This window comes from Buteo buteo, chromosome 4 (assembly GCF_964188355.1).
Source record: "Buteo buteo chromosome 4, bButBut1.hap1.1, whole genome shotgun sequence".
Taxonomy (NCBI): Eukaryota; Metazoa; Chordata; class Aves; order Accipitriformes; family Accipitridae; genus Buteo; species Buteo buteo.
The window spans coordinates 66,391,736-66,513,631 of record NC_134174.1 but is presented as its reverse complement, the minus strand read 5'-3'; the positions used below and the strand labels follow the sequence as shown (position 1 = coordinate 66,513,631).

The 121,896-nt window shown below is 38.1% G+C and overlaps 5 protein-coding genes across 10 annotated transcripts; 3 read left to right on the top strand and 2 right to left on the bottom strand.

The window, feature by feature from the left end:
- The first annotated feature begins 6,170 nt into the window (after positions 1–6,170).
- On the top strand, positions 6,171–32,433 carry DHX32 (DEAH-box helicase 32 (putative)). The gene is made up of 11 exons (XM_075026600.1): positions 6,171–6,440; positions 9,244–9,437; positions 10,895–11,267; positions 13,979–14,224; positions 16,483–16,582; positions 16,700–16,858; positions 26,577–26,768; positions 28,460–28,609; positions 29,707–29,897; positions 30,767–30,948; positions 32,241–32,433. Exons 1-11 carry the CDS (start codon positions 6,171–6,173, stop codon positions 32,431–32,433), a joined length of 2,250 nt encoding a protein of 749 aa, XP_074882701.1.
- A 221-nt stretch (positions 32,434–32,654) lies between these two features.
- On the bottom strand, positions 32,655–44,494 carry BCCIP (BRCA2 and CDKN1A interacting protein). Of its 2 annotated transcripts, XM_075026601.1 has the most exons (7): positions 44,214–44,494; positions 40,878–40,952; positions 40,111–40,191; positions 38,889–38,981; positions 38,161–38,348; positions 36,632–36,809; positions 32,655–33,074 (listed from the first exon to the last, which is right to left on the bottom strand). In XM_075026601.1, exons 1-7 carry the CDS (start codon positions 44,355–44,357, stop codon positions 32,904–32,906), a joined length of 930 nt encoding a protein of 309 aa, XP_074882702.1. In that variant the 5' UTR covers positions 44,358–44,494; the 3' UTR covers positions 32,655–32,903. The 2 variants fall into 2 exon arrangements, with proteins under 2 accessions (XP_074882702.1, XP_074882703.1); XM_075026602.1 differs by lacking the exon at positions 40,878–40,952.
- A 236-nt stretch (positions 44,495–44,730) lies between these two features.
- UROS (uroporphyrinogen III synthase) lies at positions 44,731–64,526 on the top strand. 3 transcript variants are annotated; one of them, XR_012650190.1, is made up of 10 exons: positions 44,731–44,905; positions 50,146–50,235; positions 50,956–51,039; positions 52,047–52,143; positions 53,891–53,965; positions 55,215–55,289; positions 59,533–59,600; positions 60,096–60,181; positions 62,152–62,250; positions 62,879–62,974. XR_012650190.1 is itself a non-coding variant. In XM_075026603.1 (10 exons), the coding sequence occupies exons 2-10, from the start codon at positions 50,173–50,175 to the stop codon at positions 63,023–63,025; spliced, it is 810 nt and encodes a 269-aa protein (XP_074882704.1). In that variant the 5' UTR covers positions 44,739–44,905; positions 50,146–50,172; the 3' UTR covers positions 63,026–64,524. The 3 variants fall into 3 exon arrangements, 2 of the variants coding, with proteins under 2 accessions (XP_074882705.1, XP_074882704.1); XM_075026603.1 differs by having other exon boundaries at positions 44,739–44,905; positions 59,533–59,616; positions 62,879–64,524; XM_075026604.1 differs by lacking the exon at positions 50,956–51,039 and having other exon boundaries at positions 44,738–44,905; positions 59,533–59,616; positions 62,879–64,526.
- A 3,584-nt stretch (positions 64,527–68,110) lies between these two features.
- On the bottom strand, positions 68,111–94,870 carry EDRF1 (erythroid differentiation regulatory factor 1). 3 transcript variants are annotated; one of them, XM_075026595.1, is made up of 25 exons: positions 94,659–94,870; positions 93,599–93,807; positions 91,436–91,502; positions 90,387–90,512; positions 89,736–89,860; positions 89,104–89,263; positions 87,731–87,832; positions 87,318–87,439; positions 86,231–86,342; positions 85,343–85,490; positions 85,160–85,268; positions 84,709–84,820; positions 83,337–83,597; positions 81,772–81,843; positions 81,509–81,659; positions 79,066–79,254; positions 77,805–78,005; positions 77,193–77,415; positions 75,107–75,326; positions 74,545–74,703; positions 74,121–74,270; positions 73,287–73,440; positions 72,897–73,012; positions 71,958–72,121; positions 68,111–68,956 (listed from the first exon to the last, which is right to left on the bottom strand). In XM_075026595.1, the coding sequence occupies exons 1-25, from the start codon at positions 94,722–94,724 to the stop codon at positions 68,785–68,787; spliced, it is 3,690 nt and encodes a 1,229-aa protein (XP_074882696.1). In that variant the 5' UTR covers positions 94,725–94,870; the 3' UTR covers positions 68,111–68,784. The 3 variants fall into 3 exon arrangements, with proteins under 3 accessions (XP_074882696.1, XP_074882697.1, XP_074882698.1); XM_075026596.1 differs by lacking the exon at positions 87,731–87,832; XM_075026597.1 differs by lacking the exon at positions 94,659–94,870 and having other exon boundaries at positions 93,645–93,808.
- Positions 94,266–103,883, top strand: TEX36 (testis expressed 36). The gene is made up of 4 exons (XM_075026599.1): positions 94,266–94,448; positions 99,500–99,631; positions 102,231–102,311; positions 103,635–103,883. The coding sequence occupies exons 1-4, from the start codon at positions 94,434–94,436 to the stop codon at positions 103,881–103,883; spliced, it is 477 nt and encodes a 158-aa protein (XP_074882700.1). The 5' UTR covers positions 94,266–94,433.
- Positions 103,884–121,896: the final 18,013 nt, after the last annotated feature.

Here is a 121,896-nt window from a genome sequence, read left to right as displayed (position 1 = left end):
TGCCCCATCAGACATTTTGGCCCCTACCCAAACTTCTTGTCTGTAGTTCCCGTCATCTGGAACAAACTGTACTAATACTGTCTAGCTGACTCTTCATCTCATTTCAAATCCGAGTTCAAAATATCCTTTATTCTCTTCCCGATTAATTATCTCTATTTCTTCCTCCTCCTCCTGCTGTTCCAGCTCTGGAAAGCGTTAAGTCTACAGTATGTGTGAATGTTATTCTAATGAATTGAAAAGAGAATGCTGGTCTTGCTTTTTCTAAACAACATAAAGAGAATAGAAAACAGATGAAGACATCCCATTACATTAAAAAACCACTAATAAATTAGAATAAAATTCCATTTAGGCCTCCTATCATCTGTCTTCTTAAGATGTCTTGGTGTTTAAATAACACTTAAAGCCATTCTCTAAAACAGCTCAGGAAAAAAAGTACTTGCAAAAGATACATATAGCTACTAGTTTGCTTTTCATATCATCATTCAAATGAAGAGTAAACAAACAGATCTGATGCCTGGCTGACAGTTTTGTGGATAATGTCCTAATGCAGCTATACTACAGATGATGAGATAGCCAATGGTTTTATTAAGGAAATGGTGGTGATAAATACGGTAATATACAAGAAAAATTTGGTTTAAGCTGTCTTTTTTTTTTTCTTTTCTAATTATGAACATTAAGGGCATTCAGCCTGTGCCTCATACCAAGCCGGTCCATCCTGCAGTCCTTTCCTGGAGATGATTTGGGGACAGAGGGTTCTGGCAGTAACCTCCCCCAGCCTCCTTCCTCACCACCATCTCCTCTTCCCAGTTCCCATCACCAAAATGAACGTGCTTATCAGACTCAGCAAAATCCCAGCAGTTCTAGGTTTGCTCGGCACGTGTGATAATTGCAGTACTAGTCGGAACTTAACGCCTGTTACTCTACATGGATGAAATGTCCGGTCTTTCCAGAGGTACTGTTTTGGTTTAAATGGTACATAAATTAATCTTATGTATCCTTATCTACAAAAGGATACCAGATCTCACTAGTGAAAATCATTAAAATTACTCATGCTACTGAGTTGGGATGGGCAGGATACCAAACAATTAATAAAATACTGAATTCTATATATAATTTACTTTTTCTCCTTTTAAAAATAAAATTTACTTAAACTTCAGTTTATGACAAACTATATTAAGTCTTGAACTCACTGTAACCCACTGGTAGAAATAATACTCAAGCAGTTTACATTTATTTCCAGTACTGAACTGAGCAAAGTCACTGCATTGTGCCCAGAGCCTGCTGGAATGATAAAACAGCTTCTGACCATTAAAGACTCCACATGAAAAGAGAATATTTTCTTGATTTGAATCTTGTAGGATTATACTAATCTCAAACCATCCTCTCAAGTCACTAGCTATTAGGCCACACTTCCTTTTCTTAATAAATCTGATAGGAAATTTAAAATATTATATTTTTGTTATTATTTTCAATATTATTGAATATGTAAAAAAATTACATTGTGATTTTAAGTGAATTCCAATTTCAATCCACAATTAGAAAAACACAAAAAAACCCAAGAAGTGTCTTACATACTTTTACTTCACTTTCACATAAACGTGAAAATGAAGAATCTCAACAGCAAGCAAGTATATTGCTTACACATGCACAATTTCAGCTCAAAACCCATACCATTCTCATTCAATACTGGGCAACCAGAGAGTTAAAACTAGATATTATTTTTTTTTATTTGCTGACTTGAAACACTTTGTTCTAAACCAATCTATCACTGGCTGACAGTACTTTTAAGAGCAGTAATGCAAAACTAATAATATTTTCCCGGCCAACAAAAACTTAAGTGGAAATTAAAACACTATAGAAGTGTGACTCATCTGTGCTGCTACAGTCTCTTTCATATGATGGAAATTTTCTATTTTAGTTTTACAGTTTGCTCAATAAACAGTAATATAGTTACAGTATAACCAAGGTTAAATGTTGCTATCAGTAGGCCAACAGAGAAGCTAACAGAGTCTTCAAATCAGAGGGGTTTTTTTCCACATTTGTTTGCTGTCAACAGACAGCAGGCACCAAGATTTCATATTCATAGCAGTATAAAAAGCAACCAGAAAAGAAAAAAAATCATGCAGAGACTATTAAAGTGTCATTTTTAGTAATAGGACTCCATAAATCATGGTGATGTTCTCACCTCCAGGTTCTACTCGTGCTTGGCACTGCCTCCCCCTGCCATCAGCTCCAGCGGGTTTATGCACACAGGTTACTGGTTCAGCTTTTATTATACACAAGACGACCCCCGTCCCCATCCCCTGTCCTACTTTTATCTTGGAAAAGCTCTTCAACGAGGATTTAACATGGGCCAACACCTAGCTATCGCCCAGCCCTCCTACTTGCAACACCTGCCTGGGTTGCAGGGGAATGCCGGCACCGCGGTATTGTGGATGGTGAGCGCAGGTCCAGGGGACAGCCTGGGCTTCTCCTTCTCCTCGACACCTTCGCGGCCCTGGAGTCCGACAACTGAGGACACCCAGGGAATAAAGTTAAGCTATCTGGGTAGGTGAAACAGAAAGATGTCTACTTTTGGAGGCCATCGGTCTTCTGCACCGCATTGGCTCTGCATAACCCTCGCTTGGTCTCGTTAGGAAAAATAATGAGTTCAAACAGATGACAGCTCCTGGTGTAAAGTGCAGGGGAGCAATCGGGAGTTGTACCAGGCACACAAATACAAATATGTTACTAGCATACATCTTTTTTTATGTTAAAAGGGAAGATTAGCAAAGCCTTCAGGACAAATATAATTCAAGGTTAAGAACAGCCCCTCCACTTTCAGCTGCAAAGATGCAGTTCCATGTCCTGGTGGACATACGCAAATGCTGGAGGGATTTGGCATCAAAAGATTGTGCGCTGGAAAACAGGATGGACAGAAGAACTGTTCTTGACAGCATCTGCTGGTTCTCATCTAACAAGAACAAACTATAATTTTGCTTTTCAAAATGTGATATATTTCACATTCATATTTCATATGCTTCATTTACTTCATTCTAAAGTAAATTTAATCTGAAACCCTCTATTTAAACAACATTCTTGGGGAAAAAAGAAGTGACACCCTTAAATTCCCATTGCTTTTGCAAACTATCACTGCCAAAATGGGGGAAGAAAAATGGAACAGAGAAGAAAGAATTTTGTAATGCCATTGATACTACAAATCCAAATTCTGTATAAATTACACACAGAAAATCCTCCTCCTCTGGAGGATTTAATAGCAAAGCTGCAAAGAGTACCTATATATTAACAAGGCTTTATTAAAGATACAGAATATGTTATGTGGTATTTACTGCTTTCCTACAGCACGTTACCATAAGCGCTTGCACAACAACGTACAATTTAAATTAATAGCAAAGTTCTCATTGATATCTTTGAAAGCAGCTTATACCCTAATTTACTAAAAGCACTCATCTGCAGCTAGTGTTTCTGTTATTTATTAGAATTACTTAAATCCTTCTGTATTATGTTAAAAGATGTATCTTGTAAATCCTTAAGGGCCTAGCTATAATCATGGCAATCAGAAGAGATGATCAAGAAGCCTTATCAGAAAAGGGTGCGACACTCCAGAGGGAAGAAGAGATCTCGCTAAATAGCAAAGCCAAGAACAACTGCAGCAGCACTACAGGAGACAGAATGGTCAGAAGCCAGTGGAGTGACACGGACCAGGACAGAACAGACAGACATCATGAGGTCAAAATCAAGGACTATAGGAGGCAAGACCAGAAACCAGTACTCTGGAAGAAAATGGCAGAACTCTAGCAAGGAGGCATATTGAGTAGCAAATTGTTATGGCTTGGATGTCTTAATTTGCAAAGGCAATGCTCAATCACGCTCCTAACCCAGTGTTTGGCTTTGTTCATTAGACTCCTCGACTGCCAGAGAAGCTGGCTGCGGAGAGCTGTTGGGCTGGTGCTCCAGAAAGAGGCTCAAAGTACTCAATCAGATACCTGGCTGAAGATCAGGGTAAAGCTTTTACATGGCCCATTTTAGCAAAGATAAATAATGTAAACCTGTTAACAACCTGTTCTGTTAAAACATTCATTATCACAAAAGGAGTATTAGTTTCATAATATTTGGTTTTCAAACAGTAAACATTCTTCTTGATTTGGTAACATTTAAACTTGCGCTCTTCCATTACAGGTACCAAAAAGGAAAAAACAAAAAAATTGCTGTGGTATGACCATTCAAATTTGTTCAATGAACCAGAAAATACTGCTTTCCAATCCTTAATGTTTTGAAGACAAGCCTATACTGGAATTGAGGAAAGCAGAGAGCACATACTGCTGCTGCAGCTAAGCATGTGAAAAACAAGTAAAATGCAGGGTAATAGCAATTCACTGTTTGCTTCATGTCATTTTAAGCTGAATTTCACAAAAAAACAATCCCTCTGTAGGATTGTAGTTTCAGTCCTCTCATGACATTTATGCATTATTGAGTGATTTCAACCACATTTGAGAGAGGCAGAGATCTCAATGGTTGTGAGTTTGTAACCATAAATAGGGAAGGATGTAACACAAAATCAGATAAACCATTAGGTACCAAGCAATCCACCAAGGTCACAGGAGAAGTGGTTTCCAAGTTCACCTGAACATGAGCGTGAAAACTGGTCTCCTGTCATCTTCCCAGATATCATGGTATGTCATCCTGTCATCTTCACAGGTATCAGGTACATCCTCACTGGTGGTTAGTCCAAAACATGTTTTGCAGTACTGCAATGCCAGAGCGGGGGCAGATAAGTTACCTGGTCCTTTTGCCTTTCAGAGATGCTCCTCCAGAAGATCACGTTGGGTTTTGGCCCTGAAACTGGGCAGTCTGTCAGCCTTTGCTGCCAGCCACTCTAAGCGCCAATAATCAGCCTGTTTTGTGAGCAGCATATAATTGGCCTTATCTCATTTGGATTGAGATATTCAGACTGCTGAACAAAAGATTTTTCCCCTACTTCTCTTTGTTGGTTTTCTATGCTGCTGTCCTCAGAAAATGCATTAACAGTATTGTAGCCAATATGGTCCAAAGCTATGAAACAAGAAAAATTTGTAAGAAGAGGCAATAACTTTTATTATATTACTTAGTGCAGAAAAAGCTTGATATAGAAAAAGCACACAAGCGTTCTGCTCAGTCTGTTCAGGACATTATCAGTATCATTGTTCAACAGGACACTTGCCTCTGGAACTAAAATAAAAAATGTTATTTAATATTTTTGTTACAGTACAGATCAGTCAAGATTAGGAGACTCTATTTTGTTACTTTTGAGGCCTAAGAGTTGGAGTTAGTTTACGTCAGTAATTTGTTCTTCCCCCATCTTTCAAGGCCACTGCTGGTGCCCTTGAAGGATTAGAATTGGCATCTCTCTGCTTTTTATAATGTATTAAGTACATCTTAGCTTTTTAATTGTGGCAAAAAGCTGTTAAAGCCTCGCAAGATTTCCAAGTTAATACACAAAGTACACAAAAAGACTCTTTGCTAGTCCGACTTTCTAAACCACTACAAATAACGTAAAATAAAAACGCTGCCTGTTCCTGACAGACGCTTTCACGCAGCAGTTACCTCCCGTTAACAGCACACTCGCAGCCCCTGCGCTGTTTTTGCTGCACCCATTTTTGGTGAACCCCATTGTGCCGGGATTAGCCAGCCACATGACAATCTCTGCAATCACAATAATCGCCCTGTAGCCTCCTATTCACAGCAGCCGGGGCACAGGCGAGAGCGATAAAGGTCAGGCTCAGCGTGCTTTTTCCCAATTATTCTCCAGCCCGGCCAAGCAGTAGCAGACAAGAGCAAACACACTGGCTGGTACTCATGGTCCGGCTTTAACATGCTACTAAAGGGCAAAAGCTACTCGGCTTCTGTTTAACGTCTTTTGGTTTAATCACTGCTATTTTGAAGAGTTTAGAGGATTTTTTAAACTTTTTTTGTCAAGGTTGTTGAACCACTTGAAGTGTGACAAACAGACCACAAAGGCAGCAGCTGGACCCCAAGACTGAACTTTTAAACTGAAGAGCTGGGAAATACTAATCCTGAAGCAAGCAGAAATGGATTTCCTCAGGTTTAGGGGGCCTGAATGATCAATCAGTACACAAAGGACCCCTTCCACTAATAATGTTTTTTTGCTGGGAATAATATATGTAAGAAAAATGGAGTTTTTAACCATTTCTCCAGAGATCCACTGCTTTTCAGAATTACTTGACTGCAGCGATGGTGATGAAGAGGAAATACTAGTATGCGGAGAAGATTTAGAGCTTAATCCTTTTGATGGTTTGCCTTACTCTTCCCGTTATTATAAACTTATGAAAGAAAGAGAAGAACTTCCAGTATGGAAAGAGAAATATACTTTTATGGAAAGTTTGCTCCATAATCAAATTGTGATTGTGTCAGGAGAGGCTAAGACTGGCAAGAGCTCCCAGGTCAGTACAACATACCTGGTTGGGGTTTTTTTATTATTTTTAGAACATTTAATGTTGTACACTTTTCAGAGTTACTATTTTACTAATAATACATATTTTTAAAACAGAAAAATCTTTTGCAATTTACTATTTTTACTATTATTTAATATTTATTATATTTACTATTTACTATATATTTTTATATTTACTATTTACTATATATTTACTATTTACTATTTTTTTTACTGTTCACTGCTGTTTCCCTTTACTTATGTTAGGCACATCAATATCGAGATTTATATTATACTAGTATCCGGTTTCTGTCAGTAGTGTGCTATTGCTATGCCGAGTACTGTATGGTATTGCAATACAATAACATCCAGTTCTGAAGAGTTCAGCTGCAGTGTACACACACATAATTCTACTGAGTTTAGCAGTTCTCAGTGTAGAAACAGATGTGCAAGCATCTATTTTAATTTGAGGTGTTAAGGCCAGAGAGGGAAAGCGAAATACAGAAGGTGGCAGAAGACTCATGCACTCAAATATAGATTTAAAATACGTGTATATAAGCATACATTTAAATAACTTCTTCAAATACTCACAAACAAGTGGCACTTACTTTACATTTGTCCATTACAAGATGTTTTTACTTGGTTAATGATGTCTTTTGGACTTCCGGGTAAATTGAGCACTGAACAGCAACACTTCTCAGACTGTGATTGTCTGACACAGCTTCATAAACAACTGAAAAATCACAAACTACAACTTTTTGTGTACTAAATACTAAATTTAAAAATATCAAGCCCTTCCTGAACACTGAAGACCACGTGCATTAACTACTACAGTTTAAAATTCAGAACCAAATATACACATAACCTTGGAAAAATTCTGTATAAAAATTTCTTGTATCTATCAGTATGTGCACTGTAAATTATTGTTTTGTTTGTACAGCTAAACACCACATCTCAACTTGTAAACCTATCAACTATATACTTTAATATGTATTACAGAATGTATCAGCTAAAATCCTTCCCTACTAAAATTACAGGTGTATTTCTACTGTCTTCAGAGAGGCCATGGCTAAATGTAAAATACTTTAGGATTTATTTCAGATTGCGTTAGTATTTTATCAATAAATCATCCCTTCTACATCTGGCTGGCCACTATTTTGTACATTTGGAGAATTTTATTGCCTCCTCCTTAATAATGACTAAAGTTGTCATTTTATTCTTTTTTTGCCCATCATCACATTGAACGCCCAGTGGAAACGGTAAACTCTGCAATGCCTGCATTGGATTCAATGCATATTCTTACTTCGAAAGTGTGTTTTGGTTCTGATTAGTGCTATAACAGGAAAAAAATACAGTGGATTTGCAGGCAGGTCATAAGAGAAGGTGAAAAAAGTTCTGAGGGAATGAAGGATTGTAAGGCTGTTTCTCAGGGAGCAGTAACGGTCTTTCCCTCACGTCAGCCAAGAGCAAATGCTTTTTCCAAGAATACGCAATTACTTTACAGAACTCATATTAAAAGGCATCACTGAAGCCAAGATGTCAGTTGACTCTAAACACACAAATATCCCCTAGGACTATCAAATTCTTTTGTAATAATATATAACAACCGAAGTCTGTTACCGCAGCAAGCAGAGAAGAATTTTCAAGCAAGTGTTATAAGCCAAAAACATTATTGTTTATGATTGGGATCAGGCAAAAACTTTCCTGCAGGTAAAGCTGTAGGATAATTACTGTTGCAGGGCATCTCATATCTGCCAGAGACTTTCATGCTGGACACTGCTAGAGATCACATATGGAAGTAGAGACATCATACTTCTCATTGAAAATTCCTATGCTCCTATAAAAAGGATACACACCTACCTGGTGCCTGGAATATTTTTTGGAGTGCAAAGTCTTTAGCCCTTGTCATTGACTTTAATTTATACAAAATGAACTTTGCATAATAATAAACTACATGCTAAGATACATTAGCTTTTTCAATTGCCCTTAAACAAATTTAATAAGATGTAACACATTGCTGGCTGTTTTTTAAACATTTTTAGAAACATAAATAATTATACAGGAATAAATTATATGTGGCTGATGCACCTGGTTTATATATGTTGATTAAGTAAAGGATTTGAAACCTAATACATCCACTAAAATAATATTTATAATGTAATTTTACTTTCTCATGACAATAACACATTAGTATTTTCTAATGTTGATTTTTCTACCGTAAATATATAAATTAGAGAGCTACTGCATAAGTTTCTGGAGCAGCTCAGTTTCATTTTTATTTGTTTATGGAGTAATCAATCTGAAATTACATATATTTACTATGGCATCTGTCAGTTTGAAATCCTCTTTTTCCTGGGACATGTTTCTCATGTCAAGCACCTGAATATGATATAACATGGGCAGTTTTACTACTGAGCCAGCTGAGAAGCCCCTGACAACAACTGCACTAACATTGTTGGATCAATCAGGAGATGCTTAAGAATGATACTGCCAGTGTTACCTGCTCCCCAGAGGCCAATTCTGCCGCTTCTGCAATATATTCAAACTAATCTAAGTCCAGTTGAGAAATTCCCAGGTAAACCTTCTGGCCCATGTCACTCCAACTCTTGACTATTTAAGAGATTCTGGGTCTGGACATTTATCAAGGCAGATAATTTCTGTGTTAGGTGCAGCTCACCCATCAGTAGTCAGGCAGACGATAAGAGACGGGTGCTCAGGTTGATTTAGTTCTTCCACACTGTCTACTTCTTTTGCATTACAGTCTCTGCTAAGTGTGTTAAATACCAAATATGTCTGTTTTCTTATTTACTTAGATTCCTCAGTGGTGTGCTGAGTATTGCCTTTCTGTCCGCTATCAACATGGCGTAGTCGTATGCACCCAGGTCCACAAGCAGACAGCAGTGTGGCTGGCACTGCGTGTAGCTGATGAAATGGATGTCAACATTGGCCATGAAGTGGGCTATTTTGTCCCATTTGAAAGCTGCTGTACAACAGACACTATCCTCAGGTTTGTGTGTTTGGTTTTCAATGCCTTCAAACTAATATGTAGCCTATAGTTCTTTGCAAGTGCAAAAGTTTGCAGCTGACAGCACTCCAGTCCCTAGCTCTTCATTGCACCACTCCACTAATGTGGTCAGGACAGATAACCTAACAACCAGGGGGAAACATTGCTATAGTTGCAAAAGATTTTTGCATACAGTATGAAAACAAAAAAGCCCAAATCTGCTTTATGAATTTGTGTATAATATTTTAAAAGGCAGATACTGGAGATTTTGTGATTGATCAATAAACTGTAAAAGGCTTGAAGGAGGTATTCTGTGCTAAATTGTAGTAGAGATTTAAGTGGGCAAGGTTACCGTCTGTGCAAAACTTCATTAAGCGCCTCAGTAACCTCCATATCATTCCACTTTTTCTTTCTCTGTTTTCCAGTACAGGAGTGTTCATTACCATAAGAGAACATGGGATAATCCATCACAAAGTAAAGCTGGAATTTAAAAGCAATCAAAAATCACGGCTAGAAAACAGTATATTCAGTAACAAGAGAAAAAAGCGTTTAGGAGGATTTTTAAGAGATAAGAAATGCACTTAAAGTATTAAATATAGGCAGGTGACAGCAGCAACACAGGGATTCAGATTTTGAGCCTCTCTGAAAGTTGGAAGAGTTATTTTCTCTGGTTCCTTAATATGGCAGGCACAAACTATAACATCTAGATCATAAGCCTTTTTCCCAGTCACTGATTTCCAGTGGAGAAGAGGATACTCTACTCACCACTTCTGAAAATCAAGTTCAACCACTCTTCCTTTTGTGTGTCCTTTCTCTTTCACGGAGAACTCTGTAAGCTTCATCCTGCAGCACATCTTCCTGCAGCTGCTCGTGATGTGAAAGGGAGATGAATCCTACCCTCTCCCACATCGAAACTTGGTTCAAGAATTCAAGTCCTGCTGAGCAACACAGCAAAAAAATATCATTTAAAAAAACTTTCAGTAGCAGGAATAATAGGGATAAAAGTGAGGACGACTTTACGGTATGAATTAATCTCTCACCTTGGTTTTGGCACTGCCTCAAGTGCTCATGTACACCTTCTTTTCCTCATCTAAAAGTATTAGTTCCTAGCTTGAGAATTGGTTATGGCATGCAATATGCTTGGGTAGTTTGGAAGATGAAAGGCCATATAAGTTATGATTTTAGGGCAGATGTATTTCTTCTTTTGCCTAGAGCATCCTTTCAACCATAGTGCCACTTAGTGTCATTGAATTACATTGAGTTTCTAGCTACTTAAAGAAGGATTTAAACACATAGTTGAGACTGTGATACTGGCTACAAAATAGACCCTCTGTTCTTATCAAATCTTTCTTGTTAGAACAGAAAGAACCAAGCTGCCCCCAAGACCCTGAATTAATTTCTTACAATCAAATCTGAATATTTCAAGAAACTTTGTAGAGTTTTCTGTTTGTATGTTGCAGATACTGTACAGATGATATGCTACAAAGGGAAATGATGTCTACACCTCTTCTGAACTATTATGGCGTTATCATCTTGGATGATGTGCATGAAAGAACTGTTGCAACAGATGCATTAATTGGCCTTCTTAAAGATGTCTTGATATCAAGACCAGAACTGAGGCTGGTAATACTCACTGCGCCTCATATGTCCAGCAAACTGCAGAATTATTATGGCAGCATCCCCTTCATAAGAGTGGAAAACAAACACCACGCAGAGGTTGTATACTCTTGCAGCATTCAGAAAGACCACTTTCTGTCTGCACTAAGACTGCTCTTTGAGATACACCATGCAAAAGAGAAGGGTGACATTGTGATCTTTCTGGCATGTGAACAAGTAAGTTATTAACTGATTCCAATATTTCTGATTTTAATCAAGAAACAATTTACATCTGTGTTTTTATATGACTTATAAATATCTTGTTGCCAGTATCTAAGACACCAGACACTGCCAACAGTTTTTATCATTTCAGGTTTTTTTCTACAAAGAAGTTATGGTATACATAACACTATATTAAATATATATACAGCATAAACCAATACAAGGAACTATCAGATCGTCTGTAGGCTTAAAGAAAGGCCATCATCCTTCTGTGTGATGCAAAAAGTAGCAAAGGCGGCACATGGGGACAAGGGCCATAGATGTAGGGAGATAATACATCACAACCTATTCTGGCATTGGGCACACCACACTTTGTGTTATCCCTGTTTTGCAAGAACGGACAGATGTCCAGTTTGCATAAATGTCCTACTTCACATGAATGTTTTTGCCTTAAACCTGCCTAAAAGGTTCTTCCATTTGCATTCTCCTTTATGGCTGCAAACTTCCTAACCATTTGTATACACAACAGCAGGAGGCACATGTCAATCCGGAGGTGCTACAGATAATGCAGGAATTTGCATGGGCTTGGCTATTTTAAATAGTGGCATCTCTGAATCCCTGAAGACAGCAGTGATGCCCTAAATCCACTGCTGCCAGGATTGCACGATCAGGTCCTACTCCAAAAAATTTCACAGTACTTTATAACTGTCAAAGCAATCTGCCCATCAAATAAACATTCCAAGACTTGAAATTCTTATAAATTATTATTATTTATTTCCTGATAGTGATCTTCAACCTTCCACTTTGTATCATTAAATCTGCTTTAGTGCAACAAGTTCACGTTAGTAGCTTCAGGAGATAATGACTTTTCACAAGCAAAGATAAATTGCCATAAACTACCCATGTAGAATTGCTTTTCACTGTAAAAAGGGATGGTCATGTAACACTTTCACTAATGCTAATTATCAGTTGTAAACTTTAGAGACACATGCTTTACGAATGATGAATTAATGAATTCTCTGTATCATTTCCCATATTTACAATAAGTAATGAAAAGAGACAAAACACATAGTCTTTCCATTTCGAAGGACTGGGAATAAAGTCTTATTTCTGCTAAAAAATATTTGATGGGCAAATCTCACACAATACTAAAATAATAATTTCTTTCTTGCCAAGAAGAGATTACTTAGTTGTCCCTCTCATGATGAACAAAACACTCACTATGAACTGTTACCACACAGTTCACATCCCGTGCATTCTTGCTTAACTGTGATTTAAAGTTTCATATTGCTAATGGCTCACTGTTCCCTAGCACTCAACTGTCTTTTAGGCTGAACAAAAATATGAATAAACTAAGAACATTAAGGTTTATGAGTTGTCTTGGTGCCGGCCTTGCTATTAGATGCCACTGTCGTATCTTCATAAGAGTTTTTATAGAATACTTTCAACCTATAACTACTATGAATGTAGTGACATTCTCAAATAGAAACTCAATCTGGTTTCTCAATTTTGAAAAGTGTTTGCTAATAAAAATGCTTTTGAAAAAAAAATCCCTTTCAAACTGAACAAGTCTATGAATGATTTTTGTATGCCTTTAAAAAAAAATCGTTGACAACACAAATGATTTTATATTTTAAAAAAAGACTAAAACAACAACAACAACAAAACCTTTTACGATTTATATTCGACCCCTGAATTTGTGGACTGTTTTAAAGGTGATGTTCCATTAACACAGCTTAGGGACATTTTACTGACTTTATTAAGCCTTCATAGAGTTTATTAATCATTAGGAGAGACACCCTCCCCCCCCAAACAAAAAATCTTCACAATACTTATATGTTCTTAAATACAACAATTAAGGTAAAGTAGGGAGGTTTCTGCATACTTTTATCTTTTTATGTATTGTAGTTGGACTAAGAACATAATGGTAGTTTCCAAAGTGCCCCAAAGAGGGGCTCTGCCATTTTAGCCCTTCCAGTGATGGGGACAGTAGGGATTGGAGAAGGTTGGAGCAGTGATTTGCTGTGATCTGTTCTGACTCCAGGAGCATCCGTGCACGTGGCACCTTGGCCAGCAGTGCAGGTCACCCCGTTGCCAGCCCCGGGGTGCGCCGTGCACATATAGTGCGCTATCTCCCAGAGGACACTGCCACTCAGGGCACCCCACATGCATAACTTTGGTTCCAGCAAAAGAGAAAACATTCTGGGCGCAGCAGTGGGGTACCTGAGTACCTGCTACAGCATTACCAGCCCTACACACACGACAAATTTGCACCAAACTCTCTGGCACTAAATCACTGATGTGGATGCATCTTACATGTCCTATATACATAAAATTTAGTGACCTTTTTGTAATTTCTCAGCCTTGCTATTCCTACACTATATTTTTGGACAACTGTCTTCCCCTGGAGGTTGGTTTGGATATGATTAAAGCCAGAAAAGACTATTTTGAAAATTGCAGAAGAGAAGAAGACATTTCAAAAAACAGCCCAGCTTTTCCCTGGTCTATAGTTAGCGGATACAGTCAGTAAATTCTCATACATAGTTCTGTTCCCTTTTGTTTGCCTTTAATTATTAATCATGTAAGATTTAAATGTTGTTATACTTTGATACATAGTTAAAATTCATTTTAAAGTAAAAAAGTTGCTTTAAAATTAAATATTGATATTTGTTTTACATATTTGAGAGGGAGGGGAAAAAAAATATATATCTTTCTCCTGATTACAGGAAATTGAAAAAGCTTACCAAATGATCAGACAGGAACAGTCTAATTTAAATCCTGACCTTGGAGAACTCATCCCAGTTCCTTTATACCCCACAAGACAAGACCTAATTCCCAAACCAAATCAAGACAAACAGAAATGCTGCAAAAAATACAGAAGAAAAGTGCTACTCACCACAAGCTTTGGAGAATCTTTGATTTGGATTAAAAAAGTAACCTTTGTCATTGATGTTGGTGTTGAAAGAAGAAAGGTTAGTAAAGTTAACCAGAATCAGTATGCCAAAAAATGAACTATGCATAAGATTTTTTTCAGGGTGGGGTAAAGGGAAATGTGCAGCTAATAGATTGATGCAAATGGTTTCTAAAGGATCAAGTATTTTTATATTCTTTCATAAGTCAGATTCTATAATATTTTTAACATTCAAATTAACAAAATTTAAATACCTTTCATGGACATCTGATGTGAAAACCAAGCAAGAAAACACAATTACTTCCTAAATTCAGTCAGAAAAGAAGTCTTCAAGTTTCTAAAGCCAGATTAACACTCCCAGCTGAAACTGCCATTCATTTGGGCACGAAACAATTGACATTTCACTTGCAAACTATATCTCACTTTAGTTTGGGCCTATCAGTCATAATTATCTCTTCAGTATCTTATAGATAAAGCAAAATACAATCAGTTCTTGGCTACCTATTGGCAGATTACCTGGTTTAGTAGATTAACCTCATCCCTTGTTTAACAACTTTGTAATCAGTGTAGTGCCACAGATCATATAACGCCACAGGATGCTCACACAGGGAACCACTCCTTTTTAAAGCTGCTTGTGCTCCTTCCGGATACATGCTTCCATCTAAGTACCTCAAAATGCTGCGATTTATCAAATTAATCTTGACCTTTTACATTTCATTCTATGTATGTCCTCAGTTCTTGTTTTCCACCCTATCCTGGGAAGGACTAGTGCAGCTGCAAACACGTATCTTTTGTTTTTTTCATTTATACAAATCTGATGTCCTAAAGAATGAATGACTATGTAGGAACAAGTCATTACATGAATTGGAAAGCTGCACTACTACAGGCTTTGTAATGGTCCTACGTGTTTTGCTAGTCAAAATAAATATTGCAGGAATAGGCAAAAGAAACAATATAATACAGTTTCTTTATACAATCCAGAATGGAATCACCAAAATCAAAGTTAAGTGTTCCTGAAATTTTGGACCAGGGATCATTAACCCTGATTAGCCTTGAAAGTAGTTCAGGCAAAAGCTTGGGAACTGCCACTACCTTTCATTTGCAAAAAACTATGTCTAACACTATCATTTTTAAAAGGTTCTCATATGGGAGTTTTAAACTAACTCATCCTCAAGTCAAGGAAAAAAAATAAAATTGTTATACTTTTGTGTGAAACTAACAAAAGCCTAAAAGCAGTTTTCAATTAGGCCATGCATAACAACTTATTTCTGGAACTACAGTTGTCTTGGATGACGGAAATTAATCTCAATTCCACAGTAATCTGAAGCCCAAAGTAAAATTCAGTGCTTCCAGACTTCTGTGAAGCAGAAATATGAAGCAATGGGAACAAATCAGTTTCAACACAGTCCTGATGGCCATCAAATCACCTCTATTGGTTATGCAATTTTTACCCTTTAATTCAACTATTTTGTTCTAACAGCTAAAGTTTAGTCCTCTAATATTGATGCCTCAGCAATTCAAATTCACATTCAGTCCACACGGCTAAAAGTCAATAGAACATAGAGGGAACAGGCAAAATTTTGTGCAGAAAAAAATCCTGCATAAGTCTTGCAGTTGGGATATATAATAAATTTACCCAGAGGAAAAGAAATTTGTCCTCTGCACTGAAGCTCATTTTATCTTTTTTATTAAAGCCCTTCTTAAAGTAGACAAAGTTGATTCAGATAACATGATTAGAAAGTTGCCTTATCCAGATGTTTTATGTCTTGCCATATACTACAGAAGCTTAGGGACATCATCTGGTGGTCAGAATAGTGAGTGAATTGGCTCCTCAGTTTAATCAAAATAAAGTACAATTAAGAAAAAAATAAAATAGGGCATTGTACACCTTTGTTACAGTCCTTGTCTCCTGTACTGAAGTGACAGATTTCAATATTAAGACAACAATCTGGAGTTATGGAATAAAATGCTATCAGACAATGTTGGGATTCTGTCATTGGAAGAAATAAATAATCTTTTTTGATGCTTTTCTCGATTATACCATAGGTATACATTTTGTGCTTTAGTAAGGTACATTTCTTCAGAAAAAAGACATTTATCTTAGAGTATACTTACAGAGTTATTGCAAAACTTAAGTGTCTGTCAATTTATCAAAGTGCTGACTGCTCTCATTTCCAAGCTGGTGAAATATGTAGTATAAAAAGAAATGAAAATGTTACTACACTTTCTGTAAAATGACCTAGACAAAAATTCAATACAGACCATTAATATTTTTGTAGTCTTCACTTATCTGATGCTTAATATCTCTTTCATTTAAAGGTGTACAATCCTAGAATCAGAGCAGACTCTGTTATAACGCAGCCTATCAGCAAAAGTCAAGCAGAGATGCATAAACAAATTCTGGGCATGTCTTCATCAGGTAGAATTATTAGCTCAAAATTTAAATCCATTAGCTCAAAGTATTAATAGAATCAATGTGGCAATGCAAAAAAAAAAAAAAAAAAAAAAAAAGTAATTTTCCTGAAATCTCTTCCAGGAAAACTCTTCTGCTTGTATCCTGAAGAATTTACATACAAAGAAATGAAATCACATCTACCAGCTAAAATACAGGAATCTAACCTAACTAGCATGGTTCTCTTTCTGAAGAGGATGGATATAGCAGGGTTCAGACACTGTGACTTCATAAGCAGGCCAGGTAATGATGATGCACCAATTTTCCATATTTTTATTATTATTTTTGCAGTTATTTAAAGATTAATTTTGTCCTGTTATTCACAGTACTGTTTTTTATTGAAGTACTTGTAACAATATTGCTACTGCTTTTACCACTTATCTGCTAGAACCATGCACAATGCAATAGTTGCACTTAGAAAAATGGTAACGTGTATGAACTGTTTGCTCTGAAAAAGGCCATAAAGTATCTGAATGGAATTGGAATGAAAAAATCAATATTCCAAATATCTTCTTATCTAGGTTTCATATTATTTTCCTGGAACCCACAAAGAAAATCTGTCCCCCATCGTACAAGGCATTGTACACATATCTAATAAAACATATTCCTTTAATCAAAAGTTTACAACCCAAATAAACTACTGTTGTTACCTAGGAGATATATTTGGAGGAAATCAGCTTTCTTCTTATCCTCCAGCATCTCCCACCTCAAATTTACAATAAGCCGTTACTTAAGGACAATATTATTTATAAAATAAAGCCAAATAAACTTTCAATACTAGACAGGGAATACTCTGAATTTTGAAGTAAAAGTGTGAAGAAAGGGGTTGCTTTTTTTTTTATTTTTCTGACTTCATAGTTTAGGGCTTTTTCTATAGAATTATATTCTCCTTTGTTCTGACCTACCACAAAACCCAAGTACCACTGCAAATTCTGCTATTGATTTGAAGCCAATTAAACTGAGGGAAATAGTACTGATTTCACTGGTTTGGGGATCATGTGACCTACTGCTAGCTTCATTTATTATAATTTTCCAGTGCAAATAGGAAGAATTCCTATATTATCCTCCCTTTCCTCATGCACATACACAAAATTAGAACAATCACTTGTCTTCTACCTGTTGTGCACTGTAATTAATCAGTAATAAAGAGTTTAACTTCCACTGTTGCATGTTGTGATAGATTGTAAGTGGAATTTTTAAGTAGAATTTATTCTACTTTTCCCTTGACTGCCTGTTTAGCAGAAACATGCGTAAAAGAAATGTGAAAAAAGCATTGCCAATCTGAGCGGTAATTCATTCAAGACTGATGAGAATTAGAGTATTTTGGCCCTATGAGTGTCACCTCTTGTGTCGAATCTAGGAAACCTTAATGGAAGATGGTTATGGAATACAGTTGGCTTCCACTCAAATTTAGGCAGTATTTTACCAAAAGAAAAAAAATAAAATTCTAAAATGTATTGTTGCTTTTACTGGAGAGAGGTTGTGGCTGTCCCATCCCTGGCAGTGTTCAAGGCCAGGCTGGATGGGGCTTTGAGCAACCTGGTCTAGTGGAAGGTGTCCCTGCCCACGGCAGGGGGGCTGGAACTAGGTGATCTTTAAGGCCCCTTCCTACCCAAACCATTCTGTGATTCTATGATTTAAAGGCACAATGGAGACAGTTGGTATTCAGAGAGAACGAAACGCTAGAGGCATTTAAGGAATTCACAGATGTAGGAATTCTAAGTTTTGTCTGTATTTTTGAGATAATGCAGCTGAAGAAAGCATCTTGCTGATGTGTACAAAATTGTAAAGGCATTTGATGAATGCATCAGCTTTACTTGGATTGGCATCAAATATGAAAAAGTTTTTGCTAACTAGATCAAAAGCGCAAGGTCAAGGTATTGAAAAGTTTGAGGAATTACTGAAACAGCGTGAGGAATGTTAGACAAACTCTTTGAACAAAGAAAAAATCCCACAAACACTGTAGGGGGTCCACTGAAAGGAGATGAGAAAGTCTGCACAATTTCCTCGTCTCCTTCCTGTCTTAAGGCCCCACACAATTAAACATTTGAAACATTGCTTTAATTGTCTAGTACAACGCTTCCTTTATCCTAGGATAGATCACACATTGGCTTTTTTTGCCTTGGAGCTTTCTTTTTCCAACTTCTGACTGGGCAACAAACCTCTTCCCTACTAATACTTAAGTTATATCCCTACCACAATTCTCCAGAGATGACTATAAAGCTCACAGTATCGGAATACAGACAGTTTGAAGTATCTGGTTGGTCTGAAAGAAACAGAAATACTGAAGGAAGCAAATTTGTAAGGGGAGTTAGTTATTGTATTAGACCAACTTACAGAACTCAAAATATGTCAAGCTTTCAAGCACATAAAACCTTCTTTTGGGCCCTCCCAAGAGCTTTGGGTCAATGATCTTAGCCTGTGAAAGCCCAAGTTTTCTCATTCTGTGCTGAGATAGCCCCAACCTGCCGTACACACTCAATGCCACACAGGTCTCCAGTGGCTAAAGAAGCACGACCTTCTCCAGCAGAAGTAGAGACCGAATGTAAAGTCACACCATGGAGTCCTTGCTGCCCAGTTCCAAATACCTTTGGTATCCAGTTAAAGGGTAGCCCTGAAGCTTTTTCATTGCTATTCACTAAGGTCAAATAGATGTTACACCCTTCTGGATTATGTACTGCAGGAGAGTGTTGCAGAGTAGGCAAAGAGAAGAGCTATCAGAGATGTAAAGCATCCTTTCTTGAGCAAGAGATTTTAGCTTCCCAAGAAGGTTTCATTATCTTTGCTGCAGTTGGTTTAGTTGCATAAGCCTTCTGTAACCTGAAGTGATAAAAAAGGCTGAGGAGGAGGAGGAGGACTCTCCAAGACAGTATACAGACCTAAGTGAAAAAGATGAGCAACAAAGCTCACAAAACAAGCAGTGTGGCTTTTCTGACCCTAAGAAAACTCCTGGGCATATCAGTTCTTATTCACATCTACTGCCAATGCATACAAAGTCAATTTGCCCACCCTCGACCAAACATGCCACAAGATCAACTGGACCAAAAAAACCTCCCACAAACAAGCAAACAAACAGACATGGCAGTATTTCTATATGCTCTCATTTGACCTGGCCAAATCATACAGATGCTAAAAACACAAACAGCCTTTCTATTTCTGCCCAGCACAGTTTGTCCTGGGCTTGGCTATTCCGTGTCTCTTCACCTCCTTGGACATGATTTCCCTTTGAGTAAAGCAAGTAAACACATTGCAGCATCGCCCATGTGCCACACATGCCACAGGCTTTCCTATCCACCATTTCTGTTCAGCTAACATTCTCAAGTTTTCTTTGCAATTGAAACAGATGGAGCCTTTGGGTTCTTTTAACCCAAGGTGAATTTTTCCTAAACAAAATAATGTTTTCACTGAGATGACAGAGTAACGTATGGACATGAACTACTGAACAAACAAATCAAAAGTACACCAAAATTCATAGCAAGAATTCAAAGAGAAGTACTTCACAGTCCATTCCCTGTACATGAAGTAGAGAACATATAACAGATAAGTAAAGAAACAAAAATTACATCAGTAAAACATTTTATTTCTGCTCAACAACAATGTGCATAAGGTTTTTTTCTGCTGCTCTTTGAGGAAAAATAAAAGCCTGGATTAACTCTGACTCATTACTGCATTGTGAAAGCAACAAACATGTCAGGCTTACAGCTGCTGCATTTAATTCACACTATAATCGAGATGAGCAAATGCAGTGGACTTGTTACCCTTTTTAGAATTCATGAGCCATATGAAAATGTATTTGGCACTGCAGCTCTGAAGTGCATTATTTGAATTCCTGTGCCACTATCATAGGGATGTGTTTACATTTTTATCAGTTAATCAGCTAGATCTTTACTGTGTTATATAATGGGACAAAAGAACTCCTTTCCCATAGATTGCAGCAGCATTATGTATTTTTGTAAATCACGGGAAAATCCTTATTTAAAGTATGCAAATCAGTATAAAGATGAAGCCATGTAAAATTTCCATAAGAAATCAAGGTGAAAGCAGTTTGCATATGCTGCATTCATGCAGAATTACCATGAACAATTTTCAGATTAAAATATTTGTTGATGGTCATGGATACCATGACTTTTGAGTGCTATGCTATTATTATAACCCCACTGAGAATATATTTCTAGAATATCCACAACAACAAGAGTTGTATAAATGCATATAATTTCAAATTGTTTCAGAAACAAAATTTGTGTATCTTTTCATTAGAAACAGACTGTTAAAGACAGAAACTCAATGCACCATGTAAAGTCTGCTCAACAGAGGTCACTTCATGGCAGATTCCTTATCTTAAGTTCACTTGTTGATTCTTTGATGTCTTAATTTCTGCATTTCATCAACTAAATAGTATTATATATCTCTTAATGAAAAGCTTTCTGATAGCATAGACATGGCCACATACCTCAGTCTTCACTGCACAAATCAGTGGAAAAGCATAAAAGGAATTGGAGGAGGTAAGGACCAGACAGCAAACACACACTGGAATCAAAGTATGGACTGGACAACCTGATGCTTAGCAGCAGTCCCCTATCTATGGGATAAGAGGCATCAGGAATGACAGTCACTGCAGTATGTATAGCCCAATAACTGAGCACATACCACACAATGTAGACAATTGTTTAGAATAGGGAGCTGGTATCACAAAGGGCATCCCAAAAATGAGAAGGGGTAGCCCTCATTAGTAGGTTAAAGCCGGACTACTCTCATGCCACTTACCAGAGAGTAACAAAAGAAACCAAAGTGATTCAAAATATTTTTTATGACATTATAGAATATTCTTTAAATTATACTCTTTGTGGATATACATGTTGCACAGTCACGTACATGCTTTGAGGATGACACAAAGCAGATAGAAAACCAACTTCACTAAACAGTCAGTGCTATCCCTGGTGTGTGGATATTACTCAGTATATTTGTGTTAAGAAAATGCAGGTCAGCCTCTGTTCTGGCTGTCCCTGCTAGCAGAAAAGCACAGTAGGGACCATTACCAGCCAGCTTGGAGGAGTGAAGACACAACATAAGGGGGAATGGAAAGATCGTAAGGTATGAGTTTGGAAAAGTAATTTTTAATCATCAACTATAACTCTAATTTCAAAATAATAGTTACGGAATTGGTGACTTCAGAGCATGACAGACTCAAAAAATCCTACCTCAGAAGCTACAGGGGGGAAAAAAGAGAATCAAGATGAAACCTGCACACAGAAGCTTGTCCTTGCAGAAGAAAAATTTTTGCATAATTTGAAGAAAACTTGGCACTAGATTTCTCCATATCTTCAGTTTGCTATCCAAGGAGCAATGTTAAAAAACAGTAACAGAAAACGCCATTCCCCAGAACTGTTCTCCCTGCAGTAATTACTTTGGCAGTTCTTCATGCCGTTAAGCCTAACAGAAGCTGGAAAAACTTGTGGTTTGCCAGGCAGTGAATCAGCTCCTTAAAGACAACATCCCTTCACCTGAAATTCATGTCAGCTCTAACTTTATAACAGTTATTTCCGTGGAAAGAAAAGATCTGTCAAGGAAAAAGTATTTTACATACTCAACATTTTCACAGAGTAGGAAACCAGAACACAGGACCTGTAGATCCTCTAGATAAGCATGATACAGCAGTTAAATGGATATTAAAAATCATGAAATTTACGTTTCATTCCTATCTCTATCATTCACTTCTTACAGAACCTTGGGCAAATCACTAAATCACTTGCTTCCTTACACAACAAGAATAATACTTTTGTATTTATTTTATCACACCTTAAGCACTTCAATTTCATCCATGTCAGATGTGATACTGAAAAGAATAAAGGTGCAGCTACCTTTAGAAACATAACTTACTCTGTTCATGTCAAAGTGACAAAAAAACTCTGAAACAACGAATATCACTTTAAGTTAGCCTGAAACTCTCAGAGAAACGATTTCAGTGCTAACAATAACATTTAGTTAAGTATTTGCTTTACTAAGCCTAAGTATGATCAAGAGTAGGATCTGTATTTATAGAAAAATGGCCAGATTTCCTGAAACAAGTCCAGAGCAACCCAGTCTTATGTAGCCAAAGAACACAGGCACAGGAAAGAAAATATCAGATAAAGAAATACCTTTTAAAATTCCAGGGATGTGACAGTTTCTTGCTGAAAATACAGGACACATCTTGAGAGCTTCTTTTTAACTTTGCTCCTGTGAAAGCAGCAGTCAAGTCACAAAGCCTTGTGGTTTGCCTCGATGGCAGCAGTGGTTGGCGTTGGCAAGCAGCCCTAAAAATAATGACTCTTGCTAGAAATCATTGTAAGACAATGCAGATTTCTGTTCCTTAAAAAGAGCTTTCCATATCTAAACGCTTACACTACTTTTGTTTTATCATAGTTTTTATTTAAAAAGGAACCATACCATAAAGAACTCTCAAATGAGAGTTTGCTCTTCTTACAATGGCTTTTTATTGAGTTTGTGCCTCAAAATGCAGACCCATACCTGAAAGCCCTATTCTGTTTTTCTTTTTTTTTTTTAATTGTTCCTTCACCTGCTGTAATCTACCTTTACTATCTTGTCTTTTCTAGCACAATAAAACTCCAGGAGTCTTCATTTTCTTTTTTTTTTTCTTTTTGTAACACTCATAGCAAAATAGGGAAGTAATTTGTGCTTATAAATCTCAAGGCAACTAACTCTAGGGCATAAAAATGCAAATTACTGATGCTACCAGGGAATTGAAAATGGCTGCCATATAACCATATATTTTGTAGGTTCTAGCACAAACTACTTTGTTGATTTCTGGAAATTAGCTTTCCATGATTTCCTAGTAATTACTATATGTCTGAATGACCATTTTACTCTCCCTGTATTTTCAGTCACCGATAACCTATTTACTGCCACTGACGCTTATTCTTCATCAGCTGTTACTTTTCATTTCTTTAAACTTCCTAAGTATTTTCTTCTCAGATGCTTTAGCTATTGCAAGGGCTCATCTTTTATCCCATTAAACCTCATATGTCTGATAAGAAATGTTCTCTCTAGACAGAAACCCCTCATGTTGTACAGGCAGAGATACGAACTCTAATACTGAAATGAAACAGGTCCACAGTTTAAACAGGAATTTACAGACTCATGAGAGAATTTCTCTAAAAACTAATAGTAAGTGTTTTAAAATTAAGTGAAGTCACAACACTAACAGATTCACAGGCTGGAAAAGTTCTGTAAAAGCTCACATAAGGGGAATTAATAAACTATTTTTTCCCTTCAAACATTAGTAAAAGAAAAGTTTTAAAACAAAAGGTGCTTGCTTGCTTCCCATTTTACCTTTTTCTTTACCTTATTATAACTAGTTAATTACAGTGATGGCAATAAACTAGCAGTTCACTGCTAATGAAGTAAAAACCCAAACTCAAGATTTTCCTGCAGGAAGGCAAGGCACCTGAAGTGCAGCGTTATGGCTAAACATGATGTACCAGCTCCTTACAGGCTTGCTTTTTCTTTTAATCTTCATGATGAAGAAGTAGCCTGCCAAAACAGGTTCCCGTTCATACTGAATTCAAGCAAGAAACTATTTCTAGGCATCTACTAATGGAGATAAAAGAACAAATACACAACCTGCCTGTGTGGGTAGCTGCGGTTGTATTTTGGTTTTTTTATTTAGAGATTTTTTTGACATTAATATGCAATGTGACAGCAGCCCACAGAAGCCTGAAAAATTGCTGGTGCAGTCATTAATTTCCCAGTGCTGGGTATGCTCGGCTGGGGACAAGGCCAAGTCCTGCTGTAGTGGAATTTTTGCCACCAACTTCAATGGGACTAGAATTTAACTTGTTATCCATAAAACAGAGAGAAAATATCAAACAGTCCCTTAAACTGGAATAAGGAGAAAGTTGCTGCAGTGATAGGAGAGCAGTTATGAATTTAAATGAACTGGCACTCATAAAAGATATTCACCATTACAATAAGACCTCAAATAGAAAACTACCTTTGAAAAGGGCTGGGACGAAATAGCCTTCACACTTCAAGAGTTCCCAAATTTCCACCAATGTCCTTCATGCTGTAGCAACTACTTTTTGGAGAATGTAGGCTTGACAACTTCCACTCAGCTTTCAGGTTCACTCTCTCTAGCCGCAGGACTGTAGCCACCGTGGTTGCACATAAAGCTCTTCTATGCTTGTTTTGCCAAAGGGACCTACTTGCATCAACAGCAGATTTCCTATAGACCTGCTCGAGTTCTCATTTTAGGTACCGATTTGCTTAATCCTGTCCTTTCAGACATGTTTTCTTATCACTGCAACTGTGAGGGTCTGAATTCCTTACACCATTCATTCATCAGAACAAAATGTCACTGAGAAAACACTTAGACTAACTTTTTCAAAATCTGAAAAAAAGTTAGAATAACGCTTCAGATTCTTCTGGCACCATCTATCAAAAGAAAAAAAACAGTCAATAATAGTAAAAGGGTTAGGGTATACACAAGCTGATTCTGTCTTCCATTGCCTCAGATGCAGAAAAGCAAGAGAAAAATAGTGGAAACAAAAAAAGGTAAAGGAGAAATGCAGCATGATACTTAATGAGAAAGGAGAGTCTTTGTCAAACTCCTTTGTTATTTACTCCCACCCAGCTGAGAGCTTCAGAAGAGCTACTACAAATGCCATCTTTTGGTGTATCAAGAAATAACTGATAAGATGTAATGATAACTGATGAAAGGTGTGTTTGTGTCCATGGGGATAAGCCACTTCTCCTGTATCTTCAAATCTTGTGGGTTGTTGATTTCATTCACCCTCATTCATGAAAGAGGAAGACAGACCTATGACTTGTGCAGGTACTCCTCATAGAATAAGCTTAATATGCCATTGATCAAAACTGAATTAATTGAACAATTAACTGAATTAATTGTTGATACTCTAGCAGTCTTCAGAAAAAGCGCATGGACCACTTTAGCCTGAAAGCTTGGTGTTCAACATATGCAAAGCAAACCTTCCTACCAAACACTCCTGGCAGGCCTCCACTTGCATTTACCTAACTTCTAAGATACAAACTCCATCACTTCAGTCTTTGTTCTCCTCTGCTTTCACTGTTCAGACGCCCATCTTAAATGCTAAACCCTAACTCGTTATATCCTTCATGTTTGCCTCTCTTCAGTCCATCTCGTATTCATGCTCCCTACTCTCTGTGTGGTCCAAATTCACTTATTTCCTACTTTTTTCCCAAATCAGTTTCTCAGCCTACCTGATTATTTTCCTATATTCACTCATCATTTTTTCTGCCTCACTGTTCGCACTTCTAACTATGGAGGTTGTAAGGAAGTTATAACCTACAATAAGGGAAAATTGAACATTTAATTTTGGGCAGTGAGAAAGTACAGCCAACTGCTAGGGAGACATTTTCTTTTACTATGTTCCCATTTTTCTTCTGACATCATGAGAAACTGTGTAAAAAAATAATAATAGCTTTAAAAAAAAAAAAAAAAAAAAGGCAACCAAGAGAACTCCAAATACCTGCAAGAATGGTAAAACATCTACAACTTCTGTAGATGTTTGTGTATCTCTCAGCACCCCTCAAATGTGACCACCCCTCTCTAAAATGAACGTACACAAAAAAAAATACCTGAAGACTACCAATAGTGGAAGGAGTTTTTTACATAGGCTGGGTGCAATACACTATTCAGCACTGTGTCTGGACTTTTGACAAAAACTGTTCTGACACAAAAAAAATCAACAAAGTTATTTGCAGCCCTATAATTGTTAGCCCTTATTTTCTTCCTCTAGAACGTTCTCAGCCTTCCGTTCGTCTCATTTATTACTTTTTCTTCTTACTCATTGTGAAATAATAGAAGCTGACTTCCATTATTTTCATACAGGAAATATACAACTGAAATACTATAATGAGAATTCAGACATTCATTTATATGTAGCCATTCTCAAGAATTTGAATTATCTTTCCTTTTTATTAGCTCCCGAAAGCCTGATGCAGGCTTTGGAAGATCTCGATTATCTAGCAGCCCTGGATAATGATGGAAACCTTTCTGAATTTGGAATTATTATGTCAGAATTTCCCCTGGATCCACAACTATCAAAGTCAATCCTGGCTTCGTGTGAATTTGAGTGTGTTGATGAAATGCTAACCATCGCGGCCATGGTAACAGGTACTTGTAAATAATGTCTTACTGCATGGCTTGTGCCACCTGCCAAATCCACATAGACTCTTTCAAAGTCCTATTCACAAGGGCAACCCAAAGGCAAACTTTTGTTATTCACATCCTGCTTATTTCAAGTAAATTAATAACTTTGGCTGTTTAAGTCTTGACTTCAAGCATGCAATGAAACACAAGTAATGAATCCATAAGTAGCGCTCCATTTCCATGCTTCAGCTGCCCCATTAGCTTCCAACCTTTTGTCAGAAAGCATACACAGGACATCCCTTCAAAATGAACATTCTTATCTCACACTCATGTACATTTGTTACAGACTGGAGCAGCAAATTAGGAGAAACTCTAATTATAAACAATATTGAACTGTTGACCTACAAAGAATTACTTTGTGATCTTGTTTCTCCACTTCAAATATTTTATAAAACTAATATAACCTTAAGTATCCATACCATTCTGTCCTGATGGATCGCTTTGCTCCTACATGGCACTGTGAGACAAACCAGCTGGCCCCAAAGACTGGACACATGAAGTCTGGACTGGAACATTTATATTAGAAGGTTGTTAACTATAGAACTGCTTTCATATGATGCGATAGAACTTTCAAACCAACGCATAAACCCCAGAGATTTAAAACTTTTTCATTCTGTGAAAGCTGCTATTGAAATCTTAATACATCAAAGATGTACAAAATCAAAGATTTTAGGATAATTGAGAGGAGGGTGACTCCAGAAGTTCAAACAGCAAATAATGATGATGACTTCTCAGGATCCTACCAGACAGTGCAGGACAGGGCTAGACTTACATCCCTTCGGGTCTCAGTGTTACAGTGATGGTGGCTCCAGCAATATTTAGCTCTCTTGCTTCTCTCCACAGCAGCCTCCTAACCATATAGCACTATGCTACTGATTTTACTGCATAACTCTAGTACAGAACCAATGCTTGAGAGCTATCTACTGCTCAACAGCCACAGCTTAACCTTGCCTATAGAGAATGTTTTAGCATGGCATTATTGTTCCCTCTGGGCAGAGCACATCTTAGGCCCAGAAATTGGTGAGGAGTCTTAGACAGCAAGGACATGAACACACAGGATACCATGCTGAATTAGTTGTTTTCCTTATAGAACAACTTGGTTTTATGCCTAAACTGGCTTGATTTTTAATAGTGGGCCTAAAATTGTGATAAAATTTTTAAGTACATACAATAAATGTAAACGATTGAGCATAGGCACACTTTAGTTTTTGAAAAGCTCAACCATCTCAAAAGACACAATTATGTAGCACAGTACCACAACAGAAGTAAAAAGCACTGGAAGGCACAAATTTCAACATACAGGAGCAAGTAAAGGCATTACATCCATAGATTTAGTTTCTTTCAATATTAAAGAAACCATATGCTTGGATTCTGGATAAACTGGAACATGCCATTATGAAGCATTTTTGGCACCAGTCTAGGAGAAAGCTGCTCACCTTCTTTTGTGTTTGCAGCACAAATTAACTAAACAAGATTGAAAGAACATCCACATAAAAAAAACCTTAGTGAATGCAATAGATTCAGTTCTTCAGCAGCAATCCAACACTGAAGATTAAAGGGAACCGAGAAAGGAAAAAAACAAAAATACCAGTGGAGTTACTATCTGTGCACGCACCTGCGTATCTTAATAACCACTGGCTTGATTTTTTTCTAAGCTCCGAATTGCTTCTTACACGCACCTCCTGGAACAGAAGAGATTGCTCTTACTTGCTGGCGAAAATTCTCACACCCTGCAGGAGATCACTTCACCCTTATCAATGTCTTCAACGCCTTCAAGGAAGCCAGCGCAAACTCTGCAAGCCAATGTAAGTGTACCCATACCAGAAAAAATGAAGCACACTGTAACCAATTTTGAAAACACAAAACAAAAATCTGAATGGTCATTGTTAGCATTAATTAATAAACCCTTTTTGAGTGATTCCTTCTAGAATTACTAATTTGCAGGGAGAAACCCAAAATAGTAGACATTGCAAATGAGTATTAGTTTTAGTTTACTAACTAATTGGAAATGACCTAGGGCAGCATACCTCATCCAACAAGGATACGTAAGCACTATTACAATTGTCATTTTAAGTGATACTGTACAAAAACAGAATGATGGTTCCTCCTGTAAGAGCACATAATCAATGTTTAAGATGTGAAGTGACAAAGTTGAGGAGGGACTTGATTCCCCCAGCAGCCTAACAATTCTGGTGTTTTTTCTGACAGCTGTCAACTAAAAGGAAAGTTTAAGGGAAAAAATTGAAAGTAGTGAAGTGCACATTTACAGGAAAGCAAATAAAAGCCAGGGGGACTGCACAGCAGACAGCAGCTCTTCACAGCATTTTCCTGTGCTCAAACATCTTGCTCAGGTTCATTTAGCCTGAGTCCAGTACTTGGAGTGCTAAATTTGCATATACTAACTAAAAACTTAGGACAGAACAGTAGGATTATTTCATGTTCAGTCATGCTGAATGCTGAAGAGAAGTCCAAGAGAAGCTGTCCTTCACCGGCATGCAGGATCATCACCAGCATTACAGATGTGATTTCAGTTCCATATCCTGGCCTGAATCCAGAAAGCCTGAAAATAGAGTTTCTACTCATTCCATTTGAATCTATTACTTTTTACAGACCAAATAAGGGATTTTGAATATTTTTATGCAGAAAGATATAGCTAAAATTCTATAAAACCAAGTAAGGATATCAAGTATTGCCCACTTACTTTACGAGCAATATCAATGAGCCTAAGCTGCCCACATGGCTCTTGTTATCAGAATTTTGGACAGCTCTGACATAGCTAGTCGCTTCAAAATGTTTTTAATCTATTGCGCCAGTCAAAGAGCATTTTATAGTGCAGTATTTCTGTGGATAGTACCTATCAGTAAGACTGCTTTAAGCCAAAATACTGTTTTTTCCTCCACAGACTACAGTAATGAGAAATGGTGTCGCGATTATTTTCTAAGCTGTTCCGCACTGAGGATGGCAGAAATTATCAGAGCCGAACTAGTAGAGATTATGAAGCGTATTGAACTTCCCATTTCAGAACCGGACTTTGGATCAAAAGAAAATATACTAAGCATTAAGAAATCTCTCTTATCTGGTTACTTTATGCACGTAAGGAAAAATACTGTGGTTTCATCTTACTGCATTGTTAAGTTATATAGAATGTTTTCAGAGAACTTAAGTTAGGTAGTGAAATCTCTCGATCATCAGAAAGGATAAAAGCCATTTTTCCCAAGTGTAACAAACACTTTTGCCGATGCCAATCTTCTGTCTGGGGTTTAGCTATCACAGCATGAAGTCCACACACTTCCCTGCAAGAGGAAAACTGTCAATATGCCTTTCACTCACAAAACTCTTTTACCTCAAAAAATTCTTTAACTTGTAATATTCTCTCAGACGTTATTGCCTTTTTGAAGATGTTTTTGCGAAAATACCCTGGAAACAGAGAATCGACTTGTTGAGTATGTTTAGATATACATAATATACAGTTTTCTTCATCTCAACCAAATGAGGTACTCTAACTGTAGTTGTAAACATGAACAAGAAAGATTTAATATATTCCCACTCAAAAACATGCTTTCCTTCACATCACTATGCTCCGCCTAAATACAAGAACGACTCCTCCAAACTACACTACTTCAAGTAGTATTTTAAAGTCTTACAATTCTTTAATACGTCTGTTTTCACACAGACCCTTCAAAGCCAAGTTCAGATACTTATTGTGTAAGTGTGCCCTCATTTGTTGCAGACAGTTCCCTTTCAAATATACTGATCAACATTTTCTTTAACCCTAAGCCTCATTTCATAGTATCCAGTCCCTAGCTTTCCCACAGAAATTTGGGAAGAGGTTTAGGCTCTCCAGTTGAAAGTATCTGAATACAAGTTTAATTCCTGGGTTTAATATAATAGGCAAACACTGATCTATGCATCTCATACATTCAATTAAGTAATGGATAACTCCTTGCATTTTTTTTTATTAGATTGCTCGTGATGTAGATGGCTCAGGTAACTACTTAATGTTAACACACAGACAAGTGGCCCAGCTTCATCCTTTCTCATCTTATTATAACACCAGAAGGATTCCTGAGTGGGTTTTATTCCACGAGTTTAGTATATCAGAAGACAATTCCATCAGAGTCGTCTCCGAGATATCACCCGATCTGTAAGTTAACAATGATGAAACTGTTTCTTCACTCATACCTCTATCACAAAAGCAAGTTAACTTAAGTCACAAACAGGATAAGGATGTGTGTGTATATTGAGAGCAATGCTTGGAGAAGTCAACGCCAGTCATCTCCTTTTCCTTCATCTCTGCCATAAAAATAGCTATCGTCTGGTTCTGTTGAGAAAACATTCCGAGCATAACTGATTCACTCTAGGTACGGATGTGGGTTAAAAAAAAAAAAAAAAAAAAAAAAAAAAAATCAGTAAAATAGGCATAAGAGAAGAGGACAATTTTCATACCTAGTCAAGCAACAAGAGGAGTTGGCATCACTGGAAAGGTGAAGAAATTGTTGCTTTTCATACTTTTTATATTCACTAGTGAGTATATATGGGATAAATTTTATTTCTTTGTTGCCAGTATTGTTCTGTCACTGTGTGTAGCTTTGCTTGATGTCTTCATTTTCGTTCAAAACACTCACTGCATTAGAGCTCAGAACTATTAAAAAAGGGAAGAACTGTGATCTCCCACCCTTACTATTCTTTTCATGCAAACGAAAACACCATTTAAGTCAGCCTTTTTTATTTCCTTATGCGTGCTGATCTGTTCAGGTAATGAAGTAAGTCTCAATGTCTGCTGCTGCAACTGTAATCAATTCTTCCATTGAAAAAACACCTTACAAGTTGCAAAAGTTTCTTACAAAGTACAATATAAATGAAAAAAAATCAAGGAAGAGTTAACACAGCAATGTACTCATAGATTAATCTAGCTGGAAATTTCTTTGTTCCCTGAAAAGCTATTTTCCAGCAAATCTTTTTCTCGACATGTTTTATGTACCCAGCCAGCTAAATCATCCCATATCAACTGTTTATGGATTCAAGAAAAGACTACAGTCTTCCTTCTGCAAAAATCTCTTTACAACGAGAATATACATTTCACTGTCCTATCTTTTCTATTTCCAATGTTTATAAGAAAGGCTTTTTCATAATTTTATTGAACCCAAAATAAGTTCAAATCCAGAAAAATTACTATTTCATGTGATCTGCAGCATTGAGAACTGAACGACAATCACCTGAAGTGTAGACTGAGTACATTAAGTGCAAGTCTACTGAAAGCACAAACTACTACTACATCTTGCAGAGTTTTGGTTTTGAGTTGAAATACCAACTTTGTAGCTTTATGCATCAGCATGTTGCTGATGTCTGTTGTACAAGCCTGGAAATAGCTACTCAAACATTTCAAAATTCAATTAAAAAGAATAATAATAATGTTTTGTCTTCTTTCCTCACCAGATTCGTGGAGCTGGTACCTCAGTATTATTTTAGCAATCTCCCTCCTAGTGAAAGTAAGGATATTCTGCAGGAAGTGATCAATCACCTGTCACCTGTTTCAACCATGAAGGAGGAACAGAAAACTAACAATGACAACAAAGAAAATGAAAAATTTCCCCAAAGTCCCACTGAACAAAGATGTATTATTCAGTGATTTTAGACTGAACTATCATATATTGGACAAATACAAATAAAAGCAGTATATGCAATATACATCCCCATCTTAACCCATGTAATTATTTCAAACTTTTGACATAAACATATTTAACAGAAGAAACATAGAAAAAGCACTTTTCTCAACAAAAGGAATTGCATGCATTATTTAGTAACAAAAATATATGATTTAGATTTGTTTAAAAACATATTGAGCAGATCTTCAAGTTTTCTTGTAACATTGGGGTTTTATTGACCGCTTAATGATGATACCAAAGCACAGTAAGATAAAATATTTAAAAATATTAATCTGATGGATATTTTTAATTGTACCACCTACTTGTCTTCTGAGTGTACAGAGGACGCATTTGAGCAGTACAAAACCATTAACTCAATAGCAGTCTTCTGAAAACATTGTGAAATCAGAGTTCTGCATGGCTGCTTTATAAAAAATGGTGTTTATAGGAAAGTTCAGAGTGAGAGATAGTCTTTGAGTTTATCCATAATTACATTAATTCCATCAGCTGGAACTATCATAACAGTCCGCAAAGGTTTCATTGGTACATCATCAAAGGACCATTTGCCGCCCAAACAGGTGTCACTTTCCTCTTGCACAGAGTAGCTGAACTTCAGAAGGGCTTTCTAAACAACAGAAATAAATGCATTAGGACAAAAATTTTTAATTAGCATGAAAATGACATCATCTAAACAAAGTAAAAACGACTCTATTATGCACATGCTTATGAAGAAGTTATTTTCTTCCCTCTCAAAAGGTCCACGAAAAAAAACCTAGAAGAGAATCCACTATTAAGTGTTTCAAACTATTTGCTTTTCACAGAATTTATATCATTCATATTGAAATTCTAAAATGATTGCTATCTTTATAGTTTGGTATCAGAAAAAAGACCTAAGAGGGGAAAAAAAAAAAAAAAAAAAAAAAAATCAATGCCCCCTTTATATGCTTAGTGTGCCTCATTTTAGATGGTTTTAAGACAGCATTTCATTCCATGTTATCACATTAAGAAATGCCAACCCTCAGAAGCTATTGTGCCAACTAGCACGGATCATTGACCAGTAACAGGAATATCAGGTTCTTAACAGACTTTCAACCCTGGAACAAGAGCAAACCATTAGCTGTGTAATTTTGAGAATTAGCAGATCAGCCAAAACCCAGGTAAAAGGAACAGCGAGAAGAGTGCACGAAGAAGAGAGCCTGCATTAAAGATGATAGCTTGGTGTAGGCAACATGTGGCAGGCCTGTAGCAATGAATAGGCTCTGCTCTTCTCATGGCCAACTCTAAAACTGCTCAGAGTCCCCAAAATTAATGTATCTGTAAGAATATGCCATACAGTAATCCCCTCTTTGCCAGTAGAAATTAAATATTAAGGGGATGGGCACTAATACGAATTCTGAGCAGAATTTCAAAAAGCTCTTGGAAAGTCTCTAGATGGCTGGAGCCACTGAAAGACACATTGATAAAGGATGCTTCTTCAAATAGGTAGGTATCCATAACGTGTATTATTTCTTTTCAGTGATATATAAGGCATACAGATAGAATAGTCCCTATTTGTTAGCTTTCCTAGACAAAATGCCTGATGGATAAGAAAAACTTAGACCTAACAAATGTTCCTAGTTCCCACACAAGTCAGATTAAAAAGTATCAACTCAACTCCTAAGCAGAAAAACTCATCTAACCTCTTCCCTTTGCAAGGAAAGTTAAGATCCAGCCTCCTTTTAGGCTTGCTATTTACTAACAGTATCTCAAGGTTGTAAATTTAATTTTGGAAGAACCACCACATAATTTGGGTGGCTTTGTGCAAGAACAAACAATTTGAGCAATGGAGGCCCTAAACCTTTAATCAATTCCAAGTCAGGTTATAATAGAGCTTTTCTTCTACTCCCTCAATAACATTTTAAGGAACAGAATAAAGCACAGGGAACTGACAACTGCAAAAAGGCTTCTCTCTGTTTTATAGGGCTCTAAGTGTCCGCCTCACTGCATTTAATACTATTTTATGGCAATCTAATTAATGTTATATGTAATCAGGGAGGATATACACTCCAACACTAATTTAACGCATATACATTATTAAGTACAGAGACCCACTTAATCTAATATCCTCCATAATGTTTAAAATGAATGTTAAAAATACTAGGAAGACTGTTGAAAAGAAAAGCATGTTCAGTTTGAATCTATTCACTTGAGTTGAAAATTATTGCAATTTAGATAAAAGCACACAATTAGTCTTTAAAATGCCACTCAAAATAACAAAACCAAGATAAATACAAAATAGGCCTTCTAGAACATAACACCCATGGACACATGGGCATCACAGGCTTCTCCCCTTCAGTTTTTCAGTAACATGTTTATATAGAGTTCAAGTTCAGTTGGTAAAGCTGCTGTGGCAGGAACACAAAAAGAAAATCCCAAACTGTTACTGCATAGAGGCTACAACAGTATTCCCTATAGCCAACAATGAATTCACCCACTTATATTTTTCTTCTTCCCAAGAAATAAAGTTCCAGCCATATCATAGCCTCTAACAGACAATGTCATGAATGATTACATACAGGAACCTTTGCCATTAACCATATGATGCATGTGCAAGTACTTTATCCTGTAGGCACTGCCAGAAATGAAAAATAATAGTCTCCTGACAAAGCAATAATATTGTAGAATAATATTTTTAAAGCTTTGAAAAAAAATAAAGAACAATGAAAACTTCTTTGCATTTCAAAGTACATTTTAAATTTAATTTCCTGCATCTTCCCCTTGCCTGATCTGGCTTGGGACCAGCAGAATTGTGTAGACAGGTTGCCTTAGGAAATAGGAAATAATATTTTCATCTTAGTGTTTTAGCACTTTTTATTAATACACCTGTCCTGAGTAGAATAGAGACAGAAAAGCAAAGTGATAGCTAGTTGTTTGGATCTTCAAAAGTTTTTTTATTCTGAGCATTTTTTGAAAGTAACAGGTATCCGAAACAAAACAGATAAATCAGCTTTCCACATATAACCAACAATGACACAAATGCAGAGCTTTGCATCTGTTAAGTTTCTTGGGAAGAGATCTCAAGACAAATGCATTTAACTGCATCACCAAATCCAAATAAAGCCTCAACAGCTGTTTTTTTCTGACACAGGACTAACTATGTAGAGGGAAGGAAAAGAGATCTGTGTATTTAAGCATTAACATGCATTGCAGATGCTGATCAAGACTGTAACGAGAGAGATTCCTCTGCATTTTTTTAATCTTATTCTTCCAAGTGCTTAAAGATGTGACACATGATTAAGTTAGAGCACCCTTGCAAGTTACTACCTGTAGTTTGAGCTGCCACTCTTAAATGTTTGCAATGTAAATCACGTCAGCTTGAATCTTACTGACAGATATTCAAGCTAACCTGCACTTCCTGCAATTCACACACCCACAGTCTTCCCTGTTCAGCTGAGACAGCAATTTAACAAGTCTGTCACATTTCTTATTATTCAGATTAAAGAAGACAACTGCACTGTTCCCCAAACAAAAGGAATTTCAAACTTTCGTAAACTCAGAAGTCCTGGGACATGCTGCTAAATTCAACATCCAGATTTATTACCACTTGTTCATCCTAAAAATGTGGACATTCCATTCACAGTATTTCAACAAGTCTGACAATTATTACATTCAATTCAATCTCTTCAGCATTGCTATATGAGTAAAGAGATGAAGTTTGTTAATTCTTTGAGGCCAAGACACTGGCCTCAAGACAAAGTAACACCTGACCTTTCCCCTAAAGTCTCTGCTTATTTCAGGTATTCTTTGAATTTTTCCATTATTCTCATAGCACTGGAGGCCCTATCACGTAGTAACGCTGCCACAGGTGGTCTATGCCATACCATCTTATAGTCAGATTAATTGTGACCTGATACAAATAACATATTAGTAAATTCATGCCGATACAGAGGATTAATTTAATAATTTGGACTTAGGGATGGCACACCTCTCCACGGTTCTCTAAATACAAAAGGTGTTGTGTTCAATACATAAAAATAGGTTGCTTGCTCAACTCTCAACACTACTCTAAAAAAAGCTGGATTTAATTTAAAAGATATGTGACCATATCTTATTAAAAGACCCCCTTGAATTTAAGGTGAAACACCTTTTTTGCTGATATGCAAAGAAAAATAAACATTTTAAATTAAAAGAATCACGTGTTACCTCATAAAAGAATTCTTCCTCTGCATTTGCAAACATTAATTCCTCCTTCTGCTGATTTCTCCCTTCCCTCCTCTTAGAATTGCTCTTTGTAGCTTCTGTAAAGGTCTTGCTGATAAGAAGATAGTAGTGGCACTTTCCACAAGGTTTGTTTGTTCTCTGTGCCTCAGTCAACTCTTTCCTAAAGATAAATAAACGTGTACAGATACAATTTAAAACTACGTTTACATACACAATTTAAACCCTCAACAAGTGTGTAAGTAAACCTTATAATGTGTTAGTATTGAAAGGATATTCATATTGCAGCCTATTCTGAGTGTCTCAGAAAATAAAATTTTGCATATGCATTCCTAGTACTTAAAAATACTATTTGCACTTTAAAACAATAAAAATATGGATGTCTTTCCACATCTCACAATATAACCCTTTTTTCCCAGAATCTTGTTTATGGTAGAGAGTCTGTGAAATGATTCTAAGTGCAACTCTCCTGAAAATGCATCACACTACCACTTCCATGAGGAACTATAATTAAGAGCCAGAAAATACTCTTGCCCACCCTTGTGTTAAACATGTTGTCACTGCAACTCTCCAAACCCTTTAAGACAAAGAGGCTGAGATCTCAATTTCAGTTGTGACAAGTGCTGTACTAGCGGTAAACCTCAAAGCTAAGCCATCAAGCACCTTATTTCTTTCTCTAAAAACTTTACTGACCAACCCTATCTACATGTTTTCTTTCATATCAAGGTAGTAATTCCTTAATGGTCTATTTTATTGTTTAAATGAGCTATGATAGCAGTTAACTTAACCTGACTTCTACTCTCACCTCGCATGAAAGAAAAGAAGAAAAAAAAAAATAAAAAAAAAATCTTCATTTGATTACTGGAGTTCCTTAACCAATATAATTTCCTGGTTTTCAACACAGCACTAAAACAGTGTAACGCTGTATCTCAGTGGATTTATTTACTTACTGTCACCCAGCCTATGATATAAATCCATGCACTGGTAGAGATCAACCAGCACCTAACCTGCTTTACTCATTTACTTGAAACTAATCAAAACACTGCATATGGTTTTCATGGGCCAGAACTCATCCACCTTGTAAGCCTGTCCCTCAATCCAAATCTTCCATTCCAGAGCCAGGCATTAACATAAGAGCAGAAACATCCAAGTTGCTCATTATCAGCATGCTACAAAAAGTTCTCACTTTTAAATTTTCATAGATCAAGATGAAAATAATCTGCAATACAAAGATAAACTACAATATACGTGCAGCTATTTCTGCAATAGAACAGCACATATTCTTAAATTATTTCCTGTATCTTAAAGTATAGAGTTTGAAAAGCCTAAAGGTATTTAAATATTAAAAAATCAACTAAAGATCTTACACGAGATTAAAATAATTTTTTCTGTTCATGTCTCGCACCTATAGTATCACCTGTCTTAACATAGTTCTATATACATAAGATTTAAAAAAAAATATGAAGAAAAAGTACTATTCAACATCCTGTCAAAAAAAAACCAAACAAACTTACTGAAGCTGCTGGTGCATCGGCAGAGCAATCTGCGGTGGTACGTTAATGAATCTTTCACTGAGCAGAAGACCCACAGGCTTAGTACTGTCATTTAGGAGTTTATTCAGTTGTTCAACTACATGCTGTTCGCAGCTCTTCTCACACCGACTTAGAATCAGCTCTTTGATTTGTTCAGCACACTGTGTACCCTAGAATCAAAAAGTATATTTTCTCCATATTATAGAACAATTATTTACACAAGAAAACCGTGAATGTGGACTTCAGGGGAATATTCTACAGACCTATTGGCAATTTCCTTAAGCAGTCCCTAAAGCACTGTACAATTTCTCTGAGATTATTTACCAACCCTGAAGCTGAGGGCAAACAAAGGCTCTTAACCGATAGGAATGCAGCTAGGAGCTGCAACACCAGTACACTCAACAGCAACCTCAAAAGCTGCAAAAGGTGAAAGTGAAGAAATACAAGAGGCTGACAGCTCAGTTACCCTGGAACTACTTCTTAGACCTAGTTTTAACACTCTCTTCCACTCTTTGCTTTATGTTTCACCTTCAGCAAATTACACAGGACTAGATCCAAAAGAAAGCTAAGTGATGTGCAACTTTTAAGACCATAGTCCTCCATGGTGGAATTTAAAATCCTGATGCGGTTGTCTAGGCTTGTTATACAAGGCAGAAAGGCAGGACGCAGTCTCACTTATTACTGTCTAGATGTTAATGAGGAATACCAACCTTCCTTTCCGTTAAGTTTAAGCAGCTTATAAAACCAAAGACTTCATCATCATCTTCATCATCGTCACTACTGTCTTCCTGGACTTCTGCTTGCTATTTAATGAAAGAAAAAGCAACAACTCATATTGACATTCTATTTCGACTCTCTGCAGCAAGAAATGTTTTTCTTTCCAGAAGATGCTCAGCAGATGACAACCACCTAGGTAATCTGTACAAACACACAACCTACAAATTCTGGTTACGGTTATGAAAGTGCTGCATCATTGAATGTCTCTGTGTACTTAGAGTCAGCTATATAGAGCACCAGGTCATGTATCTTCTACAGCAGGATCTTTTGAAAGGCACTAAAATTTGATAGCTCACATATAATAAGCAGCATCTCGGTACAAGGGGTGGCAATATCTTAAGCAAAACCAATTTTCTTCAGTTTCTAACGTAGGGAAATAAACCTGCAAAGTCTTTAAAACCACAGAGCAATAGAGCTTTGATAGAGAGTGAAACAAAAAGCTCAACAAAACTCTGCAATGAAAAACTTAGGGAAAGAACTGGGAGTCATGCAGTTGTAATATAAGGATTGTATTAAACTTGGGCAGGAAAACTGTTGGCGCAGGACAAAAAGGGAAAGTATAGCAATGATACCATGCAACACAGTACAACAGCACAACTGTGCCATGGGGGCAGCTTGTTTGGGTTTGAAAGCAACGAGGCCATGACATCTTGAGCTCTATACAGTACTGAACAGCCAGCAGTAACTCAGGAGCCTCTGCAGAGTGCTCCACTGCCATAGCAGAACTTGTTCAGGACTCGTTTCGGGATCCTTTCCTAGGCCCAAAGAACTCTGCACAAAAGGAAACCGCATACAGGATATTTTTGGACTATCATCCCTGTACATCCTGAGAATGTATGGAAATCACAAGGTCCTATTTCTTATGGTGATAGTAACAAACTTCTCCATAGCATTTTCAGCATTATTACTCTACCACACCAAAATTCAGAGCAAAATCCAGCTTTCCATATGTAAAAAGAAATCAACCAAAAAAATAAATCAAATTCCTTGTTTGACTGAAAGCAGGCATGGAAAATTCCAGCTCCCATAGAAGAATTATTGTCAAAGCAAGAAAGCATACAAATTACAAAGACAGGATCCCCTTCTGAAAGTCTGTGATGTCATTTCAGCATAAAAAGTGTTGTACTTCATTTACAAATGTAAATTCTGTCTTACCTTGATAATACTTCCAATATGATTCTGCTGTATTAATATATCAGTTAATTCAGCAGTGTTAACAGGAGCTTTTAGAAACAACTGGAAAATAAGAAACAAGTATTAAGAAGTTTTAGGCCTGATGATATATCATGGGCAACTTAGTAGAAAATAAAGTCAGTAATTTCTCTAAGTTGTTATACAATACTCTGTTCCATTTTTAATTTCCATTTAGTGAGTTTGTTTATTTAACTTCCTTCAATACAATACTGTAAAGACTAAAAATCAGCTTCTTGAAGCACTTGCTCCTTGACCTTCCACGAGCTGGCATTTTGCATACCTGGTATCCTTTTGAGTTTGGTATGATCTGAATGCTTGCTGACCATAGGTTTACAACAGAAACATCCAAAAGAAGACTGGAAGCTGCCACGTTGAACAGACAGATTACTTGTTTGTCTGTTTTCTAAGGGCTGTAATTTTAAAAAAAAGACCGCTCCAGGAAGTTGATTAACATTGAATGAGGTTTTCTGGGCAGCAACTAACACAATGAAAATAGAAAGATTATACACACTGTGGAAGAACAGCCCTACCGTTCATTGGGTAAAGTTCTTAAAACCATGGTTTAGAAGACATATGTTCTTTGTGGCTGTAATTGTCTAATCATCTTGAGCTGAAGAACAGTAAAACTATGAATCAATACAGATCATGTGAACTGATGACTCTGTGTAACTCTTTAGATACTATTTATCAATGAACATATCAACCAAGCTAACAAGAAGTCAAAGTACCTGTTGTAGTAATTTCTTTATCCCATTAAAGTCATTGTCTGATATGGAATGTGCTTCAAATTCAATATTGACTTCCTATGAAGAAGTAAAATAGAGAATATCAAACATACCTGGCAAGAAGCTATATCAAAACAAAGCTAAACTATAAGAAACTTGAAGACAAGTAATGGTCAACATCAGAAATGGAACTTATTTCCATCTTTCAGTAATCTCAGCAATTGTTACAGTTATCATTTCTTCTGTAATCTTTAGAGAGCACCTATGAAAGTAACTTTTTAAAACTGTGTTGTGAACAAACTTTTAATGCTTTGTTCCTGCAATCTGGTTCACACAATTATGTTTACCATAGCCACATAGACTCTTACTGCAGAGAGGCTTGATCCAGGCAGTTAAACTCTTAAAACTGCAGGATTGGAGTGTAACACCTTGGCTAAAGATGAAGATTACTGCAGACATTTAAATAATTACACCCCAAACCATACTTCTGCTAACTCCTCAAATCCTAATGGTATCATTAACCCCACTCTGGAAATCTGCTCAGTAGGCAAAGGATGAGACCTCATCACAGCAAAACAGATTGTGAACTTCTGCTTCTCCTTCCAGAACAAATGCTGTGCACCTACCAAACATTTCTGCTGGTATTCTATATTAATAGTACTGCCTGCCAAGGCTGCTTTGCCTACCTATTCTTCTGTGAACCACCGTTTGAGATCATCCACATTTACTTTGCCTTGCAACTGCTGGTTTGGATTCTACTTTCTGAACAATCTAAGCCACTGAGCCTTACTTTTGTCACCAATGAAGACTCAGAACTCTCTCCAGTCCCATACTGAGGTCATGGTCTTTATTGTCCACTGGGAGAAGGGCCTTACAGGCCAATTTACAATGTAGAAAGCAGGTATACAACCAATTTTGAGGGGAAAAAAAAAATACAGATTGGGTGACACACTCAGATATTCTTTTACGGGCTAGTAAAGCAAGGATGCTCTATAGAAGTAATACGTAAGTGACTTTCTCAAGGAGGGCACATGATTTACTTGAGAAGCTACTTATATAAGAAAACAGATTGTATCTTTGGTGTATACAGCATTCACTCCTGGCATCCAGGAACTTTTTGACTGCTTTGAAATTCAAGGATCTCACTGAATGATTAAGCCAGTAAATTCTGAACAAAACACAGTTTACAGTGGTTCTGAACACTGTGCAAATCATAGCCATAAAATTGATATAAACCATGGGAGCACTAGATGTTCTAACACTGGTCTTGCTTCATGGCTTTTCCACTACCCAAATTAACAGCCTGGTATGAGAGTTTACAAACCCTCCATCTTTCATCTGTTAAAAAAAAAAAAAGGCAAATAAAGACTCATCATATATTTTGGTGTGTCCTGTCTTGCTACTGTGTACTTTATTCTTGTCCCCCGCCTTGCGCCCAAAGCAAAGCAAGAGCCTGCAAAGCAAGCTGTTACATGCAACAACACTCTGCTATGTACAACAATACAGTAGTATGCAAAGCTCCTTCTTAACAACCAAGCCCTACTTGGCAATCATATTATTGTTCTCAGATTGACAGAATTACACATGCTTCTTTCTACGAAGAACACATCTACATGAAAGAAGATATTTTCCTTTTTCCACGTGAAGTGGTAAAAGGTGAAGGGAAAGGCTAATATGGCAAAAACAAAAATGCTGAGAATTACAGGGAAACAAATGCCCTTCAAGTATATGACTTTACAAATTTCTAAGTTTGTACAGTTATAAGCGTTCAGTACATTTCTTTAATATTAGCAATGCACACCTTGATGTCTTGTACAAGAATTGAGGGAAAGTCAACACATCTTTATATCAACACTTCCAAACTGAAATAGATGTAATAATGATATATCATCCTCAAAATCTGGGCTACTAACTTAAAACAAGTGTTATACTGCAAATTTTAGCCAGTGCACAAACAATTGCAAATAAAACACATTAGTGCACACCAGTGCAGGACATAGAGCAACCATCCTCAAAACCCCTGTCACTGAAGACTCAAGAAACTTCATCCACAAACACCACAATAAAAAACACTGTCCTACCTACATTATGCAGGAATGCTGAGCACAAAAAAAAAAAAAAAAAAAGGAAAAAAAAAAGGATTACTGCCATTAACTTTAATTTCATAGTGTTTAGACACTAGTGCAACATCTTGTATCAGTTTACAAACACCAAACAGTACAAAAACTACTGGCAGCGCTAGTCAAGAACTTCACAAACATATGTCAGCTCAAACTAAGTCAGTACCCATTTAACATGGCACACATTTCTAGCACATGGTAAATGCGCTTTTCCATCATGTTAGTATGACTGATAACACAATGAAATTTACATTTTTTATCATGACATAGTTTTTAAAAAAGGTAGGGTTTATTTTTTTTTATTTGCTAACATAAGGTAACTAAGGCTTCATCTAAGAAAAAGGAAGATAATTAACTCAAAGTGAAATCCTAGTGAAGACAATCAAGTTAGCAAAGTATTTAATTTGAAATGTAAGTTAAAACCCACAGATACTTTTGTTCTTCTGCCCTTTTAAGCCCTGTGAAAATGACAGATTGCCTTATCACCCAAGGATTTTAAAAAGAGTGCAAAGCCAGCGCATATCTCTTCCTTTCCTAGAAAGGGGGACTCCTCCCTCAGTGTTGTGTTTCACAATTAAATAATGCATTTTCACATATGTCCAGGTGCAGATAGAGAGCGAGCGAGCAAGCTCAGAAAAGAAATTAATGTTTGATTTCCGTGAGGTCTGGTGTTTTTTCTTCTCCCTCCTCCCCCCCGCCCCAGCCCCTTACACAAAAAGCAAATTAGAGCAAATCTTTTGTGTTGAAAGCATTATTTTCAAGCGGCTGCCTGCAGTCCCACACAAGAACGACGCAGACAAGCTACACGCAAAGGCCAAGTCTGTACAACTGACTGCGGCCTCGGGGATTTCAACATTTAAAAAAAAGAAGAAAGCAATAAAAAAAATTAAGACCCTCCACAACTTTTAACGCAGCAACGGAACCCACGGCCACACGCTGGGCCCCCCCCCGACCCACGGGTGACTCGCAAGGGGCTTTAGGGGGACACCCCCCCGCGCCTTCCCAACAGCTTCCAGTCACGGCTTCGTGAGCCCGGCTGCTTGTTTCTATCGTTTTAAAACTTATATTAGCGGCGGTGGATCAAAAGAGGAGGGGAAGGCTCCGGAGGAGGGCAGGGGATGGCCGGGGGGGGGGCACGGAGGGACTCTGAGGGGAGGAATGGCGGGCGCGGGCACCGAGGGAGCCTGAGGGGAGAGAAGGCGGGCGCAGGACCCCTCACCTCATCGATCCTCTCCTCCTCCTCCTCTTCTTCTTCTTCCTCCTCCTCCTCAGAGTCCGACTCGCCCGACCCCGAGCCGCGCTCCTCCTCGCCGGCGGCGGGTTGGGGCTGAGGCCGAGCCCTCCGCTTCGCCGGCGTCGCCATGCTGCCTTGGCGCGCAGGCGCTCCCCACAGCCGGAATAGGCCGCGGGCGGAGAGAGCGACCGCGGGCAGGCGCGGTGCCCGCTCCGGGTGGGCCGGCTGCCGGCACTGCCCTTTAGGTGAGCGCCGGGTCGGACAGCCTCAGCAGGGCCCGGCGGGAGGGCTGTGGTCCTCGGCTAGGGCCGGAGCAGCGGCGGGTGCGGGCCTCCGGCTGTGTGGTGACCGCAGCGCGGTAAACCTCCTCAGGGCGGGAGTTGGGGTTACGTCCTGCCTGCCCGCTGTGAATCTCAGGGAAAAGCTGTGTTAAACGGCGAAGGGACGGGGGTTGAGGGTCCCGGGGCCGGGTCTGCCCTCACAGGGGCGGCTGGGGAGCTGGGGGGGGGGGAAACACGTCCCGATCTGCCCCTCTCCTCGCTCCTAAAAAAACCCCAAAAACCCCCAAAACTTGGGATTCTCTCTTCGTGCTGCTGTTGTCACCTGCTTTAAAAGAAATAGAGTATTCTGGGAAGGTCACCCGGACTCTGCTGTGACTCCAGACACACCTGGAAACGGTACGTGGAAGCGTGGGTGCGTATGAATCGTTGTCGCTGCCTGCCCTGTTTAAAGGCAAGCAAAATAAATGACCCCTGTGACAAATGTCTTCAGGTTTCTTCCACCCTCACCACCTCTGTTCTTGGCCTGTTTCTGTTGAACCTGTCCTCTACACCGTTGTGGCGAAAAGAAAGCCAGACGGAGGCTGAACTACGGTACAGGGGCCTAAATATCTGTCCTGAGCATCTATGACATTAGTCAAACTGCCGAAAGCCAAATTAAAAAAAGGAATCAAGTGCTTACTTAAAAAAATAATTCCCAGACTTGTTACATGTAATTCCAGGCAAACAAACAGAAAAGGCAGTGAGGTGGAATACAGTGAAGACAATGTAAATGTGGCTTTCATAAAAATACTCATCAGGAAAGTGTGTTGAAAAGTGCTAAGCACTAAAAGCATAGATGTGGCCATTAATGTTTGAGCTCATTCATGCAGACCGTGTTCCATTTAAGTCTTCATGTCTAGTTAAGAAAGGTAGGTGTTAATGAGGTCATTTGAGGAAGAGGAGTGGGCATTTGCTACTGCCAGCCAGAAGAAATGCAAGGCATTGGGATGTAGGGCCTGGGATGTAATTTTGGCTTTATAAATATAATCCAAATAGAATTTACGTGTCTCTTTAAAGTAGAAAACATGTGTGTGTTTATTTTTTTTAATTATTTTTTGAGAGCTCTGTGTGCTCTGGGAGCACTTAGGTCATTGCCAAAATACAAATACTGATACACAGGGAAAGAATTAAGTGTGGAGAAAGATATATTGGCAAAGCCCTTTACTGCTGCAGTAAAACTGCCTCTGTGGGGATGCAATCGGTATCTATATACAGTTTTCCATTTTATTTTTGAAACTATATCAGTCAAGAATGACACTAATGACTAACACTACTTTTGGTAAAAGTCCATGGTGTAGTAGAAGGATCTGAGTCCTTTGCTGCTCCTCTGGATTGCCACGTTAAAGAACCAGTTTTGTTATTGAGTTTTGCGACATAGACACCCAAACAGTAGGAATTGTTGTGAAATCTTTTGGTGGTTGTTGTTGTTACTTGATGATACAGGTGTTACATTATCTGTGAATTTGGTAGGTTTCTGAACCATACTTCATGGCAGCCTTACAGGTAGGCTTTTTTTCTTCTGTGGTTATTAAACCCATCAAATCAAAGAATATTGGTAAGAAATGCATAGCATCAAAAATCCTAGCCCAGGGATTTTTAGAGGTTTTTAAAAATCTTATCTCAGTAGTTTCTCCTAATTCATTTCTGTTTATGTTTATGATGAAACAGACAATTCCCTTTGCACTTGACAATCAAACCTTATTGTGTGACCCATACAGTTGCTTATAATCAGAATAGTGTTAGAAAAGTTTAATATATTTTGCAGCTCTTGGTGTCACGTAGCAGCAAGAAACAAAAGGACCCATTTATTTCTTTTTACAAGCTGTCCTCTGTTAGAGATAGTTGGCAATTAGTTTGGGGACAGCTTTTGAAATCAAAGTTGAGTGACCCACAGACATGTTCTTTCTGTACAATGTTGTATATAAAAAAATCTGCAAAGGTTTTTTTTTAATATGAAAGAGTATTGCTCATTTTTACTGCAGTAATATCAGGGGGACACATTGTAGTTAGCTTTATGTTTTAATTGAAGGCACAGGGATGTTGAATTTTACTGTGTGATGCTGTGTATGGGAAACATTTCAATTATGTCTGTAAGCAGAATGTTCTGAATATGCAACATGACCTAAAATTACCCTTCCTCTAAATTAAGTAAGGTGGACTTAAGTAATGTGAATGCAGAGAAATAGCACCAAACTGGTTTTAGCCTTCAGTCATGATGTAACGCCTCAGACACTCCAGTCACTCTTGTAGTTTGTTATCGGAGCTAACTGGATGCTTCCCAAACCTCAGATTGACTAATACAAGTTTTTCTTCATCTTTGTGTCTGTGTGCTCAAGACAAAAAATCTTTTATCTCTTATTAGCTGTTTTCAAGCCTAATAGGTTTTAAATGGTATTTTTTTAACATTTGAAGAACAGTCTTTGCAGGGTTGTTATTGGTGCTCAGGCAAACAAAGTGCTTGTTTAGTGAGCCAAAAGTGGGCAGTCAGCATCATCCAATAAAAAAAAAGACTTGGCAGTGTAAAACTTATTAAGGTTATTCGTACACGTTCTCTTTTCCAGATACAGATTGAGCACTGCTGGACTCTGCTAAGTCCATTCATTGTTCTAAATAGAAACTTTTAATGGTTGTTCAGAAGTTTGTGCATACCTCTCATTAAATATATATAGTATATAAGATATAATTTATAAGCAAAATATATAAGATACCTAAAGTATATCTTTGTATTGTAAGTATTTCCCTCAGAATACATCAAAAATTACCAACGATGCTGCACATCTTTTTTATGTGCTTTCTCTTAATGCTCTTTTATTCAAGAGGAATGTTTGTCAGGGTTCTTGACTCTAAGTGTATTCAGCAGAAAGCTAGCTGTTTGGAAAATTGTATTTCACTCATTTGTAGGGCACTCCTTGGTAACATCTCAAGGACACAAGTAAACCAATAAATATACTGTGTTTCTCTTACCATTCCCAGTGCAGTGGGACCCCCGCATCATTGCAGCAAGTCACAAAAACTTCTCTGTACATTTTTTTCCCCCCAGAAAAGAATCCATCATGAAGTTTTAACTTGTTCACCCTTTGAATGTATATTGGCATATTTTTGGTTTGAAAATGTGCTCATGTGTGCTTGTTCCTTCTCGGGATCATGTCGGCCTTCTTTTCTGCCTGCCCGTTAAGATGGCCTTTTGCCCCGATTCACAGTGATGTGTCAGTGGTGGTGGGGCACACTTGCTAAGAAAGCGTTGGGTGTGATGGCCAGGCCTTTGGAAACGGGTATATTCCACCAGTTTTCCTTTGGCCACGCCTGTCACCAAATGCATGGGAACCTGTCTGAACTGCGTGGGCTAAAAGAACAGAACTGTCTGAGAAGTTTATGGCTGTGGAAAAGGAGACTAATTTTTTCAGCAGTAAAACCAAATGCAGTCAGAAGGTAGTTGCAGATCAAAATACGTGTTTTTCATGAATGCACAAACTTACAGATTCTCTAGGTCAAATTTGTCTTCTGTTGGACAGTTGCAGCCCCTTTTTGGGGTCGATAAACGAGCTGCCTTCTGGCAGAATTGAAAATAAGCCAGTGGCTTCTAGGAGCGCCAGAGCTGTGCAGTCTTGCTCTTTATACAAGTGAGCCAGATGGCTGAGTCCAAAATACAGCTTGTATGATTTCTTTGTAGAGGAGACAGCTAGGTAATTGCATCTGGCAGTAGTTCATGATATTTTATGACTTTGTAATTATTGTTTGGTTTCAGTATATATTTTGTATGCAGGATCTAACCAAAATAATTTGATTATTGTAAGTCACCTTGTTAAGCATGGGTGTTTACCCATTTCTTATTGTTATTCATTACTTGACACAGTAATAAGGCATAGGATAGGAAGTTAATTTGTTCTAACTACCCAAAGTAATTAATTAGAAATCGGTTTTCCCCAGATGTACCTGAATTAACTCTCTCATGTCATCTGGGGGTTTTATTACAATATTTTTGGAAATTGCTCTTTCCAGAAAGTATTGTTATCTTGTATTATACTGTTTGGAAGGATTTTTATTTTTTTCCTCACATTTATGTTTTGTTGACTTCCTAATGTTATTAAATCTTATGTATTTTGGAAATAGGAAGGTGTGGTAAGTTAGAGTTAACATTTTTATTGGTGCTGTTAGACTTTAAGAGTACTAGTAGAAATGTAAGTTTATCATACTTAGAGCATAAGCACTGAAGGTGGAGTTACAGGAAAGATTGTTAGTAACATCAGTATCAGAACAACAATCTATACTACAAAGAACTGTGGGCAAAGAATGTTTTTACAAGAATGTTGAATTTTTAAAGTGAAGACTGTTACAATGTTAAAGTAACTGAGAAAAGTCACTTAGCCCTACCTTCTTCAAGCTACTAGCAACTAGATACTCAAGTATTTGGGTGTCCAACTCTTGAAAGCTGTGGATGAGATCTACTTTGGCGTTTGCTCTAGTTTGAAATCGGCGAGAATGACACTTTTTGAGGATATGGCCCTCGACAAAGTCCTTGTTTCTTCTTCTGTGTGTGTTTTTAGTCGTTCCCTTTGACTTCACTGGCCTTGGTATTTCAGAACTGCAAAGCCCTACCATTGTGTCAATACTGAGCACTGGAAGACTTGTGGAAACGAGGACTTACATGTCTAACAGTTAAGACGTTTTGTTTTTGATGAAGTTTTGAGGATTTGAATGCATGTCATGCAAATGAATAAAATTTGAAATGTTCTGTACCTTTGAATATTCATCATTATTAATTTTAAAGTGAATTTGCTAGTATGTAATGTATCAGGAAAGTAACACATAGATAGTTAAGGTAAATGTGCAGTTAGAGAATGGATTTTTGTTTGTATTATCACATTTGTTTACTTTGATGCTTGGTATATTTGCTTATATGTTGTAGCAGACTTTGAATTCAGCACCAAAGTCAACTTTTAACGAACTGACAACTATCATCTTCTATTTTAATGACAGAATATATTTTTTCAGTCTTGCCTTGTTTACTATAGATATTTCAAAGAAGGCATATGAATATCATATATATTATATTCAGATGTATGAATGTGTGTATATACACGCACACATATGTTTGTATTTTTTAAAAAAAAATTGAAACGCTGCCTTGCACGTTTTCCCCCATGAAAAGGGTGAGACCCCAAATGCATCAAATTAAATCACTTGATACATAAGCCCTTGCATACTCATTATGATGAGCATAAGGTGGAAACTAGCATGGAAATTAATAGAACAGAATAAGTTTTTACAGATAGGAGCTTATTACGTTGCTGAACATGACTGCATTGTAGGGGTTGTTACTTCTTTTACAAAACATTCTCCTTTAAAATGTACTCTCCTTGATGACTTTCATTACAGCTTCTCCCTTAAGCAGTATTATCTAAAGACAGCATGTTATTTGTTGGTCTTATCAGGGTGGATGTTCATGCCCAGAGAATGTACGTTAACTGCTTACTCATTGTATAGAGAGCAGTGCAACTGTTAGCAACCCAGTTTCTTTGAAGCTGAGCTATTAAAGTCACTGTTGAGTAGAAAGACGTCTAGATCTAATTTAGATAAATTCTGTTATTATATTTCAGAGTTCTTTTGCAGTTATTTGGTAAACAATGAAGGTTCTGTTGCTGAAGGATCCCAAAGACAAAGATTCAGGACCAGATCCGTATATTAAAGTGAGTAAATTTTTAAAAAAGTAAAGAATTGTGTCGTTCAGCAAGATAGATTAATTTGATTGTTTCAAGTGAAAAAAGTGCTTAAACAAAATTACGAATGACTGTCTGAAATTATGCTAAGAAAAAAAGTATGCTAGAAAATTTGCTGTTACTGAAAAAATTATTTTAGTTGTGGGGCATTCGTACTGAATTCACCGTTAAAGCTCTCAGCAAAGTATTGATATTAAAACAATTTCATTTTAATTAATTAATATTGATTACGTTCATATGGATAGAATTAAGATTACAAAAAATGTTAGTAGTCTTACTGGGAATATAATGTGAAAAAGAGGTTGTGGTCCTTTCTGCTGTTGCCTTTAGTCATGTGAGTAGGTCTTACTTGTAAGAGCAGTTCTATTGACTTTAAAGAATTACAGAGATGTACAAGAATATTTGCAGGACTAGGTGATCGATTGTCACTTAAGGACTTCAGAGTTATGTGCTGGTGTATACTGTAACTATTCAGTAGCTATGTAGGAGGCCTCAGTTTCACAGTTGTTTGTTTAGTATTATGTTGTAATACTAAATAACTAACAAAACCAGATTCAGTAGTAAAAGGAAGTAAGATGCCTTTGTATTTTACTTTAGTAAGAAGAAATATTTGTGCTTAGTCAATTCTTTGAAAAAGAAAAAACTACTGTTTGAAATCTATTTCAAGAGCTGTAAAACTTTTTTTGATAGGAATTAGGATTATATGGATTTGAAGCAACTTTGATTCCAGTTTTGTCATTTGAATTCGTATCTCTTGAAAGCTTATTTGAAAAGGTAGGTTTTAAATTATTTCAGTTCTTATTTTCAACAAAATTTAGGCCATGGTTCCTAAGATGCCGTGTCTTATCTTGATTTAATAATGCCCTCTGTGGTACCTTTTTTTGTGTTTCCACAAACACAGTTCTACACAATACAGTATTGTATACAACACAATACAGTATTGTATACAACATCAAGTATGTTGCCCATACTTGTTGAAGAATTAAGTTGGTCAGATAGAAATCGTGTTTAGGGTGATGGAGCATAGGTAGTCATAAGTTGAGGCATTTAGTCACAACAAAAAATGAGAAGACTGTAGTGACAACTAAAGGTTACCTGAGGTTTACCCTTAAGTTGTACTGAAATAGTGTACTGCATCTCCTAGTTACATGGCATAAAATTGCATAATCAGTGTTTTCTTTCTACTCTTTCTTCAACGTATATATTTCATTTTAAAATGTTGAAAAGGTTTTCCAAGGAAGGTTCCCTTTACTGACAATCTCCAACAGCACTGAACTTTGTTAGGTGTTTGAATGTATCATGATCTTCATCTACAAGTGATCCAAGAATATTTTTCCTTTTTTTGTACTGATCTTTGAGAGCCCCTTAGCAATCTTAACTGTTCTTTGAGGGGGCAGGGGGCAAGCAGCTGTCTGGGTAGTACCCTCTGTGTTACTACTTGGAATAACAGTTCATTTCTCTTGTATGAATTTTTAAGTACCTCATATGTCATTCGCCTATCCTTCCAGCTGATTTCAGTGACAGGAATCCTTGTCCATTCCTACAAATTCTCAGAATTAATATAATCTGTGCAAGTTTTGTTCTGTATTTAAGCTTTGTTATAGATTTCTGTTATAAATACTCTGGCTACTGATAGTAATTAAATATTTGCCCTTTTCAGTTTCAGACACTTATTGAAGCTGTTTTGTTCTTCACAAGTTTATAAAGAATTGACCAACTTAATTTTTAAATTTATCTATTAATTTTTTAATTTACTTCTTAAATTTACTGTTTGTAAGTAGCTCTCTCATCCAGAATGTTACGGAGGCCTAGTCTTTACCAGTCCAAGAGCATTAGAAGCCATCAAGCTATGTTTAAAAGGGAATAGTAAAAATGAAGGTAAGTGCATATTTATATTCCTTAGTCTTTCTGTTTCAGTATTTTATGGAGTCTGTAATTTTATTTCACCCACCAGTAGGTGTTTGGAGTATGCCTTTTTTAAAAAGCTCTTTTGGCATCATAAAGGCCTTGTGAAATTGAGCTTTTAAGGGGTTGAGGGCTGGGTTTTCTGCACTTATGCTGTTGTTAGAAATGAGAGAGCTTTTGGTGCAAATTACTAATTAGTGTGAGCTTTTTCAGTTGTGGTTATCTTTGCTAAAAAGAGTTGTAAACAGAAACTCATGCGTGAGGAGTATTTTGCTGCAGTGCCTAGTTTTGCTTACTAACCACTTTCCTCCCTTAAAGAGAGGAGCATTTTGTAGAAACTGGCCGCTGCTATTTCTGTGTAGGCTTTATATGGAGTCTTACAGAAAAACAGATTTCTCTGTCTTGAATATAAAATTTTTCAAGTGAATTTAGCATTAGCTAAAAAGCACTGAAGACATGGTGATACATAAAAGCCAACAGATTAGTTGTAAGAATTCTGCAGAATGCCAAATAGAAATTACCATACCAATGATCTATGAAATCCTTGTAAACGCTTCTGAATTCCTATGCTAAGTGTTAACTACTGGCTTTGGGTTTATGTGTGCACTTAAATTATATCATTACTTTATCTGCTCCATATTTTGGCTGTAGTCATACTAATCAATGTACAGTGAGTAAGGTTACACTCTTGAGTAAATACACTGTCAGCTCATTTTAGCATTTTCAACAGCAGAGGGCTATATTTTAGGATTATTGGTCAAATGTACTATCTTACCTAGAATTCGTCTGTAGTTCTGATTAGTAATTTGGGGAGTCTTTAGTTCCTATTTGGGTTCCTTTCAAAGGTAATAAATCCTTTTCCTTCTTTAGAATAGTTTCCTATGATTTTTTTTTATTACTGTTGTAGTTTCCATTTCTAATTTTTTTCCCCCAAGAATACTAGAAAGGAACTCAATGTCCTATGATGTACTGTTTTAAGACAAGATAGTAAAAGACTTAGTGTATCTATTTTTGACCCGTTAGGATTTCGGGCATAGGGATCAGGTAGCTGGATCTAAGTGTAATCTATAAGATACAGCCTGAAGGAGGAAAACCACTTCCTAGTAATTTTATTTTGGTCTCTGGTAGATTTTATTTCTGAGCTGATAACTTACTTTTGGTGTATTTTTAAAATAGAATCAGTTGCTATATTTTTCTTGTATAAGAAAGAGTTGTGTTATAGAGTACTGTAGTGCATGAATATAGATTTTTACCCTTTTATTTGTTGTCATATAAGATTATATGTGGTTTTTTTGCCTAAGCCTTCAACTTTAAACCACCAGTTTGTATGTCTAAATCTCCCTTTGTACTATGTGCTGTTTTTTCCTATGAGTTTTGATGCTTTTTAAAATTCTTAATGCCAAAATATAAATTAACATTGCAAGTTGCATGTGATCTGGCATAGGGCAAGTGTGCATTAAAAATGCTGCTTAGCAAAAGCAGCTAAGAACTGTTTATTCAAATTAAGCTTTTAAAACATGTTGTAGACTGCTGTTTACACAATGAAAAAAAATACATTAAAAATTCATTTTGTACGTCCAGATTTGCTGAAATATGTAGTGGAGTATTAGTTGTTATTATTATTATTTTGCTGTATTTGTAGATTAAACAGAAGTCCAAATACTCATTTAGCATTTGTATTTTGTTGCCACTTGCTTAAATTTAATTTAATGTTTTTCAGCCTGGTCAAAATCTCTTAAACAAAGATGGAATACCAAACCAGCATACGTGGTGGGAAAAGCTACAGCTTCTCTAGGTAAGCTGGGGTTTAAAAAAAGAAATCTTAGATAAATCTGTCTTGTAAAGTACATTTTTTGGAATATTGGCTGCTATTCAAGGGTGCTTGGAAGAAAATATAGGGAAGTTTTATAAATGGATAATTTTGAAAACAGGTAATTGTGTACACGTTAGAACTATATGTGCTTAGTTCAGCTAAGGTTCTAGCTTCTGGTTTTTCATTACTTTTGTATTGTGATGGTAACTACTTTAAAAGTTTGGTCAAAAAAAGAAGAAAAAACCCTTTGTTCTTAATTTGCATGTGGTTTTTTTCGTTCACTTTGGAAATTAAATTGGATGAAGGGGGTTATAACATGGTTGTCTGAGACTGTACAAAGTGTGATGCACTGGCCCTTCATTCCCTCAGTGTTCCTGTGAGGCATTTGCCAAACAGAAGTCAGCAGTCTTCTTCCCATTGACTTCAGTGGGTCAGCTGCTTTATTCGTCTTGACACTGGTTTTGATATGATGCAATATATATTTTATGTACATAAAAAAATGCAACATAGATTTTAGTTTATGAAAGCCTTTCTTATTGTAAGAATGCATTGTAGCTTTAGCTTCCACTGAACCACACAGGAAATATTATGAAAAGACTAGCGTTTGACAGTTTTAAGAATCTTGATGTTTTTCTGCTTCTAGTACAAAAATAGTTCAGATAAGTACTGGCTACCTCTGTAAAAAGCATATTTTTTCAGGCAGGTTGGTAACAACACTGAATCACCAACTGGTAACCTAACAAGCATCTTGAATCAGTCAAGTCCCAAATTAGTTAATTTATCAGGAATTCATCTTAATCCTATGTACTGGCTTAAGAAAGACCAGTGTTATACTCAGATTTTCTGATAATATTTCAGCTTTCACTACAAAGAAGAGCGATACGCTTGTTGGGAAGCTACCTGCAACCATGCCATGCCAGGAATTGCAGCCCATTCAGTGCAGTCAGACAGTGCTTTCTGTTTCACCGCCTCAGGTAGGAGAGTTTAGAAACTCTCCAAAACAGCTTAGCTATCCCCAGAATTCTTCTTTCATACTTTGTCTTTCTAGAACCAAAATCAAATCTTTCGTAGCATGTTACTACTTCAAAGGCTCTGATTTTTTTGCTTTACGAAGAAGTATTTGTGAGTGTGGATCAAGTTGTGTCTCCCTTTTCAACCCATGTTTCTGTGATAGTAAATCTGAATTGTTCTCATTGATTTAAATGTTTTTCTTTGCTGCTTTTGGTTATAGTGGAAGAAATTGGTCTTACTCCACAAGGAGAAAAGTCTGGAAATGCTGAAAAATTAGCTGAATATATTTGCTCAAGTAAGTATCTAAAATCTTCTACTTAAATTAAGCTAATGTACCTTCCGTTGTTTTGGAGTTTCCTATAAATCAAGTGTACACTGAAGCGGAGAAGTACTTACTGCATATATCTCTTCTATGCAGAACCCATGAATCAACTTCTGGTAGTGCAGGTGATATCTTTAAAGGATGATAAAAAATACTTTGAAATATCTATGCAAAATACTAATTTACATGAAATCTCAGACTCTGTAATTGATTAATAATCCTATATGACCCAGTAGACAAAGTATTTTTTTACTAAAAGATCAGAGCTGTAATGATTGGAAATTGCTGCTTAATCATAAGATTTAAATGATTATGACTGTAGGTGTGCTGCTTCTCTGTGAACTTGGGGTGACCTGACTTCTCTTGCTTCAAACCAGTTGATGCTGGGGATTTTTCACCATGCCATAGTTCCAGGTAGATAAGGGGAACTCCATTCCTCAGAATGAACATGTGGTTTCAGAGGAATCTGTTTTTCAGCACCAAAGGAGAGTGGTTTTGAAGAAGTTGCAAAAAGGGTTAGTTAAAATGATAGTTTGTTTTGTTTAACCATTTTGTTATGGTTAAAGCTGGATATGCTGATCTGTTTGCTGCTTCTAAATGTATTATCAGATTGTTGGGTAATTTTTAAAAGTTTAGTTAGTGTACTGCCTCGGGGTTCTTTTACTGTAGTTTGTTAAAATTTCCAGTAGTAATAAGAAACATTTTTAGGCTTAGGGGCTCATTATTTTTTGAGTGGGTGGGTCAGTACAAGCTGTGAAAAAAGAGGCTGTGTTTTTGTACAGCCTGGGATATAGGAGTTGGGTGAAAAATGTCATAAGCAGGAGCTGCCAGTGCAATGAGTTTGACCTCGGAGCTTCTGCCGCACGTGGTGGTGTTGCAGGGGATCCACGACTGAGGTACATGCTGCCTTCGAAGTGTCCGTCTTGAGCATCAGCTGGGAGGAACAGTTATCAAAAGAAGTCAGCAAAATTAGTCCCCAAGCACTCTGAAACTCGTTGCTAAAATACCTCTGTACCAGGTGAAAATCGCACCTAAGGTTCAGTATCTCAGCAGCAACCTGTTAGCTGGCGGATTTTTCTCTGTACTTTTACACGACCTGGGGTGCATCCCCGCTCATGTAAGAAAGCAGGGAGCTGTGTCGTGGAGCCTCATAGTGAAATTGGAGGGTAGCTTTCAGTCTGATACCAAGGTATGTCCTTCGCTGAAGGACTGTCTGCCCCAAATTTAAAAGGGGGAACAGAAACCTTCATCTAGAGGCTCATGCAGTGTCCGCTGACGGGACAGAGAATGACCAATGCTTTGAAAAGCCATGTTATTCAGTCAGTCAAGGTAAATAGTCTGTCTTTGGCTAACCCTAGTCAGAGAAACAAATGACAGTGCAATTATTCTAGATGTTGGATGAATTATTGTATCTGCTGGTATAAAAGCCCTACTGCTGACCACGCTTTATGAACTTGCTGAATAAGGTGCTAGGTGCTTCAGTAGTGGAAATGATGTCAAGAACCCTGACACGTTATTTTTGGCTGTTAGGCATGTTAGATGTGAAAGAGAGTGTTGATTAGCAAAGTCTGCATAGTAGCAGAGATTTATAGGTAAAAGAAAAATTGATTTGAGCTGGCAAGTATTGTTTTTTACGGGCAGAGTGCTCTGTTATTCATTGGCAAATAAAATATTTTAACTATATGGAATATTTCATGATAAAAATTAGAGTTGCCAACACAAGATTAAGTAATAAATTCTGAAAATTAAAAATGAAATTTTCAACACAAAAATGCCATAAGTGAAGAATAACCCACATCTACTCTTCAAAAGATATTTTAAAACAAAGACTGGTTTTAGCTGATTTTTTAGTGCTAGGAAATTTACTTCTGGTAGTGAATTAATGTTTGCCAGTTTGCAGATGGAGGGGTTTTTTGAGAAGGAAGATGAGAAAAATACCTGTCTCTTTTGTTGCATGAATGTGAAAAAAACCTAGGATCAGGTCTAAAGAAAACAGTGCATGTAGTACCAGCAGTGGAAAAATTCCTCATTGGTGCACCTGTGACTGGCACACTTACTGCATCATAACATCTTCTTGGTTATTTTCTCAGTCCAGTCGAGGATCATGCCGGTTCTTTCTCCTCCCTTGGGAACTGCTTGGTTCACAGACCCTGTTACTTCTGACCATGTCTGATCCCGTGGCTTTTTCCCTGCTTTGCCTGCACCCTCCTGCCGAGGTAGGAGCTGGCAGTCACAGAGGGAGCCGGACAGGGAACAGCACTTTCTGGTGGGAACAGAGAAATTCCAGAGCCAGCAGCACCTTCTGGTAGCCACCACAGAAAGAGAGAACTGTGTGTTTACAGCCTTTTACATAGAGTATCCTGAGGGCAGTTTCATACCGGAACACCAGCAGGCTATTTAAATTAACACAATGCTGCAACATTTCCATTATCCTTGCAAAAATGACTGCCTTTGAATACCCTTTGGTTTCGATAACTGAACAGTGAATTTCAATCATTGGAGACTGCCTGTTGTTGATACATATAATCATACTCAATGATTTATTGGATTTTGCATACTTATGCACTCTCAATTTATCAAGTGGTTTATAACAACCTCTGAAGTACAGATTAAATTACATCATGTTCCCTATTATGTATATATTTAATTTTGTTTATGCATAAAATGATAAGTAAATGAAAAGAATAGCTCTAAATTTGTTATATCATTAGAATTTATTGTCAGAATAAAAATAAAATCTGAAGCAATGAAATTTCTTCTGGTATTCACCTTTTGTGCTGTGGTACCCACTTCAGCTTAAGTGATTGGGAAGATAAAGGAATTTACTCCTTAACTAGCTAGTTAGCTTTACTCTCTTTTCAAGGCAAATATTTTTTCAGTTTTATTACAGTGTAACATTTGCGTTGGTTACAGAAGTAGGGGATACCATGAGGGCCAATGCTTGTTGTATTGTTCAGGCCTACTAAGGAATTTTTCTGTGCTTTGTAAACACAAGTCAAAAAGGATTAGTGTTTCTTTGCAGATACCATACTGACATTTCAATTAACTGACATGAGTTGCAGGAGGATTAATGCTGAAATATTTAGGTTTTATCTTATTATTTTACAATCTCTTTTACATTCTGTCCCAAGTTCATTCTTCCTTCCTGTAATTTATTACAAGCATATCTGTGGCTTCTAATAAAACCTCAGTGTGCATTTAGGACAGTCAGATATATCTGTGTTGACTCCTGCTAGGGTCTTTCCATTTGATTTTTACTATGCTGTCCTTTCCCCCACCCCCGAGGCATCTCTGATGCCTACTGTTATAAACCAAGAATCTACTTTCAGCACTTAAAAAAAAGCAGCATTTATTTTTCTAGTAGTCGTCTCTTAAACATTTGTATTAACGTATCTGAATTAGTAACAAAAAAATGTGTTGAGGAACTCTGATTTATTTTGAAAGATGAATGCAAAGTTGTGTGCAGCTGCATAGAATTTAATCTTGAAATTTTCTCTGTATTTGTTATTTATAGGAAAGGCAAACTCTGTGCAAAAAAAGCCTGTTGTTAAATTCCTATCCAAAAATTGAGTTCTTCCTTGATTAAAATGCTCTTTATCTTTTGCAAAGTGTTAATATTCACTTTTATTAGATAAAATCTAGCAGTGAAAAACTTGCCAAAACAATTAGTTTAAGCCCTAAACTCAGCAAATTATTGAGAATCTCATACAGACAGTGCTATTGGCTAGTTTCAGATAGATAGAAACTTTTCAGCACAGTGTTTCTGTCCTCTTCTTTGTCTGCCTGAACATTCTTTTATATAGACCAAGCTGTCATGTATTGAGTGGGACTAAGATTTTAAATATAAAATTGAGGAAGATTGTGTTTCTGAGGAGAAGGAGGAGGAGATAACTTGCACAGTACTTGTTTTGCTTTGTAGAATGGCAAGGAGAATAGAAATGCGGTTTATCTTTTGTGCAATCTTTTTAGCCAATGTATTCATATTATAGTTATGGAATATTTTTTAATTTACATGCTAAGTAGCCTCTGTCCTCTGAATTGTGGATGCAGTTGCACTGCAAATGTTCTCAGTTACCTTACGGCTGTGTCTGTGATGAAGCATGCAGCATTTACTGCAGTGTTCAACATCTGATACCTTTAAAATGTATTAAATGTATCATGTTTACTCTTTATTAAAAACATAAGTTAATTAGAGTTCTTGCTTGTGTATTTACAGGAGAGAAACCTAATTCCTCAGCTCTTCTTTTTCCTTGTGGAGCCCTGAAAAGAGAAGTACTTCCTACGGTACTTAGAGAAAAAGGTTGAACTTCCCTTGGAGCCTCATTTTAATTAGTCAGTTATGAGAAAAGTTGTATCTAGAGCTTGTGAACCAAATTTGAATAACTAAAAATTGAATTTGCTATTAAGTTGGCTAGAAGTTAGAGGATGGGAGTAAAAACCGCGAGGCTGGATTGCTGCCTACAGCGCTGGGACTGAGCTGTAGCATGACGTGAGCAAGGTTATTTGCCTTGTTCTTCACCCGCGTTCTCTTCTGTGCGATGGGAGATAACTCCCAGAAACGCTGCAAGGCTTGCCAGTTTGCCAGAGTGCTTTGAGGTCCTCTGATTACAGATGCTTTAGTACATCTTGAAACTCTAGAAGTACCTTTTCTCTATCTTTTTAATCTTTTTAGCCTAAAATAGTACACTTAAGTGCAGTTAGGATGTTGAGAGTGGTTTTTTGAAATAATAGAAATTTAATGAAACCCTGTTTAATTATGAATGTATATCCTGATTCCAGGTATACCTCTGGAAAGCCTTACTGTTTATCAAACAACCCAACACACTGACCTGCAAGAATCTTTGAGCAGTTACTTCTCACAACAGGTATTGGATGCTGATGTAATCTGAGGGTTTTTTGAGGTATATGATAATACCTAGCAGAATGTACTCCTTTTTATTCAGCTGTCTGTAAATGGTAATTGTGGTGATACAGGAATATCCTGCATGGGCTTCTTGTTTTGTTTCCCTGTTGACTACCAAGAAAATCTTTTAGCAAAAGTTTCAGACAGAAAGCGCAAGTCCCTCAGTTATTTCTTATGACAATTGTAAACGAGCCCAAAAGACACAAGAAAGAAGAAAAACAAAACTTTTCACATTTTGTCTAACTTTCAAAATACATGTATGTTTCAGAATTACTGCATAAATAATTACATATTCAGTTTATTTCTTTGAGCTGGACAAGACTGCTTTTTAAGCAATACTGTGTCAGAAATTACATTTAGCGAGGATATTTATTGAACAGCTTTATTATTAATTTTTATTAGTGTAACTGAAATATCACTGGACATCTTTGCTGTATACTACAAATCAGAATCCAGTAGTAATCTGCCCTACATAGTTTCAATGTTCCTTCTCTGATGATCCAATCTATGAATGTAGTATTCTCATTTTAAGTGTTAGAATTCCAAGTGGCATGCTGTTGACCAGTGTATTGAGATATATTTGCTAGAATTATCAATATTTTTCTCTTTTTAAAACACTCTAGTAAATGTCATTAATCAAGGATCAGTGCATAATAAAAGATTTGAAGGTACTAATAACGGCTTTCATTTTTTCAAGAATGGCTTTCTGAATTTTCCATTTGTAGGAGCCTACATGATATCTAGGATTAATTTTATTCAAAATGCAGGCCTCCCTTCTTACAGAAACTTGGCCTCCTTGAGTGTGTTGCACCTCTTTTTAGAATCTGTGCATTAATGTCTTGTTAAATTACATACTGATTTTAAAGTTCTTTTTCAAGAGGTCCTAAAAGGTTATGGTGTGGGCAGTCTAACCAGTACACGGTAGTATATCCTGGTGTTCCCCAGTGGATATGGCAGTTCTGAAGCCCACAGTATTTGGTTTATAGCAGTTACAAAATTGAATCAGTAGTGCATTTGCATTTTGTAACTGTCTGAACTCTTTTTATGGAACTCCTTGCTTGCCGCAATTAGATGTTAGTTTCAGTGTAAAGCTGCTAAAATGTGTTTCTCATGCGCTTTTTAGTTGTTCTTAACTGATGATATCGTGGTTATATATTTAGTGTGCGGAGAGCTGACATAAAACGACAAGTGTTTAGCACTTGATGAGACAATGAACAGCACTGTGTTAAACTGTCATTCTGGCCTCCATGAGCTAAGGCTAGCTTCCAAGTCATGCGCTATAAAATAACAACAGATGTAGTTTGAGTGGAACTAGTGTATCTTTCTTGTCAGACAGAAAATTATGATAAAGGAGGCATGTGCTTTGGGTCCACAGCTCAAGAGCTTGGGCCCTTCATTCCAGACCGAATTTTGCAGTTTTCTTTTGGCTACAGAAGGTTTCTGCTGCTTTCTTAAGGCAGGCTTATTCTGAGAGCAAGCGAGCCCTTCCAGGGGTCTGCGGTTTTCAGGCAACACCTCATCTTTGCCAGAGCTTCTCAGGGCGGGCAGAACTTACGGTAAACCACATGAGCTAGGAAACAGAGAATATGCGCAGAACTGAGATAGATGGGAATGGATTTAGGGAAATAGCTTGCTGAGTTTTCTTGCTGAACAGGAAAATAAGTATGGCTGCAGAACACTTTCAGTACATTTATCAGCAAGTGCTTGTTTGACAAAGTATTTGTTTCAAGTCACACCTGAATTTCAGCATTCTGGGTATGGCAGGCTGTCTGCACCACAGGAAACCCTTTCTGTTGGCTTAACTGCTGTTCCTCATTAATAAAAACACTTCATGTCCATATAGAGACTGTTGAAAGGATTTATGTGAATGTGTACTGATACACTGCTGGAGTAGTGAGTAGTATATGCCAACCTATGGTTACTTTTACTCAGGGATTTCCAGCAAGCATCGTGTTCTTCAGTCCATCTGGTGTCAGATTTTGCCTCCAGCACATTCAGAAGCTTTCGGGGGATTTAATCAACCATATCAAGGTATCTTCTCTTTAAAAGGGGTGAAATACAGTAGGGAGGAAGTTTGGGGTGGGCAATGAGAGATAGGAAGGCTGTTAAACCCTTTACAAACCTTTGTTTTCTCTTTTGTTTGTGTTTTATTTCTCTGAAAAAACAGATTATAGCACATACATAGATAGCAAATGCAAATGTTATTATATAGCTGAGAGCCTTTTTTAAAAAAAAGAAAAAGTAATTGTTTTCACCTAGAATTTTTTTCCCCAACTAACTTGCCCAGTCTCCACTGGGTATAGGCTTTTTTTTCTGTTAGTGATGTGAAGGTATGAATAGTTCTTACTTGAATTGGGCTGAGGCATATTAAAATTCCTCTCACTTTCCCTGTTTTGTGGGACTAAGAGCTTTAAATGTTTATAATGGCGAGATAAATAATAATCTTTCCTAAGTAAATTCTAAGAAGCTCGATTGATAGGTGGTTTTTAATGCTGAAAATCTTCAACCTGAAATGGTTAGTACAGTTTAGTAAGCTCAGCCATGCAAGTTGATACACTGACAATGTCAGCAAAGAAGGAAGGATATGTACCTAAGTAACTAGTAAGAGTTGATGCCGTAACTGACTATGCTATGATAACTGTAAATAATGTCATTTCAGTTTGCTGCAATCGGTCCAACAACTGCAGAAGCCATGGAAGCAGCAGGAATCCCAGTTAGCTGTACTGCAGAGAGTCCGACTCCCCAAGACCTCGCCGCTGGGATCCAAAAAGCACATCGCTTACAGAACTGCTGTTTAGCTAAATGAGAGCACAGCATGCGTTCGAAGGTGAATATGGTGCTGTGGAAGACTTTTCCATTTTGCAGACCTGTTGTCCTGCAAGAAAGTATTTTTCAGGACTATGCAACACTGTCCTTGTCAGGGCCTTGTGTGAGAAGCTTGCATCTAAATGTCTAAGAAACCTAGAATTTGTCCAGCATATTTTAAAGCATCTAGCTATTCCCCTTTTTCTCATGTGTGCAGTGTAAATATTTTATGTGGGCATTCCTTGAAAACTAGTTGTGAGAGGCTAATCTGCATCAAAGTAGTATACTGAAATAAATGTATCACCTCAGGTATCTCCTACCACAAGGTAAGGATTTCCCTTCTCTGTATAGTCAGTTTTACATGCACTTCTTCCTTTTCTTTTGTAGAAGAAAAGCGTACTTACAGTGGAGTATTTTCTGTTGTAAAGCTTCCTTCTTCATTGTTCTGCTTTTCAAACATTTATGTTAAAATGATGATTGTAGATTCTCAGTGGAATAGGACAGTCCTTGAAGTGAAGTTGCACTGCGTGGAGCTAATAGCAGGTCAGCTGTTGCCACTCAATATCCTTACAGTACAGGGTCTTAAAAAATTAGGTTTTGGTTTCTATTTCTCTAGTGAAGGATGATTTATTAACAGAGAAATAAACTGGCTTATCATCATTAATAATGGTGTTAGAGTTGTCTGTTTTGGATGTGGTTTATGCTTTAATTGTTTATCTGTGAAAGGAGAAAAAGTAATCCTATTTAGTGCTAATGCTAAGAAATTCGTAGAAGATTTAAATCATAATATACTCAATTATAATCCTCATGGAAGTCATTCATGTTGTTAGTATAGTGCTGAGGTTCATAGAATAACAGAGAAATCCTCATTTGCTGTAAGTTTCTATTAGCTTAATTCTGAGTATATGACCTGAATTTCCAATTAGGTAAGATGCTCTGTACCTAGAATAAGAACCCAATTATGTTAATATAAACTGAAGTAATTTCAAATTGTGTATGTGGATTCATCAGTCAGACTGGGCACAATAAGACAACCATTTTGCTTTATAAAGCAGTTCAGTTTCTTGAGATGAAATAGAGTCTCAGAAGTATACTAATTTCTGCAAGATAATGTTGAACAGTGGGAGGAATACTTCATCATTAAAGAACATCCTGTAGGATACTAGAATCGCTGTGGTAGCTGGATGTAGCTGCAGGATAGTGTAGACAAGCCCCAGGGAAAGAAGGAAGAGAATGGTTATGCAGCAACTGTTGACTTTGCCCCCCCGCCCATTTTTTTTTTTTTTAAGATGAGTGAAGTTAAGCTGTTGAAGGTTCAGATTCAGCTGGGTAGCGTCATTATAACAATGAGCATGCAGTACTGTTCATCTCTTCCTTCAAAAATAAATCCACGGCAGAGTGAGGATTTGGAAGTCTGTTCAAGTCCCCTGCAGTACTACTCACATCTCTGTGTCTGACACCATAGAGGGCAGCTGGGAGAAGTTTTGTGCGAGTTAGTGCCTTGGGGAAGAGGAAGAAGGGGAGACGTGGTCAAGAGAAGAGGGTGAGAACCGGAAACAAGCCAACCGTAGGCTTGTGCTCCCTTGCACTATATGGCAAATTCTTTGCTAGCGTAAGTTACATCTACTTGTTTGTCTCCCTCATCAGCCCAGGCCTATTTCTACATGTCTTTCCAGCAGAAACGATCAGTAGCCATCATGGTCGAGTAACACGTACTCATCACATTTAATAGAACAATGTAAAACCAAGACTGCAGAGGGCTCTAGGAGGAAATCGGGTTGCTTTGCTTCTGTCACTTCAGACAGATAGCGTGCTCCTTCTTGACCTGTGACAAACAGAAGATAACTCAGAGGACTTGACCTGCAGTAGAAGAGGTTAACCTAAGTGAGGTGTAGCTGGCATTTGCTGTGGGATGTGGAGGCCACGCGAACAGTTGCAGTGACTTGATACCATCTCTGAATCTGAAATTCAGACATACTGTTTGTCCATGAAAAACACCAGCTTGAAAAAACACCGGTTTGAGAATACCAGCTCTATACCTTGGTTCACAGTAGTACGCAGTAATGTATTGCAGTAAAAAGAGAAAAGGAGTAGAATTGCAGCAGTTGAATGGGTTTTTATCCCTTTCCATCCAGATCAGCTATGTAGAGGCCTGGCTTGGCTTTACCTAAGGAACCCTCCCACAGCTGAAACCACCATTCCCAGCTCACCATTGCTACCGAGTTCTCCCCAGGCTGGGGCTGGGGAATTCATCCTCGTGGAAGATCCAGACGATAGTCCATACGATGGGCCCTTGGCTATTTTACCCGCTACCGACCTGGCTTTAGAGCACTGCGCGAGCCTCCTCCCCGCACACAAACGCCGCTCTAAGGAAGAGACCGCGCTCCCAGCCGCTGCCTTTGCAATGCTGAGTCTGCCTGTGTAATTAAGAAGCAGGAGATGTTTTCCTGCAGAGGATGAGTCTTACCCAAGCGCTGCAGCATTCATAAACCAGGGAAGGCTTAAGACTTTTATTAGTAAGTAATTTGGCAGGTTACAGACCTGATCTATTCTATGTATGTGACTCAGTGAGGTACTGTAAAATAGTACTTCCATTTTGTTACAAGGAAGCAAGAAGAGGTTACACAACTTCCCCCACAACCACAGGAACAGACAATTAACTGGTTCTCAGGGCTTATGCTGAGGCTTTTCTTGTCAATTGGCTGACAGTCATGGGCCTGCAGAAGCACACAGTGGTATCGATGCTAGCAGCTGCTTCTGAAATCAGCAGGATAAGGGAAGGTGTAAATGGTGTTTTTCTTCTGGCTACTTTCTACAGCGCTCATTTTGGTTTGGGTTTGTTTTTTTTTTTTTGAAATTGCAGAAAAACCCACTGCCCCTACAACCCCCACCCCTTTCCATTCTCCTCTTCTGTATTAGGTTTACGTGGCAAGGTTTTGGTAGCTGGGGGGGCTACAGAGGTGGCTGCTGTGAGAAGCTGCTGGAAGTTTCCCCGATGTCCGATGGAGCCGATGCCAGCCGGCTCCGAGATGGACCCGCCGCTGGCCAAGGCCGAGCCCATCAGCGATGGGGGCAACTCCTCTGGGAGAACAGATTTAAGAAGGGGGAAAACCCCTGTGCAACTGAGGAGAGGAGTGAGAACCTGTGAGAGCCCCAGCCCTGCAGCCCCCCAGGTCAGTGCAGAAGGAGGGGAGGAGATGCTCCAGGTGCCAGAGCAGAGATTCCCCTGCAGCCCATGAGGAAGACCATGGTGAGGCAGGCTGTCCCCCTGCAGCCCAGGGAGGTCCACGGGGGAGCAGATCTCCACCTGCAGCCCAGGGAGAGAGGACCCCATGCCGGAGCAGGGGAAGAGTGAGGAGTCCTCCCCGTGAGGAGGAGGAAGGAGCAGCAGAGACAATGTGTGATGAACTGACCACAACCCCCATTGTGGGGGGTGGGGTGGGGAAGTAGAGAATTCAGGAGCAAAGCTGTACCTGGGAAGAAGGGAGGGAGTGGGGGGAAGGTTTTTTAAGATTTAGTTTTTATTTCTCATTATCCTTCTCTAACTTATTACCAATCAAATCAGTTTTCCCCAAGTGGAGTCTGTTTTGCCCGTGATGCTAATTGGTGAGTGATCTTTCACTGTCCTTATCTTGACCCACAAGCCCTCTGTTATATTTTCTCTCCCCTGTCCAGCTGAGGAGGGCAGTGACAGAGCAGCTTTGGTGGGCACCCGGTGTCCAGCCAGGGTCAACTCACCACACCTTCCTTCCTGAAGTGTGCCTCCTCCCTCTGATTTTCTCAGGAGAAAGCAGTGCCTTTCAGCGTGGATCAGTGCAGTGCCTGTAAAATGCATTCAGGCAGGCAAAATCTCTTTTAAAAAAAACTATTTAGGGAGTTTCAGTTCCAGAAGGACCAGAGATTACACTCTAGTCTGACACTTTTCTTTGGGACAGACCTTCTAGACTGTCCCTCGTGAATGAAGTGAAAACTGCAGCGCTGCGTGTGCTGACCTCTTGCATTAAGACAGCCTGCTAGATTGGATCTGATCAATCGGTTTCAGCTAGAATTTCCCCTTACCATCAGGAATGTGCCAGCAGCTGTCAGAGCAGTAGACTGTTCTCTAACCAGGAATTTCTCTCTTCTCTGCAGCCAAAACACTGTTACTGATCTCAGCAGTCTTCCTTAGTCACCCCTCAGCTCCTCTGCTCTGAAGAGATTTTTGTCATGAACATATTTGTTCTACCCCTCACCCTTGCCAACCTTCCCAGTGACAACAATTTGAAGCTTAGTGCTTTTAGCCTTCTTACTTCAGAAACCCACTGATCAATTTTCTGCAGCTTTGACCTCACCAAAAGTGAGGGGATGTAAGGGGTGTTGCATGGAGCCAGCCCTGAGGTGGAAGGCAGGAAAAGACACAGAACCCCAAGGCCCCAGTCTGCTTTCTTTCTGAAGTCAGTCATTCCAAATCAGAAGCAACAGATACATACGATCTTTCCTCCTTTCACAAGGTGCTTTTGCTTCTCTCAGGTGCATTTATGCTCTGTGTTGCATCAGAAAGATCTGATTTCTTCTGAAGACAGATCTAAGGATGCACTTGTAAAACCATGTTTAAATTGTCAGGATAGAAATGTCTACAAACTGCAGTTTTCTGGGTGAAAACACACCCCATGCAAAAAAGCATGGGTCTGTATCTCTCACCATGAGAGTAGGAATCACCTCCTCAAAACAAGCAACTGAAACAGTGAATTCACTACTTGCGTCTAAGAATAGAGATTAAAAAAACCCCACACGTGCATGTGTACACACATGTAAAAACTGTTCCTACCTTTAAATAAACAGTGTGTTTTATATAATAATGCACCACATTTGTAGAAAAACATTAAGACATCAGATGTTATATTTTTGAAAACTTCAAATAATACACATTTCCAAAAAACAGAGTCCTCGCATGGTTGATAAGACTACACTCATTTGTTCGGCCTGATTTTACAGATTTTTTCCAGCCCCCGCTGCCTTTCAACTAGTTTTAATTCTGTTGAGCAGTTTGCTTCTCTGATGAGGGTCATAAGAGTCATAAACAATAAAAACAAAGCAGACCAATTCATGAGTTTTTATTTAATAAATAAATTTTTATTTAAAAATATGCTCTCATTTATTCACAGTTTCAAGTCTGAAAAAGATAATACTACTCTTGATCAATTCAAACACAGCTAAAACCATTCACTTTCTGGGGTAAATGAAGTCCCAGTGATGGCTAATATTTGCAAGAGTCTTGCATCAAAGCTAGAAAGGCACACATTTTTGTGCAGGATAGTAACTGTAATAGAAGTAGTGTGTCCACATATTCAACAGAAATTTCCTTGTTGGACTTCAGTTCATGTTACTGGTTAAAGTGTTTCAATGAAGCCTTGCTTACAAAGTATATTTCATTAAATATCAAACCAGAACAACTGTGAGATTACATTTTTATGCAAAACGTTTACATCACTGCAAAGCCCATTATCTGTAAGAGAAAAATCATGACTTTCTCCAACGTGAAAAATTGTTATGCTTATATCCAGAACCCCAAATTGGCATTTCAAACAAAGAAACGCTAGTAACCGAACCACTACAGAGTTCTCGCAGGATAGAAAGGAATTCCTGTTCTTTCCCAGATGTACAGTGTAACCACACAGGCGATATTAATTGCCTTCAATAAATACAAATATCACATGGGAAAAAATACCACTGATCCCATGCATAGCAAGGCACTGTTTCTGCTATTTTGCAGCATTTCAGTCACTGAATTCCTCCATTACTAGCTTCGTTATTTTGAGCCAGCTGTTCCAGTAAATTTAAGATTACCTCTATTCGTTCTAGCAGAGTCATACTTTTGTTAGCAGTTGCGCGCAACAGCAGGGAGTAAACTTGCTTGTTTGTTTTAAGAACAACTTCTTCTTCATTAATGCCCCTAAAAAGAAAACAGATAATACAAACTATTAACCTGACCACAATATTTTATTCTGCAAATTATCAAAACAATTATTACATAACAACATCGATGACCACCTCCGTGAAACCACATGGCTGGCCTTTTTGATTTGATTCTCTTACGTCCTCAGTTCTTATTTCCTACCATTTCACAGCACTGCAGTCAGAGCCTCTGTTTATACTGCAGGAGGGATAAGGCGTTCTGATTTTTATTCGGCTTCAGTCCATCTGATTAACTCATAATCCCAAGTCATGTCATAAACCCTCCAAATCCAGCTCTCCACGCCAAAACTCTGTACTTTTGTCTACGTTAGTGTCTGATCAGATCATGCCAAACGCAAACAGACACCTGAACACTCGGGAGACACGGTCTCTTTGCTACCCCCTGCCATGAGCTCTCCCCCTCTAAACCACTACGGACATCATTTTCCCATTCAAGACTGAAGGCCATGATCTGGCCTCATTCTCTCAAGTTCCACACATCTAAGCTATTTCCCTACTATAGAGACTTTTCCATGTTCAATACCTCTGCACAAAAGAGCTTCTCTCTTTCGCCAGTCTGCAGTCTAAGCTCCCACCAATTTTCTCCATTTGACAAATACCATTGTAAATCCCTTATCAGACAAGTGCTGGTCTTCTGCTTCAGCACTGTCACCCCTCCTCTCTGCCACCCTGCTCTGCTACATTTAATGTCCAAGACTAATAAGTAAGTGAACCAAACCAGAAAAAATAAAAATGCTGCCATTGATATTATAAATAAATAAAGCATGTACGTGCGCAAGCAGCAGTCAGTTTAATTGCAAATGCTTTGGGAATTACCAAGAAATGGTGAAGCAAATTAAATTCATAACACTTGGCAGAAATCAGACAGGTTTGTTTATTAAACAGAACAGGTAGTCAATAAAAAGCCACTGAAATGCAAAGTATTTCCAGGATAAGTTACAACAATTCCCAGAATGAAACATTACTTTCAATTACTTCTTTCCTCCAATTTACATAGCCAAGTTCAGTTATGCTTATGTATTTAACTTTTAAAGGGTAAAACTCTGATTTCATCCAGTTTTATTGCTAGTCTGCAAGTTTCACTATCAAACATCAATTTTACCACATGTTCTCCTGTTCTCTGCCAAAGTGCATCTGAGACCCTGAAATAGCATTCATGAGCTCCAATTTCCTCCCTTTTCAGCCTATTATTAAAACAGAAGGCAGACATTATCTTCTTTTACAAAGCAGAATTGAGGAAACGTACGCAAGATGTACACAAGGTACTAGAAAGGTTGAACAAAAGGTAGTTTTAAGCTTAGCCTCAATCCACCATCGTTTAAAAGAGTTTAACATGTTACAGCAACACTCCCATTTCACAGTATTCAAATTAAAACTGTAACGCGTTCCATATATGGAATCTTCAGTACAAAATCCCACCCGGGAGAGACAACGATGAGGAAGTAAATGGGGAAAAAACCCACAAAACAAAAAAACAGCAGTTTTTTGTTTTACAACATTTACCCATATCCTAACAGAACTAAAACAATTTACTCCATTACTTGGGAAATCTGCTTGGTTACATATAAATTATACTTTAATCCTCTGCATTTCACATATTCAGATTGCCACCTTGTGGAAGGTCTTTTTTAAAAAGTGAAAGCACCAAACAATGCACCTAAACCACTGCTAAGAAAGCACACAGGCTTTCTTCTCATCTCATGTTTTTCTATTTATCAGTCTCCTACTATCAGCAGACAAGTTACTGTGCAGAATAAATTCATTTCACAGTTTACTTCTAGCAAAATACCACTTGCATCAGCAATGCTTCAATCTGAAAAACTATTAACTTCCAACAATAAAAGAATTCTGTAGAACTATATACTAGAACTAATGACACATTTTCATAAATTAACTTTATATAACATTAGGAACAGCAGTAGTATGCTGCTGTAACTTCTGCAATCACACACATTTGCTGCTCAGGGAATAAAAGGTATTTTTTGGATCCCAAAAGCAACAACACACACATTCAAATCTAACCAACAAAAGCAATAGTGGTGGTGCTAAGAATTCCACTGCCGTACCTAATGCCAACAACACTTCAAGGTCAACACAAAAAGGATAAGCCACGTTTGTTTTCAATTGCGGCAGCAAGACAGAAGACTGTTTTTCACTGCACTCCATTAGGCATTAGAAAAATTCCTTAACGCCCACAATTATCTTCCCCACATACATCCCTCTCTATTTACAGCGTTACTGATGTGCCTACATTTATTCTGAAGTATTTTGCTTGCTAAACTATGCTGTCACTGATATATTTTATCATCAAGATATATCAAAAGATCAGCAGTACACAGTAGTTTCTCCCCCACTAACTTTGAAGTGCTCTGTCACAGATGAAGACCAATGTCAATTAAGATAAAGGACACCATATACATGTACCTCATTCCCTGAACAAACATTTTGATTAAAAAAAACAAGCCAGTCAATGGGAAGTATGCCAGCAAAATTACGGCAGTACAAGTTAAACTGCTTTGTGTATGAATTTATACCTGTGAAGGACACAGGATTTATATCCTCTAAAGGGTAAGTTAGATATCACAGAGCATGATAAAGCATCAGTGATTCATAACTGTACCATGCATTTCAGACGACAATTACAAACTATTATTTGCCTATCTGAATACAGCCATTCAAGTCTGACTTCTTTGTCCTCGCTCAGTCCTGGACTGCTATCATGAAAGAGGAGAGAAAAAAAGCTGTCTAGACACACTCAGTAAAGATGTTTCTTGGTCATTCCCTCGATTGCACACAAAAAAATAGAAAACTTGCAAAATTTAGACTATCAAGGCATATCTCGGCTCCTTCTCCACACAGAAGAGTCACCTCCATAAAAGAATAAGTATCACACTGTCTAGCATGCTTAAGTGTACATAGTTTGTATGGATTTATGGATGAGAATCACATCTAAGCACACATATCTAGGTTCAACTTACCCAATTTTTTTTTTGGTTGAAGTTAACAATTTAATGGATTGGAGGAGAAGGAATGACATTCTGGACTCAAAAATACTAAGCAGTTTCAATACTTCTTCTTTGTTAAGGCCAGTAGGGGAATCATTAGGTGACACATTCTCAGCACTACTTTTATCCTTGCTTTTCTACAAGAGGAAAACAGAAACCATTTCACTCAACCCCACCATTAAAATGCACTGCAGTCACGTCATACAACCACACTTGCAGGTTAGCTTACTCTTCACAGGAGTGGTACCAACATCACAACTGCTATGACACCCTGTTTATGAGGCTTCATAAAGTAGTACAGGTAGTTAACAAGTAGCTAACAAGTAGTTAACTTGTGTACAGTGTGGATATGAGCTATGCCCACTGCCTGTGTTGTACTTACATATTGGAGTATTTAGTTATAAAAATGTCAGGAAAATATGGACTTGACTATGACATCTGTTGCTCAAATTGTCAGCAAGGGATGAACACATGTCAGCATACATTGCAAGTAATATAGGCATCAAGAACCTATTAAAACTAGCTAGAGATAACCTCCTACACTTTAATATTTCAATATTAAATATACTATGTAGAGACAATCCCCATTTATATTGTACATACATTCTTAAGTTCTTTAGGAAGACTTTTAAGGGATAATACAGAGTTCCACAGAAACACATTCACTCAGACAGTCACTCAGTATACATCCATATACAAACATGTTTTAATCCATCTCCAGATCATGTTCTAGAGTAACTTTTTTTATCCACTTCCACTTAAAGGCTAGAAGAGAACCCTGTCCACACTATTTAAGCAACTAGCTCTACTGAAAAGTAACCAAGCAATAACTTAATTGCCAAATGACCAGTTTTACATGAATGTAAGAGATACAAGGGAGCAGATAATCAGACCACTTGACTCTTTTTTTACCTGTTCGCTTTCTGCCACTAGCTCCTTTCTGATGAGCTGGAATGCACCCTTTGCTTTCACCATTATATCTAGGGCCCCAAACAAAGTCTTTAATTTCCCAGCACTGCTGTTCTGACCTAAAAAAAAGTAAAAACAAAGGACACAAATGGCTTATGTTATGGATTGTACTTTTTCTTCCATCCAAAGATTTCAACAGTTCTCATGAGAAAAGCACGTACTGTCCTAGTCAACTGAAAACTGGTAAGATAAAAATGTCTCTTCTCTCTTGAAGAAAATTCTATTCTGAGAAGCAGATTACTCCTGCTCTCATATACAAAGTTATCTAAAAATGAAATTAAATAGATAGTGGTACTTTGGAAAGCTGTTGTAGTAAGACAGAGCTAGACTTACTTGCCATCTGGAATTCTGCAAATGCCACTCTTTCCAGCTGCACACGAAGAAACTCACAGGGTGCATCCTTCAAGAGTTGGAAGAGTCGTACTGCCTTACTATAATGAAGATCAGCAAGTACTCGGTGTTGTTTCCTCAAATGTTCATCACCAACCTGCACTCAAAGTAGGGTACATAGTAAATCCCAGAGAATTTGTATGTCCATGAGGTAACCATTAGAAAAAAACCCTGCATATGTTGGTACATGAGGTACTAACAATTGTTCCCCAGCTCATTTCATAATGGTTCATCTAAAGGTCTGCACATTTCTAGAAGACATCATCAGCCTGCCATCTTTGAAGCTATTGTAATTTCATAGCTAATGCTAACAAATTCACACCAAGTTGAATTAAGTTAACCGTAAAGAATAGTAATTTGGAAAAAAAAATCAAAAAAAATCAGAAAGTGACATGCAAGTCTACACTAAGGTGTTAATAAATCATATGCTAATGTTCTAGAAGAGGGCTGTCTGCTTATATATCAGAAGAGTGGCTGGGATACAAAACCAAACCAAAGAAAATATTTATCATCAATGCTTCTGTTATGAGAGAATAGAACTACTTAGAATAGACAGAACCATAAAGCTCAATACACTCTATAAAAGACAGACTGCTCTTAAAAGTAACATTATATTTCACAATGATTTGCAAATAAACCACCTCATATTTCTTTGGTTAAATCCTTTAAATAAATATACCCCAACTACAGGTAGAAGGATAAATATCAATCTCCACACACATTGGACATGTTAAGTGTGGAACCTATACAGAAAAACAAAACAGTTTGTACTAATACCTGGTTTCTCAGGCAACTGTGGTACATTGAAGCAAGCCTGTGGTGGATGGTTGCAGCCCTGTATTGGCAGAGAGGCTGTCGTGCAGACACTGTATCAACATCGCAGTATTTCAGGGACTTCTTCATGGCCTCACTAACTTCTTTCTCTATCTACAAAATAAAACAAAAAAGCGTAGTGTGATTACTTTGAAACTAGAACACCACTATGTGCAAGTGTAAGGGTTAAATCTCTATTTGCGGCATTATCTTTTCATTAAGCAAAACCTTGAAAATGCAAGTGACTTAACATTTTATAGTTTGCAAGAACTTCTTCAATCTAATGAAGGTTTACAAGTTATTCCAATATCAATTTTGCTCACTGTTTAGTTTTTCAGGAAGACAATAGCGTATTTTACCAGATGTTGTCACAAATGCTCTTCGTTACCTGTTCCTGAGCCTTTCGAGATAGTGGAGCATAATCCTGCTGTAGAGTTGCCATAGTGAAATATGTAGTAGACAGCTCCCAGTTCACAGAATCCCAAACAGCTGGATGCACATCTCTCTTACCCAGTGATCTTAATGCCTTCAGATAGTAGTCAACAGCCTACAGATTATAAAATAATATACACACATGGTTACCGCTTTACTCATTCTCAAGGAAGCATTCCAGAATAATCTGTCTGAGCCTTCTTCAGTATTTTCCTTACACCCATTTTGGTCATAACTTTAATCCTGACCATGCATTTCTGTCTGCTTTCTGTGTGGTATTGCAGTCAGTTAAACATCAGGATCTGAAAGTCACAGCGTTTCATATACCACAGCAATGGTAGCAAACCTCAACAACAATACTGAAGCCTATACAGCAAGGATTAAGATAATACGAAAGCAGGAGAGGTATCCCAAGTTATTACATCAAGACTTACAGATATTTACAAATATATTTACAAATGTTCTATGGTAAAAGGCATATTAGGGTATGGGCCGTTCTAAAAATAGTATCATGTTACCTTATTATAATAAAGTGCCTCTTCTGGGGAAAACTCTCTTTTGAAGTCACCTTCAGTTGCACAGTGCGCTTGAGCACAAATTCGCATCAGTCTTCCCGTGTTGCACAGCAGCAGAGCAGCATTGGTTGCATCATCAATTGACTCAAAATTCTGAATTCCTTCTTCAAAGCAAGAGAAGCTTTTCTTCCAGAGTTGCTGCTCTGTCGTCGATACATTTTTACTCACTAGGGTTAAGACACAAGACTTACCACCTCATTCAAATTCTTGAAATATACTGAACAAACATTTCCATTATGTTCTTTTTCTCGTTTTAGAGTTTAAGGGCGGTAAATGATTCTGAAGACCCAATTCACGGAAAATACTCTTAAGAAAACCTCAAACATTAAAGTCTTAATACCTAAAGTGCACTATTACACATACTATACTTTCAAAAGAATTGTGACAACATGACAGACAAAAATCAGGGTAAATTAACAGGATAAACATAGTTGGTTTTTTTTTCTCCACAGTAATATTCTGGGTACCAGTTACTTCTATAAACATACAGTATGAAATAAGTAAAAAGTGACTTTTACAGGCAAGTGATATTCAGTATTTGAGCTTTGACTTCAGCTAAATAGCAGTTCTGCAAAACCACAGAGATTATGAAAAATTACAAAATTAAAAGTCCAACCCCAAATCCTTCAAATATTAATTGGACAAAGGTCACAGAAAAAAGCCAGTATTTGCAAGACTGGAGCTGTTTACAATGGACCATCAGCATTTAATTTGTTCTAGCTCATATAAAACTCTTACTTGTTGTCCTGGTTTTGGCTGGCATAGAGTTAGTTTTCTTTTTAGTAGCTGGTATAGTGTTATGTCTTGGATTCAGTATGAGAAGAATGCTGATAACACACTGATGTTTTCAGTTGCTGCTAAACAGTCCAGGATTTTTCAGCTTCTGATGCCCAGCCAGCAAGAAGGCTGGAGGGGCACAAGAAGCTGTGAGAGGACACAGCCACGACAGCTGACCCCAACTGGCCAAAGGGATATTTTATACCATGTGATGTCATGCCCAGTATATAAACTGGGGGGAGCTGGCCTCGGGGACGGATTGCTGCTCGGGAACTAACTGGGCGTCAGTCAGCAGGTGGTGAGCAATTGCATTGTGCATCACTTGTTTTGTATATTCCAATTATTTTTTTTATTATTATTGTTATTATTATTATTTTCTTCCTTTCTGTTCTAGTAAACTGTTCTTATCTCAACCCACAAGTTTTACTTCCCCCCCCCAATTCTGTCCCCCATCCCACTGGGTGCTGGGGGCAAAGTGAGTGAGTGGCTGCGTGGCGCTTAGCTGCTGGCTGGGGTTAAACCATGACACTTGTAGACAAGACATTATTGGTTTTGCTTTCAAAGAAACAAAAACCCACCAAACACCTTACCCTACCAGGTTGCCCTTAGGCAACCTCCATTTCCTAAAAAAAAAAACCAAAAAAAACAAAAAAACCCAAACCAACCAAACAAAAAAAAACACCACAAAAAACTAAACACAAAAAAAACCCGAACACAACAATACAAAACCCAAAGAAACAAAGAAAAAAAAACCCCAAAAAACAAAAACAAAACCCAAGAAAACCCAAAAAAGCAAAGCCTCCAAGGATTTACTTACCAAAAAATGTATAGACTGACTTCACTGAAACTGTTCTTATGTTTAAATTAAGTTTACGCTTGTTCATGCTGGGCTAAACCAAACACATCAAGAATGCAACATGCCCTCCCTTCTATAACTGAGTTGGTTTTAAGTTTCCATCATGTTTTTTGAGGGCATTCTACACACTTCAAAAGAATTTCTCCAAAGCTATAGATTCCATTATTCAGTTTAGGCTCAATTAAGTACAATGTACAAGCCACAGTAAATCTATTGTAGACAAATATTTACAATGGACATTAAAGTTACATAACATCAATTACAGAAAAGTATTTACTACTAAGTTCTTTAAATGTCAACTTTGTAATCAGAAATACTCAAGATTTCTCGCACTATTAGTGAACATGATCATTATTGTAGCTCCGTGAAATAGTAAGAAGCGGAAAAAAAGAATACTTGCCCAGCCTCTCAGTCTGCACTGCAGCAGCCTGGTTCATGTAAAACACTCCAATCTCGTTCCTGATATTGCCCATCCTCTTTAGTACCTGTATATGCTGCTCTGGATTTTGGTTTTTTAGATTACTAAAAAGTAAAATTTCATAAGCTGCTTCGTAACATTTACAGCTGACAGAAAGTTGGCATTCCAAGTCTGTAGACAAATCTGTAGCCCAGGCAAACACTAGAAAACAAAATGCAAAGCCTGCATGTCAAACAGTATTTCCAAACAAACTTACATCTGTGATAGTCTAGAGGAAAATGCCAAAAAAGATGACCAAGTATAACAATCATGTCAGAACAATCCCACAATTTCTGCAGATAAGTAAAATTTACCCATTACTTAAACAATGTCTCCCATTATTTTACAGCTTCAGGCATGTCATACAATACCTTGACAACCTCCTTACGTATGACAGGCACAATAAGCTTTCTCTGAAGAAAACAGAACTGAAGCTTAATAAACCCTCCTCCAGAAATGTTACTAGTGCATGGTTCTGAGGAAGCACAATGAAATTATTTATGTCTGTCACATAACTGCATTATGGCAGTTATCTTGTATCAGTATCATACCTTGGCACCTGGATTCTCTATGAAGACTGTGTAATATTTCCTGATCTTCTTTTGTCTGGTAATTATACTCTTCAAGATACGCAGCTCTGTTGTTTGCATTCTGAGCAAGCATTAATTGGATATCTCCACAAAGGGTTAAACACTGACAAAGAAATACTAACACTTCGGGAAGCATGCTGGCGCAGAGACAACAGTAGGTATCTATTAGAAAAAAAATTCCATGGATGAGGGAGCAGGAAAGAAAAGAATTAAACATCAAAAGGTTTGACACAGACTGACAATATAATCGGGTTTTATGTAACCTGTCACACTTATTCTCTGTATGCAGACAACACATGTTCTTCTAAGAAGAACTAACCTATTTTAAAGTCATAGTTGCTCTACACAGCTGACAGTTTGAAAAAGAGCAGCTATGTTGACCAAGATGAGCAGTGTATCTGGTAATTACAAATGCTAATCTTAGATTTGACTGAAGGAAAACCAACTTTCTACAGATTAACTCAAATGAGATATAGCATGAAAAATTAAATTCCACAACGTACAGTTTAAACTCCATTCTCAAGTCTTTAAAAGACTGAAAGCTGAAGAATGCTTTGAGTTATTGATAAGCATATTGATGCTTTGTGTTAAGATCAAGCACTCTTGCTTTATAAGCCTCCTCCCACCCCAAGCCCTACAAATACTGAAGCAAAATAGCAGCACTACAGTACTAAGCTAATAGCATTTTCTGATTAGTTATTCTCATTATGGTAGTAATATTCTGAACAGCCTGATTTTCCTTCCTTCGTTTTCCTCAGTAATACTTGAACATGTATTTCATTTTAGAGGAGCATCCAATTCAGCTGATGAACAAGTTTGGTATTTCTGAGTCAGGAATATATTTAAATCAAATGGGAACCACCAGGCATTTCCAGGCAAAAAACATCTGCTTGCAGCGATAGCACTTAGACCGCAGAATACTGTCTTGGTCTTGGCACCAGGACTGACTCTCCCAGCTTCAAATGCTCTGAAGCTCCAAATCTGCACTCTAAGTTTCCCAATCTGTCAAAATGGGAGCACCTTTCTACCAGTGACAGGAGTTATTCTTACTACAGACTTCCCTGCTGAATAATGAGCTAGACGCTTAGTTTAACTAAACACACGGTTGTCAGACTTGTCACTGCATGCCACTAGGATAAATCATGCACAAGAGAAGTATCTGATATCATGAGAGGTTTATACAGGCAATGGTACAGATGACAAACACAATCTAGCAACTTACCATGGCACTGTAAAGCCAGCTTGATGTATCGTAATGCTCTCCCATATTTCTGTAGAATCATAGCAGCATCAGATAGGACATAATAAGCCCTTGATGACTTCAGAATGAGCTGGAGTTTCATTTTATATTGCCACGATCCAGGAATCATTCCTGACTGACTGCAATGCTTACCCTTCTGAAATGAGCCCACTGTAACATGGAACAGAACCTCATCAGTAAATCTCATCTCCATAACATATGCCAGAGGTTGGACACAACTTCATCAGCATACAGACAGAATGTAAACTGCCTTATTACAGCTCTGCACAAGTAGAGTTATGCCAACTTGTCTGCCGCTACATTTTTCATCTGCAAAATGGACCCATTACTTGGAACTTTTCCACATACTCCACCTGATAGTGGGATGCTCGAACACAGTAGGCACAGTGACAATGCAGCTAACCTCTCACGCTTTAAACAGCCACTGTACCTGTGTCTCAAAAACTAAGACTATTCCGTTAGGTAGCAGTAGAAAAGAACAGGAAAGCCACAGGCAGAGTTTGCCATGTTCTCCACCAAATCCTTAGGATATATGCTCTGCTTCTTTATGAACAGTCTCAAAGTGAGAAGGACTCCATTTGTGGGTTTAGCCTCCAGCACAGGAGGAACTGGATAACCCGGTCCTTCCCACAAGAAAAAACAATGTCCGTCTCACACTCATTTCAAGACATTCTCAGCATGAGATTATGAAGGTTCCTTCTTCAGTGCTGCAGCAGTTATGGAACCAGAAAGAACAGGCCACTGAGTTTAAGTGTACCAATGGACAGAATTTTGTCCTGACAATATTTGCACAAAGAAATGAATCTCTTGTTTACAGGTGGCCCTACAAGGCCTGACTTGCAAGCCCGCTATCTTTAGTAAGTTATAGAAGAACTACATGTTTACATTAGGACAAAGACAAATCTAATACAGTAACACCTCATGCAGTTGAAGACACAGAATGCACATACACTGTATCTATATACTAATCAGAAGTAGTTTTCTTCAAGAATTAAGAGCACTTATCCTTTCTGTATCTATGTAAACATACACATGCAGCAGAAAAACTACGTAATTTGCATGGCAGACAACAAACCAACCCACACAGTGGAGAAGCAAAAGTTTCTCCCCTCTGTTTGAACTATTTTTCTCTAGGCTGAATTCAATCCTTATGACCTAAGCGAGTAGCACCATTGCTACTTCAGGGAAGAACTCCAGCACAGCTCCAGAAATCAACCAAAGTATTTTTTTCTGATCTGTGCTATATTTATCTCCTACAACCCCCAGGAAACACTTGTTTCTAAACAGAAAAAGTTATCGTGTGGACATTCTCCTTGCCAGCTGTCAAGCAGCCGCAATGTTCCATCAGTTCCAAATTCTTCTGAAGGCAGAAGACAAGAGCCTGGCTGCAGGAGAGCTGAAATAAGCACACTGTTCTTGCTGAGCTGACCTACGTAAAATTTCTCAGTAGGTCTCGGTAAAAATTAGTCTCCAGTCCATATTAACAGTACCGTGCAGAATTTATGTAAGCTTAATATAATATAACTTTCTGATGGAGGTGTTAAATTCTGTGGTCACATATCTGATAAAAACTAAGAAAGTATGCATACATCTCCAGGTCATTGACATTCAAGAGACAATCACAAAATTGGAAGTGAAACATGAGAACACTTAAATGAATAACTCGGAACTGAACTTGCTTACTATTTAGAGATTTTCAAAGGGGGAAGGGAGGAAAAAAGAAAGAATAAAGAATTGTAAAAATATTGAAGACTTAAATTTCTTTCTGAGTTTTGCTTGAGAGAACTGCAGAGAACTCTACTACCTTCAGAAGAGTCTACGGCACTCCAGAGAAAAATAAAATACAGACTATAGTCTGAAACTTCCGGAGATTGAGTATTTAAGCAAACAAAATATCTTTCATTTTGTGCTTGCTTCCACAATTGTAGAGGTACAAGAAAGAAAACAAAATCCTAGTTAGCCTTTTATATGCAGTTCAGAAGCAAGCATAATGTAGCAGAAAAAACTGCCAGAAGTAAGAAGTTCTTCCACAAAACTTCCAAGTCACAAAAAAAGAATGAGGACTGTTTTAAAAACAACCCACACGACTTACGGGGCTCCACATACCAAACTCCAAAATACTAAGCCCTTATGGAAGTCATCTGCAAGCCATATCTAAATAGGGTCCAGTAAAATTATGTGTTTACTAATAAAGGATGCTTTGATATGCAAAAATATCCCAAATGAGCTATTCTTTTCATACTTAAAAAGGAACAGACTGTTCTCCAATTCTCAGTATACTGCTTTTGCTTATGCAATCGTGTAATTAGTGACTTCTAAGTACACTGTTTTGACAATCAAAATAAAGTAGCAGCAGTGTGTGTTGGCACTGGAAATGTCTTATTTGCACAACAATACAACTTACTTTTGTCTAAAAATAATGCCATCTGTTTTTCCAGACACTCGGGACCACCACTGGTGGATTCATCTTCATATTTCAATGGGATTGGTGTGCTGGGGTCAGCTGCAGGAAGGTCACCCTCTTTTTTAACACTGCTGTCAACAGACTTCAAGCCCTGCAAGAAGAAATCATTTAATTCACCTTGAAGGCAATATCTAGCAAATACAGAATACATCAAGAGTTGGGTACTAGGTGAAACATCATTAGAAAGTTGATGGTAAATTTACCTCCAGGACATAGTTGAGCACTAGCCTGCAGCGCTCCTCGGTGCCATGGCAGACAGGAAATGCACAGCTAGGCTTCATTGAGGGGGCAGCAGGGAAGGAATAAGAAGAAAATAAATGTTCAACACGTGAAACATCAAAATTACTGGCTAGAAGATACAAATGAGAGACAGCATTAAGAAAACCTGTTAAGGGAACTGAACTCTACACTATGAAGTGTCACAGTATTTTTTTCCTTTATCTCAGTGAGCAATTCATATACCTGGTCATCTACACTTGGTCTCTCCTGGTAATCCCAAAGACAATGCAAAGAAGAGAAGAGATGAGATGATGCTATTCCATAACAGTAATTACAAAAGTATCCACAGATGGTCTGTGATGCAGACCCAGGAAGACAAGCAGATTCAATACTATACAGAAACCACTTCCTCAGCCTACACATCCAAGTTGCACTTTCAACACCTTTGAGCAACTCAATGCCTTGGGTTTGGGGTTTTTGAGGGCAGGGAGAAGGGTGGGGGTGGTGTATTTTTGTTTTCTTCTGGGATAAAGTAAAAGGGGGAGAAGAAAGGGGAAATTGAGTGCTTCTGCACCTGTACAAGTTGTATTTTCAGCTGATGGACCTTGAAGTGTTAGAAATTAAGATAGCAACAAGAGTTACAATTTATTTATTTATTTATTTTAGGAAATCTTGTTCTTTGCACAGACATTAGAAAAAAGGTTTAGCTTTTCACCAGTGAGCGTCATTTCATAATCATATCCCTATATAGGTAAGACAAGCAAAACACCAGAACAAAAGTAAAATTCTCTGAACAGTTTCTTCACTGATCTTCCCAGTTTCTCATATTCTTCTATTTTGTTTCAATAATAATGCACAGAAAGTGCAATGAAGGTAGCAGTATTACACTTCTGCTAATTCGTTTATGAAGCACATGTATGTCAATGAAGTTTCAGATATACTTACGGTTATGCACCCAGCTGTCCCCTTAGATACAATATACACACATGCGCAGAGTAAAGCTCCATCTCTCTTTTAAAATTAACTATAACCAGAACTTCAAGGAGTCAAATTGCTGTATTCTGACCAGTTACCGTGGAAAGACAAATCAAAGAAGGAAATCAAAGACTAACTCTGTGGACATGAAGTAGCTGATGCTCCCAGAAAAAAAAACCCAAACGTTAATATTGCTCCAGGAAAAATAATACTAAAATAACCTAGGTATCCACACAAACTTGTGGTCATCTACAGCTCGTACACATGGCCACAGTTGGCAATATTTTCTCTGCTAGAGTGACAGGAGTAGTTTTTGTGTAGCCAGCTATGCAGAATCATGTTGCAACAGACACGTGCAAGGTGGCAGAGAAAAATCTACATTAAACCTGCTACACTGTAAAATTCAAAGACCTCAAATTTTATGAGCAGCTCATGAAAAGTTTCTTTCCCCACTGCCTCATCCTTCAGTTCACCTGAAGACAAAACTAACAGGTAACTGAATTTCAATAACAAACCTTGCTACATGAACTGAATCTTTCAAGAAACCCTTAAAAAAATCCATGACTTCACTTACACGTATTCGATGAACAGACTTGTATTTTTCTGGTACCGATAACTCTCCAACAGATTTGATTATAGCCACTGCTTTATTGTCATCTGGTGGATCAGAACTGTTACTGTAAGAACCATTTTCATCACTGTCTGGCATTTCTTCCTCTTCCTCGCTATAACTTTCATCAGAATTTCCATTTATAGGGAAGTCTGTACTGTCTTCTTTTTTAGGTTCATCCAACTGAAAAAGCTCTGATAACATGTAGTTTGCTGAAGCAATAATCTTTTCAAATAAGAGAAAAAAAAGTAGTGTTTTATTTTCAAGTTAATTTTTTCTTTTGAGAGGCAGCAGCAATATAATTTGTCTTAGAATAAGGAGTAAACAGTACCTGCAAGTAGATATTTGATAACCTGTAAATACAGCCTGTACGCGCGCACGCACACACACACACACACACACACTGTAGGACTGTTTGTTTTAGCATTGAATTTTTAACAATATTTAAGAAACAAATCACTGCAGACAGTATGTTGTCGACTATCTGTATATGTGCATGGAGCCCCCACAACCAAGCTTGCCCACACCTGGTTTCAGCCCCCACCTTACAAGGCCTTCATCTCCTGTTTTGCAAGTGAGGGCATAAAGGTAAAACTGGGAATACAGACACCTTGGCCCAAGACAGCTTTGGTTTTTCCCTTTAAAAGAAAAATAAATAAATAGGGGCAGCTCTTGATCACATTCCTTTCTTCTGCTTCCCAACATCCTCTTTACTTCTGACTGTTCAAAAAAGACATTAAATTTAATGCCACTTAAGCCCTCTATTTGAGGTTCTTTTTCTGAATCTCCCACCTAACACAGAATAGCTGAGGTTGGAAGGAACCCCTGGAGATTGTCTAGCCTAACCCCCTTGCTCTAAGCAGATTGCTCAGGACCACATCCAGTCGGGCTTTGAGTATCTCAAAGGATGGAGACTCTGTAACCTCTCTGGTTGACCTGTCCAACATTCAGCCACCTTCAGAGTAAAAATGTTCCTACATTCACATTTTACAATGTCTAGCTAAGATCTGCTTCAGTGTCTGTACAGCTTCCAAACACAAAAGGGCTCTTTAAGAACAAGAGTAAAAGAGAAAATGTAATGACAAGTTCCTTTTTAGAGCAGGACAGAAGACTCATGCAGCAATGACGGTCAGTGAAGGCTACTTACTGAAAAAAAAAAAAAAAGTCTGGGGCTTCTTTAAACATAAAGCAATTTCTACATTTATAAATAAATTTAAATTTAAATTCTCTCCCTTGCAAAGGGAGGAGGAACCACACAAAATATTACCAGGTGTATTACAATGACGGCATTTCTACTATATTTACACAAAGCTACAAGAAAAGACATAATTCTTACTTGAGGATGTCTGCCATTGTCCAATAACTTAAGACAATTAAGGAGCAATGTTCTGATAGTGCCATAGTGTTTCTTGTTCTGGTTTTTCTTCAGCATCATATTGCAAGCAACTCTAAAAAAGTTGAACAAAATAGTAAATCCCTGGATAAATTATTTGTGCTAGAAGAAAAAAAAAAAAAGAAAAAATCTTTAAACAATACTACTGCAAATGTAGATCTCCCAAACTTCAGGATGGGTCTACAAAACTTACTCAGCAAGAGTGTAGTTTACATGGAGAAAAGGTGAAAACGAGAAAGTCTGTTTTGATTTGGTGAGACTGAGGCTTACCAAGCTTATGTGTAAAAGAAGATTTTAACTTGATGCATTTTCATTTCATCATAATTTTTGGTCTGTATTCTTAATACAACTGCACCAAGAACTAAGTATTACAGCAAAAATTATAAAAACTCACTTGTATAGGAGAATTGCCACCGGCATTGTAAAAGGGTTTTGGTATTTGTCTTCTGTCTCTTCACAAAGGGTGGTTAGGTCATAGAGCTTTACTATATCACTCCCACTTGCTGGAAGGCAAGACCTTTCATTAATCAACGTGACATTAACACAAATCTTTTCAAATTGATCTAAACCTACTTACCTTTAAATAACCAGTAAGTATGTCCTTCTTTGGTGCAATTTGATTTCAGAAAAGATAAGATATTTTGAGCAATATCTTTTATCACTTTGGTAGAAAAATTAGAGTTTTCCAAATTGGGAATATCTTCAGTCTTTATCATTTCATATTTCTGCAAGAAATATATGTTAAAGCTCAAGATTAGGAGGGTTTTCTGCCACCTACCCTCCCAAAATCTACAGATCAGTGTCAATGGGTAAAAGAAACAAAGGCTACTATTATGATACAGTGTCATGATAAACTGAGTTAATTTCTACGATTTACTTTAAAAGCAAGCGCATCTTGATTATACTACTCAATAAAAGCTTTAAAGAGGATTCACTTCTGTGACAAACATGGTAAATGGAGAACAAAAGGTGAAAAAAAAAGTGGTGAAGGTGCAACATCTAACTCTTACTTCAATGAAACCTAGTCAGCCTAGTAAGCAACTATATGCTACCAGGTACAGTAGCTGGTACATACAGAAAGCTGGTATGTGTGGTCTACTGTAAAATAGTAAAAACAAACAAAAGTTTAAAAAGCATGCATCTGTCTTGGCAAGTTAACACTACGGATTTTAAGATGCAAGAAACTGATGTATTTCTGCTGCTACATTTTTTATTTTTGCCCTCACTCATACATCAGATGAAGAAGGAATCTTACATGCATGGAAAGGAAAAAAAATTAAAAAAAACACCACAGTATTTTTGGATGACTATTGCAAGCTGCATAGATGCTTCTCACTCTGCAATAAAGGATTTCTGTAATCTTTTTGTGAGAGCCGTAAGATTAGAAAGAGATCTGTTACAACTGGAGCAATTTCAGAAATTGAAGAATGGCTTAACTAGGCATAATGCAAAGAGCCAGACTTACCTGAACAATTCCATTAACATGAAAGCACATCACAAGCTCTGGTACATTGCATATTAAGTTGTCCAACCAATAGTCAATTCCTGTTAGCACATTTATTGGCTTGTTGTTATCCCTAAAAACAAATATTTCTAGTGTTATTTAAGTCTTTACTTACTCTTCAGAAAAAATTAGGGATGTTTACTAACAGAATTTAGATTTAAGTCACCCGAGAGTGGATGGATACTAAAACAATTATTTGTGAATTGTTATAAAAAGGCAAACAATGAGTCATATCAAACAAAACAGATGTACTGATCTCTCCAATAGAATACACTCACATTCCCTCAGCAGTTTTGAATTTTTGCCCACGCTTACACTGAAACTTTAAAAAGCTTCAGATGTCACATTATTACCAAGATAAGTACATGAGAAGTTCTAAAGGAATATCAGTATTAGCTGCAACTAATTATAGCACAAGCCTTCTCCCAGACCTTCCAAAATTGTTGCAAAGCAAGGTACTGTTAATTCCTAGATACATCTTGAAAAGATGACAACTACACCAAACAAGTTTCAAGTTTTTGCTCATTCTTACCAGAAAGACTGGTAATCAAGTGATCAACATAAAGCCAACAGTAAGACAGTCAGAACTTAGAACTACTATAGTCACAAGTTTTAAGTACTTACGCCCTACTAGCAGTTATTGAAACTCAGAATCCCAGTAGAAGAAATATTACTGCCCTCTTATAAAAACAGCAATAGAATGAAATTAAGGACTAGAGGTACAGAAGCGTTTTAATACTTAAGATTCACACTGAAGTCAGGAAAGGTTGCAAACTGCCAGTACTTTCAAATACAGATTTATTTAGAGAGCCAGAAGAAGCAGCAGAGCATCTCAAGTCCCAGTGCAGTGGCATGGCTTTGGGACTGCGTCTGTTTTTCCTGCACTTAACAATGCCATCACCACTTAAGTCTAAAGCATGAATTTTATTCCTTAAAAGTGCACATAAAAGTCAAGAGTCAACCAAACAAAATGCAGATAGCTAAATAGGAAGCAAAGCAACAAGTCAGTCAAGGCTGGCACGTATATCTCATTAACTTCAAAACTCACCTGAGACGCAAGCTCACAGCAGGGTATCTCCCACCTCCAAATATAGGCATATTTGATCCTACTAACATGTGGATATCTTCAAAGGTCCACAAGATATTACGAACAAAGTCATTTTTAAGTCCCTTCGTTAAGAGAAAAAAATTGGTCTATAAATCACTAGTATAAAACTTGTTCTCTGTAACATTCTGTGGAATTATGAGAAAGCCAGAAGCAAAAGCAGCAAATAAAAGACAACACATAATGAACTATGCTACACATTCACATTAACTTAAAAGACTGAGATCACAGATGCCACAAAAGCTACTTCTACAGGGGACTTAGTTTTTCTCTTGGTTCCAATTTAGACCAAATTTTAAAATGTTTGATTAAATTGGGGGTTCAGTGTTTGAGCTCAAATTTCACATATAGCATACCTGACTGTTTTCCCCGTCATTGAACAAAGTAGTAAGGTTTTGTTCTTTGGGGGCTGAGGCCACATGCCCCACTATATATGAGGGTTCAAGAGGCACACTTCCCTGTGAAAAGCACAAGGATAAGGAGTGATTCTGCTGCTGAGGTAAAGTTAGGCCATTAAAAAAAAAATCTGAACAAAAGCATATGAGGAAAAAATCTTTACCTCTAACATCTTTAAATAAATTTGTATTGAACTACAAAAAGCCTCTAGTCGGTGACTAGAAAGCTTCTTTTCTACAGCTAGTACCAAAAATTTGCACTTTATATTCTCAGAGGCTTTGGAAATAAATCAGAAAGTTTTTATAGAAACTCCTTATTACCCCAGGGTCAGCACCAGATTATCAGTCTCCAGAAGTAAAACCTCTATCCTGATATCTTATTTATAAATTAAAGGACACTGTAAAAATGCACAACAGCTTCTTTATGATAAACAGTCTGATGTATTAGGCAACAGCTCCTCAAGAAGGTGGAAGAGAGAAGTAGTCCTTTTTCAAAAAGCTTTCAAGTACTGAAATATTTCTCCACTTTAGCATATTACCACACTGCAACATACACATTTACAATTTTATGGATAATGTAGGTTAGACCCTTCATAAGTGAGCTGACCAAGTAATTATTTGGCATACCAGTTGATAATACTGTCTACGTGTAACTACAGCATCATTATTACATTAATGTAGACTGAATACAACAGATCTTTCAACTTCTCAGAAATTTAATCAATACCTGTATTATATTATTCAAAACCCACAGGAATTAACAGTTTTCATAAATAAGCTTAGCCAGAGATTGAAACCTTGGATTACGGCCTAATACTAATCATAGGTTGTTGCATAATTACTATCAACACCTTCATCTTCCACTTGTGTAATCTCATAGCAAGTAGTTGTAAATGTTGCTTAATTGTTTTGCAAACATTTTCATAGATCTTCATTTTCCTCTTCACCTAATAAATTCAGGGCCACAACAGATTCATTTTAATGGCGGATTTAAGAAGAAAGGCCAAAACCTAAGGCTTCCATACACACCTTCTCAATATCAGATTTTCCTACTTTTAGGTAGTCATTGATGACTACTCCTAGCCTAATGTTTTGTTTCCCAAAAATGCACAGATAAATATGTAGTTAGCATTACAGTGACAGAAAAAAATAAATTCTGAAATTTGGAGCTCTGAAACACTGGCATAAGCTAAACCACACGTACTGCCAAGTCCTTCTAATGCCTTAGTTCATTTCTTTCAGCAAAAAATACTGCAGCAGCACCTTTAAAAACCTTTCAATATATATGTCTCTATGAAAACTAAGGTGCCATTTAAAACATTACAAACACTAACCTGGTTAGAGGCACCTGGATCTTCAGATAATGAAGAAGGCATTTCAAAAGGAGCTGGCCAGGAGGACCTTCCTGCTTCATCACTCTCACCTGAAACAGGACCCTCCTGATGCTGTTTTGAAGTGGAAGGAACAGGCTGAGCAGCTCCATCACCATTAATACTGACAAAGCAACATTAAAAAGTTCAGTCGACAATATGCAAACAGATCCTTTCTAGAATTGTTATATTTGATGCCCTGTTCTCAAAGAATGACTTTGCTAATATGCTAAAAGATTGCTATATCAACAAGTTGTTCATTGCTCAAATTTGTACAACGTTACAGCAGGTGTCACAGTCTACCTTGCATATTTTAACTTGTTCTTCCCTCAAACCCATAAATATTGAGATATGCAGTTAATTAAGTCATGCTGTTTATTTTATTCTTTAATACTTCAGTTTTACTTTAAAATACTTCAAATTCTGTTAAAACATTTACATGTCATTTCCTGATGTCATCCCTCAATTTCCCCTGTATAAGGATAAATCAGTAAATAAGATAGACCATAACAGAATTTTAGCATTTACTTCAAGACAAGAAACTAGGCAAAAGCAAGTGGTGCAGAGTTCCAAGATTCATGCAGACATAAGGTTACCTGTAATACAAAAATTTAGAGAGTATAGCCTTCTGGTACCAATGTTCTTTACTTTTCTTTTTTCGTTGCCACTTCTGATCAATCAGCCTTTGATAAAACTCTTTCAGCCATGTCCAGTCCCCTGTCTAGGCAATATCATAAATACAAAATTAATATCAAGAAGCATTTGGAAAGTAAACCAAGTGCCTCACTAACTTATGAATACTCATCCACAACAACAACAAAAAAAAACCAGAAAATAACTTCACAGCTAAAGTCTTGAATTGGTCATTTACCGAAAATTTTTCGTCTAGGAAAGTTACGTTCTTACTAAAAAGTTGACTTCATTATTAAGTCAGATACATGGCAAGAGGTTACACAGGTAACAAATACTTATTAATAATAAAACTAATAAAATAGTATAGCAATACCAAAGTAATTACAGGAAAGTGGGGCATGGAATTTTAATCTTACAATACCATAAACATAGGACATCAGAGGCAGCTCATGGGTAAACTGACTGCTGCGGAGTAGAGCACCTTTTCTACTTGCATATGATTCTCAGGCATTTTGGTACATACATGCTTTCCTGCTGGCTATAGTATTCTTGAAATAATGCATTTTGACCATACGACATACTTAACAAAAAAAAAAAAAAAAAAAAAGGTTAACCTGAGATGATCTCATGAAGAGTTCTTGAATATCTAGCTCATCCAACAAAAGTGTCCGCCCAATGCGATGTACTGCCATGCTCACATGTGACTTGCTATAAGGTATCTTCAGAAGTTTTTTAATATTCTTGCAGGAGAAAAGAGAACAGAAATAATACTCAATACAATTATACTGCATTGTAGGACAATTCCCAGGAAACTGTAAGTAAAGAATACACTACTAAAATTGGAGAGGCACAAGCAGGCAATCAAAACCTTGTAGTGCCAGTGATTTTAAAAAGGCCATTCTACAAGAAGTTGCATTTGTTGAGGTCAGAGAACATGAATGACCGTGATAAAGAGAAAAAGTGTCAGTATAAACCACATACATGGTTTAAACATGGTCTCTCTTTGGATCATCATAACCATGCAACATCAAAAGTGACAAAAAAATACAAGTGGATGGTTTGGATTTTAAAAGCTTTATCTTCAACACAGGAATACCAACACTTTGTCAGATACCCAGAGGAATCTGCACAGAGATCTAAGTCTGAATAAAAATCTGCCAAACATCAACACTGAGACAGTAAATGAGTATGTATGTTTCCTTTTCTGAAGAGCCTCATCTGAATTCTACAAGTATCACCAGCACCAAAAAAGCTGACAAAAATCAGAGGAAAGAAGAAGGTTGAAGGGGATCCATTTCTTCTAGAAAAGAATAGAAAAAAATCATCTTGAAAGTAATAATTCACATTAAAATAACCGATTCCAAACACACAAGACAACTACATTGCAAGACTGATGTGCTGCATTCACTAAACCACATACTTTAGCTGAAGATTATTTGTAGAAATCCACAGGAAATACAATTTTGTCTCTACATTTCTTATTCAGTGATCACAACTCCCTTAAATGAGAGGGCGGAAGTTAGGTAATCTGTTTGTGTTTCACTATGGGATCTTTACTTGTTCTCAAAGGACACAAAGATGACAGAAAGCCATGACAGTATCTTAAAATAAGGTTTATACAATGTAAGAGTTTGAATGATACAACATAAAAAGTTATACATACCTCTGAATCAGACACAACATCTACATCATTTCCAACTGAGTCAATGAAGTCATACGCCATCCCAAAGCTATTTAGAAAATATTACAAGTTAAGACCAAGGCAATGTGACATTAAAGATAGACCTAGTTTTTTAAGTTTATTAAATTTTTGAAAGTTTTTTCTTGTCCTGGTTTTGGCTGGGATAGAGTTAGTTTTCTTTCTAGTAGCTGGTACAGCCTTATGTTTTGGATTTAGTACGAGCAGAATGTTGACAACACACTGATGTTTTCAGTTATCACTAAGTAGTGTTTAGACTAAGTCAAGGATTTTTCAGCTTCTCATGCCCAGCCAGCAAGAAGGCTTGAGGGGCACAAGAATTTGGGAGGGGACAACCAACCCAAACTGGGCCAAAGGACTATTCCATACCATGTGATCTCATGCCCAGTACATAAACTGGGGAGAGCTGGCCCAGAGAGGTGGGGGGTCGGGGGGGGAAGGCAGATTGCTGCTCGGGAACTAATGGGGCATCCGTCAGTGAGTGTGAGCAATTGCATTGTACATCACCTGTTTTGTATATCCCAATTCTTTTTTTAATAGTATTATCATTTTATTATTGTCATTATTATCATTATTCCTTTATTCCTTTCCGTTCTATTAAACTGTTCTTATCTCAACTCACAAGTTTTACTTTTTCCCCCCCTGATTCTGTCCCCCATCCCACTGGGTGGGGGGGGAAGTGAGTGAGCAGCTGCATGGTGCTTAATTGCTGGCTGGGGTTAAACCACAACATTTCTTACCAAAACAAAACAAAACAGTCTAGCTAAAAATTATCAGATGTAATTAGATCTAAAGTTAATTAACAAAATAATTTCAGTTTTACATTCTGCAAGTTTTTCAAAGATATCTTTGGAAGTGCTTAGATCCAATTTCAAGACGTTCTAAGAGGTAGTTTAAGTTTTGTTAAAATCAAGAAAATCAGAACTATTTAGTGTTTATTAAGACAGCTATGGGAAATTGGAGAAATTAGGTCTTAATTTTTTTTAACACTAAAAACGAGGACAGTTTTTCAAAGAGTTTATCTTTAAGGCAGTAAGCAGGTTAAATACCTTCATTTTAGCAGCCGTCATTTTATTTTACCTCTTATTTATGTTTTCTAAAACTGGCCTACATGTAACAGACACATCCTTATATCTTCACCCACCCTCGTTAAGGCCTCTCTAAATTACAAGCTATTTAAGTTAGAATATTTCAATGTACAGATCATTCTTTCAAATTAAACCAGATATTACTATAACCCAAACAAATACATCATGTGCAAGTGTCCAAAGTTATACTTTCACTATTAGCTTTTTAATACCGACACTAGAGACAGAGATTAAACTGCCAGCCTCTATTTGAAAAACGAACATAATATCTAAAATAAACAGGAAAAATTCATAAAGCCCTGGGGAACACGTTACTCTGCTCAAAAACGTACATGTCCTAAAACAGATTATGAGGATTTCAACACAGACCCTCCACAAACTGTTAGATTTCACTAACTACTTAACTTAGTGTGAATTTGCTTGTTCAGCGCAGGATTTAAGCCTCCAATTTATAAACACTCTGAACTCAACTCATCCAATTATTTAACAAATATCCATACCAAAAGGTTAACACTGCTTTTTGGTTTTGCCCCTTATTTCACCTTCTGCATTCATTCTTGACATGACTATGAAACTTCTATTGCCATTAGTTAGCCAGGTCCAGTTTCTAAAGATCAAGAAGAGCCATAAATTGGCTCTGTAGCTTTCAAGGGGAAGCACATTTTTTCCATTTTCACCTGTTATCGGAAGCAGAATGGCTGGCTGAACCAGTCTAGTTTGATTTTGGCCAACCGGCAACAGCCAACCAGGAAAGAACATGAAGTCAGTTTGACTTTGTCAGGCAAGGTGTCAACATGCACTTGAAAAAAATAATAGTCAACAGCATTACCAATATCATTAATCATTTACAAAGGAGTCAAGATTATGGCATACAGGCAAGAACTAAGGATGAAAAAGTAGAGGGAGAATGGTTAAAAAAAACCAATAGCTAGTTGCTATGGTAAAGTCTGTACTTTATACTTTGAATTACATAGGGTCCAAGTTCACTCTTAGAATTATTCTTAAAGGCATGGAAAGAATAGGGCCTGCTGTTATTTACCTTGAAAATGGTTTACTTTTTTTGTTGTTGCCAAGAATGGTTGTACCTGCTGGTCCCAGCTTAGCGCTTTCACGTAACCAATTGGCAGGTGGAAGTTTCAAGTCTGTTTTCTCCTGAAGACGAGCAAACGCTGCTTGCGGTGGGGCAGACGAGTATTTCACCACAGCACTGCTTTTCACTTCGTTGCCTCCAAGAAACAACACCGACCCCTAGTTTTCAAAGGGAAATATTTGCTTATAAAATAACAGAAATTAACACTATCAGACTTGCTCTATGATAAGCTGTTTTTAATGGTAACCGACCAAAGGCTGGTGCTGCATTCACTCATGATTCTCCTGCACGTTCACGAGTATTCCGGTTACCCTGATTCCAACGCTTGCGTCAAGCGTATGGTCCACTTCAGGAGTTACAAGGCTAAAGTGCTATTAAGGACAGCTCCCCACGGAACGTGAAATTACTCAGAAAGGCCGAAACCAAAACACAATTCCCAGTAATGCCGCAAAAGTTTGTGAAAGTAAGTGTTCACTAACAGTCGCCGACATTAAAGCTGAACACGTTTCTGCCTTTGTAAGTAAGCCTTGTGACCGCACATTTCTTTTCAAATACAGAGAACGCGCAGCCATCACACTCGCGTTAAGAGCTGTGAACCGATACACGTTAAGGGGAAAAAACAGATCCACAGGATACTATTTACGTAAACACAACGCAGCACACTGCACTTAGGCGTAACAACAGAAATACCGCTTACAATTAAGGCTTAATCATAATTAGTACGTTCCCTACTGTACTCCAGTCCTGACAACAGCGTTCCCTCACTCGCCAAACTGGAAAGAGGATGCACGCCTGTGAGGTAACCGAAAACATTACTGTGGGCTGTGTTTACAGCCCCGCGCTTGCCGCGGTCAAACCGGCAGCACCCGGCGCCGGGCAGCTGCGGGGGAGACTGCGGGACACCGGTTTCCCCTCAGCCCCGGGACCGACCCCCGCTCCCGCTGTAGGGCACCGCGGGTAGAGTCCCGTTCCTCACACACACACACACACACACCCCCCCCGCCGTTACCTGCTTGGGTTCCTCCGCGTCTCCCCTCAGAGGGGCAGCGGCCCCCACACCGCAGAGCTCCTCCATTTTCCGCTCGCTTATCCGGTGCCAGCCCGGGGCTGGTGCCGCGGCCGATGGAGGGAAGGGAGCGGGGGGGGAAACGCTCCCTCAGGCGGGGCGGGAGGCGGGGGCAGGCCGGGGGCGGCAGGGCCGCTGTCAGCGCCCGCTGCCGGCCCAGAGGCGGGAGGCGCGTCAGGCCGGGAACTACCACTTCTCGCGAGACTCGCCCCTCCCTCCGAGATAGTCCCAGAGAGGCGTTAGGGGTGGGGAAGAGCGGGCTCCTGGCCAATAGGAGAGCGCGGAGGGTGGGGCTCGCGGGAGGGGCGGGACCGCGGCGTGAGGAGAAAAGGCGGGCGAGGCGGGAGGTGGCGGCTGCGCGGGGTCGCCTCACGCGTGGGTGAGGTGCGGGTTTGATTTCTCCGGGCGGCTTCCCGCTCCTTAGGGGCGCTGAGCTGAAGCGGGTGATAGAGGTGGGGGCTGCACCACCGCGACCACCACCACCTGGTCCGGCCGCACCCGAGGAGTGAGGTGCTGCGGCCCTCGGGTTGTGCGTTTCTGTGTGGCAGGGAGCTGCCGAGCCTCTGGGGCCTGCTCACGCCCGCTGCTCCCGGAACCCGGCTGACCTGGCTTGTCCCAACCCTGTCCTGAGAAAGGACTGGTACATTGCCGTGTTAGGTAGCTTAGGTAAGGGAATGGGCCTGTGGGGCTTATTGATGGGGTTTGTAGGTGTGCTGAATAACTGTAACCTTAATGAAACCAGTGGACGCTTGGTGATGGGCCACCTTAGGGTGTGTGAGGATCAGGAGCTGTGTGCCAGCTGCTGCTTATGCACTGAATTTGACAAAAGCTTAGCTGTGATGGCCTATTTGAAGGCAAATGGTGCCTTGAATAGTGCCCAAAGGGTTTTTAATTTTTTCCTGTTAGATGACATTCTGTATTCTCCATGCCACAAGAGATGGTACAGTTTGTGACTGGTCAGGAAGTACAAATGCTGGCTGTGTGTCATTCTTCTCCTAGACAACTGTCATAGTTTAATCCCAGCCAGCAACTAAGCACCACACAGCCACTTGCTCACTTACTCCCCACCCAGTGGGACAGGGGAGAGAGTTGGGGGGGAGTAAAACAGGTTGAGATAAGAACGGTTTAGTAGGACAGAAAGGGACAAAATGATAACAATAATAATGAAAGATTTAGGATATACAAAACAAGTGATGTACAATGCAGTTGCTCACTTGCAGACTGTTGCCCAGTTAGTTCCCGAGCAGTGATCTATGCCTCTTCCCCTCACGCCCCCCCCCCAACTCCCCCCAGTTTACATACTGGGCATGACTTCACATGGTATGGAATATTCCTTTGGCCAGTTTGGGTCAGTTGCCTTGGCTGTGTACCCTCCCAACTTCTTGTCCCCCTCAAGCCTTCTTGCTGGCTGGGCATGAGAAGCTGAAAAATCCTTGACTTAGTCTAAACACTACTTAGCGACAACTGAAAACATCAGTGTGTTATCCACATTCTTCTCATACTGAATCCAAAACATAATACTGTACCAGCTACAATAACATATATAGCAACTGGGCCAGGGCCTGCCTTTCTTCACTAGTGTACTTTTCTGACCTGCCACTGATCCTCACGGAGCTTAGATGATCGTAGTCATCTTTGAAATTCTTTCTTTCTCATCAAAGTTGATAGAAAATAGCCTGAAGACTTGAAAATTATGATGGTATCTCAGAGACAGAAAGTGCAGTTGCATAAGCCTTGCTTCCTTTGTAAACCAAGCTGAAATACTCTAATTTTGCATACTTTTATTAACACAAAGCATGTCTTTTAGCAGTAACAACAATATTATAAATAGAACTGTACACTTTGGTATGCAAATATACATATAGAATCTATTTAAGAAATATAATTATTTCAGATAATGTTTTAAAGCAGCTTTAGTCAAACTTTTATTATATCGGACCTATGCATATTGCCATTGCAGACTGGCACAACTCTTTCTTAATTAATTATTCCTTATGTTTCGTTAGAATCCTTTTATGGGGTTAGGATGGGAACTTTTAAAGTTTCAACCTGAAACGTTTTCAGCTTTACCTGTATCTCACTGGAAAACAGCAGTAAATACAAAACTGTTGCAGTTCTTCAGAAAAAAAGAGATTTTAGTGGAGTAGTATTTTAAAAGCCAAAGTGCTGCTTGTTTGAGTTTGCAGTAATGGGCCCCAAGTTACTGAATCTGAAAATGAGTGGAATGGAATGAAAACAAACTGTAGGTTCATCTGCCTGTCGCATTTTTTTATCCTTCTCTAGTTGTTATCCTTCTCACTGGCTTATTCGGTCTTAAAAATAGCCTGAGTTATCTCCACAGCCTTCTGAACTGATCCTGGCACATTCAGACATGGGCATAGTTCATTACAGTCAAGGCTGAGATGACAACACAATCGTGAAAGTGTTTCAAAACATGTTGCTCTTACAGCTTGTTTATAGTTGTTCTTTTTTTTCCTTAACCAAAATTGCATTATCTGGAACAGCTTATTTTTCATTAGCAAAGTTTACATTATCCTCTGTAAATTGTCATAAAAGTAATTTACCTACTTTTGTACTTAAAAATAACGTGCAGCATGGCATCATTAATAATAACAAGTTCCAAATAATCGCTCTTATCTGTATTATCAAAAGTTCAGCAGATACTTAGAGAAACAAAGTAGGTCATTTAAAAGAAAGCCTTGGAAAATTCCATGATGGCAGCTAGTATTCCCAAATATCATTACCTATGTCTGATAGTAAGATGGAAAACTAGATTTTCCCGCAGGAACTTTGTAATTACACTTTGTAAATGGCTACACCTGTCTGAATCATTCACATGGTATCTGATTCCCACGTAAGTTAGTCTTGATTATCAGTGTATTGGAAAACAGGCCACTTAACCATGTGAGTGTCATGGACATCACAGTCTGTCAAGGCCTGGGAGGCAAAGTCTTGGTTTGTGCTTGGTTTAGTGAGAAGTTCTGCCTTGTCTACAGCTCACCCACCAGCTCATTTCACAGTAAGGAAGGGCTTTGTGCCTCAGTTTTTCTTTCTGTGAAATAAGCCTTGCATTTTGGTTGGTTCTCCACTTCCCCATCCATAAAAACGTGTTACAAAAGGTTATACTTAAAAAAAAGTCTGCTACATTCATCTTGGAGACTATGTCTGTAATACGAATGAACGGACTAGGGACTTTTTTGGCCAGCAGGCAAGTGACGTGGTGCAGATGGCATCCATGATCCAGTGCTGTCTGCTACCCGGCAGGGCAGCCACCCCCAAATTTCTTGAGGGACACAGTCCCCGATGCATTTCCCCAAGCGCCTGCCAGGGCAGTGCTTGCTACTGGCGTGTGCCAACAGTTAAATGTTATGGATGTTTACAAGTCAGTGCTCAAACTTGGAGGCAAAATATCCTTAAGGTGCTTGTCAGGGTTTGTTTTTTTTTAACAAATATTGTGTATGTGATTAAGATGTGTGTAAGTGTAAAGCGATTTTAAAAAGAGCATGAAGTTATATCTTAAAAATAATATACCTAATGTCCTTGTTTTTTTCCTCAAAAATGACCCTCCTTTCTTCAGATATTACCATTCAGATTGTAAAGTGTTATTGAAGTAGCGGTGCAGAACTAGTTAATTTTTGAACCGGACTCCATTCCTCTCCCGTTTGAAGACAGCATTCAATACTTTTACCAACTTTTTTTTTTTCCCCCCAAACGCAGTCGAAGGCTAAAAGCAGCGTTGCCTTCGCTCCTCCGGCTCTTACTGAAACACCAGATCACTTAGTGACGCAGTCAGGGAGGGTCTGACGTCACGGTGGGGGAGGGGGTCCCGTTCCTCTGTGAGCTGGACAAGCGGTCCCCGTGGCAACCGGGGTGCCCGGGGGGGTCCCGGGCAGAGCGGCCGGGGGCGGCGGCGGCGCGGAGTCATGTCCAGGGGCCGGTGCTCCCACCCCAGCGAGCAGCGCACCGGCGCCTGGGTGAGGACAGGGAGAGAGCCCCCGTGTTCCCCGCGGGTCTTTTTTTTATCCTTAAACTCTCGGAAAAGCGCCATGTTGAGGGTGGCTTTGTCCTGTAGCCAGAAACGAGTTTTCCCGTTCATGATGTTTATGGGGAAAAGGTGCCCTAGGTATTCAGAGGAAGTATGCTAAAGCAAACTCTGGCAGGATTTTTTTTTTTTCTCCTCCCAGTTTTCCAACAGTGCTGGAGGTCTCTTTTATATTTAGCCCTAGCTGACTATCTTCTGGAAAATGCCAGCTGATGTTTGCCTCAGTTCTCGCCCTTAGGAGAAGTGCCCTGGCCCCCATCGGAGGCCCTGGGCTGGGACATCTGGGCATCCCAGGGCACTGTGACACACGCCTGGCACAGGCTCTTCTTCAGTCTCTCAAACCCTGGGCCTAACATTTGGCTGAGCTGTTCCCCAAAAGTTTTGTGCTTTCAAACCTATGGTCGTACAACAGCAGGAGCAGCATGGGCTTAAAAAAAAAGACGTTATAGCATAAGTGGGTTTGGTAGACGGATTATCGCTATATAAAGAATTTTTGGAAAGTTTTTGGAGAAATAATATTCTTGTCAGTTTTACTGATGTACGTCATGAGGTCTTTATGGTAGGGGTTGTGTTATGTGGGGAAAGCTCCTGATTTTTCCAGAGGCCGCTAGGTGCCGCTGCAATCCAAATAATAAAAAATAAATGGGAAAAGGCGATTTTGCCAACATTTCTGATCCTATTTATTTGGGGGTTTGTTGTTAGCTTTTTTTTTAAATGGGTCACAATTTTCATTATTTTCTAGTTTGCTCACGTTGGAGTATGCCAGGATAAACCTGAGTCAACTACAACCTCTGCACTAAAACAAGTCCAGAACTCAGGAGCAGCTCAGTATGTTGAGGATAGATTGCCGCTAGCATACAGAACTCGGGAGCAGGTGAGTTACTGTGGCAATACGCTCAATCTACAGAGCTCTGTTTTGCAAGATATCACTTGCTAAGTTATGAGTAAGAATAGCACTTACGGTAGTTAGCAAAGCAGTCACTACGGACTGGCAGACTTTGTGCCTCAGGGAGTAAAATGATTGCTAGCTGTGCTAAGGAAGAAACATATTTTGCTGCTACTCAGTTATAATTTTGGATACTCAAAAGTCCTGCTGTAGTTATTGCTGATTTCCAGCATCAGTTACTTTTCCCATTTATTAGCTACTATAGCTGTTTGAGGCACGTTTATGTGCCAGAATATATTCTGATGAATCTCAGTCCAAAACCTGCGTGTAAAGCCCCGTAAGAATGTTTAATTGAAATTTGATGGTCTGTTTTGAATTAAATGTCAGAAATTCTGTATATTCGAGCAAAAGATTTTTTTGTTTATCATTAAAAACTTAGAAGCTTCCCAATTCAAACATTTTTAAGGCTTGCTTAAAAATTCAGAGATTTGGGACAATTTTGGAAACAAACAAAATACTATTTTAAAATCACGAGTATTTAAAATGTTACAATTTCATAAGCACATTTTTATGGCCTGATTTTATCATCACACTGAGCTTTGCTTTACCCACCCACTTTGTGCGCAGAACATTTTCTATTTTCATTTTCTATAAGCATAGCAATTATATTGAGTTCATTTCACAGATTTTGCTATAATGAAGAGCAGAAATGGGCTAGGAAGGAATATTTAAAAGGGAAGCTTGGGGCTATTGAAAAGAAAAAGGGAAGATTATACTGTAACATGAGCATACATTATGTTGATATTATGTATACCTTTCTGTGGAGCATCTGGCCTTAGCCACTGCCTGAAAAGGAGAACCAGGTTAGATGGACCTTTTATCAACACTAGTATGACTGTTCACCTGATGTTTTATGTCTTGTATTTACCAGCCCTTCACTGTTAAAAAGAATTAGTGGGATTCGTATCTGTCATAAATCAAGAATTAAAATGAGATCAGGGGTGAGAGCATGAAGATGCATTAAAGGCTAAAATGTGATGTCACAGAACAATCTGAGGAAGTTTGTTTATGTGACACTTAAAAAGTGCTGAATAGAGTGTTTGAAGCTCACTGCATGTGAAGCTGGATGTCTCTAATCTCTTTGTATGAGGGAACTCACTGGCTGGGAGGTTAATTAATTTTCTCAGTAATATAGTACTGTTTAAGCTTATATTACCTCTTATTTCTTACTTCATGATAGTCCTATAATTATTCTGTAATAGATTTTTTTGACCATTAGTTAACATGGGGAATCCTTCCAAGAGCTGATACTCAATATTTACCATCTTGGTTTTCAATTTTCCTGCAGCATATAGACACTAGTAATAAACACTATTCTTAAAACGTTAAGATAGACGTGTAATTGCAGTAGGATATTTTAGTAAGTCTTACATTTTACTGACTTAGAAGGTGCTTATTTTTAAACACATATATGAGAATGTATCTGTTGAATTTACTTACCCATTGAACTACAGTCTGGTTGAACCTGTATGAGAAAACAAGTGAACGTGTGGCACGTACCTAAAAAAGGTAGAGAATCTGTCTAGTATACCAAATACCCTAAGATATGATTATGCAGCTGACTCCGTGCAGGCAGATTTTGTATTTGGTGATTCTTCTTGCTGGATCAGGCCTCCAGTTAAATTTATCTTTAGAACTGATTCAGAGTCACTCTTGAAACACGTTTTTTAAATTGTGTTACATTAAAACTTGCTCTTCTGTTTGGAGGTGAATATCATAGTTGGAGGATGAAAAACATATTCCACAATGTTAAAAGTAAAAATTGCTAGAGCATTTACAGAAAAACCAAAAAGTTCCCAACATGAAGCAGGAAAATAATGCTTGGGGAAGAACAGAAGCAATCTAATAGTCCGGAAGAGTTTTCAGTGTTTCAATTTTTAGCTATTTTAATAATATTGCAATGATATGTAATAAACAAACTTAAAAAAAATATGTTACTTTACTTTCAGAATAGTTCTTTTGCGGTTGTCCCTTTTTTCTTCTAAAACTCTATTTTCATTTTAGAGACTGGATGAACATTATGTTAAAGAATGAGATTATAAATTAGTTATGCAGTTAATACCTCCTCCACTTCCCCTGCAACAAGCAGTGTACATGACATTCAGTACATAAATCATAGATTAATTCAGTTTTGAGGTCCCTTTTGTAGTTAATTTTAATTAGCTTTAGGCTTACTAGTGAATCAAATAAGGCAATCCTGACATATCTAGTATTTTGCTGCTTGCAGACAGAATGTATCATTTCTTATTTGAAAATTCACACTTTTATATTAATCATGTATATATTCAGCAAGTCAAGGGAACACAAACCTTCCTGATGGTTTTGTAAAAAAAAAAAAAAAATATACAGAGGGTTCACATTGCCCCTATAAAATTATGTGCAGTTGAAGATTTAACATATGACTTCTGTGTCAGAACATAGGCAGCTGTAATTTCAGCATCTATCAGAATATAAACACTAAGACTAGTAGACTCCAAACAAGGTATGTGAAAATTCATATTTTTTTCCTATAACTTCTTTTTTTCAGAGAGCAGTGAACAACAATTTCCCATTTTCTTCTCATGACAACAGACACTGTCTACAAAATGTAGGAGAGTATTTTGATTTTGTAAGTAAGCACCCAGCACTGAGAAAAATCAAGCAAGTTCATATCTCTCAGTCTGCCAGAGATTAAACAGTGTATCTTTTCTCTCCCTTGCAAATATTATAGATGCTAAAAATTGTGAGAAGTGAAAAATGTAAACAGCAAAGAAAAACATACTTTTTATTAGTATAGTGGTGGGACTTCTCTGGGGCTGGCACAGGTATACCTCAGCACACATGGTCATTGAGAGTGGCAGAATTCAAGGGGAACAACAAACTCATGATTTGGGTCTCTGACCGGCATCTTCTAGTGGTCCTGGTTGTTATGTCTTAACATGGTTTTGTACCCAGTTATATGTCCTATTAGTCTGCTAAAAGTGATTTGCCTTGTGATGAACTTTTATAGGGGTCTCAGCCACTGATAATTCACAGTCCCACATATGTGGTTCAGACTCATCTTTATCATAGTTTAACCGAAATCCTTAGGACACCCACAATATATCTTCAGAATGTATGATTTTCCATTCCACATCTCTTTATAATATACCTGTTTAAATATATATTGTAGAAGCCACAACTTTGAATAGAATTTAAATTCTTTTGGGCTTTTCTGTATGTGCAACATTTTCGTATTTTCCCACTTCAATTGTTGACGTCTTTCTAGGCAGCAAAACAAATAGTGCAGTTCACAAGATAATACGTAGAGGAGGAAGCAGTGAATTGGGATATGGAAAGTTTGTCTGACTTTGGGCTCTCTTAGACGTAGATTTTTTGGTATTCATTATTTACCGAGTAACCTCCATTTCTGTGCACTTTTTGCAGTGTCTCATAGTTTTAGAGATACTGATCAACCATAATTCCAAATAAATTTCCTACAAGCTATGGAGTGTGAAAATCAGGCTCTGTCTCTCTGTGTTTGGACATAAAAGGGATAGCATTGAAGATTCAGATTTCATGGTCTGTCTCAGTTTCTTTATTGCAGTCTGAACATAAAATTATTAACCTATCTATTTCTTTGGGTTACTCTGAAGATTCATTTAGCTGAGTATAGCTAAATAGGCTTGAGTATATAGTATGCTACAGAAATGCAAAGTATAAGTGGTTATTAGTACTAAGAGGTGGAAGGTGAACAGATTTCCCATTATATATGCAACCAGAAATGTTCATGCAGGCAAGTCTGACAATATTATTTTTGACTTGCTAAAGATGAACCATGAGTTCTTGAAATCACTGTGGTAACAGCTTCGTTAACTTCCCAGTGGAGTAGTGACTGTTACAAGATTCATCTGTGAAACTGTGATTGTAAGTCATATGTTTAAATGAATTTTTCTTTCAATTTTTTTGCTAGGGTATGGGCCGGAGGAAGGTGGAACCAGAGAGACGGCAACAGAACTCACAGAACTTCTTCCTATGGGCTCATGAATCAGTTCCTAGCAGCGAGGATGGCTTAACCATTTATCAGACATCTTTTGTGAAAGGTCAAAATACCAAGAGTCCATTTTGTAGGCGTTATCCAAAGCACCACTCAGGAAAATGTTGCACTGACAAACCTGTTCCTGAGAATGAGAAAAACCTGCAGCCAAACAAGTCATCTTAATTATAAAAACACCTTTATAGCACTGATTTACCATCATCAGAGCCTTTTCTTGAGATCTGAACTACTTGTTACTCAAATGGATGATGAAATAAACATTTGTGTAAAGCGAATGTGGTAGTACAGTTGAGAGTTCATTGAAATCAACAATCATACGTTACTCTGAAGACATACATTACTATAAAAATTTTAATGAAGAGGAGCATTATAAGGAAAAGCATGATTGTACATATTTTTAGAAATACCTCGATTAGGTGAACAGAGGTAATGATTGTACTTGTGTTATCTGATAACTGGTTGACCCTCATCTTGATACAAAAGCTCCTTCAACTTCAGAATCAGTGGTGTGGCTGTGCCTCAAGCAGCTGACAGGATCTGTGTTGACAGAAGTGTATTATGGAACTGGATCCTTGAGGGTTTACCACAATAGGGAGCCAAAACTGCATGTTCAGGTAAGAGATAAACTTTTCTGAAAGGTTTCATGGCTATGAAGGCAGGTTACTAGCCATTAGAGAAACTAGATAAAAAAGAAGCTGCACGTCACATTGCTGTGCAAAATAACTAATGTTCGGTTATAACACAAGAGTTGTGTAAGTAAAGAAAGAAAGGATGTTGTAAAGGATGTTTGAATGCCTGTGCGTGCACTCACAAAATGTGAGTGTACGTATGTATGCATCATTCATCGCAGTAGGGAGAAAAAAAGCTCAAGCTGAATGTGGAAGGTTGCATGAACATTTGAGTTTGAGGTGGACTGGATCTGAAAAAACCTCATGATTTTATAGTTACATGTCCCTAAGGAAGGGAATTCAGAACAAATCCTCCAAGCACTCTGCTCCCAGAATACTTACTGGCTTTAGGATATGAAAGGCGTTAGAGTCAGACCTCCAAATAATGTGTTTTCCTCTTCTGGATCGTTTCCATTAATATCAATAAAATAATAAACCAAACCGTGCGTCTTAAGATATACTAGAAATAAGCTTGTTGCCATGCAAAATAATGTTGACTAGTAAAATTTAAGCATAAGTTTATGGGATAATTTCCTTTGTTTACAAGATAAATGGAAAAATAAACCTCAACCCTTATAATTCCCTGCATTGTAAGACATGCCTTGAGAATGAGCTATGTTAAGAAATGATTTCTGCCTTTCAGTGAACACATCTATCTTTTTGTATGAGCATGCAATGGCTAACTTTTTGTGTGCCATCAAAATAGATTGTATTAGAATATTTCCCCAAACGTATAGCAATTTTATTAGCACACGCTGAAATAATAAACTTCTTTTTTTATGAAGTTTCCCCTACTAAAGTTCTTGGGGTGCTGCACAATACATAGAAATGCAAAACATTAATGAACAATGTAAAAACAGATAAAAAGCCAAGTAACATAGTGTTATTAAAAAGAATTATTTTTTTTCAAAGTAAAGACAGCCTGCCTGACAACTCTAGAGTCACAATTTCCAGAGCTTTAGCCAACAATTTCATCTCCAAACTGATTCAAAACTAAAGTGTGTGCCAATCACATGGTAAATGAAGTACCCCATGCTGTTTGGCATACTCAAGAGGGCAATCTTGGACCTCCATCAGAAGGAAGAAACACATTCTTGCTACATTAGTAATGTTTATCTGTGGTGTAGCATTACAACTGGGTATGGTGAAATAAATTGCTGTAGTTTGTTATGCCTTAAAACACCAATAGAAAGATTCCAGATTTCTCCCCCCCCTCTTTTTGTTTCCTTCACATTTTGACTCAAACATGGATTTTTTTTTTTAAAGTAACTGTGGATTAATACATGTTCTCAATTATATTGCGATGCAGATTCCACAGGAGAAACTGGAGAGACCATGAAACCTCTATACAAACTGAAATACGCTGTGCTGGGTTGAACAAAACAGGTGATTCCCACATATCTCATGGTCTGGCTTTTTCTTGGGTAAATAACATGAGATACAACACACTAAATTTCAAAATGAATGATAAATGCCCTAGATAAATTCCAGAAAGTCATAGCCTTGTATTCTTTGGGTAGAAACCATCAGTTTTGTTTAATCTTGTGATAATAATGTCTCTAAGAAGGCCCTATTGAGTTAAAATATTTTTGCAATACAGAGTTGGTTTTTTTTCTTGGTGGATGGAAGAGAGAGGAGGAGGGCTGGTAACTCCCATAAAGGTTCCTAGTCAGTGCAGGAAAGTGGTCCCAGCTGGTAGTTAATTAGGATCAGATGGGTGTTGGTAGGCTCAGCAGAATGAGCATACTATGGGTTAACTCAGCCAAATAGTATTCTGGAGAAGTAGAGGTTATGCTCTAAGTGATGCTGATAAAGATGGACTTCTTTGTACCTTGTTTTAGTTGGGGGAAAAAAATCCAAAAAACAAGCAAGTTTGTTGCAAAATTTCCTTGAACACTATTATCAATAATTTGAACACAGCCAAAACCTCTTTAGAGAAACAACAGGCTTCATACTATAATCCTTTTGAATGAGCAGGTATCTTTGCCCTGTTTTTATTCCTGAGCCTGCATCAATTTAGGGACTGTCTATACAGCTTTCTTAAGAAGTGTCTTTCACATTAATTTAAAAGTGTTTTCAGTATGTTAGCTAAATTCACAGAACTCAAGCAAAATTGATTAAAAATATTAAACCAAGGGGCTGGGCAGATGGCTGCAAGTTCCTTTCGTTTAATGAGTTGCTACTTATCAGCTGAACCCTGTGTCCTGGGTTAGCAACAGGCTAAGGTTGGTGATTAATATGGCTGAGCTGAAGAGTAGCAATTTTGTCACTTAACTTCCTATGCCCTGGTTGAAGACAGCTTGCTTCTGGGGTTGCATTGGTTCAGCTGCATTGGAATACAGTCTTATGCTTGTGTCTGCATGGTTATGTCCACTTGTTTAAAGTGTGTTTGGTTTTTTTTTTCTTTTTTTCTGCCCTGGTTGCTGGTAACTAGATCTGAGAAAATGGTCTCATTCAAAGCTGCTGTCTCTTGGACCATGTGGCCTCCTGGTAAGCTGGATTTCAGTTTCTATAGCTGTTTCATTTATGAGGTGCTGTGACCTATGAAATGCTTTTAATAGTCATTTTCACCCTGATAGGCAAACTGCTGATGTTGTATGATAGCAGATTGGTTTTGGTACAATAGGAGGCAAGATTTAAATTTTGTCTTTTGTTTACTTAAGTGTCTAAAGAAGCTTAAAGAGATGCTTAAAGCCTGAACTGCCTGGCCTGTGGGGAGGGTTGGGTGGAAGGGGGAGTGCTGCTGCTCCTGGAGCTAGTAATTCGATGGGGATGCAGCAGCTTGACTTCCAAGTCATCTGCTGCTAATCTAATAATTCTGTGTTCATAATCGAATCACTCTGTGTAGCTGAAATGTTGTTTCTTAGCATGTACTCTCAAGGTTAGTCTGAGTGAAGTAACTTGATATAGATGTTGTACTGAAGATGAGCCCTTTTCCTTCCCTGGGCTACACAGTAGTAATACTGTCTAAACCCAAAACTGGTGCTGATTTATTTACGGTGATATCGTTCAAGTATGGATAATATTAAGCTTCTATAAACGTTCTTACATGGGTTTAACTTTTCGCTAGCTGAGCAAAATACTGGTATAACTGTGATGGTGCTAATTTTGAAGCGAAATTATAGGCCTGTATCTAACAGAAATGTTTATGTTGATACAGTGGCCATGCTGGTTGACAAGAAATAAAATTCTGAAATTAAGTAGAAACTTTGGATTAGGCATCTCTACCTCTAAATCACAGTCTGCAAACTTTTTTTATTATTATTCCTTATCCTCCCCCCTGCTGCTGCTGCGTTATCTAATGAGCAGTAGATGACAAGTACAGAGACCCATTCCACTCTGGAGTGCGAAAGGACTATATAGAGCTGCCTCATCCCAAGTTTCTTGTTTTATGCCTGCCTCCCCAACAAAGTAATAAAATAATGAGCTGTTAAAACATTATCTCTGGACTATCTAATTAAAGGGAAGTCTATTCAACAGGGAAGTAATCCTAACTGATGTTAAGTTGGATGTATGGCAATAGCGGGTGTGAGTGAACCATTAAAGCACCCAATTTATGATTCAGGCAGGCAGCTGTGTAGCGTTTATGAAAAGCATGTTATCAGCTTGCTCTCTTGTCCGATCATGGTTTGTTATACTTCAGTATATTCACCTGAAAGTGAAATATCTCAAATTATCATTTCTTAAATGTGGTGTACAGAAAGAGGTAAGTTTCAGCTGAATAGAATCAAAGAAGTGCTGCTTGGAGAGGACCTCTGGGACATGTCTAGTCCAGCTTTCTGCTCAGGCCAGACCCTTGTTAGCACAGGATTGGCTCAGCCGTGACTTTGTTGATCTCAGTCTAAAAAGCCTCTAAAGAGAGAGCTTGCACAGCCTCTCCAGGTGACCTGTTCCAGCACTACAGTGCAGTGCTAGAGCACGATATTTTCCTAATATCCATCCCGAACCCCCCAGTCTGCTCTCTGTGACTGCTGACTCTTAGTGCATCATCAGGCTCTACCAAAAAGTTTGGCTGCATCACCTTTGTAACTGTTCCTCAAGTAGTCACAGACTGGTCTTAGCCTCATCTTCATGAGACCAACCCAACCCACTTTCTTTAGCCTCTCCTCACAAGTCACGTGCCTCTGACCATCTTACTTTTTGCTGGATCCTGTCCTGTTTCACTGCAGCCCAAAGCTGGTCACAGTATTCTAGGTTCAGCCTGCAATACCGAGGGAATAATAACATCTCTCAGCCTGCTCGTGGTAAGTGATTCTCAAAACCTTAATCTCTCCTGAAGCCAAGGGGTTGAAAACATCTGTTTGGACAGCCTGTAAAACAGGGTTTAAAAAAAAAAAAAAAAAGCAGCATGAGCTTGCATTTTCTCCTCCTTTCTGAGGTTATGCAGCTAATTCTGTATGTAGCAAAAGTGGAAACTATGTAGAATTTAGAGACTATATATATTTGAACTTCTGTTAATCTGGTGGCAGATGCTAGAGACACCCAAGTCCCAGAAGTCTTCCATGGGTGTTTAAAATGCTACTTCTGGACAAGTCTAAAGTGCCTTAGTCTTAACAGCACCAAGTTCAAACTTGTATCGGGGAAAAGATCCACAAATTAATTATTCTCATGTCACCACTGTGCTTTAAATTGGAAGAATACTCAATCACATCAAGTTCTTCAGAGGGTACATGAAGAGCAGCTATTATCATGTCTGTGTGTAAGAGCTTAATTGTTACAACACCCATTTGAAATAGGTTCTATTCTTTCCTCTATTCTTGCATTGTTTCAGGGAGAGGGTTATGGCTTATTACACAGTGGTGCAAGTTTTCTTTACTTTCCTCTCCCTGCAGCTGTCTCGTGCATGGAATATTTAGGTGTTCATTAAATCAGCAAGAGAAAGTTCACATGTCTACATGAGTGAGCATGATGATCTAGCCCAGGCGTTAGGACACCCACCAGAGAGAGTGGGTTGCCTGGGTCAGGGTCCTTGTATGGCTTTTAAATTTGAAGTAAACATTAACTGAAGCAAGGACTGGAACTCAGGTCTGCCTGCTCACAGATGAGTGCCCAGACCACTGAACTAGAGAAAACCCTGTGCTTTCTTTCAAGCCCAATGTTTAACTCTTTCATAGAAAATGTAGCAGCTCTGGCAGAAGGGGTATAGAGTGGTCATTTCTCCAGGCTACCTGAACCAGTTCAGAAAATCAGAAGAATCTTAGGAATACGGGTTTTTTTTCTCCCCTTGCTGTGGGATGTCTGGAAATGGTGATATGATGATCATAAAGCACTACCCTAATAGCAATGAATTAATCCTTACAGTAGCCCCATGAAGTATTTAAGTAGTAGTTCTCATTCTGCAGATGACTTAATTGTGGCATGCTGTAATGAGGGTGATTGCTCAGTCAGCAGCAAAGCCATGACTATAAAATGGAGGAGTCCTGACTCCTAGACTTTTGCTGTAACCAGCACTTCTTACCCTGTGCATAGATTTGCTATGGAGTATTTAGAGCTTTGTTAGAGACCTACTTGCCTGACAGTGTATTATTTTAAGAAACTAATGGCTGTGTGTATGTTTTTATGATCCCTTTCGATATTCTATGGAATGAGAGACAAATTTTGTAACTCGAAGCATGCTATTTCTGAAGCGGAAGGGTTTTTTTTAAATTTAAAATGAACACCTGCTCTTCCTCTCTCATCCCCCTCAACTCCAAAAATAAAGATTGTGTTTAGATTGTCTAACATATTCTAATACCTACAAATGGCAGTGCCTACTATGCAAACAGACTAACAGAAATATCAAGTACTGTGCTCAGATGTAAATTCTTGTGGGATCAGGCTCTATAATACTAACCAGACATTCATGCCTCAAATGGCATTTTAGGCATGCATTAATGACCCTAAGCGACAGACCTTCTCATCTTATTGCTTAATTAATCAATGGCCCAGTGGCACATTGGCAGTGCTCTTTTTCAAGCTGTGCCTCCCCTCAGATGGTAATCAGATGGTATATGGCTGTATCTACTTATGGGAAAGTCAAAACCCAATAAATAAAGTTTAATTTCCTGATTCCCCTGGGATATAGTGATTCTTTTTAACAATGCTTTTTCAGTTGAGTTGAAATTAAAAAACAGCATGATCAACATATTGCGTAATATTTCAAGGATGGAGTTAAGTACCAGGTTTAAAGACTTATAAAAAAAAAAAGACTGGTGGGGGGAAGACTGTTGAAAGACTGTTGATAGAGAAGCAGAATATTTTCCATCAAAAATGCCTAATCCTATTTTTATTACTGGTGTTAAACTCTACATTGTCCGCTTTTAAGCATTACTGTGAAGGTTTTCTGTACATGTGTGGCATTAATTTTCATTCTAAATTAAGTTTGCTATCATTAGGAATAGAATTAACATTTAATCTTAAAAATATTTTGTAACATGCAATACAGTTAGGTACCATAGGAGGGCAGGTATGTTGAACAGCTTTGTTTTGGTAGGAGTTACATTACTGTAAGATCTACTGTAGTGAGTTGAATTATCGGAATTGTACTGGTATCGGCGAGCTCTCAATCACGTCAGAGAAATGCAACAACTTGATTTGGACACAGGTGGCAATATGTAAGTCTCATGGGTTTTATGGATTTAAATATCTTTTTCCAGTTGTTCATTTTTGATGCTTACAAAGTTCAAAGATTTTTCAATCCACAGTTATTTTGTTCTGCCTTTGAGAGCCTATAATCTGCCTACAGTTACTTATTTAATCACCAACAATATCCAGCAAATTAACAAAATTAGTTCTTTAGTTTACAACTTAGATTTAATTCAACTTTTTATTTTTCTAATATCAAGTTTTCAGTGTGTGCTAATTTATGCTACAGTTTTCTTTATGCTTCAAGTTAAATTCGGGCTTAAATATAAAAGAGCTGTAGCCTCTGTGTTAAATAATTCCTTATGAAATTTGAAAATCCGTTCAATCTTTTTCAAGTGAGAGGAAAAACAAATGAAACTTGTTTTGTTAGAGGAAGAAATGTGTGTGCGTACTTTCATGACTTACATGATCCCGTCTTGCAGAGTAATTGGGAGGGAACCTGCTACAGTGATGGGTTCCTACGCACTGAGCTTGTGCCGAGGTCCCCACTGACAGACGGTTAGATTCAGAAACACTGTCTCAGAAAATAGTTGTGATGTCTCCAGTCTGTCCATTTGGCTCTATTTTTCCTGACCCCTAAGTATCACAAAAGGGAGATCCCTGCTGAGTTGTTAGGCAGAGGCTGTCCTGCAACCTGGGAGTCTTGCTTTCCTGTAATGATTGTAGAACGAAGTCTTTCAATGGGCAATACTATTTCTTCTGAAAGTGGAGAAAAATTTCCAGCATCTTGAGCTGAAAGAGTAAGATGAACGTTTCATCTATCTCATATAACGAAGTCCCTGAAGTAGAAGAGGGCTTGTTAAGCAGTGAAGACATTAAGAGGCACAATTTCTAAGACAAATCCAGTCCTTCAGATGCAGGAATGACCACGTGGCAGCCTGACCCTTTCTTGCTGTTCAGCTGACCCCACTTCTTCCTTCCGAGACTGGCTGAGTCTCTCTCGAAATACACGGTAGTACCTGCAGAAGGGATTCTAACAGATTTCCTGCAGCATGAAGCAGCTGTAAACTGCTGTGGAAGCAAATATTCTTAGGTCACAGGAGGATGATGTGTAAGAGTGGTATTCTGTTGTCCTCAGCCCCAACAGCCCACAGAAAGCAAACACTACTGTGCTCTAAAAGTAAGTTGTCACGGAGTCTGTTAGCGCTTGCTTGCACAAGTGGACACTTTTGTTCCTTATCCTTCTACAACACAGCTTTGGACTATCAAGTTGTTCCAAAACATAGTTTTGGGACTATCCTTAAGGAGGAAGGTCCCCCTCACTTGCATTCTCTCCCTTATTCTCTGGTTCCTCTTATATTTAAACTATCCAGATTCTGATCTTACTGCCAAAGTAGATATCAGAAGCCAATATGGCAGCTGTCATACAGGCAAAGATCCTGCTGAGATCTGTAAGAATAATTCATGTGTCAGAACACAGGCCAGCTGATAATTTTATTTATCTTGATGTGCAGGTGTCTTGTTGGATAAATTCAGAATAATCTCAGCCCACTGCCCAGTGTATGGTCTAAATGCTCATATCTAAGGCAGGAATACAATCTGTCACAACTGTTGATGTCCTTAATACACTACACATAGGAAGTCTGTCTTCACATTTTCTTTGCACTCTAATAATGAGTATGTACAGCTTGCTTCCTATAATGAAAACCTCTCTCCCATTTTCCTGAGCAGCATGACTGTAGGCTAACGTGCCAACATTGCTCTTTTACGAAGATGCTAAACTTTTATAGCCAGCTATATGTTTTGCTATTTCTTCCCTACTTCTCCCCACTCCCCTTTAACTCCCCCCAGTAGGATTTTTGCAATACATTTCTAGAAATATTGTATGCATTCTGACACAAAACAATATCTTCAGCAGTAATAATAAATTAGATGCAGTGGGAATTTAAGCTTGTTCTTTTGTCCGAGGTGATATAATGGAAGTCATTCATAATGAAGAAAAAAGTAATTGTTATGCAGCATTTTTGTATTAAACATGCCTCCCCAAATTATCCAGAGTATAAAAGAGAATGTTTTTAGAGCTTTGTTACAACCATGGTTGAACAAAATGCATGTGAAAGTCCTCTCATTTGCATAGATAGGATTTCTTAAAATACAAACCATTTGTATTGTGTTAAGCTCCCTCAAGCCTTGCTACCTCACAAGATGTATCATAGTTTTATCATTAATCAAAACAAAGCCCAAATCAATAAACATGCATAATCAGGAGTCTCTGATTCCAGTATGCAAATACACTACATATTGATGAAATGTTTCTGAATCTAAAATAGTTTTACTCTTTTTTTTTTTCTCTCAGAAGTCCCTGAGCCTTTTAATTTTAATATTTTATGCATTGCAATGCAAACAGTATGACTTCACGTATCAGAGATAATAAGTTAAAAGATAAATGTTGGCTGAATCTCCTCTTAGTTTTTATTTACTTTGTTGACTTTAAAGGCAATTTATGCTTCTGAAAGGCTGGTAATTACTTGACCTTGAAAGGCCCAATCCTGCAAAAGCAGTTGCTCTGCCGTGCACTTTCCAGCCGGTATCAGAGCAGGGCCAGCCGGGTCCCCGGGCCCTGTGCCAGGGCCGTTTGTTAATTAGTGAAAACCAGTTGTTCCTTACGTGTAGGGCAATCAAAGTGTTACATTACAGGGGGACTGATATGTTCAGTCAGGACAAGTCTATGTCCTTGGCCCGTGGCTAAGATAGTGATCAGTACCTGCAGCTTCACGGAGCGAGGGCACTGTTTGGGGGGGTACAAGCTCTGCTTCTAACCCTGCTCAAAGCTCGACTCTTCTCACACGCTAGCATATCATGCAAATCATTACTGATACGTATTTAGTGCTGCCCTCTGTAGTTTTAAATTCCTTATCAAACATATGCACATTATGATACAAGGAACATTACGGTCTGAAGATGGATCCAAAAATAAACATTTCAAGAAGCAACTCAATGATTTCATATGTTTCAGGGGCGTCACACCACTACAGTTAAGAACCTTGGTCAGTGCGTGGCTCAAATTAATGCTGCAAATTCCTTTAATCTGAACCACGGTTTTCGAACAAGTGAGCTGTGATGGGGTAAATCTTATCAGCAGCTACTGCTTACCTCATTCTGAAGCTGTACGTATCCATAGCAAGTACAAAACACAGACCCAGGAAACTGGCACATCAAGAACCGAAGGATTAAAATAAAACAAAATTCTATGAAGGCCGAAGTTAAAGGAGAAGGATGAAAAAGATCAGTGGTAGAAAAGCCAGGCTGCAATTAAGTTGAAAAAGTTCCTTGTTTGCTAGTCAAATAATAAGCCGTGTCAGAGCCGTAGAGTTGGCTATTCTGGCGTAATTGCGTCTCTTGTGTATCTGTGGGACTCTGTTAACCACAGGCACGATCCTCTCGTGAGAGTCATCCCCTCTGAGCTGATTTATTAGCAATGTGAAAAGTTTAAAGGTGTGATGTTTATTTTATATCCTAATAAAATAAATGTGGCAGCGATCATAGATTAGGAAGCACAGTTTCAAACTGTGAGAGTCTTTTAGGCTTATTAATTTGCTGTAGTTGGGTTTCACAATGGGTATGTCTATTTGCCAAGTCATGCTTATTTACATTTGCTCAATGCTTGTTTTCACAACCATGGAGTGTGGAAAAAAATTTCTTATGCCTTTGGTGGGAATAGGTGCTCACCTGAAGAGAAATGGTAGATCCTATGTGTAGCTGCACTCCCTATTTATGGAAGCAGCCCCACAAAAGTCAACAGGATCATGTGTGTATATATACGCATACATACAGATAGTTATCTAAGGTGGCGGGTGCAGTGAGCTCCTCAAAGTCAGTTACTTCTTGACTCTCATTTCCTGCAAGGATGGTTTACGGGAAACTTTGTAGTTACACTTTTTTAACTGATTCTTCAGTGATCTGATCTGAAACTTTTATTTTAAAAATAGGGTAGCAGTTTTAATTTTCATGGCAAATGCCTCCACTAAGGAGTGTATTTGGCGAAAGGAAGAATAAAGGTTACTGCGCGATGGGTTGATGATCAAGAGGAACTGATGTTTCAAGCCAGAACATCTCTTGATGATGTTCTTCACTTAAATTGCTTTACTGCTGCTTCATAGTGCTTGGCACATGTTTGCCTACCTCTGTGTGCCTTAACCACGCTGCTTTTAGAGGATGGTGGTCCCTGGCAGCAGTGTGCTCTGCCAGGATAACTGTGTGTGCTAACAACATTCCAGAGAGTGTGGCAAGTTATTCCTCAGCACCTCCCTCACTACTTAATTTTGCGAACCAGCAAAAGGAGTGAGAACTGTTTATCTTTGTTTCAACCTTTGCTTATACAGTGTGAGGTAGAACTTAACCTCTATCTTTTTCCTTCCTGATTTTGGTAATTGTAGTGGATTGTTGCTGGACTATAACATGCTTACAGTGGCTGTGTCTGCTTTGTCCACTGTCACTTAATAGATTGCATGCATGAGATATAATGTTGAGTCTTCTACATATGCTTGTTGTTTATTTTAACTGTAATTTCTCATTTTGGTAGGTCTAAGGCTAATAAGTAATTGTTATGACCTGATGTACCTTGCACACAAGTTCCGCTTTACATCTTTTTGTACTCGGTTATCTTCAGAAAGGAAAAAGAAAAATCCATCAGCCAAACCAGGAAAAACAAAGTACAAAGGCTATCTGTTTTTGGCAAGGATGGTAGAGGAAAATACAACTGAGGCCTTTTCCTTATTGCTTGTGTGGAAGTTATTCAAACAAATAAGAAACTAGACAGAATGAGAGTGGTGATGCAAGCAATTAATATTTTTAAAGCTCTTGGTTTCTTTGGCTCAAACTTTCTGCAAAAGAGTGGAGTATTAACATTAATCACAAGCAAGGACCTTCAGTCTCCAGGACTGTCAATCCGGCACCTCTTCTCATTGCTGCATTTAAAAAGGAGGGAATAAAAAAAATTATCTGGTGATCTTGCAGGAACATTGCAGAGGGTAACATGCTGTGGGGTAAAGGAAAACATGATCTCTTCATATCCAGGTCTGAGGGCTGTAAGTTTTAACATCTGTATTGCAACTCAAAGGAATGAATGTCATTGGGTTTATTAATCTCTAGCTACATGGACTACCACTTACGTTTAGACTCGTACAATGTTTTGTGTTTTGAAAATATTTTTCACATGAGACTTCTGAAGTGCATTGAAGAGAATAAATGGACCTCTCCCCACCCTGGAGAGGTATAATTAACTACTTGGCAAAGATAGGATTGGAACCAAAGAAACCCCTTGCCTTTATCTCCTTACCCAGCTCTAAACATTTTCATGACCTTTTTTGGAAAAGTTTTGCAAAAGTAATATCAAACAGAGGACTTTTTTCCCATGTCCTCCTCTGTTTTGTTGCACAGTGTGGTCTGTTTTAAATAAGCTCTACAGTGCAGTCATTTAAGGAAATGAAGATATTTCATAGCACGCTTAGCATTTGCATTTGAATATAGGCCACCCTGCTGTTTGATTAAACTGGAGTTTAAGAAAACTGTAAGAATCGAGGTTCATATGCAGTGCAGTACTTCACACTCAGATTGCAAAGGTTGTTGAAGGAAAAAAAAATGATAATATCCTTGGAAGTACATGACTAATGAGAATATATATAGCACTTCTGAGACAGCTCAAATATATAATTATTGTGAAGATTTCACAGACACATAAATATAATGATCTTCAGCTAAGTAAATTGCTACCTACCAATGAAATAAATATGGTCCCTTCAGAATTTGAAATAATTCAGTACTGTAGGTGGTGGGAAATGATTCACCTTAGCTGTTATCTCTGGAACAGTAATATAGAAATATATCTGCCAGTACTGTTACATTTACATTGTTCTTCATATCCTGTGGAGTTTGTCAGAATATCTGTGGTCCCTGCTGATTTCCACCCCCTTATTTTGATAAGGCTCCACACAGCATGGCTCAACAATGGGTTGGAGCAGCTAATATTGTTTACCACAGTAGGCATCTCAGCCATAATATTTTTCCAAGAAACACTGATGTGTTTAAAGGTCAGGTTGATACTGATTTGACTGCTAAACATGAATTCATTTTTCTAGGAGTAGAAGGGTGTACATGCCTTGGGATAAAGGTTAAACTGTTGTTTACGCACTCAATAGGTGGAAAACACAAGGCTTTAATACACAAATCATAATAGCCTATTCTGGTCAGTCAGGGAAATGCGGTGCTTTACATTTAAATGGAAGCTTTGAATCCACAGGCGTTCTCTGACTATTGCTATGGAAGAAAACTCATTGAAAACTTCAGCGCTTGCCTGGATGATCTAGACTTTGCAACCAGTTTAAACTTCTTTCTGAGCATGGTAGTCCAGAACTCATCCAGGTCTTTCAGCAGCGCTGGTAAAATAGAATTTTGCTACGTCTGATGAGGTACCAGAGATGGGCCCCTGTTGCTGCGGTAAGGGGAGTGAAAGGAAGGAGGGAGGGAGAGAGGGACGGCCCTACAAGTTTGGATTTGTTGTTCTTGCCATCCTCAGTGGAGTGGGAATGATGCTTTTGCCAAAACAAAGGTCCTGCTCTCCCATTGTAGCTACCATGTCTCCTGTTCAGGTGCCTCTTTCCATGGCAATGAAATAGTGGTCAGTAAGGCTGGCTTAGCCATGGACACTTCTAGCAGGCAGCTGCACTAGACATGTGGATTTAAAGGAAGAGGTGATGTGTTCTGATAGCTTCAGCTGGGCTGGCTGGGCTCCCTGGGAAGGCAAAACTTAGCCAGAACATGCTCAGTTCCTGATTTCCTAGAGGTGACCCATCAGATGGAAGTGTTAGCACTCAGTGCTGACCTGTGCTCTATCTGCAGTTCCCTCTGTGCTTGCTCTGTGGTGTTCTCCAGACTAGGTGAAGAGGGTAGCACATCCCAAAGCTGAGAATGAGCCTCTACAACATAAGTACAAATAGAGACCAAGGATACACAGGCACATCCACATAGGTGTCCATCTCATCATTCCTTCCTGGGTTCCATTTTCCAGGTACTTGTTCTTATTTAAGTATCATTTCCTCCAGCCTCTGAAAAATTATGCTGCTCTGAAGAGATTTTAACCAGACCCCATGCTTGTTTTTGTGGGAAGTGTTTTCTGCTCCCTTCAAAGGGTGTTCTTTGCCAACAGTCTCCTTTCTTTCTTGCACTGTATCCACGACAGTCACCCCCTCCTTCACTATTCCTCTCCTTTTCTCTTCCTCCAGCCTCTCAAGGTCTGAGTCACCTCATTTACCCATCCTGTTTATACCTTTCCTGCGAGCTTTCTTCTTTCTGTCTGTAATGAGAAAATCTTTAATGTCAGGTTAGAAAGAGGCGATGGTAGCCATGTGGGAGGTTAACATACTTTTCAAAAAAATAACCAATGCTCTCTGATCACACTATGTATTTCCTTAACCACACCTTTTGATATTTTGGGATAGGGCTTTTGGGGCTGTTTAGGCGTGTAGAGGGGACTGTGTCACAGGTTGTCTGGTGCTGTTTTCAATACGGTATTCAGCTTCTGTCCTCACTGGGGCGATGGGATGCCTCTGCAGTAGACCAATGCCAGCTCTGAAGATGTATTTTAAGAACTCAAGTTTACTATCAGTGCTGATAAGCATACAATTTCTGCTTTTAACTTTGCCTTGTAAAAGCATCAGTTATTTTAACTCTTTTTTTTTATTTTATTTTTTTATTTTTAACTTTCATTGATTCGTTTGGGTTGCAAACTCTGCTTGAAAGCCTCAAAGTCCACCCAGGATTGTTCCTATTGAATTTTCTTATAAATGTTTTCTAGATGTGGTGGTGTATTTTGTTTCTACAGATTTTGTCTCTGCAAAGACTCCAGTCCTGGCACAGCAGCTCAGGTCACTTCTTTGATCTGGTTTTCAGTGGAATGTTCTGACACCTTGACCATCTTGGCATTTGCTTTGAGAGCAGATGGAGAAAACAGTCCATAATATGCCTGTTGGCCTAAAAGCAGAGAATCTAGTAGTGCCATGAGTGGCTTGCTTGCTGACATCAATAGCACAGGATGCTGTATTTGATTAGCTTTGCTTTCACAAGGAAGACCCACTGTATTGTTTTGAAGAATGTGTTTGGTTGTTTTAGCAAACTTAAAAATCCCCCGTGGCTACAGAAATAAAACGTTCAAGTGAAATGGCTGCCATGTCAGGGATAAAAAGCCTTGCAAAATGTTCTGTCTACAGATCACCCTTAATCCTAAAGCTGTATCAGTTCAGAAAAACTTCTGGATTTCTTTTTTTTCTTTCATCTTCTGAAGACAGATAAATCTAGAAACCCTGCAGGAGGATTTCTGACTTAGCAAACAGAGCTTGACTGCATTTTGGTTTGGTATTTTAGCTCAGCATTACAAATACTTGTGTCAAAGATCTTGGCTTGAATCCTGGAATTATTTCAGATGCGGTGGTGTGATAATAAGAAAAAAATCCTTCCTAGTCTTTCATGCCTGCCTCTTATTTCTGCCAGGTTGCCATTCTCTCTTACTGAAGAGGAGACATTGAAAAGCTAACATTGTATTCCTGAGGTTTCTTATGGGAAGATGTTTCCGTGGATGTTGTTTAAGGAAACTTCTTAGGAAAACACGACACAGGAGGAAAAAAAAAGATCCACTTGAGGAAAAACAGCATCAGACTGGAAATGAGAACTTTCATTTTCTCCCTGCTGTATGTTTTTCTTCTTCCACCCCCGCTCCTCGGGCCAAGGAGTCCCATGCCCTGTTTCCATCCTTAGTATGAATCATACTGCACTGATAACTTCTAATTGCTTTCTTAGAAAGCCATCCCTCTGACTTCCTGATAAGTGGTGCCTTATCCCTTAAATGTTGAGCAGTAGTGACAGCCACATATTAGATTAATTCCAGATATGGATTTTACAGGGGTAAGTCGATATTTCTTAAACATTTTAATAAGTATTTAAAAATATTATAAAAAATAGATATTGTATCTACTATCTACTTTTGTTGGTCTACTTTTAAGGAAGTTAAGTGAGTGTTTACATTTGGTTGTTATTTTAGAAATATAATCCTACAGATTTTTGTAGAAAGCAGAAAATTGAAAAATATGGGATAAATATTGTTCCATGTTACAGTTGTTTCAAACCAGAAAGAAGAAGAAAAAACAGCTTAATCTGTTAGAGAGATGCTAGGTTTCTTTTCCTTTTTAATAGCAAGTAACACATATTAACCACAAAGTGTTAGTTTAAAATATTAATTGTACAAGATAGAGGATTCAATTTGATTTCCTATTTACCGGTGAATTTTATATCATCCCCATTACCACAGTGTCTGAGCATTTTTGAGTCACCCGTTAAGTGACATAACTGACATCTGTCATAGTTTTCATGTCTCTTATGGAGATTTGTTTATGCATATCATACTTTGGATTGGTACAGTCTTGATTAGGTACTTTCCCCACCTCTGAAAGGTACTCACCAGGCAAATAAACCACATACTGTGTAGTGAAAGTAGACCATGAAGTGTATGATGAATTTTTGGATCCTGAATTGCTGATCAGAATAGTAAGTTGAGTGATGCCTCGAGTCTGAACACTTCCTAGCTTTGCATCTGTTTTTCACCAGCACATTTATCATTGCTAGATAAGCGTCTTCTTTAATGGAAACATAGAAAGCATAATGGGGAAGGAAGACATAAAAATACAACATAATGCCTGGTTGTATAGGTTGAGACGTAGTATTGCACTGCCATGTTGACACTGCCTTGAAAGGAACTAAAAAACCTAGTGCTTTCTCAATAATAGCACAATACAAACCTTTAACTATGAGATGTTGCCTGGGCAAGTATAAGGCCTATTTAATAGTAAAAGGAAAACAAACATCCCAGATTTAAAAGAAAAAAAAAAAGTGAAAAGACTGTGGTTCTTGTTAATAGTATAAGGCAAGGATTGTAGACACCTTCAGATTGAAAAAGGCAATTAATATTTATTTCATATCAAAGTAGATTGCTAATTAGGGCTGTGCTCTTCCCATCCCCCAGGGAAATAATCAGATGAGTGAATCTCATCTGGAAAGTTCACATATGGCAATGAGAAGCTCATCATGAAGATAAAACCAGAAAAGAACCTGGACGACCTGATGAGATGTTCAGCCTATCTCATAGACTTTGCTCTCTAATGGGGTTTAAAAGACCTAGTATTAGTGAATTTATTTTACTGGTTTTCTGGTGACACTTTCTAAAAGGCCATGATTATATATAGCTCAGTCACTTGTCAGTGTCCTTTCATTAACATGCCTAAAGAATCTTAATTGCTCAATCAGAATAGCAGAATTTTCCTCTGCTGGTAAAGTTTAAGAGGTTATTCAAGCCAAACAGAGGAAATGGAAATCCTGCCCAAATGGATCCAATAGAAAGAGCAAACTATTACAGGAAAAAGTCAAGCAAGACTAAGAAGGAAATTGAAGAGCAAACAACTGAAGATAGAATGATAAACAAGAAATTATTTCAAATATACCAAAAGCAAGAGTGGCAGGGGGTAAGGGACAAAGGCAGTGCTAGATATTGATATGTCAGAAAATGACAGAGCTGAAATAAAAAAAATTTAAAAACAACAGATAAGCTAGACTGTATGGACTTCAACATTTAAATGTTTGAACTATTAAATAAAATACGGAATCTTTCCTACCTGCTGGGTACAGTGCCATCCTATGGGCATTCAGTTCTGTGTACCTTTAAGTAAACACCCAAGTGATTAAGTAGGCCTATCTTTGCTATAATGATGAGTAGGAATGATGTAAAATTTTCTGTTAATGAAGAATGCCCCCTTTTTTTTCTTGACAAAATCTTGTCTGTATGTGTGCAAAAGCAGTTTGTTTTCCATTGGAAAATTTCAACTCTTGCCAGCCTTCCCAATTGC

Bases quoted from the DNA above. Each gene is read 5' to 3' on its own strand.
- TEX36 (XM_075026599.1), top strand. The intron at 99,632-102,230 runs GTGAGTTACTGT...TCTTTTTTTCAG, and splicing joins CATACAGAACTCGGGAGCAG to AGAGCAGTGAACAACAATTT. The intron at 102,312-103,634 runs GTAAGTAAGCAC...TTTTTTTGCTAG, and splicing joins TAGGAGAGTATTTTGATTTT to GGTATGGGCCGGAGGAAGGT.
- BCCIP (XM_075026601.1), bottom strand. From the start codon at position 44,357: ATGGCGACGCCGGCGAAGCGGAGGGCTCGGCCTCAGCCCCAACCCGCC. The intron at 40,953-44,213 runs GTGAGGGGTCCT...ACTTCTTCATAG, and splicing joins AGGAGGAGAGGATCGATGAG to GAAGTCAATATTGAATTTGA. The intron at 36,810-38,160 runs GTAAGTTTGTTT...ATTTATCTTTAG, and splicing joins CCGATGCACCAGCAGCTTCA to GAAAGAGTTGACTGAGGCAC.
- DHX32 (XM_075026600.1), top strand. From the start codon at position 6,171: ATGGAGTTTTTAACCATTTCTCCAGAGATCCACTGCTTTTCAGAATTA. The intron at 11,268-13,978 runs GTAAGTTATTAA...TCCTGATTACAG, and splicing joins TCTTTCTGGCATGTGAACAA to GAAATTGAAAAAGCTTACCA. The intron at 14,225-16,482 runs GTTAGTAAAGTT...TTTCATTTAAAG, and splicing joins TTGGTGTTGAAAGAAGAAAG to GTGTACAATCCTAGAATCAG.
- EDRF1 (XM_075026595.1), bottom strand. From the start codon at position 94,724: ATGGAGGAGCTCTGCGGTGTGGGGGCCGCTGCCCCTCTGAGGGGAGAC. The intron at 78,006-79,065 runs GTAAGTTGCTAG...TTTTTCTAATAG, and splicing joins GCTGGCTTTACAGTGCCATG to ATACCTACTGTTGTCTCTGC. The intron at 74,271-74,544 runs GTAACGAAGAGC...TTTATTTTGTAG, and splicing joins CTCGAAAGGCTCAGGAACAG to ATAGAGAAAGAAGTTAGTGA.
- UROS (XM_075026603.1), top strand. From the start codon at position 50,173: ATGAAGGTTCTGTTGCTGAAGGATCCCAAAGACAAAGATTCAGGACCA. The intron at 51,040-52,046 runs GTAGGTTTTAAA...GTTTGTAAGTAG, and splicing joins TTGAAAGCTTATTTGAAAAG to CTCTCTCATCCAGAATGTTA. The intron at 59,617-60,095 runs GTTGAACTTCCC...TCCTGATTCCAG, and splicing joins TACGGTACTTAGAGAAAAAG to GTATACCTCTGGAAAGCCTT.